General features: G+C 44.2%; 4 protein-coding genes across 4 annotated transcripts in view; 2 read left to right on the forward strand and 2 right to left on the reverse strand.

Annotated features, from left to right (window-relative positions):
- Positions 1 to 7,016: 7,016 nt before the first annotated feature.
- GABRA3 (gamma-aminobutyric acid type A receptor subunit alpha3) lies at positions 7,017 to 61,138 on the forward strand. The gene is made up of 9 exons (XM_069985492.1): positions 7,017 to 7,098; positions 36,815 to 36,936; positions 40,313 to 40,380; positions 45,588 to 45,808; positions 52,367 to 52,449; positions 54,297 to 54,440; positions 56,270 to 56,422; positions 57,033 to 57,244; positions 60,754 to 61,138. The coding sequence occupies exons 1-9, from the start codon at positions 7,073 to 7,075 to the stop codon at positions 61,063 to 61,065; spliced, it is 1,341 nt and encodes a 446-aa protein (XP_069841593.1). The 5' UTR covers positions 7,017 to 7,072; the 3' UTR covers positions 61,066 to 61,138.
- Positions 61,139 to 74,839: 13,701 nt separating this feature from the next.
- LOC138802791 (regulator of cell cycle RGCC-like) lies at positions 74,840 to 86,451 on the reverse strand. Its single transcript, XM_069986457.1, has 5 exons — positions 86,373 to 86,451; positions 78,717 to 78,869; positions 77,918 to 77,989; positions 76,804 to 76,866; positions 74,840 to 76,086 (listed from the first exon to the last, which is right to left on the reverse strand). Exons 1-5 carry the CDS (start codon positions 86,383 to 86,385, stop codon positions 76,079 to 76,081), a joined length of 309 nt encoding a protein of 102 aa, XP_069842558.1. The 5' UTR covers positions 86,386 to 86,451; the 3' UTR covers positions 74,840 to 76,078.
- A 20,510-nt stretch (positions 86,452 to 106,961) lies between these two features.
- Positions 106,962 to 117,335, forward strand: LOC138802790 (ras-related GTP-binding protein A). Its single transcript, XM_069986455.1, has 10 exons — positions 106,962 to 107,092; positions 107,311 to 107,354; positions 107,450 to 107,549; positions 107,630 to 107,696; positions 108,924 to 109,146; positions 112,648 to 112,743; positions 112,838 to 112,960; positions 113,038 to 113,129; positions 114,130 to 114,245; positions 116,659 to 117,335. The coding sequence occupies exons 2-10, from the start codon at positions 107,328 to 107,330 to the stop codon at positions 116,754 to 116,756; spliced, it is 942 nt and encodes a 313-aa protein (XP_069842556.1). The 5' UTR covers positions 106,962 to 107,092; positions 107,311 to 107,327; the 3' UTR covers positions 116,757 to 117,335.
- An 11,509-nt stretch (positions 117,336 to 128,844) lies between these two features.
- The window catches only part of LOC138802863 (TNFAIP3-interacting protein 1-like), a 17,031-nt gene continuing 1,696 nt past the window's right edge, over positions 128,845 to 144,179 (reverse strand). The window contains exons 2-8 of the mRNA XM_069986571.1: positions 139,651 to 139,769; positions 138,713 to 138,881; positions 136,761 to 136,904; positions 135,102 to 135,230; positions 134,724 to 134,984; positions 132,486 to 132,611; positions 128,845 to 129,407 (exon numbers count right to left, since the gene is read on the reverse strand). Of these exons, the coding sequence (XP_069842672.1) occupies positions 129,171 to 129,407; positions 132,486 to 132,611; positions 134,724 to 134,984; positions 135,102 to 135,230; positions 136,761 to 136,904; positions 138,713 to 138,881; positions 139,651 to 139,763 (1,179 nt within the window). The 5' untranslated portion in view covers positions 139,764 to 139,769 and the 3' untranslated portion in view covers positions 128,845 to 129,170. The remainder of the gene's footprint in view (positions 129,408 to 132,485; positions 132,612 to 134,723; positions 134,985 to 135,101; positions 135,231 to 136,760; positions 136,905 to 138,712; positions 138,882 to 139,650; positions 139,770 to 144,179) is intronic.

Here is a 144,179-nt window from a genome sequence, read left to right on the forward strand (position 1 = left end):
CGGCCATCCACAAGTGCTTATGGGGTGGCTTTAGAAGGATATGCCACTATGGGCCTTTCCACCACGGAACAGCTACTCGGAGGCTATCATGTCCAGCTGGAATGTGGAGGCTGTTCCACACGATCCACCACCATCATCATACTGGGTGTCAATGTGGAGCACAGACACTAATATATGTACCCCTGTCACCCCAAAAAAAGGATACAAGTTGCATTGGTTTATTCCTTTTCTGCTCACATCCTCCTCATATCCGTGCACTGAAGAGACCATTTTTAGAGGGTCACCACAATGCTCCTGCCTACAGTTGTTTCAGTGGGCCACAGATGGCTCGCTCCAACAAATTTTTGGGCCGAACAAGGGCCCTCGTCCACAATTATAATAATAATAATAATAATAATAATAATGCTTTTATTTGTATAGCGCACACAGATTCCGCAGCACTTCACATAGTTTTTGCCAATTATTGCTCCCTGTCCCCAATAGGGCTCACAATCTAAATTCACCTAACTGTATGTTTTTGGGTGTGGGAGGAAACCGGAGTACCCGGAGGAAACCCACACAAACACTGAGAGAACATACAAACTCTTTGCAGATGTTGCCTTGGTGATGAGGGTCACCACCAGGGTCTTTCCCACAATTTTTTAGAGGGTCAACACCAGGCTCTCACCCACAATTTTTACAGGGCGTGCATGAGGCCCTCCTTTTTGTGTAATGAAGGTTGTATGGGAATGCCTCTTTTCTTCTAATTTTTGTAGCCCTTGCACTTGGTGCATAGGCTTGATTAGTCTGCGAGTCCATCCTTCAAAATTTAGACAGGATGGGTCTGACTATGTCACACATAGGCACAATGACAGTTACCGGAGAGTAGAGTTAGACTTCCCCCTCGCCTATGGAATCTATGGTTGTCTTAGATGACAGAAACTAAGGTGAGAGATAGGCCAGCTTTTAAGGGGTATAGGAGGAGTTTATTTTCTCCTTTTTATTTTTGGTTTCTCTACAAGTAAATGTACAGAAAAGGGTGTTTCTATCACGGTACTGCTGGTGGTATTCTGTCAGGGAAGGGACATGGGTGCACACAGACTGTGAACTCTGAACAACAGCCAAGGTCAGGGGAGCAGGATAATCCAACTGACTAACGAGGGATAGTCAGATAACCGGGGTCAAGAAAGCCAGAATTAAACACAGGGAGACAGCACAGGGACATTTAGCTTACTAGGAACCAGCCCCCTGATCCTGACTACCAACACATACAGATACAACATGAAGGAATGGCTGGGAGACCTGCCAGTTTTGTACAGAATCCTGAAGCACAGCTGCAGGATTTAAAACTCCCGACTGGTGGAGCAGACCTGTGACAGCCGGGGACATTGTTGGTCTCCATGACATCACCCGGCTCAGAGCGCCTGGGAGATTTGGAGTACGCTCCTGCAGTGCGCTTGCTGTGTGGCTGCGGCAAAGCGCTCCTGATGACCTGGGGCAGCGCTCCAGCAGCAGGAGAGGACGTTGCTGGAGAACTGTCAGGTAAGTATCGTACAGTTTCCTATAATTTTTTTCACTTCAAATTGGACTCCATCTTGGGTTGGGTGTGCATTATTGTTAGTCTGTAAAAGTGGCGTAATACAGCGACCTAGAGGCATCCATGCTCCCCCTGCTATTCCTATTCAATTTCTGTGGTGTTTCCATAACTTTCTGAGGTTTTCAGATAAACCTGACACCCTCACCTCTGCTAAGCTGGGGGCACCTGGTTAAATGCTCAAGTCTCCCATTGACTTTAACAGCGTTTGTTACTTACGTCAAGCACTGAAACATTTTTGTGCACGCTCAACACAAGTCTTTTTTTCATGCACTATATTTTTTTTTAATGCTACATAACCGCCATAAATACATATCCCACAGTGCACTGGATATATAATCGCTTTCCTCCTTCCTTACAAACCGAATGGTTTATGTCTATCTAATGAACATACATAAGCTATAGTGTTGTTTAGGAACTGAAAGTCTTAAAACACCCATTACAATGAGCATTACAGAACTTTTTTTCATAAATTTCTCTTTTGAAGGATTTGCCTCAATACAGAAAGCAGCAGATGATCCTCCTTAAATTCCTTTCATGTTAACAGCAGTATTTGTACATTTAGTAGGCTTAGTTTACATTAAAGAGATTGAACCCATGTTTTCCTCTTTCAGTGTCTTACTTATAACCTATGTTTAGTGGTTATTAAACACTAATCTGATTTTCTATTTCAGTGTACTTAAAGAAAACGTATCAATCAGAATTAGCTCCAAAACAATTTATTAACTTTAAAAAAGGCTCCTATACTTACTATTAGCATGTATTTGTAAGGTGAGACTAACATTTAGGCCTCATTCACACTTCTATCTCTGCTGCCTGGTGGCAGGGGGGATCTGTGCCGCGATCTACACTAGGACATGTCCTATTTTTCCGCTGTAGGGGTCGCGGCACAGATCATGTTAATGGCTGCATTCATTTAAATGGTTTCTAAAATTGTCCATGGTCGTGAATACGCAAACACAGACAATTTTACGGAACGTAATGTGAATGCAGCCATAGGGCCAATTAATTTTTTTTTTTTTGCGGCACAGATCACAGCCCCAACACAGATCCGTAACATCTATAGAATGTGTTTATGGGGTTATAGAAATGAATGGGTGCGCATTCTGTCAGCATTTACGGGTCTGCAAATGCAGACAGAATAATCAAATGTGAAAAATGGTCCTTAGATTATGTCATCTGCTTTCTACTTTACATATTTTTAATGTTAATGTTGATGTTGATCACCAAAGGTTTTTGGTGAGTAAAAAACAGACTTTCTTTAAATGGACAAAGTCGTTTAAAACTACTCTCTACTACTCCTTTGATAGCCTAGGTGATTCTTAACATGTGTGTAAATTGATTTATTAAACGCTACTTCCTTCAATTTAGGTGAATAGGGCTGTACCACAAACACACACATCCTGAGTACAGACACAGTGCTGTTGAAGAAAGCAGCCATCTTTATTTTAATCCTATATAACCAGAACCATAAATAAATTCTTGACACAGAAAAAACTGTTCTGAATGTGTTTCTAAAAATAGGTAGAACAGGACAAATTACAGAAAGTTGAGGCAAGGTTTACCATGTAGACTGTACAGGAGAGAATAGGAGACAGCCTGCAAGCTTATTCAGTCTGCTTACTGATCCACACTGTTCCTCAAAGGTAATTAAAGGCTTCTTTCTCATCTCACACCACCCTGCTATATGTCTGCAGTGAAATCTCTTTCTCCTCCCTTCCTTTAGCGTCCCAGCAGAAGCAACAACAGCTGCTCAATGCTTAGTGTAACCCCTTTTTTGCTGTGATCATGCTGCTGCTGTTCTTTCAAATAACACAGTGTAGACCCAATGCATCAGTAACCTCTTCTCCATCCATATGCCACCTGGTACTATATTGGGTAAATCATCAGCTTAGCACAGTGCCAGCCTGTTAAGTCCAGTGTCAGTGCTCTTTCACCTGCCTGTGTCATTGTATAACAGAAAGGAGCATGTGCTCTGCTATGATTGGTCAGATAAGTAAGGATAAGGAAGTCCATGTATGTGTATTACTGGCACTGCTGTGTACAGCCCAGATTTGGTCCCACCTCCTGAAATATAAAGAATGCTAAATAGCAATGCATTATAGAAGAGCACTAAAATCACATTATCACCATTTTAACTTTATTGTCCTTTTCAGCAGAACATACACATATTTACCAATGATAAGAAGCAATAAATATTAGGCCTTCACTTAGCCAATATAGATTTTCAAAGCTTTACTTTGGCAGCCCCTCTTTTATCCAAACCATAATATTTATTAAAGATAGGGGGGAAGATCAAGAGGCTGCCAAACAGATTTGGTCAGTTGAAGCTGCATTGCTTTCTTCCTAGGTGAGTGTACTCCGATAGTCTCAGGTGACCCTCAGACACCCAGGTCAAGTATTCCCAATCAATCTGCCTATTTATTCCATATTTAACAGAAAACTTCTTTTTTTAAAATACTGTACATGCAGTCTATGGACATTTCATAACTCACCTACATTACTTATAAATGATGTCATTTTAAACGTCTCACTAGCAATTCAAAATACCACAAACACCCTGCAGTTGCTAAATATATTTTCTTCTTTTTTTTTTTTCATTTAGCTCTATACACAAGATGAAATAACCTACCACAATGCAGCCTTTGATAGAGTTTGGTACACCGTGAATAATGCATATTGCATATCGATTTCAGTTTTACAGTTGATAAAAGAGACAGCTTTCTGAAAAGCTCTATTGACCAACATTGGCACCATGTTTACAACCTTTTCAATATGGATTTAGTATGAATCATGTGAAAGGGGAAATGAGTCTTTCTCTACTGTAAAAGTGACAGCACCAATGCAGTACAAACCTCCCAAAATATTTTTAATAATAATAATAATAATAATAATATTGATTTTAAAATATTCTAGAAAACACATGATCATCTCAAGATCAGTTATCTATCACTGATTTACAATTTATATATAGCTGTGGCATACTGGTACAGTAAAAAAAAGATAAAGATTAGAGATGAGCGAACCTCGAGCATGCTCGAGTTCAGTTAGATTAACCTAAAGTCGACCAATTTTCTTTATCAAGAAATTATTCTATCTATTTGTCTTGTAACCATAATGTAGTTCGTAATATTGTGGTGTTTTTAAGTGCTAATTTACATCTAAAATTACACAACGTTTGTGGTATGTGTTAGCATAATGGTTTACAATGTGGGGGAAATGCAGGGGACATTATTACTATGGGGCAATGCAGGGGGACATTATTACTATGGAGGCAATACAGGGGGAAATATGGGTGCAATTCAGGGGGACATTATTACTATGGGGGCACACCAGAGGCGGACATTAATACTATGGGTACAATGCAGGAGGAAATTATTACTATGGGGGCACCTTATATAGAGAAAAAGTCAATCGCACAATCTGTTTTGAGGCAATACCACTCACTATTGGATCCCCACAGATCCCTAGAGTCCAATGCAACAAGAAAAGTAGTGAGATTAAATAGGTGTTAACCTCACCTGTACCTGCTTATCCCAAAGTTGTAGTCTTCTTTGAGAGCTGGATACCCGTGAAGGAAGGAATCCACACACTTGAACTGCTGTCTAAACTACGGTTTATTTTCAGATACTTGGTACAATTTCGCTCACAGGCTAATCCACACACCCTAGCGTCTACCTGGTGTCCTGTGGACGTTTCGGAGTATAAGGCTCCTCCTTCCTCATGCGCAAGGACGTAGGGGGTGGAAGGTGTAATATACGTGAGTCAGAATTAACATAATAAATATAACATTTCTCTAATGAATGCATACATTCGTATCATAATTGCATATAATAATTGCATATCAATTGACTATCCATATATTGCACGCATGATCGTACTAGGAGGAAATCCCTAAACGTCTAAAACGTAAAAATACTTTAAAGCTACATGCCTCATTGAGACCTTTAGGACTCAATGTCTTAAGCTCAGTAATCCAAAATACTTCACGGCGAAGGAGACATCTGCGATTCTCCTCACTATCATTACATACCTCAAGTTGTTCAATCACTTGCCACCGTAAATCACAAATCACGTCACTCCCTCTGATGATACTATTGCAATGCTGGCATTTCATACAGGCAAAGGTGCCTTTCCATGCTGCTGCCAAGAATGTCTGTCTTTCTCTCCCTGAATTTTGAACCATATTTGGGATCACTACTTAACAGGTTCCAATATTTCATAACCGCTCGCCTAATTAAGCTAGAATGCCGGTCATATATCATACTGTACAGTAGTTTATTATCCCCCTTCTTCGTGGTTTTCTTCTTACGCTTTCTCACTTCACTTCTATCCATCTTGCCTACTTCTCTACTTATATTCTCCAGATCACGTTTATCATATCCTCTTTCCATAAATTTTTTGGTGAGATTTTAGAATTTTTGCAGTACTCACGGATGGAACTAGAAATCCTCCTAGCTCTAATGTACTGGAATTTGGGTAAACTTTTAAAGACGTGAGGGGCGTGCTGGCTGGTTTTATGCAATGTATTATTCCTGTCTGTGGGTTTAGAATATAATGTAGTCTCAAAACTATTTCCCTTTCTTTTCACCTCAACGTCTAGAAAATTAATCACCTCTTTATCATACTCCAAAGAAAACTTAATGGATGAGTGACATGAATTGATCTTAGCCACAAAATCAGTGAAAGCCTGCTCACTCTCTGTCCATAGTAAGCAGACATCGTCCACATAGCGAACCCACGTGGACGATGCCGGCAAACTACTCATTACAAACAATTCTTCAAAATTATACATAAAAATGTTTGCAAGGCTAGGAGCCACGGATACACAGGTACAGGTGTGGTTAACACCTATTTACTCTCACTACTTTTCTTGTTACTATGGGGGCACACCACAGGGGGACATTATTACTATTGGGCAATGCATGCAGACATTATTACTATGGGGGGACAGCAGGAGGTATTATTACTATATGGAGGGCACAGCAGGAGGCATTATTACTATATGGAGGCACAGCAGGGGACATTGTTACTATATTCTAATCATCATGGAGGTCTGGTCCAGATGGACAGGAAAAGGAAAGTGACACCTCAGATCAAAGAAGATGTCACCTGTGAGTCACTGAATGATGTTTTTGTATTCGGTAGAATGCTATTTGGTAGGGGTGCAACACTACTCTGTGCCATAATACACACACTGCTTCTTCCTAGTAACCTGAATTTCCTCCTCCTAGCACTTGGCTATTCAGTTGTATCAGTAATGTGCTGATACAATTAAATAGGGTGATAGCTGCTCAAGGCAACTTTCACAAAGTAGCTGTCATTTTTACAGCTGAATCAGGAGAACTGCATAGTGACAGACTGAAAAGGAAATAGATATTGGAGCATTTTCATTGTTGTTTCTTTCCTTCTCTAGGTCTAGCAAATAGCCCCCTTATGGCGCGGGGGCAGGAAGAAACATCGTTGCTATCAGTGGTTGCTCTAGGATTTCTCCTGCAGATGTGCCTACTGTCCCCGGGAAAAGGGTAAGATAAACAAGTCTGACTACAGGCTTATCTAACTGTCAGTAATGTTTCCCAGCTCAGCGGGGTGTAAAATCCTTCAGTTAAAGGGGTACCCAAGATTAGAAAAAACATCTCTGCCCTATAAACAGCTCCACTCTTGTCCTCAGTATATATGTGGTATTGCAGCTCAGTTTCATTAAAATGAATGAAGTCTAGCTGTAATATTAGAAAACGATCAGAGGACAGCTGTGGTGCTGTTTCTGAAATAAATCAGATTTCATTTTCTAAGGCCATATGCACATGCTCTGTAGATCACAGATGCTACAGGGTGTGAAGCTGTATGCCAAACCTATTAAAATCTTTCTTATAATGTAGAGGCACAGCAGCACAGCTGTGTCACTACAGTAGCTGGAAGATTTGAATAGGTTTGGAGCTCCTGTCATTATAATGATACATGACGCTGTGAGTTCCCGATGCTAGCCCACGGTTTCATGCTCTGTAGCATCCGTGATCTACGGAGTGTGTGCATTATCCTGGATAATTACCTTTTAGGGTGGGTTCACACAGGACGACTCGCAGCGGAAATCTCGCTGTGAGTTTTGCAGCGAGATCCGCTACGAGGTAAGGTCCTGGCAGGTCCCTGTGAATACATACTGAAAGACCGCTGCGAGTATGTAATTCAGCTGCCCCCTTAACCCTTTCATCGTCTCCCGCTGTCGGTTTACAATACCTGTCTCCTTGCTGCACGGGGTCCCGGCTTCCTGCTCTCCCGCTCAGCCAATCAGTGTGTTGCCCAGCCGCAGCCACTGATTGGCTGGTCGGCAAAGCAGGAAGCAAGCAAGTGCAGCAAGGAGACAGGTATTGTATACCGACAGCGGGAGCCGATGAAGGGGTTAAGGGGGCGGCTGAATTACATACTCGCAGCGGTCTGAAAGAAGTATGTATTTACAGGGACCTGCCAGGACCTTACCTCGTAGCGGATCTTGCTGCGAGTCGTCCTGTGTGAACCCACCCTTAGGGTGTGTTCACACGTACAGGATCTGCAGCAGATTTGATGGTGCAGATTTGAAGCTGCAGATTTGCGCCATCAAATCTGCTGCAGATCCTGTGCGTGTGAATGCACCCTAAGAGGTTTTTCAGGAAAAAGCTGTTGGTAGCCTTCCCCTATCCCTGTTCAGCAACCACCCTACAGGGATGGCTGGAAACTGTTGGCTTGTAGTCAATGTAGTGTAGGCCCCACATTACTGCAGCCTTGGCTTCTATTTACCTCAGTAGGACCCGAGGACCCTGCAATAATATGGTGCTGTCACTACATTTAGTTGGTGCCAGCTGCATCTGACCCTATTCTCAGTGTAGTGTGAGTGCAGATCAGTTGGGGTGCTGGGTATTAAAGCTGCTGACAGGTCCAATTTAACCACACTCAACTGAATAAGATAGTCAAGCATAGGTTGTACCTTACTGCAGACAGGATCACCCATACAACCTTAGAATATTCAGAGCCATGTGTTGGAGGGCTTGTGCACATAAACATACTTTCACATATGTGGTGGGTTTGTCCTTTTGTAAATCCTCTCTGGATAGCTGTGTTTAAAGTGTCACTTTCACCATAAAAAAACTTTTGACATGTCATAGACATGGCAAAAGTTTTGATCGGTTTAGGTCTGATCGTGAGAACGAGTCGGGAGAAGAGCACGCTAAGTGCGGTCCTCTTCCGACTCTGTGTCACATGATCAGTCAGTGTAAGTCTATGGAGCCCGACTAATTTTGCTGACACTCAGACACGGAACGATGAAAACTTATGACTTGTCTCTCTGACATGTCAAAAGTTGTGTATGATGACAGTGACACGTTAATCACTGGTCAGAAATGGCAGGCAAAAGAATGTGTCTCACCGCTGATTCCACCTTAGGAGGTGTGAGTATCTTTAGGGATTGATGTGTTTATGGATATGCTGAGTTTAAAAATCCTGAAATTCGGACATTGCGGTCCCCACATGCAGCTGAGACCACAGCTAATGCGGTAACCAATAGCCACACAATATTGCCTACTAATCTCCCGGCAACATTTTCCAGCTATTGGTGAAGAAAGGTGATTGTGGTTTTGACTGCATTTGTTCCTCTACAAGTAGGAACAAGTTCTATTATATGCATTACCTTTGCTTTGTATTACTGTCTATAATAGCTTTCCTTATACATTACAATAGTGTAGAATTGACTATGGGTATTTTTTATAGGATTATCCTATTAATTTTGGGTGTAAGGGGGAAGATTACTTGATTTTTTTAAAGGTTACCTAGGGTAGGTGAATTATTTATTGGAGATTTTACTTGGATAGAGACTGGCACTTGTTTCAATTGTGAAATCCAGATCTGATGCAGGCTCGATACATCATGAGAAATGTCAGCCTCACACACTGAGGCAAGACAGCCTGATCCCCCAAGGGGTCACAATTTCCCCTACTGCACTAAACACCCTCTCTGATGCTACGCTGCTGGCTGGGCATGACAGCAGGGTGAGAGCGAACTCTGCCAGCTGAAGCCAGATGTCCAGCTTCTCTGTCCAGAAGTACGACTTTACCTAGAACCTAAGCTGCTACCTGATGGACACCTCAGGGTGGGGCTGACAGGTTTCTCCTATGCATCTCCTTTACGTGCGTGTCAAAGCTCAAGCACTCCAACAAGCACATTGCCATATGTACAAGGTTAACTGAGTGCCTTTGCTTACCGCTGTGCTCTGTGTAACTCCAGGGTGTTCTGGGGTCATCCTCTTCCGAAACATCTTCCCTCATCTCCTCTGGTGTTTCCAGGCCAGAGATGCTACCTGTTGTTGTTTTATACACCTGGCCATATACCTCCTTCTCCACCAACAATTCGTACATATCCGCGCTCAGGTTGACTTATAGATGGTTGCACAGCTCCCGTTGGCAATGATGTTCCTTAGTGCGGTCTCCATGATGCAAATGGCAGACACTGTGCATAATCTTTCAATCGGAGACCTTAAAAGCTGCCAGAATGTGTGATGAGAAAGTCAGAGACCACCGATCTCTGTTGGTACAGCTGATCCAACATGTGGAGGAAAGAGTTCCACCACATCAACACATCGTAGTCCACGATGGTGTTGTATCTTGCGGATGGCGTTTCGTGCCACATACGAGTGGCTAAAGTGGGTAAATAGTTTCCTCGTCATCTTTAGGAGACCCTTCATTCCTGGGTAGAAGCAGAGTAACCTATGTACCATAAGGGTTCAGAATGTGAGCCCTTCCCACTGCAGCGCCGACACAATGTTCTTGTCATTTTCCGCCACTACAGTGGCCACCTGCAAATGCCGAGAGGTCAGCCACTTGAATATGTCATCCTCCATGGCCCGAAGACTTTTTTGCCCAGTGTGGCTGTGTTTACCCAGGCTGCACAGGTGAAAGACAGCTTGACAGCGCTCGCTTGGCAGCATTGGTAAGCCTCAGGGACAGGGTGTGTAGTGACGTGATGACCAGACAAGGTGGTGGAGGCAGACGATGAGGTATACTGAAATCTTGGAGAAGATAGTGGTGTTACCTCTGTTGCTTGTTGCTGCAGCTCTCCCGGAAGCACATTTATCCAGTGGGCAGTCACAGAGATATACTGCCACTGGCCATAGCTGGAACTCCACGCTTAGGGGCACCCAATATGAGACAGACGCAAGATGTTGCCAATCTTCTTCTGCAGGTATGCATGCAGAAGGAATAGCCTTGTTGGCAAAGAAATGGCGACTTGGCACTCTCCATCTAGGCTGGGCACAAGCCATCAGGTCCCTAAATGGCTTTGACTCCACTAACTGGAATGGGAGAAACTGTAGGGTAAAGTGCTTAGAGAGGTGTCCGTTTAGCTTCAGTGCCATTGGGTGGGTTTTAGAGTAGTGCCGTCTCCAGGTAATGGCTTCAGACATCGACTGCTGCCTTAACAGTAGCGGTGTTTGCTCAGTGTGCCTGAAGGAGGAGGAAGAGGTAGAAGGAATGGAATGGCTGCTTGACACCAAGACTACAGAATCCTGGCTTGGACTGATGGGTTGGGTGGTGGTAACTGCAGCTGTTTCAGATCCTGGGCAAAAAAGTGGCATGGAGGTCCAGGTTTTTCCAGGCAATGGGGTGGTGGTGCTTTTTATGCTGACACATAGGAGTTGTCCCTGGGTTTGAACTTAAACCCTGACCTACTTTATGGTCACAGATGCTGTAGATGACTGTTTGATCTTTGCCACCACCAACACAAAAAATCGCAGACCACTGATCACTGATTTTGGGGTTTCTTTAAAGCAGGCACACTGCTAGAATGTGGTTAAGTGGCCTTAGAGTGCCAATCTGAATTGTACTAGTTGAGGCTCTAGCCATCCCCTTTTGCCTCTGGACCCACAAGTTGCAGATGGGATTTGACGCTGGGTCAGTTGCAGAAGTACAGCTTCTTCCCCTGATGATGGACCGAGATTCCATGTGGGGCCTGCAATGTCATCAACATCGTAGCCCGGGACAAAGCTGTCATCCTCCATAGGCATGCAGTAGGATCCTCAATGTGTATACATGCCTGAGTAAGGTTCTGACCCAGTTGAGAACCGAAAGTGGGTAGTGGCTTTTATAATGTATTTACAGTAGTGTTCTGTTTTAATGTATATATATATATATATATATATATATATATGCCTGAGGAAGGCGCATTGCGCAAATAAATATTGTTTATTGTTTTATACTATACCGCCTGTCCCTTGATGGTGTATACTCTTTCATATGATACTACACCTGCGCAGGGCTCGTTAGAAGGGTTTCCCTGTCCCAGAGAACCGCTGCTGGGAATCTGCCTGTTTGCACTCAGATCACGGCGCAAACAATGACCCTCACACTGTCCTACAGGCAGTGAGGTACCCGAAGCTAGCTGCAGTGTGATTTAAGTTCTTGATAGATGTGCCTATCTCATGCACAACCTTTCCAGGTAAACCTACATTCGTTCACCATTCTTCAAGCTCCCACTATTTGACGTTTTCTTGCTGCAATAGAAGATGCCCCGTTTCTTCCCTTTGCTTTTGTACATTTTTACTTACCGTATTTTTCGCTTTATAAGACGCACTTTTTTTTCCTCCCAAAGTGGGAGTAAAAACTAAGTGCGTCCTATAAAGCGAAGACGGCTCCCAAGCAGTGCCGAGCACCGCAAGGAAGCCGCCCCCCCCCGCCCCCTCTATTGCCGCTCACTATGCATATGCATAGTGAGCGGCCCTGAGCCATCCCCTCCGCCCGCCCAGCCCGCCCCCTCTATCCCCGCTCAGCTGAGCCGATCAGAAGCCCGGAAAAGTGCAATGAGCAGCACTTTCCTGCGCTCCTGATCGGCTAAGCGGCGATGGAGGGGGGCAGCTGGGCGGGCAGAGGGGGCGTGGTATAGGGGCATTGGCTACTATATGGGGGCACTGGCTACTATATGGGGGCACTGTATGGGGGCATTGGCTACTATATGGGGGCACTGTATGGGGGCATTGGCTACTGTATGGGGGCATTGGCTACCATGAGGGGCATTGTATGGGGGCATTGGCTACTATATGGGGGCACTGTATGGGGGCATTGGCTACTATATGGGGACACTGTATGGGGGCATTGGCTACCATGGGGGGCATTGGCTACTATATGGGGGCACTGTATGGGGGCATTGGCTACTATATGGGGGCACTGTATGGGGGCATTGGCTACCATGGGGGGCATGGTATGGGGGCATTGGCTACTATATGGGGGCACTGGCTATTATATGGGGGCACTGTATGGGGGCATTGGCTACTATATGGGGGGCACTGTATGGGGGCATTGGCTACTATATGGGGGCACTGGCTACTATATGGGGGCACTATATGGGGGCACTGGCTACTATATGGGGGCACTGTATGGGGGCATTGGCTACTATATGGGGGCATTGGCTACTATATGGGGGCACTGTATGGGGGCATTGGCTACTATATGGGGGCATTGGCTACTATATGGGGGCACTGTATGGGGGCATTGGCTACTATATGGGGGCATTGGCTACTACATGGGGGCACTGTATGGGGGCATTGGCTACTATGTGGGGCACTATATGGGGGCACTGGCTACTATATGGGGCACTGTATGGGGGCATTGGCTACTATGTGGGGCACTATATGGGGGGATTGGCACCACTGCTGCTATCTCCAAACTGTGACAATGAGCTAAATATTTTTTTTTCTATTTTTCCCCCCTAAAATCAGGGGTGCGTCTTATCAAAAGGCGCGTCCTATAAAGCGAAAAATACGGTATGTGACTTTTTGATCACTTTCTTGTTACATTTTTTTTCTGTGATGTGATGTGACCAAAAATCAGCAAATTCGGTTATACTGTTTACCATGTGAGACCGCTGACCACCGCTCTCTGCTCCTACATACCGGCTCCCGGTCCGCTCTGCATGCCGGCCGCGTCAGCCCTTCCCTTACCCCGCAGGGAGCACGGCGCTCCCGGTGCTTCCTGGTGTCCGGGGTGGGGGAGGGCTGAGGCAGCCGGCATGCAAGGCGGACCGGGAGCCGCTATGTAGGAGCAGAAAGCGGTGGGATAGTGTGAGGAGCGGCGGCCGGCGGCAGGGAGTCAGCGGCGAGATAGTGTGAGGGGCGGCGCGGGCGGCGGGGAGTGAGCGGCCAGATAGTTAGTTTGAAGCTAAGAGAAGGAGGGTGAGCGGAGGAGAGGGCATAAAGAGCAGTCCTTGTGTGAGCAGTGGCGCGGGCGGCGGTGGCGATGTGATGGGGATAGCACAGCTACTACTCCCCCATTATCTGCAGATAATGGGGGAGTAGTACTGTGTATATGTGCCCAGCACCGAGCAGGGAGGGAGGGAGGAGGTAGATGCACGGGCAACTCTCTCCCTCCCTGCTTGGTGCCCTGCAAATGTATTCATTAAATACATTTATGGGACACTTGCTCCCCAAAGTATTCCATAAATGTATTTAATCAAAACGTACAGTACATAACATTTTCACATACACATCAAATGATTCAATAGAGTGTCCAGCAGGGGCGCACTATATATAGAAGTTAATGGTACTCATTGACTTCTATACATAGTGTGCCCCCTGCTGGACACTCCATAGGAATTACACCCTTCGTCGTGACGTCACTGTTTCTGAGAGAATTCTAACACTCCATGATCCACTAAATTAAGGGAAATAGCAGTATATGAGCATTTCCCATAATTAATGTACATTAGAAATTTGTCTAACTTTCCATAAGTAATAACATATCAAAAAATTATTTTGGGTGGACTTCCCCTTTAACCCTTAGACGACCCAGGGCGTATAGTTACGCCATGGAAGTCTGTCCCCAGACGACCTAGGGCGTAACTGTACGCCCTGGATGTTTCTCCCGCTATGAAGCGTGCTCCGGAGCGGAGCGCGCTTCATAGCAGGTGGGGGCCGGCTGCAATCAGCAGCCGGGACCTCACCGGTAATGACACGCTGCAGCAATCGCGCTGCCGCGTGTCATTAACTCCTTAACTCCTTAAAGTCCCAAAGGGACTTCAAATGTGTAAAAAAAAAAAAGAGTTAAAAACACTAACACACTACCCCTCCCCCAATAAAAGTTGAAATCACCCCCCTTTCCCAATATATAAATAAAACATATAAAAATAAATAAATAGATAAACATATAATATACCGTAGCGTGCGTAATTGTCCGATCTATTAAAATATAACAAGCGTCATTGCGAACGGTAAGCGGCGTACACGAAAAGAGGGGAAAAAGTGCGCGGATTACCGATTTTATGTTACATTATATATATAAAAAAATTAATAAAAAGTGATCAAAACGTCCGATCTTCCCAAATATGGTATTAATAAAAACTAGAGATCATGGCGGAAAAAATTATACCCCATACAGCCCCGTAGGTGAAAAAATAAAACCGTTATAAGCGTCACAATAGGCCCATTTTATTTATAATTAATTGCCAAAAAAAAGGATTTCATTTTAAAAAAAATATATAACATTAGAGAATCTGTGTAACCTGCATATGGTTGTGTTCGTACTGACCTATAGAGTAATGGTATCATGTCGCTTTTACCATATAGTGCATTACGTAGACACAGGAACCCCCCAAACGTTACCATATTGCATTCTTTTTTGCGATTTCACCAATTTATATCTTCATAAATAATATATTTGGAATTCCATCATACATGTTATGGTAAAATAAATGACGCCATTACACAGTACAACTATTCCTGTAACAAATAAGCCCTTACATGGCTTGTAGATAGAAAACTGAGAGTGCTGGAGCTCTTAGAAGGGGAGGAGGGAAAAACGGAAACACTAAGATCAAAATTTGCGCGGTCCACTGGGTCATTTTGGGCCTGGTCCTCAAAGGGTTAAATGTACACAGTAAAATACCTGGCACAAGCGATCGCTAAGTGCCGACTATTTGAAGTTGGGAGGAAGCTACTGTGAGCGGAGGGAGGTGACGGCAGGGGGCGGCACAGAGAACATGGCCGGTGCTCGGTCAGCTGCCCGCTGTGTTCTCTGCACTATACTTTATGTTAAAGGAGAAGTCTGATGAAAATTTTTATTAAAGTATTGTATTGGCCCTCAAAAGTTATACAAATCACCAATATACACTTACTACGGGAAGTGTTTTTTTCCCTGCACTTACTACTCCATCAAGGCTTCACTTCCTGGATAACATGGTGATGTCACGACCCGACTCCCAGAGCTGTGTGGGCTGTGGCTGCTGGAGAGGATGATGGCAGGGGAGCACTGAGGGGTACAGGGCACTGGAGGAACACTGAGCATCCCTCTGGTATCATCCTCTCCAGCAGCCACAGCCCGCACAGCTCTGGGAGTCGGGTCGTGGCATCACCATTTTATCCAGGAAGTGAAGTCTTGATGTAGTAGTAAGTGCAGGGAAAAAGCATTTTATAAGCATTTAGCGTAATAAGTGTATATTGGGGATTTGTGTAACTTTTGGGGGCCAATACAATACTTTAATAAAAATTGTCGCCGGACTTCTCCTTTAAGCTGCACTATTACGCAGCTTAACAAAGTATCGAAGACCAGGAAATCCTTGTACTGAAATGTTTTTTCTTGCGTGGAAAATCGATATTCGCACCGATATTTCAGTGCATTCAGTGCACTCCATTCCACTAATCCAGAAACCAAGTGCACTAATTATAGTGCATGAAAAAGCACTATATTGTAATCCGTATTCTTCTTCTTCTTCCAGCCATTCTTCTGCGATTAATACAGCCCGAACCGCTTTGCACACAGACTCCGTTCAAACTACATTTAGACGCCCTTGGCGGTGAGAGGTGTGCTATCTTTTTTTGGTTCCGATCGGATTTGTTGTTTTTAAGAAATTTACGTTTAAAGACCCCTAATTTCCCACAGAAAATAATGGCCCATTGGAAATAATGTTCACACTGTAAACACTAACAGCCAATCACAGCACATATGCAAATAGCTGAAATATAGCAGCCAATAGAAATTCTAAGGTCTTGCCAGTCAATGCCTCACAACATCGACACAGTCACATGTCCACTATTGGCCAATAGAAGATGTAGAAGATGGAAGGTCCTTAACGATTTTGTCTCACTGACATGAGTAAGATTGTCATGGTAACTGAGCAATGATCTTTACCATTATAAGTAGCAGAGTTCAGTCAGTAATATAGCAGAGCTGAGCCAGCCGTGTTGCAGAGCCGATACCCGCACTACGTAACAGAGCTGAGACAGCCGTGTAGCAGAGCCGACACCCGCACTTTGTAGCAGAGCTGAGCCAGCCACGCAGAAGAGCCGTCACCCGTACTACATAGCAGAGCTGAGCCAGCCAGGTAGCAGAGCCGATACCCGCACTACGTAGCACAGCTGAGCCAGCCGCGTAGCAGAGCCGACACACACACTAAGTAGCAGAGCTGAGCCAGCCGCGTAGCAGAGCCAATACCCGCACTATGTAGCAGAGCCAACACCCGCACTACAAAGCAGAGCGACACCCGCACTACCCTCACTCTTAAAGGGATGGTACCCAAGTCGCTCTAAAAGGACGGTACCCAAGTCACTCTTAAAGGGACGGTACCCAAGTCGCTATTATAGGGACGGTACCCAAGTCTCTCTTAAAGGGACGGTACCCAAGTCTCTCTTAAAGGGACGGTACCCAAGTCTCTCTTAAAGGGACAGTACCAAAGTCGCTCTTAAAAGGACGGAACCCAAGTCGCCCTTAAAGGGACTGTACCAAAGTCGCTCCTAAAGGGACTGTACCAAGTGTTAAAGTTTCTCTTAAAGGTAAATCACTGTTAAAGGGGCGCTCTTTTCAAGCACTATGTATTTCCCTGGTTAGGGCCGGCGTCAGCACCCGGCTTACTAGGGCAAGTGCCAGGGCCCACAGAGCCTCTAGGGGCCCAATTTTACTACTTTTTTTTCCCCTGTCACTGAGGCTGCAGGGGGCGCCATCACTTTTACTGCCATGCCTGTTGCTGTGGGTGTGCAAGGTGAAGCCCAGCCACTGCAACAGAATGCAGAATTACTACCCTTTATATATATATATTATCTCTGTAGCTAGATATGCATGCGCCACAAAGGGGCCCGCTAAGCCTCTGTCGCCCAAGGGCCCACGTAAACCTGGAGCCTGCCCTGTCCCTGGAAATGCAAATCTAGTTAGGAACTGCAGTCTAATTACTCTAATCCACTAATCCAGAAACCCAGTTCTCTAATCAGGAACTCCACTCTCATCACTCCAACAATCAGGAACTGCAGTCTCATCACTCCACTCCACTAATCCAGAACTCCAGTGCACTAATCAGAAACTCCAGGCCACTCTACTTCAGTAATGAAATCAGCTAATACAGAATTTGGTTATCACACTCTGGGCGACATTTATGAACACCGGAAGCAGTCGGCCTATGTATTATCGAGAGGAGGGGGCGGGGTCATGGCCCAGGACAACGTCACTAGTGATTGGACGGCTGCAAGGGATTATGGTTAATCTAGTTGGATCCCACTTTAGGTTGAAATTGTCTGTACCACAATTTTCTTATACTGAGCATGCTATAAGAAATAGAGGATAGTGATATAGGTGCCAATCGGGTAACAGAGGGATCCCCCTTTAATTATTTAACTACCACTATTGACCAAGGCATCTAGAAGGCTAAATGTTTGGGATCAAAGTTGTGTCCAATCCTGATTGCTGGAGCTGGATGTCAGCTGTATGTCTAGCCTGGACACCTCTGATCACTATTGTTTGAACACTGTCTGTGGAGCTCTTGGTTGTTAAGTGTAGAAATTATTCTTTTAAATGTTTCTGCCATATGCTATGACAGAATTGTTTGAGCAATTGCACATTCTTCCCATCTGTTGGCATTTGAGTGTGTGTTTATACTTGGCATCATCTGGATCAGTGGGGTGACAGTTGTCTGGCAATAATAACTACTACACAATCTGCAAACAGGGAAAAACATAAATAAGATTTAAATGAAATAAAATTCAGATATAGGCTATGTTCACACATTGTCGTTTTGCAGCCGTATTTTTGGATTGCTGTCATTTTGGCACCTAAAGACGGCTTCAAACAGGGCTAGACTGAGACTGCAGATCCATCCTGGCACTGAAATCTCACCAGTCCACATGCTATATCATGGAAAACTAGCAGTGTAAAATCAAGATGTAACATCGTGGATAAAACAAAAAAAAGCTTGATTTACCTACTTTTCAGAATTCTCTGCAGCTCCTGTTTTCTCCACTATGGGGGACATGTATCAAGCGGTGTATTTTATTTTTTCAGCGGAAAGTGCCGATTTGCGAATATTTTATTCGCAAATGGCGTTTTTGCGAATAAAACATTCACAAATCGTCACTTTACGCAAGGTACGCCAGGGGGACGGGGAGGAGGTGTGAAGGGGGTGGTACAGGGTCCACGCGATTCATCTTTAGTTTCGCCAAAAAATATGCACGAAACCTACTCCAGCTCTCAGCTGGATACGTTATTTCTTTTTCTCCTTATAGAGCTGAAGTCTGAAAGGAGTATGGACAGTAACCTAAAATTAGTATCCTTCATTGTTGAGTATTTGGAGCAGTGTAGTACGTGTAGTACATTGAAAAAGGAGCTTTTAGTGTCTGTGCAGCCGTGCTAACCCTTAAAGCGACTCTGTACCCATAATCTGACCCCCCCAAACCACTTGTACCTTTGGATAGCTGCTTTTAATTCAAGATCTGTCCTGGGGTCCGTTTGGCAGGCGATGCAGTTATTGTCCTAAAAAACTACTTTTAAACTTGCAGACCTGTGCCAAACGGCCGTGGCCTAGAGTTTGTGTGCATTAGGCTGGCACAACCTCTCTATCCCTCCTTCCCGCCCTCTTCATCATTAGGAATGGACCAGGCAGGTATTCTCCTATTCATCAGCTGTGTGAGCACGGCACATGGGTTGGATTATTAAGGCACCCGTGCAGTGTTCACTGCAGAGGAATAGGAAATATCCTGCCAGTGGCATTCCTAATAAAGAAGAGGGTGAGGAGGAGGGACAGAGGGGTGGTACAAGGTTAGGGCACGAATACTCTAGGCCATGGCTGTTTGACACAGGGCTGCAATTTTAAAAGTTGTTTTTAAGGACAATAACTGCATCACCTGCCGAACGGACCCCAGGACAGATATTGGAGTAAAAGCAGCTATCTGAAGGTACAAGTGGTTTGGGGTGGGCAGATTGTGGGTACAGAGTCGCTTTAATGGTTGTGCACTCCTATCTGAGCCTTGAACACTCTCACACCAAGTCTAGTAGTTCCAACTGTTTCCTTTGTTCACACACTGTAAAATAAAATTAAAATATGGCTGTAGTTTTGAATCCAAAATACGGCCAGATTTTTAGTATAATAATGCACTTCATTAAGTCAATGGGAAATAAGATGGCTTAAGCAAAATGCAGCTTTTAGGCCTCATTCACACGTTCAGTAATTTTTTTGGACTGCAAAACCTCCCACTATTTTTGCTCCATGGTCCGTATAAATCCATCCGTATTTGCATCCGTTTCCGTATCTGTAAAATGTGAATAGTACTAGTTTGCATGGATTTGATCCGTGTTTTTTGCGGACGTCAACAATGTGACATCCATGACGTACAGAGTACAGAGTACATGACGTAAAAAGTACAGATCCCATAGACTTCTATTGGAAATCCATATTGCAATCACAATCCGCAGCAGGTCTGTGTGAATAGCCCAATAGAAATCAATGTGCTGTAAGTTGAACCGTGATTATGGATCCGCAGTTACGGACAACTTTACTGAACATGTGAATAAGGCCTTAATCTGTTCACACATTGTTTTACTTTTACTTAAAATTATGTTCATATTTAGCTTTTATTTTACTGTGTGTGAACCAAGCCTTAAATTTAAATAGGAGGGACACAAGTATTTATTGTCAACTATTCATTGCTGATAAGATACACTGCTGATTTTGCAAGTTTTCTTTTTTAATTTAATATCTTTATTTAACTCATTTCACATAGACATATAAAAATGAATACACTAGTTAACAATTATCTAAGAAAACCCTTAACCTACTCTGACCCTCCCAAGTGAAGAAGAAAATAAAGAAGAAAGAAAGAAAATTTAACCATTTTTGCCCTTTTGAATTTTTTTTAACATTTCCAACACAATTTTCCTAGTTTTCAGCCTTAAAGCGACTCTGTACCCATAATCTGACCCCAAACCACTTGTACCTTCAGATAGCTTCTTTTTCATCCAAGATCTGTCTGTTCGGCAGGTAATGCAGTTATTGTCCTAAAAAAATACTTTTAAACTTGAAGCCCCATGCGAAACGGGAGTATCTGTGCCCTAACTTTGCACAACCTCTCTGTCCCTCCTCCTCCCCGCCCTCCTCATCATTAGGAATTCTCCAGGCAAATTGCCTCCTATTTCCCACCTGTGGCAGCCCGGCACATAGGCTGGATTGTTAAGGACCTGTGCAATGTTCAGCATGGAGAAAATGTTTCAGTGGCATTCCTAATGATGAAGAGGGTAGGGAGGAGGGACGGAGGGGTGGTGCAAATTTAGGGCACAGATACTCCCGTTTGGTACAGGCTTCAAGTTGTTTTTAGGACAATAATTGCATCACCAGCCGAACGGACCCCAGGACAGATCTTGGATTAAAAGCAGCTATCCGAAGGTACAAGTGGTTTGAGGGGGTCAGATTGTGGGTACAGAGTCACTTTAAGCCCCTATTACACAGGGCGATATTGAGGAGCAAATGAGTGCTTTCAGCTGCTGGCACTATTACACACGTTGGCAGCTAGCGGGTGAGTACAGGGGGGGCGCGGCAGTTGCGGGGGGAAGGGGGCTGCCTGGGTGATCGCTAGATTATCCGGGCAGCCCATAGCAGATAGCAGCGGTCTGCTGCCATAGCTCCTATTCCACAGAGCAACTGCAACAGATCGTTGTTGTCCTGGTTGATTGTCTTTCAACATGTTAAAAGACAAACGACACCAACGATCAGCCGACATCGTTCATGTTGTTTCCTATTACACCAGACGATTATCGGCCAAATACAGCAGATAATCGTTAAGTGTAATAGGGCCTTTAGGCTAACCCTTTTCTAGTAATCAGAAATCTTACATAAAAAGATGCCTTACAATCTTCCCCTTTATTTTCTTTGGTGTATCTTGGTGTATTTTATTTGTTGTATCTTCTACTATCCCTAATTCAGAAGAGAGGCAAGTTTTAAACCCACTTTTTTATTAAATACCTGAAGCCAACATTGTTCCAATTTTCCACAAAACCACAACATATCGGCAAACCCGGTCCCATTTATACCTTGGGTGTATTACAGACGATGCAAGATATTGACATGAATTATTCAATAGTTTCCTAAAGTCAAGTCCTTGTTCATATTAAAATATATAGTTTACCAATGGAGCTCACCTATTTATCCTATTTATTGCTGACATTTTTGTTTACTTTTGGTCCCAACAACATTAAAACAAATCAAATGTTAAAATCTTGATCAAATCATTATACAGTGGTGCCTTGGATTACGAGCATAATTCGTTCCGGGACCGTGCTTGTAATCCAAATCTGCTCTTAAACCAAAGAAAATTTTTCCATAAGAAATTATAGAAATGCAGACAATTGGTTCCACACCCCAAAAATAATGATTTATTTTTCTGAATTACATGTAAAACAGATGAAACAAAGATTAAGAAACAGCAGAATATGTGATATCATAAACTACTGTACAGTAATGGAGAGGATGGGAAACACAAGGGCTGACAGAGACTGCAGGGTGCATGAATGAATGAGCAGAGCAGATGTGGGCACATACATGCAGCGCTCTCTGTCCGGGGAGAGAGGGGTTACAGCTATGAAGAGATTACCTCCACAGTCCAGTCCTCTGATGCAAGCCCCAGCCAGAAGTGGATCTGCTATGATTTGGAAGGTGAGAGAGACTTCCTGGGTCAGAGTACAGTGCTGTAGACCCCGCTATGCAGACCATGCCACTCGCGCTCCCACCCAGAACACGGAGCTCTTAAACCAAAGCAATGCTCTTAAACCAAGTCACAATTTTGAAAAACTGTGAGCTCTTAAACCAAAATGCTCTGAAACCAAGTTACTCTTAAACCAAGGTACCACTGTATATTGTTGCGGTTTTCTGATTATGTGAGCTGCATAATACCACATTGCTTAAATTTGGGGTCACCCTTTACGCATGTCTCAGCCTCCCGCAGTCTAAGCGCCCTATTACATGAAGTGCTTGTGGAGGTATACACATCAATCATATATACAAATAATTCTTTTTGATTCTACTGGATGTTAGTTGCACATGTTACAAGGACCCTTTGTTCTACCCTTGGATATGAGCACCGCTACTTGAACTTCATTTTTTGGAAGAAATGCGTGCATGTGGTGTCATATCCGTGTGTTTAAGATATAATAAATGCCTACAATGTATGGAGTTTTTGTGCAGGTGATGACTGCTTAAAAATTATACTTACGAATGTATATGGGTCGTTCAATTTATTATGAGGACGTAGTATATAGGACTGTTGTATTTTTGCCATAAACTTTACTATTATGACACTATGAAACATTTATGTGGGGACTTTTGTGTAGTAGTATATATGTATATATGCGCCGTTCACTGCCGTTGCAGTATTTTGGTATATGTATATATGCGCCATTCACCGCCGTTACAGTATTTTGGGGACTATACACCTTATTAGTACATGGTGATTTACCTCCCTACAGGACAACTAAGTCCTGTGGGGTTGATACCATGTATGTGTATGGACTTTTTGCTTTAGCTCTAGATCTTGGGGCTGCTACTTTATTGACTAAACTTCTTGACGTGAACAAGGTTATTGTGTGTGGCTTTCTATCTACTTGCAAAATGAGATCTTGCTATATGATGAGTGCGCACGCGGTGAATATTTGCTATGAACATATATGTCATTTTTGGGGGTTAAAAGAGAGGTAATTCATTGTAGCATATGTGGCGCATGCGCATGTCTTGGTCCGGAACTACGCGGCCATCTTTATCACTGGTGGAATACTGAGCGTGATGGTACGTGGTCAACGCATGCGCAGTACTGTATTCGGTGACGCGAGGCCATCTTTGATATGGGGAAGACTGTCTGCAGGTGGCGCATGCGTAGGACTAATGTGTGCACGCCGTGGACGCCATCTTGTGTGTGTGTGTGTCCATGAACGTGCGGCTTGTGACTCTCCTCCACATGTAAGTTATATATATATTTTTCTCATGTGTACAGTATTGATGATGATTACTTATGGATATATAAGCAACCCTATACAACCAGAGTGTACCCCTGACGAAGTTCCGGGTTTGGGACATAACGCGTAGGGTGCTTTGGACCCCACTCAGCAGACCACACTCCATGAGGTGACACCAGAGTTTATGTACCTTGGTTTCGTTAATCTTTAGACTTATTTATTTCTTTTACAAGCATATATATGCACATTGTGTATTGCACTTTGTTGTTTACAGGCACTTGCACTTTGGTAATCATGAGTTATTGGTTTCTTTTTTGATTTTTGTATCATTTGTTATTTACTTGTGAAGTGTGTGTTCATATATATTGGAACTGAGTGTGGGGAGGTAGGGACCCCATGTATTGGTTCAGGGTCCCTCCTGGATATTTCTTTGGGTATTTTAAGTGTTTTTAATGTTTTTGGGTTTGGGTAGGGTTGTTTTCTGTATGTATTAATATATTAATAAAGATGATGTTTATACATTTTTGAACATATAGTTGTGTGCCTGGTGATTTATGACATACACTTTCTCTTGTTTATATGCAACTATTACATGAAGTGATAATCTGCTAAATCAGGCCGATTCAGCAAATCATCGCTCTGTGTAATAAGACAACGATCAGTCAATGACAGCGATCATTGGCTGATTGTGTCTTTAGGTTCTGACCTGAAATCATCATTCACCAGACGTGTATCGATAGTCATGTGCGGCCAACGGATGATGTATCACTAAAGAAAATAATAAACTGTATATGTTACCTTCCCACACTCCCGGTGTTCTCCCCACTTTTCTGCAGTCCCCGCAGCCACCAGTAAAACTTTCGGAGCCAGTCTCTGAAGTGACAGGCTGCTCAGCCAATCACTGGAGTGTGTGGGAAGGTAACATATACAATTTATTATTTTCTTTACTGATTCATCATCCGTTGGCACAGGACTCTAGTGCCTCTTGCCACTCTTTCAACTTACCTTCAATTTTAAGTAAAGGGCTTCTCTTTTGCCGGTCCCACCCTAGAGAAATCAGAGCCATCAGAGAGGACAGAGTACAGCACTCGTCTCTCTCCAGTGGCTCCATCAGAGAATGTATAGAGCTGCAGGTCACATGCCGTACCTGCAGCTGTGTTCAAAACAAAGGAGCCAGGGACCTAGCTGGAGTACCCAGGGGGTATCGAGGTCGGACCCCTTGCAATCTCTTACTTTTTTTTATAAATTCTTTATTTAACATCCACATTTTCCAACAAAGAAAAGCTGAACAATCAGGGGCAAACACACCCCGAGCCAGAGAATTGCAAAAAAAACATTTGACAATGGGGGACACATGGAAATGTACACAGTAGAATAGGAAGGTAAAATTGAACATTCATGTCATACCGGACGAGAAGGTACAGTGTCCACATGCTCCCTGAGTTATTGTGATGGCCCGGTGGCTACCCCCAACCGTCAACCCCTTTGTCTTTTTCAGCTAAAGGACCAGATAGAGGAACTCTCAGCAAAAGACGCTGAGGTTCAGAGGGCAGAGAGATGGTGGCAAAAGAACAGAGGAATAGGGATACATAAAGAGGGGTAGATGACAGGGGAAAAGGGGGGAGAAAGATACGCAGGGGAGACAGGGGGGGGGAGGGGCCAGGTAAAAGAAGGGCGAGGGAAGGAACTACGGTAGAAAGAGAAGGAAAGAGGAGAGGAAAAAGAGAGAAAAAAAAAAAAGAAAAAAAAAAGGGGGGGGGAGAGGGAGGTGGGGGGAAGGAGGGGAGTAGAAGGAATAGCAGGGAAGGTCTGAGGGCAATGTCCAGGACTAGGTGCCCCAACTATCGCAGGCCCGCGAGCACTCGGGGTGACATCTAAGTCCCTCCGGCGTATATCAACCAAAAAATTACCCCTTCAAATAATTCAAAAACACATTACTTCAAATCAATACGTCTCATCTTTATTTAAATCCATAATTCCCAAAATATCCCATAAAATCAACACTTACACAATAGACATTTAAAAACAAGGTGGAGGGGTGTCAACACATCATACTACTATCAATATTGGTACATGTGACAGGCAGGGATCATTGATAAATAAATAAATAAGGTATTAAAGTGCTGTAGGGCAATACAAATCCAAAGTGCAAGTGCCTCTATAAATATATAAACCTATACAAAAATTCATCCAGGTCAATGACGCAATTGTTCACAGGCTAAACTGCCTGTATCATAGGTCCTAAACTGCAGCCCAAACAGCTCTCCACCGCCCCCCTGCCGCACATACACCCCACCACCTCACCCTCCAACGCGTTTCGCAAAAATCTTTCTCAAGGAGTGGTGTCCCTCCGGCGCTCTGGGAGGGTTCTGGGCACAGCAAGGTTTCATATTCAGCCGTGTCCTGGAACTCCATCCAGGCTAGCCATGTACCTGTAAAACGAGCGTTCTGGTCGTGCAGCACAGCAGTCAGGTCCTCCATTCTCATAAGTTCATTCACCTTAGAGATCCAGAGAGAAACAGGTGGGGGGACTGTGCGCTTCCAGTAGAGAGGGACGCACGAGCGAGCAGCCATCACCAGGAAGCGCAGCAGGGAACGTCTGTACCTCTGTGTGGGCAACTCAGTGTGGTGAAGTAGGAACAGGGCAGGCGGGAGGTCCACCGAGGGGCCAATGACCCGCCGGATGGTCTCCTTAACCTTGTCCCAGAAAGCTGCGAGCACCGGGCAGGACCAAAACACATGCAGATGGGTACCTTCCGCAGCCCTGCATCTCCAACACATCGGATCTACCTCAGGCCAGATCGCATGCAATCGCACCGGCACCTGGTACCATCGTGTAAGGATCTTATAGCCCGCCTCTTGAAAGCGCGAGCTCAAGGAGCCTTTGTGGACAAGAGACAGAATGTCAGTCCTTTGCGCCGGAGAGAGAGAGAGATGGAGGTCGTTCTCCCATTTTGTCAGAAATGGAGGGGGTTCCTGGTCGGGTGGGATCAGCAGGTCGTTGTAGAGAAGTGAGAGTGCATGACGTAGTTGGCCAGAACCCTCGCACAACGTCTCCAAATACGTCTTAGAGGTAGAGAATTGTGCGGCAGGCGGTAGAGTGTGTAAAAAGTGTGTAAGTTGGTTAATACGCCATGCGCCTAGTGGTCTTGGGTCAGAAATGGCTTCCAGAGCCGCAGGGGACAGCCATGTTGCCTGGGATATGAAGTGGGAGGCTCTAAAAATGTTGGCACTCGCCCACGCTCTGAAGCCTGGGTCCGAAATCCCAGGTCCGAAATCCGGATGGCCAATGATCGGTGACATAGGTGAGGTGAGTGGGAGCACGCGGTCGCGGACCAAAGCGTCGGCGCAGGCTAGGAGCGTCGGGCCTATCGTCGGGTGTAAGCGTAGGTCTGTTAGGGAGGGGCCGGGGAGCCAGGGGATGCAGGCTAGAGGGATGCTGGTGGAGGACTGTTCTATTTGGACCCATGGCTTCAGTGCCGCATGTCTACACCAGTCCACGACCCAGGTGAGGACCGATGCCAGGTAATACAGGTGAATATCCGGGAGGGCAACGCCACCTCTGTCTTTTTTGCGATACAGTAAAGCTCGTTTAACCCGTGCCGGTTTAGCGCCCCATATGAATCTAGTCTGAGCGGAGGTCACGGCTTTAAGGAACGATTTCGGGACACGAACCGGCAGGCATTGGAAGGCATACAGCAACTTTGGCAGCAGATTCATTTTAATAATGGCACATCTGCCAAACCACGTGAACAATCCCTTGCTCCAATTGGCGCAGCAGGACTGAACCGTTGCAAGAATTGGGGGGAAGTTAGTGGAGAAAAGCTCTTTCGGGTCAGCAGTGAGATTGATCCCTAGGTATTTGAGCAGCTTGGAGGCCCAGCGGAACCTGAAGGAGGCGCGAAGTGACAACACCGTCTCAACAGGCAATGATATATTGAGTGCCTCAGACTTTGCATAATTGATTTTAAAATTAGAGAGTGAGGCAAAGGGTTCCAACTCTCTCAGAATGACTGGTAGAGTAACCTGAGGGTTAGTCACAAAGAAGAGCAAGTCATCCGCGTACGCGGCTACCTTGTGTACGGTGTTGCCCACTCGCAAACCCCCAATATCCTCAGTCCCCCACACAATTCTCAAGAAGGGCTCTAGTGTCAGCACAAAAATGAGGGGAGAAAGAGGGCATCCCTGTCTCGTGCCGTTGTAGATAGAAAAGCGGTCCGAGAGGACGCCGTTCACCCGGACAGTGGCAGAGGGGTTGGAGTAAAGGGACAGAATCCAAGTTAGAAAATTTGGACCTAGACCCAAGGCCCGTAAGGTCTCTTCCATAAACGTCCAGTTGACACGTTCGAATGCCTTTTCGGCGTCCGTAGAGAGAAGCATGAAAGGGGTACGGTGGGCCGAGGCATGATGGACCAGGTCAACTGCACGAATGGTATTGTCTCGGGCTTCACATCCTGGCAGGAATCCCGTCTGATCTAGGTGAACGGCGCCCCCAAGGAGGGGGGACAGTCTAGAGGCCAGGATCTTTGCAAATAGCTTCAGGTCAACATTCAAAAGGGATATTGGCCTGTAGCTGGCACAAAGGGAGTGGTCCTTCCCCTCTTTAGGGATGACTGAAATGACCACCCTGGTGGTGTCAGTGGGGAGCGAGGTGCCCTCAGGGAGTGAGTTAAATGCCTCAAGGAAGTGGGGGGTTAGTAGAGGTTTAAGTGCCTTATAATATCCCAGGTAGAATCCGTCGGGGCCCGGTGCTTTCCCGGACTTGGATGCCTTAAGGGCCGCATGGAGTTCCGTATCCGAGAGTGGCTCTTCCAGAGCAGAGAGAGCCTCCTCAGGGAGATGCGTAAGGCCGGATCGGGCTAGATAGTCCCTGATACGGGAACGAAAAGATTGACTGAGTGTAAGGGGATTAGATTGATCTGTGGAGTATAAAGCAGCGTAGAAGTCACGGAATGCCCGCGCAATGCCAGTCGGTAGGTGCTCCCGTCCTCCTGAGTCAGTAACGATTTGGGGAACATAGGTCCGAGTGCGTTGAGCTCGCAGCGCCCTAGCGAGGGTCCGTCCGCACTTATTCCCAAACTCATAGAAGTGGCGCCTACATTTCACCAATGTGGCTTTGTCCAGGAGATGAGTGCGGAGGGACTCCCGAGAAGCCAGTAGTCTCACCGTAATATCATCTGTAGGCGCACATTTGTGGGCTTGCTCTAGGTCTTGTAATTCTGCCAGTAAACAGGTCGTTTTAGCTGCTTTTTCCCGTTTAAGGCGCGCCCCGTGTTTCACCAGGATCCCTCTAGCCACGCACTTATGTGCCTCCCATACCACCATAGCCGAGGACTCCCCACCTCCATTGGTACTGAAATATTCGGTCGGGGACTGTCTAAGGTCCGCTAGGACCACAATATCCTGGATCAGAGATGAATTAAGCTGCCACTGCCATTGCATGGGGTACGGTTCCGGCAGAGCTAGAGTGAGAGAGATCATGGCATGGTCTGAGAACATAATGGTGTCAATCGCTGCATTTCTGAATAAGGATAGATGTCCGTGTTTTAACAGGAGATAGTCTAACCTTGAGTAGGTGTCGTGTACTGGGGAATAAAAGGAGTAGTCCCGGTCCCTAGGGTGGCTAAGTCTCCAAGTGTCAATTAACTGGTGTTCGTGTAGTAGGGCGTTCATGCGGGACAAGTGTGAGCGACTAACATGTGAAGATCCTCTAGAGGTATCTAAGGATGGATCCAACGCTATGTTAAGATCCCCACCAACGACCAGGATCCCCTCCTTAAAGTCATCAATTGCATCAAGGTACGTTTGCATTGCATGCGCCTGGCCCGAATTAGGGAGATAGAGGGAGGCAAAAGTAAATACCTGTGCGTTGATCCTACCCTTCACTAGAATCATACGGCCCTCCTCATCACACCGGGTGTCCACGAGTTCCCAGGGTAGCGAACGAGAGATAAGGATGCTAGTACCTCTTGCTTTCTGGATCGGTGAATAGCTGTGGTAGGAGAAGGGGAACCAAGAGTTAGTCAGGGAAAACTTATGAGTGGGGAGCATGTGCGTTTGTTGGATAAAGGCGACATGGATATCCTGTTTTTTAAAGAGATTCATCATAATGGAGCGTTTGCCGCAATCATGTAGGCCCTTAACGTTAAGGGAACCTACTTTCAGGTCACCTTGAGGCCATTGCCCGTGAGAGAGTGGGGAGTGGGGAGTAGGAGGGGGGGGGGGGGTGAGGTGAGGAAAAAGGAGAGAAAAAGAAAAAAGAAAAAAAAGGGGGGGGGAGGAAGGGTCAAATTGGGGAAGGTAGGGAGGCGGGACAAGAGAACAAGCGGATGGGAGGAGGGAAGGGACGAAAGGAAGAGGATGAAGGAGGAAGGAAAACTGGGAGAGACAGAAGGGGGGGAATCAAAAAGAGAGGACAGATAGCACTAGTACATGCTCAACGGAGACAGAGCTCCCAGAATGAAATAAAGGGAAAGAGAGACAAAGATAGAGATAGAGTGGAGACGTAGAAAACCATGGGGTGAGGGGCCCCGAGCCACAACCTACAGATCCAACAAAACCCTTCAGAACAAAACGAACACTGAGCCTCCACATCCCCATCACAGCAATGGGTGTTAGGGTGCAGAGGGCCCAGGGCAAAGACTTAGGTTACAACTAAGAACAGTGAGAAAACATAATGAGGCAACACAAGAAGGCAACAGTGGGCACCAGAGTGCGAGACATATACGAGTGAAAGTGGACCCACGCAGACCGGACAGAGCAATCCCCGAGGGTAAAAACATAGTGTGCGAGCAGACAAGAAACAAAAGTCCATCCCTGCGTAGGCCCAGCTATAGGGATGGCCGACGAATCCAGCACAGACAGAGTGCGGATCCCCCATAAATAGATCCTCGCAGAGAGCAGGGAGGCAGTATGACTGTGTCAACCCCGTCGAGGCCAGAAAAGTGGTCGTATAGCAGGGCCATTACAACAAGGACAGCTGATGACACGGTGGACACATGTCTCTAGTCAGCTACCGCGGGTGTATCTGGAGGTGGAGATCTGACCGTGAAAAACAGTGGAGGCGGGTGCAGTTGTTTCGCAGCCGCCACTTCTAAGCTTCCATCGGGAGTCCCAAGGAGAGGTCCACGATTGTTGGGGGCGAGACAGGTTGGGAATGGGTCAGATCGGCGGAGACTATGGATCTGCGGCGGCGCAATTGCGCAGTTGGTGGCGGCAGGTCCACGGCCAGCCAATCCGGAACGGAGACGGGAGGCCTATCCAGGAAGGTGAACAGCTGCGGGAGATCCTCGTGACATCTGAGGAAGAATGTAGCGGAGTCCTTGCGCACAATAACTTGGAAGGGATGGCCCCACCTGTAGGATGCCCCTGCCTCTTTAATTAGTGTCAGGAGCGGCTGCAGAAGGCGTCTCATAGAGAGTGTTCGGGCGGAGACATCAGGAAAGAGGCGCACTGTCGTGTCCTCATACTGAATAGTACCCGAATTTCTCATGGCCGCCATTATGCTCTCCTTGTCTGAATAGTAGTGTAAGCGGCACAGGACATCTCTTGGCGCGGCGTTTTCCCTCGCCGGTGCCCTCGCCACTCTGTGTACTCTGTCAATAGCATAAGTAGAATCCAAAGGTCTGGAGGTAGCCATGTTGAAGAGCTCAGACACTCTGCGAGGCAGTTCATCGCCCCCCCCCCCCCCCGAAGCTCCGGCAGGCCTTTTATACGTACATTGTTTCGCCTCCCTCTGTTTTCCTGGTCATCTAGGAGGAGTGTGAGATGGTGGGAGTGTTGGCGGATGCACGCCATGTCACTTTCTAGGAGATCCACCCTGGAGGACAAAATGGCGGATGATCCCTCAACTACCGTGGTGCGCTGGGCCAGCTCCTTCACCTCTGTGCGTACCTCCGCTATAGCCTGCTGGTGCGCAGATTCTATGCGGCATACAACCGCGTCCAAGTCCTGTTTCGTGGGCAGGGCCTGTATAAGCTCCCGCAGGAGCTGGAAGTCTGAGGGCCACGTGTCACCTTGTGAGGAGGCCTCCCCTGTCAGGTAGCGGTCGCATGAGGGCTGCGGCCTGGAAGCCCCCGGCCAGTCCGTTTGTCCCGCATCATCCCCGGTATCGGAGTCTGCCCAGAACACCGGCGGGTGAGTTTGGCTGCTCGGGAGGGCACAGGGAGAAGGGGCCGGATGTGCAGCAGGCGCCATGTTGCCGCCACCGGAGGCCTGTATCCCGGATCCTGCTGGCTGGAGATACCTGTCTATGCGGGCGGACGCCACTGCTGAACGGGTAGCCGGGTGCTGGGGTGTCCCCACCGTCTTTTCCTTGCGATTTGCCATCTGGAGTGTGCTGTAACAGGCTTGTGTAAGGGTGGATCTGCGTGCGGTGGCCCGGAGCTCCGACAAGGTGCGTCCTCACGGATCCATAGCTAAGCCACGCCCCCGCAATCTCTTACTTGTCCCCTATCCTGTGGATAAGTTAGTTTAAGGTGGATAATCCTCTTTAAATTGTCAGACTGGATGATACCTTGATTTCAACAGTTTTTCACTTTAATGCTCAGGAGCCCTTCTCGACCATGGAGGATATTATTCCCTCAGAGTTTTTATAGGTTTACCCCAGGGGGTTAAACTGACAGACAAGATAATGCCTTGCTAGATTCACACTACATTTTTGTAATCCATTCTTTTCATCTATTTTGTGCAAAAAAAACGGATGCATTTGTGTGCACCGTTTTTGATCCCTTTTTCCATTTACTTCCATTATAACAAAAAAGATCAAAATGCATCTTTTTTTTTTAGCATATACAACCACATTGACCACATTTTTGTGTATGCTAAAAAAACAGATGCGTTTTGATCCTTTTTTTATAATGGAAGTCAATGGAAAAACAGGTAAAAAACGGATGTACACAAATCCATATTTTTATCCGTTTTCTGCAAAAAAAAAGGATGAAGAAAACGAATTGCAAGAACAAAGTGTGAACCCAGCCTAATTCATGAATGATTATCTTTAAGCCTCCAGAGCAATTTTCAATCTCAAAGAATTAATTTAAGATCCTTCAAAGTTCCTGTAGTTAACAACAATGAGTTAAACTAGGCCACGAGGTAAAGCATTTAATTCAGTAATAATTAACTTTTAGGCCTCCACAGCACCTTTCAACTGTCAATAGTATCTTTAAGTTCCCTCAAGCTCCTGTGAATTCCAACAGTGGGTTTAACTAATAAAAAAAGGAGAGCATATAATAGTGACTTTAAACATCTAGAACAGGGGTGTCAAACTCAAATATACAGTGGGCCAAAATGAAAAAATTGGACAAAGTCGCGGGCCAAACTTGATAAGCACAAATGCCGCGGTCCTGGCATTGTCAGAGCAGCGTGCAGTGTGATAAATGACATGATAAATTGCTATGATATAATCAAACCCCCAAACCCCCCAATATTTGATTAAAACCCCAAAATATGATTAACCCCCCCCCCCCCAATATTGCCCCATGTAGTAGCCAACCCAACCAAAATTGCCCCACATATTAGCCAGCCCTCCCCAATAGTCTCATTTAGTAGCCAGCCCTCCCAAATAGTCTCATATAGTAGCCAGCCCTCCCCCAAAGTCTCATATAGTAGCCAGCCCCCCCCCCCCATAGTCTCATATAGTAGCCAGCCCTCCCCCAAAGTCTCATATAGTAGCCAGCCCTCCCCCATAGTCTCTTATGGTAGCCAGCCCTCCCCCATAGTCTAATATAGTAGCCAGCCCTCCCCAAATAGTCTCATATAGTAGCCAGCCCTCCCCATAGTCTCATATAGTAGCCAGCCCTTCCCAAAGTCTCATATAGTAGCCAGCTCTCCCCATAGTCTCATATAGTAGCCAGCCCTCCCCAAAGTCTCATATAGTAGCCAGCCCTCCTTAATAGTCTCATATAGTAGCCAGCCTTCCCCCATAGTCTCATATAGTAGCCAGCCCTCCCCAAAGTCTCATGTAGTAGCCAGCCCTCCCCCATAGTCTCATATAGTAGCCAGCCCTTCCCAGTAGTCTCATATAGTAGCCAGCCCTCCCCATAGTCTCATATAGTAGCCAGCCCTCCCCCATAGTCTCATATAGTAGCCAGCCCTCCCAAATATACTCTTATATAGTAGCCAGCCCCTAAAACAGTTGTTAAAGGGAACCTGTCACCCGTGGATGGCCCCCCTAACCCACCCTACCCCTGGATACAGCCCCTTATACTTACCCCATCCTGTCAGTTCCGCTCCTGATGGTGGTCCCCCCATGGAGATACAGCCGCCCACTCATCTTCTCATGGAAGTATGGGGGGGCCGTATCCAGGGGTAGGGTGGGTTTGGGGGGCCATATCCAGGGGTGACAGGTTGATCCATTAGCCTGGACTCACCCTTTTCTGTGGCCCCAGAGGCCACGGGAGGCAGCCAGTGCAGGACGTGTGTGATGATGTAACTGCGCCACTAGCATTGTGACACTGCTCATATACTCAAAGGCCACAGGCTAAAAAATGGCATGGCGAGCCAGATGTAATTCAAACGCTGAATTACCTGGCGGGCCAAGAATAATGTCACGGGCCAGAGTTTGACATGTCTGATCTAGAGCAAATCTCACCCATATAGGATGTGTACGTTTCTTCCAAGTTCCAGCAATCCACCACAGTGGGTTGAACTAGCTCTTCTTATGTGTAAACAAGCATAACCCCTAGCTGGCTTTTCATCTTACACACATTGTGCTCCACCATACACTTGGGGTCACACACTTCTTTTTTAGGTTCAACTGATTATTAAAGGGAACCAGTCAGTAGTATAATGCATATAACGCTGTTAGCAACTCCTAATAGAATTGCTAAGCATTGTCTTATCGTACTTGGTGTGCCATCCTCCGTTATGGAATATAAGAGAAAATGTTGTTTTATTGAGTTGCGTGCTGCAGGGAGAGAGGTGGGAACTAGTCATCTGGGCTATAACTAGTCACGTTTTTCTGCCTGTCATTGTTGCCATTGTATAAAATTGCCTTTGTAGCAAATACTTATTTTCCCTACTCTACAAGAAAGTAAAAGTGTATACTAACCACTTCCAAAGATCCCAGCCACTTAAGTGACTCCAAACTACAAAAGAAAGCAAATGCAAAAAAAAGTGTGTCCTGGCCCCCTCAAGCTACTCTGCCCTTGCTGAAGGCCAGCCAACAGTTACACAGACCTGGTGAATGACTGTAATAGCTAACATCTGCCACACTGATACTGTTACCTGACAATATTATTTACCTAGGGCTTGTCTTTGCTCTTATAGAATGTGAAAGAACTCATTATGGATGTTCCCTTTAATCAACATCTGTTATCCTGACATTTTGCCTTACAAACCTTCCTGGGCACTCTCAGGCTCCTTAACCTTAGTTGATAGGAAGGGTCTTGTGTTTTAGTACTTGTTTTTATTAGGTTTATTAGTCAACCTTTGGTTGGCCCTGTTTTTGACATGCATTGATTGCAATATCATTTGGCTTTCTTGTGTGTGACATAGATAAGCTTAAAGGGGAACTATTTGCAAGTTAGACAAAAATAACCTGCTGATATCTCCTATTGGGTGCTGAGTATAAAGGCATGTCTCTTACCTTCATCCTCGGCAATCTTCCTATGCAGTTTTAATGTAGTCCAGTGTCTGGTAAGGCTGTTTGGAGCACTTCCCCAGCGACAATCCACTCATTCTAATGATCAGTGGAGTGGGCCAGACGTGGGCAAGGTGGATCGGCACTCTGGGGGCAGGGCGGTTTTCCAATCAGCCTTACCAGAGACAGGACTACATTAAAACTGCACAGGAATGGTGCCGAGGATATCTGAGGACATCCTCAGTACCGTGTGCACAATAGGGGGCTATCAGCAAGTTAGATTCGTCTAACCTACTGATATTTCCCCTAAAAGAAATGTGCCCAAATGTTTTACCACCTGCTAGTTGTATAGGACCTTTTAATCAAGCGTATGTGGTAATTTAAAAAAAATGTACTTTCCTTTACCTACAGTATGTGCAAGTTCTTTTTAAAAAAAAAAAAAAAAACTTCTAGAGGATCTGTTACTAGGAACAGAAGTAAATTAGGAGACTCGCCTAAGGTCAGCTTTTTATGGTAGTAGCCACCCCCTCCCCCTCCTGAGATAATGCCCCTACACCCATTATATGCAAATGGATCCCCAACCAGTCAGGTGAGCCTCCTGATTTAATTCTGTTTAATGACAGGTCATGTAAAAGTTTAACCTGTGTGGGATCTGATCTCCTATTAGCTTTCTTTGGATGTGTTTGAGCCTGGAGTGCCACCATCTGGCTTTTTTATCACATCACCGCTGTCATATCTAAATGTACCAGTGGTTATATAACTCGATTCTATATCATTTAGTTATGTCATGTTTATTTTATCCATTTATTTTATTTAGCCGCTTCTGTATCTTCTGTCTGCTGCCCTGCCTGCTCCAGAATGATTGGCAGCGGGGTGCAGCCTTAAGGCACAGAAGCAGCTAGAGAGCGGGGCAGGCTGAGGCTGTGTGGGCTGGTGAGGACAGTGTCACAAGCAGCTGCCTCTCTCTATAGAGATAGGAGGGGAGTAACAAGGCATTCTAGTCATCAGCACTATTGCACTTTAAGGCCATGTTCACATGGCGTAAGACACCTATGTGAGCCCGCATCTGAATTCCCCGCAGCACACAATGGAGCGTGCGATTGGAGCTGCACGCTCCATTGTGTGAACTGACAGGTTCTCTGTGGCCGCTATTCAATGAATAGCGGATGCAGAAAACTGACATGTACATTGTACATTCCTGAGGTTTGAAGGAGGTGTCTGTTAGTTAAATGCATTTCTGACCAAAGTCAGATATGGCCGAAATGTTGATCTCTTACTTTTTTTAATATAGATTTGCAATAAACAGTGATATTCGTTTATAACTCTGATACCTTGACTTTTCTCAACAAAATTACATCAACCTCTATTAAAAATAAACTACTAAAATGAATATGGTGTCACGTAATTACACAGTTTTATGGAAAGTCTGTGACTGTCATACTATGGTTTCTTGCACAGGTTGTCACCTAAACATGCTCCTGAAGTTGTTGATGACAGCAAGGACAATATCACCCTATTTACCAGGATCCTGGACAGACTTCTTGATGGATATGACAACAGGTTAAGGCCAGGACTAGGCGGTAAGGACATTATTGATTATTGATGGCAGCTCTAAATTATGCAGGTGTGATCTGTAAAATAAGTGTTGTTTCTCACTAAAATTGGTGGTATCATTCAAAAAGAGAGTTTGAAACAGTTCACCAATATATGCTTGGACAGTGGCATACCCCAGAGCAGTAACTAGGCATTCTTTTGCCCCTTCTTTGCCCTGTATCTAAATATCTTGTCTAGAGATGAGCGAACCTCGAGCATGCTTGAGTCGATCCGATCCCGAACTTTCAGCATTTGATTAGCGGTGGCTGCTGAAGTTGGATAAAGCCGTAAGGCTATGTGGAAATTATGGATATAGTCATTGGCTGTATCCATGTTTTCCAGACAACCTTAGAGCTTTATCCAAGTTCAGCAGCCCCCGCTAATCAAATACCGAACGTTCGGGTTCGTATCGACTCGAAACCGGTTCACTCATCTCTAATCTTGACCAATGCTAAACCTTTGTTGATGCCCCTGCTGGCACTTAACATCCAACCCCAGTTACTATCCCCAAACTACAACCCCCTGTTTTTTGTTTTTTTTTTTATCATTATTTGTATAGCGCACACAGATTCCGCAGCGCTTCACCTATCTGTATGTTTTTTAGGTGTGGGAGGAAACCGGAGTACCCGGAGGAAACCCACGCAAACGCGGAGAGAACAATTTTTTTGCAGATGTTGTCCTTGGTCGTATTTGAACCCAGGACTCCAGCGCTGCAAGGCTACAGTGCTAACCACTGAGCCACCATGCTGAGCCACATATGTGCCAGTCTCATCTTGGTGCATTAAAATATTGTACTGCACTTCTGGAGGTGAAATAAGTTAACATGTTACAGAACCATGTAACAGGACTCTTCTAATCTGTAAGTGAAAGTGAAAAAAATGACACCTACTTACCCCAGGATCAGGAGATTATACAGATGTCCTCGCAGACATGTGTGCACCTAGTCTTATGCATAAAAGGATTGTGTTCTAATTTATAAAACACAGCAATATGGAAGCATTCCTGTTTTAAGGTAGTTTTTCTTTCTATTCATGTCAGGATCGTGCAGTAACCTGGTGTGAACTGGGACTTGTTTTTGCATTTATGTGACACACCCGATTGCTTCTCTGCATCCGGGAATGCAGGAGTTAACCAGAGCTTTGCAAGAACCTGATTACTGCAGCTGAGCAGGCTTCTTGACTGACTTGTTCCTCTGGCTGTCTGGAACCTGGAAGATCAAAGCGCCGGTCCAATGAGGATCCGGACCGGGCTCTTGGTTACCATAAAACTAAGCTGTAGGAGTCTCTCAGAGCTGGCTATTAGGTTAAGACCCTGGTCCCAGCTCCCCCTGTCTATTCCTGTGTTTCCCGTCCTAACTCCCTTTGCTTGCTTGTTTTTTACCTGACCTCTGGCTTTGACTTTAGACTATCCAAATGATACTTGTTTTTTTACTGCACTGCCCGTCTGGTTTTGACCCTTGCTAGTTTACTATCCGATATTGTGTTTGTCTGTCTGTCTTGTGGTTGCCTAGGGCCGTGTGAGGCAAGTAGGAAGGGACAGTTGGTGGGTTCAGTTTCAGGGCTCACTGTCGTGCCGTGTCCCTACCTGCCCCGTCCTGACAATTCATTTGCAGCTAGTCACCAAAAATGCAATCAGCTGTTTCAAGCGGACAATTTCTGGTATCCTTTCTTTAATTGGGTCATGTGATCTCATGGTGACCCACTTGAAATTACGTTTGTTTGTGCTCTCAGGGGGTCACCATCTCAGCCAGCAGAGCACGTATGGACTGTTCCACACAAGCTCTCCACAGAGGAAACAGATACTCCCATTAGAGTTACTGATGATTTTACAGCCTCTGTCACACATTAATTATGCACTTTATGACAAATCTGCTACTTAGTAGTCTTAGACATGCTAAATCACAAACCCTTATGAAAGTTGTATATTGGTTGTCACCTAGTTGCCCCAAAAACATGCACATGACTGTCTTATGGCCTCTTTGGCCATAGGCTTTAATGGTAATCAGTATCGCAGCATCGCAGTATCGCAGTATCGACTCTTGGTACCTGTGGTTTGCTGTATAGGCAGCAGCTACAGGGCCACCTCTCCTGTGCTCTGTGTCCTGCCAGTTTAGCATCAGCTTCTTCTGCAGTCTACATCCTCACTTCCTTCACACAAACTACATTACTGAGAGGAGGAGAAGAGAGGGTGGACCCTGACACTGTGCCTTAATACCCTCATTGTGGCCCTGCAATCTGCATAAACAGTATTTATGTTAGTAGCTTTTAAACTGACAGGGTTGTTGTGTATCAGGGGAGCTTGGTGCCCCCTCAGCCTTGTGCCCAGGGCAGCTGCCTTTCCTGCCTTACCCCCTGGCTCCTACATTCCTGCCTACGTGGGGGGAGGACTGTGTAACAGCACTGCAGAAAGAATGAAAAACATAGCTCCCACTGTGCCACTGAGATGAGATGAGGGGCCAGGCCCCATGTGGATGGGTGTGGGCCAGGCCTCTGTATGCACACCATTCTCCCCTGGTTAGCTAGTGTCAGAATAATTGTCCTGAACGGCTAATCAGGGGACAACACACAGGCAGACCTGGTTGCCGGGTCCCTGGATGTGGCTACGACTGCTAGGCAGTAGTTTGGCCACTTGGCCGAGAGAGGGGAGGATCCCAGACAGACCGGATCCAACAAGCATATGGCAGACTCGTACTTGCAGCAACCCAGAACTACAGTAACCCATTACATTACTTTGGCATATGCTTGCTGTCACTAAATAGAAACTTTTGAGAAACACAGAAAAATATAGTATAATGACTACATCACACAGAATACCCTTTAGACTTTAGTACAGTGCCATCCTTTATATAGACGCCTTTAGCAGCACAAAAACAGGGTTTAGGAATACTGTAAGTACATATACTACACATACTTTTCATTAGGCCAACATTTCTGTATTACTTTTTTTTTTAACTTTGTTATAAAATATGACATAAAATATAAAATTTTAACTTTCTGAGATACTAACTTCAGCATTGAAAGAAAGTGCCTTTAAATTGATCACTCTGTGTGTAATGAATGTGTATAATATATGGGTTTCACATTTTGAGTTGAATTACTTAAAAAAAAATTTTTGGGGATGAAATTCTAATTTATTGAACTGGTACATTCCGGTCTTTGAAGGCAATGAACCTGGTGCGGTATATGTCGTCATTCATTTCTACCAGTAAGCCAGTGAATACTCAAAACATACTGTACTGCACTAAGTGTGCAGTGTGTATCTAAGTGTGAGCCTTGCCTAATTCTTTAAGGGTAACTATAATGTTTTGTTTTTGTGCAAATTGTTCTAATTATTAAATTATTTTTTTTTGTATCTTACTTTTAGATTCAGTGACAGAAGTTAAGACAGAAATATATGTCACCAGTTTTGGCCCAGTTTCTGACACAGATATGGTAAGTAATCTACTTACCTCAGCTGCTCAGACTACCCCACCTAACATCCCTTTGGGTACAATACATGCAAGCCCTACGTGACTAAACACAGTTGTAATCAGTGTCGGACTGGAGTGCCTTGGGCCCACCAGGGGAAATCATTCTTGGGGCCCACCCTTCTGCCACCATACTTATCTATGGTAACATTAATAAGGGTATATAACACGGCGTGATATGGGGCAGCATAGGGCTGCAAATGATTGCTTATCAGCAGGGCAGGTGATGTGCAGCCGACAGCAATGATCTAAGGGCCCTTTTACACAGAAAGATTATCTGACAGATTATCTGCCAAAGATTTGAAGCCAAAACCAGGAACAGACTATAAACAGAGATCAGGTCATACAGGAAAGCCTGAGATTTCTCCTCTTTTCAAATCCAGTCCTGGCCTTGGCTTCAAATCTTTGGCTGATAATCTGTCAGATAATCTTTCTGTGTAAAAGGGCCCTTAGCCACACAAAAGATCAAATCAGCCGACTATGGGGCATTTGCTTTCATGTCAGCAGATCTCTGGCACTTTTACATGGGCCGATCATCGGCTGAATAGACTTCCTAGGAGCACTTGTTACCAATTATTGGCCGGTGACCACAACCATTACTACCATATTGTTACTAACCAAATCTGGTATACTAAGACCAATGAACACCGCACCAGATTACAAGTAACAAATAATACCACCACATACTGACTAACACCGCCACATACTGACTAACACCACCGCTGGTACTGAATAAAATCCTCTGAACAAAGATCAATATACCCTCATAGAGTCATATAGAGGTAGCCCCAGCTCTACACCATATACATTACAGTGCACATAGATTTAGTGACTCACAGAAGACGTCTTCTCTGATCAGAGATCTTCCCTTTTCATCTTCTTTTCCATCTGCCCTGGGCCGTTATGAGAACTTCTCCGAGCCACGAATCCACGGAATCTGCCAGAGAAATATATTAGGCTCCTCACTCTGTCACCATCCTCATCTCTCTACACACTGCACATCTGTATTGGCCCCTTTACACCTTCTCTCAGTGGTTAGCCCTGACTATTTGTAGTGTGTGTGTGTGTGTGTGTATATATATATATATATATATATATATATATATATTTAATGTGTAGACACCTTGTAGATGGCCCCTTGTTCAGTCCTCCATGTAGATGGCCCTGTGTGCCTGTACTATAGTAGAGATCCTCCTCTGTGTAATCCCCTTACAGTAGATGACAACCTCTGTGCATTCCCTATATCAGGGGTAGGGAACCTCGGCTCTCCAGCTGTTGCAAAATGGCAACTTCCATCATGCCTGGACTGCCAAAGCTAAAGCTGTAGTTGTGCAACAGCTGGAGAGCCAAGGTTCCCTATTCCTGCCCTATAGTATATGGCCCCCTCTGTGTAGTCCCCTTATAGATGACCCCTCTGTGTAGTCCACTAAAGTAGATGCCCCCCTATGTGCATGCCCTATTGTATACACACCGCACCCAGTATAGTTACCCTTATAGATGCCCCCCATTGTTGTCCCCCTCTGTGTAGTGCCCTTTATAGATGCCTCCTCAGTGTTGTCCTCCTTATAAATTGCCCCCATCCAGTGTCCCTTATAGATGGCTCCCTGTGCTGTCACCCTTATAACTGGCCCGTGTTATCCCCATATAGATAGCCCCCTTATGTTGTCCATCCCTACCCCCTATATAGCCCCTTATGTTGTCTATTCCCCCATATAGCCCCCTTGTGTTGTCCATTTCCCCATATATAGCCCCCTTATGTTTTCCTTCCCCTGTATATAGCCCCCTTATGTTGTCCTTCCCCTGTATATAGCCCCTTATGTTGTCCTTCCCCTGTATATAGCCCCCTTATGTTGTCCTTCCCCTGTATATAGCCCCCTTATGTTGTCCTTCCCCTGTATACAGCCCCCCTTATGTTGTCCTCCCCCTGTATATAGCCCCTTATGTTGTCCATCCCTGTATACAGCCCCTTATGTTGTCCTTCCCTGTATATACCCCCCTTATGTTGTCCTCCCCCTGTATACAGCCCCCTTATGTTGTCCTCCCCCTGTATACAGCCCCCTTATATTGTCCTTCCCCTGTATACAGCCCCTTATGTTGTCCTCCCCCTGTATTTAGCCCCTCTTATGTTGTCCTCCCCCTGTATATAGCCCCCCTTATATTGTCCTCCCCCTGTATATAGCCCCCCTTATGTTGTCCTCCCCCTGTATATAGCCCCCCTATGTTGTCCTCCCCTTGTATATAGCCCCCCTTATATTGTCCTCCCCCTGTATATAGCCCCCCTTATGTTTTCCTTCCCCTGTATACAGCCCCCCTTATGTTGTCCTCCCCCTGTATATAGCCCCCCTTATGTTGTCCTCCCCCTGTATATAGCCCCCTTTATGTTGTCCTCCCCCTGTATATAGCCCCTTATGTCGTCCTCCCCCTGTATATACCCCCTTTATATTGTCCTCCCCCTGTATACAGCCCCCTTATGTTGTCCTCCCACTGTATATAGCCCCCCTATGTTGTCCTCCCCCTGTATATAGCCCCCCTTATGTTGTCCTCCCCCTGTATATAGCCCCCCTTATGTTGTCCTCCCCCTGTATACAGCCCCCCTTATGTTTTCCTTCCCCTGTATACAGCCCCCCTTATGTTGTCCTCCCCCTGTATATAGCCCCTTATGTCGTCCTCCCCCTGTATATACCCCCCTTATATTGTCCTCCCCCTGTATATAGCCCCCCTTATATTGTCCTCCCCCTGTATACGGCCCCGTTTATATTGTCCTCCCCCTGTATACAGCCCCCTTATGTTGTCCTCCCCTGTATATAGCCCCCCTATGTTGTCCTCCCCCGTATATAGCCCCCCTATGTTGTCCTCCCCCTGTATACAGCCCTCCTTATGTTGTCCTTCCCCTGTATACAGCCCCCCTTATGTTGTCCTCCCCCTGTATATAGCCCCCCTTATGTTGTCCTCCCCCTGTATACAGCCCCCCTTATATTGTCCTCTCCCTCTATATAGCCCCCCCATGTTGTCCTCCCCCTGTATATAGCCCCCCTATGTTGTCCTCCCCCTGTATATAGCCCCCCTATGTTGTCCTCCCCCTGTATATAGCCCCCCTATGTTGTCCTCTCCCTGTATATAGCCCCCCTTATGTTGTCCTCCCCCTGTATACAGCCCCCCTTATGTTGTCCTCCCCCTGTATATAGGCCCCCCCCTATGTTGTCCTCCCCCTGTATATAGGCCCCCCTATGTTGTCCTCCCCCTGTATATAGCCCCCCTTTGTTGTCCTCTCCCTGTATATAGCCCCCCTTATGTTGTCCTCCCCCTGTATACAGCCCCCCTTATGTTGTCCTCCCCCTGTATATAGGCCCCCCCTATGTTGTCCTCCCCCTGTATATAGGCCCCCCTATGTTGTCCTCCCCCTGTATATAGGCCCCCCTTATATTGTCCTCCCCCTGTATATAGCCCCCCTTATATTGTCCTCCCCCTGTATATAGGCCCCCCTTATATTGTCCTCCCCCTGTATATAGCCCCCCTTATGTTGTCCTCCCCCTGTATATAGCCCCCCCTGATAAAAAGAAAAAAAACACAAGACAACTCACCTAACCACACACTCCTCCGTCGGTCGCTGGCCTCCTCTTCTCCTGACAGATCTGCAGCTCCGTTGCGAAGTCCCGGCAGCGCCATCACTGACCTCAGTGTGCGCCGCGGTGGTTGGGACTTCCGGTATGCGCTCCATGAACCGGAAGTCCTAGCTGCCGTGGCGCACACAAGGTCAGTGATGGCGCTGCCGGGACTTCGCAACGGAGCTTGCGATACTCTTGTGATCGCAAGCAAATCTCTGCGGTCACAAGAGGGATTGACAGGGCGGGAAGCCATAGGCTTCCCGCCCTGTCAATCAGAACACTGCTTACATTTAACTGGAAGCGATCGTTGCGATCGCTTCCAGTTAAAAAGGGAGGTGCGGCCCCCGGCCCCCCTAGGAGCAGGGGGCCCACTCCAGCTCGGGGCCCACCGGGGATTTCCCCGGCCCCCCGGTGACCCAGTCCGAGCCTGGTTGTAATCATTGGATAAAGTTGTGTAAAGCCACTGCTTGCGGAGTAATAGATACAGTATGTGCTGTGGAGTGACAATCTGGCAGTTGTACAGATAAGACTGGATACAGTGAATGCATAACTGACCTCATTGTTCTATTGCTAAGTTTGGTAGAGGAGGGATAATGCAATGATGTGACAGACCCCCTGACGCTGGACCCTAGAGTGATGAGCTTGCTTGCGACAGTGTGCCTCTGCCGCCTCACTAGCAGTGGTGCATGTGCAAGATTTGTACATTGAAAAGGGGACAAATAGAAAAAAAGGAGAAAAATATTGTCACCATACATACCACAATAGCGTAGCACAGTACCAAATATACCAGTATACAGTGGTGTAGCTAAAGGCTTGTGGGCCCTGGTGTAAAGTTTCTGCATGCTCCCCCGAATCATATGCTGTCAAGGGCAGAATAAACACACAGGAGAGCAACAGGTTAAAAAACTACAACTCACATCATGAACTTTCAGCATGAACTTACATTATGAACAGCAACATGATGGGGGCTGTAGTTCTGCAACACCTAGTAAGTCACAGGCTGTAGAACTACAACTCCAATCATGGACAGTCGGCAGGACATGATGTGAGATGTAGTTCCGTAGTCTGGATAACCACAGACTGCAGAACTACAACTCCCATCATATACTGCCAACAGGAGGTTCACAGGTTAGTAATGCTCACCCCTCCTGGTTTCTGCTGTGCACTGGTGCTATGGCTAATTCTGGTAAGGTCTGAATGCTGTGTATTACACAGAAGTGCTGAGTGGCAGGATTTGGTTTAAAAATAAATAAATAAATAATAAAACCCAACTGACAATGCAATGTGTGTGTAAAACCCCTCTAAAAATGGACTGGAAATGTATTGGGATGTGCTAGAGACATACAACTATTGCATGCCTGAGGGGCTTATCAGGCAGACAAAATTATAACATTAAATTTTATAGTTAAACTAGTGAATTATAGAGCGACAGAAAGAGCACCAATACCTAAAAATATATGAAAAGGAAAAAACTAACACGTTTAATACTAATTATTATACTGAAAATAAAATCTAAAGAATTATATTATTTTGTTTTTCTGCATTTCTTAATATATTTCTTTATTAGGAGTACACAATAGATGTATTCTTCAGACAGAGTTGGCTGGATGAGCGATTGAAATTTGATGGACCAATAAAAACTCTACCCTTGAATAACCTGTTGGCAAGCAAAATTTGGACTCCAGACACCTTCTTCCATAATGGAAAGAAATCTGTGGCACACAACATGACCACACCCAACAAGCTGCTGAGGCTTACTTACAATGGGACCCTTCTTTACACCATGAGGTAATATGTTTTGTGTGTACTATAAAGCTGCTTTTTTTGTTTGCATCATGGTTGTTAATTTAAAATCTACATAAAACAGAAAAATTTAAAGTGTGTGTTGGGGGGGGGGAAGTATAACACAAATCCCTTTGTTTTAAACAAAATTTTATTATGGTTTCTACAAAGCATAATAAAGCAGGGATCATCACATTCCATAGGTAGTACAATTACAGGACAAAGAAAACAATAAAGGCGAGAGGTACATAGAAGAGTAATAGTCGAGGTCCATTGTATTGATGAGCAGACCCAAACTGCCAAGTTTGAGTTCATGCCTGAAGTCGGTGTCATGATCCTGACTGGTGGCAAGATGTTGGTTTACTGCTTAAGCACTTTTCACAGGTGCCAGGTGTGGTATGCACCCACCCCTGGATGTACCGACACACGCCTGTTAATAGGTTGGTGTAGTGCAGGTGTTGTGTGGGGAGTCCAGCAGTTAGATTAACTAGGGGTACAGGTTATAACAGTCTCTCTCTTTCAGTATAGTTGCAATATAGTAGATAATACTTGAGCTGACTGAGATCCCTTTGTGAGCTGGGTACTGGAGATATACTTCAAATACACTCGAAAATATACTTTTGAATATACTCTTGGATATACTTGATAGATCAAAGCCTCTCACTGGTGGAATATAGAAATCACAGCTTCTCGCTGGTGACTAATACTTGGACATAGAGTCTCTGAATACTTAACTGTTACTTGGAACAGTCTTAACTTGAATAGCGTGGATTACGGAGGACTGCCTGCAGCTGTGGTGGCTTTAGTGAAGAAGTACCTACGCCCATGGGTATGAACATCTGCCTAATGCTGTTGGTGGGCACAGAGCAACACCCAATCAAGTGACATAGTGGGTAGAGCTAGCTGTCGGGAAGACTCCTAAGAGAACCCAGAAGTCGGCAGTATGTTTTTCTGCTTTAGTTGCGCTTACCTAGCTACTAATGTTTTCTCCTGTCTAGTTATCAAGATAGAAGAAGGATAGCCACCCAGTGTGGATAGGGTTCCCATTTCCCGTCCTACTGCAGCTTCACAATGTTACGAGGTGAAAGTACTTGTAAAAGAAGTAAAGTTTCTCATATAGTCCTCACAATGGATCCTGGCCTCCAGGCCAAGCCATGGAATACACTGTAGCAGGAACACTATTTTTGGTACTCTCTCTAGAAACACACTGTTAGAACTGGCCCAAACTTTTTACATCGGATCTAATACCCCAAGGGGTTACCTGATTGGGCAGGGATCTTCTAGAAGATGCTGAATAGTAGCTTACAATAGCTTAGAGAACAGAGGAGAGATAAGTGTGAGATAGCCAGCTTAGGGATTAGTTCTCAGTTTAAAGGGGTTATGCAGTGCTACAAAAACATGGCCACTTTTGCACCACTCTTGTATCCAGATTGGGTGGAATTTGAAATTTAGTTCCATTGAAGTAAATGGAGCTTAATTGCAAACCACACCTGAACTGGAGAGAAGAGTGGGGCAAAAGTGGCCATGTTTTTGTAGCGCTGGATAACCCCTTTAACCACATACAGTGGCATAGACAATGGAATAAACATGTTCACAGTTAACCCTTCCCTTCAGCTGTGCTAAGTGCATAAGGCAAAGTGAGACATCTAGTGGGGGAGTGCAGAACACAGGACCTTCATCCTTGAGCATACCAGACAATAGTACCGACCTACAGGTGTGCTAGAAACAGCAGTGGCACACGCACTCTAGGATATCTCAACACCTCAGCAGCCAATCAGCAAAGTTTACTGTGTTAGCATTGCCCTGCAGGTGCATTGCTGCGATTGGTCGGCGGGACACGTGACCCAGCTGTATAATAGTGGCGTTCACATGTTCCACCGCCATTTTGCTGCTGGTTAGTATAGGGAGAAGTTGCAGCTGCAGGCAGGGAGATATAGGTCATAAAAAATTAACTAACTGCCCTTTTCAGGGCACAACAGTGCAATCTTCTGTGCTGAAGGTCTGGGGGTTTGGTTGTGAGAGAAGAGGAACTCTGTGCAGAGTGATTGCAGCAGCCTACCAGCCAAGTAGCCCCCACCAGGGGGACCCTCACGGGGTTGGGTACAAGATTACATAAATAGTCCTGGAGGTAGTCCGTCTTGACAGAGTGCCAACTTACAAAAAAGTGCCGATTATGCCATATCCTCTAATTTTATCGAATTCCTGGTTGATTGCTTGTCTCTGTTAGGGACAATGTTCTCCCGAGTTTGGCTGTTCCAGACTTTTTTTTACAATGCCCATTACTGCTCTTTTTTTTCCCTAAACCAGTGCCTATAGCTCTGAGATGGACTGGAGGGAGTAGGTACAGCCACAGGAGGGGGTATCGGGTCTTTTGGACAGTGTTCTGGCTCAAAGTGGGGCTCTCCCTGAGTCAGCAGCGGTGTCTGTAAATGAACTTCTGCCTAAGGGTACTTGGAGGGGGATCAGGCAAGCTTGATGGCCTCACTGGGAATGCTAGACTTCAGTCACTTACTTGAGCATCCATGTCACATGTTGACTCCCAGTATGATGGTGGTGGATCATGTGGAACTGCCTCCTCATCCCAGCCAGAGTTGATAGCTTCCATGTCAAGCTCTGCCCATTCAATGACCAAGTGTGAGTAATAACAAATGTTTTGCGATTTTTCAGACTTTACACGTACCGCATCAGCAACGGATTTCACTCTGCGAGTTTGCACCAAAATCCGCTGGAGATCCATGTACTGTGAAGGTCTATGGGGTTACATATCCGCAGCGGAATGAATATTCGTAATATATGTAACCCTGCCCCTTTAACCCCCTGCATCCCTCCGCTCACAGCCCCCGGCCCAGAGCATACATTACCTGCTCGGCGCCCCAGCTGTGTATGAGGCTCCCCTCGCTCCCTATCAGCCAATCAGTGCAGGTAATGTATGCTCCGGGCCGGGGGCTGCGAGCGGAGGAATGCGGGGGGTTAAAGGGGCCGGGTCACATACTGGCAGCGGAATGAAAATTCGGCTGCGGATATGTGCCCCATTCACTTCACACTACCAGAATCCGTCTGCAAACTCTCTGCATGAAATCTGCTGCAGATCCAGTACATGTGAAGGCACCGTTAGGGTATGTTCTCAGTATAGAATTATGTGTGGAATTTCAAGCTGAGGTAGCCCCACAGACTCCACTTGAAGTTCCACCTGTCCCATTGACTCAGTGTTATTTCTCAAGTTCAATGCTTGATCCGCCCAAAGAATTGACGTGTCAAGTCTTTGGGTGTACGGCAGATTGAGCTCGAGAAATGCATTGAATCAATGGAACAGACAGAACTTCCAGCAGAGTCCGTGGTGCAAACTCTGTTTGAAATCCCGCACTTAATTCTGTAGTGAGAACATAACCTCAGGGTATGTTCACACTATGTATCTGTGTGGCTGTATTGCGGGCTGTAAATAATCGGGCGTATTTTTCCGGTTCATGCGTACGCTGGAAAATATACGATATACGATATTGCGGCCGGAACTGTGCAAATTCACGGCCGTGGATTGACAGGCGGTCCGTAAGGAGTACTTAAAAAATAGCCGCCAATAATGCCGAATGCCGATGCCTCTAATAGTTAATATATTAAATGAATAAAACACATTTTCTTTGTAATAAAGTCCCTTTCGTTGTTCAATAATTTAATTCTAACGAATCCATCATTGTGCAATTAAATATACTGTTAAAATAAATATATATATAAATAAATGTATATTTATATATATATATATATATTAATTTTTTGACAGTATATTTAATTGCACAATGATGGATTCGTTTAAATTAAATTATTGAACAACGAAACTGATTTTATTACAACAAAAATGTGTTTTATTAGTTAAATATTAATTAGTACAGGAAGCTCCATTAAGCCGTTAATTCATATTCCCAGTAAATAGAGCAATCTGTACTAATCAACACTTTACTTTAATTAAAACATCAAATGTTTCTTCTAATTATGTTATCACAATAGCATTATTAGAAGAAACATTTTGAATTATATGTGCGCTCAGCTGATTGGCTGATCGGCTCAGCGCACATATAAAGAGCCGGTCCGCAGCACAGTGACTTCATTGTGCTGCGGACCAGAGAAGAGGACACATCGGGACATCGGATGGTGAGTATAAAGCTCTCCCCACCCCCTCCCCAGCACTGCACCCATCCCAGTAAGGAAGGGGGGTCACTTAACCCCTTCCTTGCTGGGATGGGTGCAGTCTGACATCAGTCTGGCCCCCAAGGGGTTAAGGGGGATGCAATGCATTATCCCTTAACCCCTTGGCGGCCAGACTGTAAGCAGCGATCTGTAAAGATGCTGCATACTGTAAGGTGCACAACACCGCTCACAATGATGGGTGTTGTGCTCCTGTTTGTGTGTTTTTTGTGTGTTTCTCCCTTTTTGTTTTTCAGATATCGGTATCCTGTGGATTACGTCAGATTCCATGGACTACGACGATGACCAGCGGTTGTTTGGTGTTTTTTTTTAATAAAATGGTCAATGAGGGGTGTGGGGGTGTTTTTATTTGAATAAAAAAAAAATTTTCACTTGTGTCTTGTCTTTATTTCTTTACTTTATAGACTTAGTAGTGGAAGCCGTCTAATAGACGGAATCCATTACTAAGTCGCGGCCTAGTGTTAGCCGGTATAAAATGGCTAACACTAACCCCCCATTATTACCCCAGTACCCAATGCCACCAGGGGTACTGGGAAGAGCCGGGTGCCAGTGGTCCCGGAGCATCAAAATTGGCGCTCCTGGACTGGGGCAGCAGCAGGCTGGTAAGATTTAGGCTGGGGAGGGCCTAAACCAATGGCTCTTCCCACCCTGGTGTTACCAGGCTGCTGTTGCTTGGTTTTTAACCCGGCTGGTTATAAAAATAGGGGGGACCCTATGCGTTTTTTTTAATTATTTATTTATTTAAAAAAAACGCATAGGGTCCCCCCTATTTTTATAACCAGCCGGGTTAAAAACCAAGCAACAGCAGCCTGGTAACACCAGGGTGGGAAGAGCCATTGGTTTAGGCCCTCCCCAGCCTAAATCTTACCAGCCTGCTGCCGCCCGATCCAGGAGCGCCAATTTTGACGCTCCGGGACCACTGTCACCCGGCTCTTCCCAGTACCCATGGTGGCATTGGGTACTGGGGTAATAATGGGGGGTTAGTGTTAGCCATTTTATACCGGCTAACACTAGGCCCCGACTTAGTAATGGATTCCGTCTATTACACGGCTTCCACTACTAAGTCTATAAAGTAAAGAAATAAAGACAAGACACAAGTGAAAATTTTTTTTTTATTCAAATAAAAACACCCCCACACCCCTCATTGACCATTTTATTAAAAAAAACACCAAACAACCGCTGGTCATCGTCGTAGTCCACCGAATCCGACGTAATCCACTGGATACCGATATCTGAAAAACAAAAAGGGAGAAACACACAAAAAACACACAAACAGGAGCACAACACCCATCATTGTGAGCGGTGTTGTGCACCTTACAGTATGCAGCATCTTTACAGATCGCTGCTTACAGTCTGGCCCCCAAGGGGTTAAGGAAGAATGCATTGCATCCCCCTTAACCCCTTGGGGGCCAGACTGATGTCAGACTGCACCCATCCCAGCAAGGAAGGGGTTAAGTGACCCCCCTTCCTTACTGGGATGGGTGCAGTGCTGGGGAGGGGGTGGGGAGAGCTTTATACTCACCATCCGATGTCCCGATGTGTCCTCTTCGCTGGTCCGCAGCACAATGAAGTCACTGTGCTGCGGACCGGCTCTTTATATGTGCGCTGAGCCGATCAGCCAATCAGCTGAGCGCACATATAATTCAAAATGTTTCTTCTAATAATGCTATTGTGATAACATAATTAGAAGAAACATTTGATGTTTCAATTAAAGTAAAGTGTTGATTAGTACAGAATGCTCTATTTACCGGAAATATGAATTAACGGCTTAATGGAGCTTCCTGTACTTATTAATATTTAATTAATAAAACACGTTGTTCAATAATTAAATTTAAACAAATCCATCATTGTGCAATTAAATATACTGTCAAAAAATAAATATATATATAAATATACATTTATTTATATATATATTTATTTTAACAGTATATTTAATTGCAAAATAATGGATTCGTTTAAATTTAATTATTGGACAACGAAAGGGACTTTATTACAACGAAAATGTGTTTTATTAATTAAATATATTAACCATGAGAGGCATCGGCATTACTGCAGAGGATCGCAAACCCCGGTAATAGCGATTCATGTAAACAGTTTCGCTGCTTTCCCAGAGGTGTTTGCATCACTTTCTAAAGATTTTATTTGTTATTTTTAGTTGAACCAGATTTCCAAGTAAATGACCGTATGTTTTCAGCCGCATGTCTATTTTTTCCCACGGCCGTAGTTTCAGCCGCACATTTCCAGCCGCGTAAAAACTATGGCCGGAAATATACATAGTGTGAACATAGCCTAAAAGTATAATAATTTGAAACATGATTATTAGAATTATAAAATATAAAGAAATATTTCACTTATTCTTTATTCCAGACTTACAATTCATGCTGAATGCACAATGCACCTTGAAGATTTCCCCATGGATGTTCACGCCTGTCCACTAAAATTTGGAAGCTGTAAGTATTTTCATATTTGTACTTTTGCTACTGCAACGGTAAGAGGCGTGTTAGACGTACACAACCACTGATCTGGTAGATTGGGCCTGCTTACTGAACCTATTAGACAGCAGTCCTTGCTGCATGGACATCGTCAGTGATGTCTGTGCAGCCCCTGCTTAACGTGTAATGTAAAAAACCTTATACATACCTGTCTGCGATCCCCTGTGTTCTTCTCACAATTGGTCTCTAAAGTGATAGGCCGCTCAGCCAATCACTGGCCGTGGTTGTCCTGTCTCTGAAGTGATTGGCTGAGCAGCCTGTCACTTCAGAGATTGGCTTAGAAGTACCAGCAGTGGCTGCGGGCAGAAGAAAGGATGACACCGGGGAGTTTTTCCAGGAATGTATGTATATAGATTTTTTTCTACACAGTCATCAGCCGTTGGCCAAGCAGCACTATTACACGTCGGCCAGCAGCCAATGATTTTTAGGTTTAGGAAAGAAGAGAAAGGGGGGACATGATCAAAACCTCTAAATATATTACTAGAGAGGCTAGTTGGGGGAAAGATCAGAAGCAACGTGAGAAAATATTACTTTGGTAGCAATTGCGAGAACGACCCCCGCTCGTGTTAATCATCGTGTGACACAGAGCCAAAAGGGGACCACGCTGAGCGTGAACTTCTCCCGTCTCTCTCTCTTCTGATCAGTCAGGGTTTGAACACTCAGACCCGGACCGATGAAAACATTTGACATGTCTCTCTGACATGTGCAAAGTTTTTTGAAACAACAGTGACACTTTAAATAAAATCTTGTAATCAACAAGGGTGAGTGCCCCTATTCATTAACTGTCTTTTACAGAATATGTATATGTGACTGCATCAGTATAGCACCCCCTTAGAAAGACTTACTCTCTGACCTCTGTGTGTGTAGCTGACCCCAAAGGGCGGCTGTGCCGCAGTGTGCCAGCTTATGCCGTGGTTTATTGATACATATATATCTTTATTGAGACATTTAGGCAAAGTGTGCTGTCTTTAAATTATACTGCTATATAATGAATGATGCTACAAAAAGAGCAACAGGGAGTGAATGCAGTAGATGCTGCAACCTCAATGACTATGCAGTGGTCTACCATGAAACTAGATGTTTTGCAACAGCTTTGGCTGGTGATCTGGCAGAAATGTTGTGGTAGGGGAATGGGCAGAGTGGGAGGGCTGTGACAAAGAGCTGAGGGAAAGCAGTGCGTTTTGAGAATTGTTGTACAGAGCAGCTGCTCTTCCAGGTAGCACAAGCATATGCCTCATACAATCTCTTACAAACTGAAAACTCCTTGCGTTCACATGTACAGGATCTGCAGTAGATCTGCAGCAGATTTGATGCTGTGTTTAGTTATTTAGTTATATTGATATCAAATCTGCTGCAGATCCTATGGCTGGGTTCACACTATGTATATTTGAGGCTGTATTTGTGAGGCTGTATAGCAACCAAAACCAGGAGTGGATTGAAAACACAGAAAGGCTCTGTTCACATAATGTTGTAATTGAGTGGATGGCCATCATTTAATGGCAAATATTTGCTGTTATTTTAAAACAACGGCTGTGGTATTGAAATAATGGCCGTTATTTACTGTTATATGGCGGCCATCCACTCAATTTCAACATTGTGTGAACAGATCCTTTCTGTGTTTTCAATCCACTCCTGGTTTTGGTTGCTATGAGGACCTGACATGAGGACCAAATACAGCCTCAAATATACATAGTGTGAACCCAGCCCCCACATGTGAACAAACCCTTAAAATAGTTGTTTTGCATGTACTTTATTAAGATTTGCCTTATAATTTAGATGATCATCTTTTCTCTCTACTCCTGCAGATGCTTATCCCAGTACTGAAGTAGTTTATGCATGGACCAATGGCTCTGACAAATCTGTTGCTGTGGCTCCAGATGGCTCTAGACTCAATCAATACGATCTGTTAGGTTTAGTAGTGGGAACTGAAACAATCCGTTCAAGCACAGGTATGCAGTGACAAATGCATTGGATGTAATTGCAGAGTTGTAAGCTACCATGTTAATGTATATGTTAGCTTTTTTTGTTGGCTTTTTTTATTACTGTATAAATACTTTGTGAGATTATACTTGAATATAGACAGCTGCTAGAATCACATCCTGCTTTGGCAAACAATAGCTATACAAAATATAGACATACTAAAAACAAAGATAGATGTTATGGTCAAAATGCATGTATAGGGAAGGATACAGATGATGTGAAGTGGAGATCACATCTCTTAGAAGGCATTTCTTCTACTTAAACTCTTGTAACCTGCGCTCTTCTTGATTCGCTTTTGATACTAAGGGTATTATGTAAAATATTTTTTTTAATTATACTAATAATAATACTGAAATTATACACTTATATATAGGATAACATAAACTAGTGCTCTGGAATCAAGGGTGATTTAAAAATTTATAATAATAACAACAATAATAGTGCACTAAATCTAAAGAAGATCTTTACCACCACCTAGTGGCCAACCATTATACTGCAATAATACCCTGATATACTGTATAAGATACCATAAAATGCCTTAAATCTAGAGAACTTTACCACCATTCAGTGGCCATTCTTTAGACTATAACTAAATGAACAGAAAACTTTAGGAGAATAACCTGTTGCGGCTGTGCTGGTTTATAAGCCTAATACCTCTCATGAACAGACAAGTAAGCCTTAACAGAAGCTATGCAATGAACATCTTGCACATCATTTTCAGGATGAAATGAACAAGTAAACAAATAATTTAAGGGGATTGTCTTATCAAATTGCAGCCTTTACTTCTGGCATTCCCTGTAAACACTGGATTTTACAGGGGGAAGTCTTAGACAGGAAAGGTTTGGATGAATAACCACTATTTAGATATATGACTGCTTTGTAATACAAGAACACTTGTGTTACGCAAAATTGGAGCTGCTTAAACTGAGAAGTTTTTCATTCTTGATCATAGATTGGGTCCCGAGCATGGGCCCCCTTTAAAGTACCCATATGGCCTAATACATACAAAAATAATGTTCCGTAGCTTATGGTGCTACTCTGTTTATGCATCTGCTCTTAATGTGCATGGGAGTTATATATACCTTTTCAGATATGTGTGGGTGCAGAGGTGATTCCAGCATCCATGCCATAAATGTTTCAGAGAGGAATACCAGGCAGCAGATGGAGAAAGCATGCGCTACACTGGTGCCTTCCTACACATCCTTTCCTACACGACCCTGGGGGAAGTGCCCTGCTTTTGCCTTTTAGCTACTACACCCCTGGACACACCCATATGAGGGTCTGAGAAGGAATAAAAAGATTGCGTTTACAGCCTAAGGCTATGTTCACACATCGTATACACTCCGGCCGGTTCCCATGCGGCGCCGCAAAAAACTGACAGGTCCATTAGCTCTGATGCGGGCGCGTGCTGATGCGACCGCATCAGAGCTCCACGGAGGAAAGATCATCCGGCCGGTACTTAAGTACCGGGCTGATCCGGGCTGAGACTGGCCGTTCCGTGACCCGGCCGGAGTCACGGAACGGCCGGTCTCATCCGTAGTGTGAACATAGCCTTAAATTTATAATCTATATAAAATTCTATTTTATTATTATCATTATTTTTATTATATGTTAAATGTCTCAATAATGTCATAATATCTGAATTTTAAAAAATATATTAAGGTAAAGAAGAGACAGAAGATTCATGCAGTAATGCCATGTTAGTTTGACCACCAACATCTGTTACTTTATTTTGTTTGACATAACATTTATTGTGTATTGTATGTAACTTAGCTGTTTTTACTTGCTTACCTCTTAGGTGAATACATTGTTATGACCACACACTTCCACCTAAAGCGTAAGATTGGATACTTTGTCATCCAGACGTACCTTCCCTGTATTATGACAGTAATTCTGTCCCAAGTGTCATTCTGGCTGAACAGAGAGTCTGTGCCAGCGAGGACTGTGTTTGGTGAGTTAAAAACATTCATCAAATCTTTTATATTGTACCTTTGTACCTATTGTACCTAGGTAAACTATTTGTATTTTTGTAGGAATTCCACAGGGCTTTCTAGTGTCATGTTTTCCATGTGGAAATAGCATGAAAGCTGCGGAAAAATATACAACTTTTACATTCAAATTGTACAGCAATTACCTCTTCCCCAGTAGTCGGAATAATGCCCCACCCACTTTAAGGAGTCACAGCAAACCCTTTTCTCTTTTACCAAGGGCCATAATTATCACTTATTAACTTCCATGTGTGAACATAGCCTTACCCAGGGCAATCAATCATGCGGCTTATTCAGTTCATGATAGTTACATGCACATTCCCGTTTACAGCACTGCTGTCACTCAATAGTTAAATTCATTCTTGTAGTAAAAAGTTTCAATGTAGCCATGGTCTAAAGGTGTTACACTGTAAAGGTGCTGTGAAGGTGCTTTAAGTCCCCATCTGGCACTGTGATTAGTCAAACTATGTAAAAACATCTGACAGATTCCTTTTTTATTTGATCTTGTAATATATTTCAGATGTTTTCCACATCATTTCATATTGTCTGTCTGATTGCTTTTCTTTTCTTTAGGTGTCACCACTGTGTTAACAATGACAACGTTAAGTATTAGTGCACGGAACTCTCTTCCCAAGGTTGCATATGCCACTGCAATGGATTGGTTTATGGCAGTGTGCTATGCTTTCGTTTTCTCGGCTCTTATTGAATTTGCGACAGTCAATTACTTCACTAAAAGAGGATGGGCCTGGGATGGCAAAAGGGCCCAGGAGGGTCATGCATTTAAGGTGAGTAAACATAAGTATAAGGATTTAGAGATTACTGTATGTAATGTAGCTGTCTCCCTACCTGGCAGCCTTCAGCTGCCTTAAGCAAGTCTAAGAGCGGCTAGACAGATGAAGGCTGCATCACTGGTGGGTCAGGGGACCGATTTTTCTCGCCCTTGAAACAATTCTGAGAGAGCCAATCTTACTGCGAAGCATAACATTGACCAGTATAAGCAATCTAAGACTTAAAGTGTAACTCTCATTTAAAAATATTTTTGCAGAAATCAATAGTAAAAGCGATTTTAAGAAACTGTGTAATAGGTTTTATTAGGCAAAAAAAGCCTCTTTCTGTACTCAAAAAGCTGAGGGTGATGAGTGAGCAGGAAGAGGAGACAAGCAGATGTACAGTTTGCAGACTGTCTGGGCACATAAAACCCTGGATTCACAGGTCGGAAAGGTCAATGCTAGTCTGGGAACTAGTACAAAAGGTAACACTTTTGCTTAATAAAACCTATTGTAGAGTTTTATAAAATCACTTGTACTATTTATACTTATGGATTTCTGAAAAGTGACATTTAAATAACAGTTACGCTTTAAAAGGTGTAAAAAAATGTTTATATTAAAATATTTTGAAACACTGTCCTCCAATAAAAGTTGAAATAATACCCCCTTTCCCATTTTACAAATGTAAATATGTGAAAATAAATAATAATAATATTAAACATATGTGGTATTGTAGTGTGTGGAACAGTCCAGACTAGTCAAATATAATAATATTGTTCCTTCATGGTTGAGGCTATGTTCACACAACGTAGAGACCAGCCGTTCCGTGACCCGGCCGGGACATGGAACGACCGGTCTCTGCCCAGATCATCTCGGCCAGTACTTAAGTATCGTCCGGATGATCTTTCCGCCCGCATCAGAACTCCCCATAGGACACAATGAAGCAAGCAGCCGGAAGTCGTTCGCTTCATTGTGTGAACTGACAGGGCTTTCTGTGGCCACAATTCACTGAAGTGCGGCTGCAGAAAACTGACATGTCAGTTATTTGCAGGTCCGCATGGGATCCCGGCCGGAGCGTATACGATGTGTATAAGCTCCGTCCGGGATCCCATAGCAGATAAGGCAATGTTCCACTTCGCATAAAGTACGGCAGTTGTTGCCGATGGCAACAACGGCCGTACTTTTATGTAGTGTGAACATAGCGTAAACGAAAAGGAAAAAAAAAAAGTCAGGATTGTATTTTTTACAACCTATATCAGAAAAGAAGGCAAGTAGGAGAGCTTTCCTTTACTGTTACCTGGGCATACGTGCATCAATTACATTTGTCATGAAGGTGTTAAACATGATTTGGAAAGATCCAGCCCAGTTTACATAAGGTCTAATAGTTGACAATGTATATCAGAGCAAAAACCAAGCCATGAGGAGGAAAGAACTGCCTGCAGAGCTCAGAGACATTATTGTGTGGAGGCACAGATCTGGAAAAGGGGACAAAAACAAACTGAAAGTTTCCAAGAGCACAGTTGCGTCCATAATTTTTATTTGAAAGAAGTTTGAAACAACCAGAACTCTTTCTAGAGCTGGTTACCCCATCAAAGAAACTGGGGAAGGAGAGCCTTTGTAGGAAATGTGATCAAGAATCAAATGGTCCCTCAACATTCTGGAGGGGGGGTGTTAAGAAGATTGTACGCTGGTCTTATATTAGGCCCTGCCCCCTTTCCCCAGCAGGATTCACTAAAAGGCGAACGCTGAACCTGTGCCCAGCGTACTAAATCTAGATTTGGATCATGATTTACACCTGTGAGCATGCCTCCTCCCCGTCTTGTCACGGCCCCCCAAGCTGCCCCAGCCCGCTCATCGGGCAAGCGGGGCATACGGCAGGCGTACGCCAGGGAAAAGTGACGAATCTGCATCTTCTCCCTGGCGTACGCCTCAGGCGGACCTTTTATAAATGTCCCCCTCTGTGTGCAGATGGGAGACACTTCAGAAACCTCACTGCAACCTCCACCAATCTGGGCAGATTAGCCCACAAGAAGTCTCTCCTCAAACAAGTTTTTCTGTTCCAATGAAACCAAGATTAAACTTTTTGGCAATCTGACACTGCTGGTCACTTGCCCATTACCATCCCTACATTGAAACATGGTGGTGGTATAGTACTGTAGAGTGTTTTTTAGTGGCTGGGACAGAGAGACCGTTCAGGGTTGAGGAAAAGCTGGATAATACAAAGTACAGAGATAATCTCAATGAAAACCTGATTCTGGATCTCAAAATAGGGCAACGGTTAAAGGGGTTATCCAGGGTTAGAAAAACATGGTCACTTTCTTCCAGAGACAACATGACCATTGTCTCCTGTTCAGGTGCGGTTTCTTGTTTGGCTCCATTCACTTCAATGGAACCGAGTTGCAAAACCTCACCCCAAAATGAGAAAAGAGTGGTGCTGTCTCTTGAAGAAAGTGGCCATGTTTTCCTAACGCTGCATAACCCCTTTTACAGGCAGTGGCCATGTTTGCACGGCGTAAAACTCCAGCCATTCTGTGATGCTGTTTGTTAAGTTCATCCCGGCCAGTACTGCAGTACCGGCCGGATGATCTTCCTTTGTGCTGAATTGGCATGTGGGCGCATCCCAATTCACCACAGTGTGACTTATCAGGCTTGTGCGGCCGCTGTTCAATGAATAGCAGCCGCACAAAACTGACATGTCAGTTTTTCGTGCGGCTGCTAGGGATCCTGGCCGCAGTGTATATTATGTGGGATTTCCTCAGACTGCAGTGTACATAAGTTTTGAATTAATCACAGCCGTTGTTGCAAATCAGCAACAACGGCCGTGATTAATTCAAAACTTACGTTGTGTGAACATGGCCAGTGAATGTAAGTACAGAGCCAAAACAACTCTGATTTAGTGACCTGACAGCTTGAGAGGATCTGCAGAGAAGAATGTCCCAAACTCCAGGTGTGTAAATCTTTTGGCATCATAGCCAAGAAGACTGGAGGCTGGAATCACTGCAAAAGGGGCTACATCTAAGTACTGAGTAAAGGCTCTCAATATGTCAGTGCAATATTTTACATTTGCCTTTTCAGTAAATTAGTAAAGATTTCTAACATTCTGTTTTCACTTTGTCATTAAGGGGCACTGAGTGCAGAAAGATGGAGGGCTGCAACATAACACAGAGTGAAAAAGGAAAGGGTCTGAGGTCTCTGAATGCACTGGGTTATGATAAGTGTTTATATAAATTTTACATTCTCACTAAGCAACATTTTATCTAAACAAGGTTCTTAAGGTCAGAGCAAACATAAGCCAATACTGTGATCAAATAACTGTTACAATGGCGGCGGTTCCAAAAATCCCTGCATCCGGGTTGTGTGCAATAAATCCTTAGTCGATGTCTGGTAGGTTAGAGGTTCCTCCTTTTGCAATGTAGTCGCAATGTTTCACTCAACTTTTGCAAACATAATTAAGGATTTCTTCTAGTAGCCTTGGTTCTTATTACATCTGGCTCATAAAAATCATAAATATGTTTATATTTTTCTAGATAAAAGAACCGATAATCCTGGCGAAAAAATCGAACACAACATACAATATTGTTGGAACAACTTACACCCTCAATATCAAAGAACCAGCCCTTGCAGCCATTGCAAAGAACGCAGCTCTCCCTCCACCCCCTCTCTCTCCTCCACACGCTGAGCTAAAACCTCTGGATGGTAAAAAATCTTATAACAGTGTCAGTCGCATTGATAAGATTTCTCGCATTGTCTTCCCTGTCCTTTTTGCCATCTTTAATCTGGTGTATTGGGCTACATATGTGAACCGAGAATCAGCGATCAAGGGAATGATTCCAAAATAACGTTCTGGCTTGTAGGGCATCTTACCTGTTTTATTCCCACCAGGTATCTACAGGTGACTGGCTATTGTATAGGTTTATGATGTCTATTTTTCTCTTTTTTGCTCACTGTGATATTCACCCTAGAGGGGTAATTTGCGTTTTTTATGGTAAACTACCACAGCCCTACATTTTTTACAATCAATGTGATTGTGTTCTAGACCATGATTTGGCCTATAGTACTAGCCTCTGGTTTGGATACATATCCACATGGGCTAATATATCTCTTTCTGATACAACACTGATGATTGCCTATACATGTGCTGTTTGTAATGTTCTATACCAGTATCCTTTCTTGGCTAAAAGTACAGTTGGATTTTTTTTCTATTTTTTGGCAGCTTCCCTTTTTTTTACATAAAATCCAATCTGCAGTATTTGTATTGGCTGAACTGTAATCTTTTTATTTATACTTGAATGCATCGTTCTTAAGATATAGTTACATTCCAGTAATATTCTATCATTCTCTACTAGTGACCTAGTTTACATGTGCTCACTTCTGATCATTGTATAGTTTACACATGACTTTGTTTTATGGCAGCATAGTTATATGTACTGTATTAAAGTCAGGTTCCTAATTCAGGTACCTGGTTTATATGTTTTTAAATCCTAAAAGCTTCAGGTTCAGAGACAATACACTGTACAAATGATTTCTTTTTATGCAAACCTCTTTAAATCTGAAGCTCTGGCCAGTAATATCTGGCTTAGTAATATCAAGATCAAGATTCTATATAGGCTTTAAGATATGAACACCATTAGACCTGATGTAAAATGGTTGTCTTAATACCTGTTGCCAAAGTAGCATGAAATCAGGTTGTGCCTGCTAACTTAGCAGTTCTAGCATTGCACACTTACATACATGTCAACAGTTCCATGCGGCTAAACTCCTCCAAATGTAATGATTTACAGAAATCTATTCTTAAAGGAGTTATCCGGCATGACAATTTTTTCTCTGTATAATGCTGCTTTACTAGAAAACATCATAAACATGTTATGCTTACCTCTCCACGCTCCCCTGGTGTCCCCCCACTGACTGCAGCCCCGACATTTCTGAGATGAACTCGTCTTGGGAGTAACAGCCTGCTCAGTCAATCACTGACTGAGACAGGACAGGGCCACGGCCAGTGATTGGCTGAACAGGCTGCCACTCCCAAGATGGGTTTTCCTCACAAATGGAGGGGCTGCAGTCAGCACCTGAGGACACTGGGGGAGCCAAGAGAGGTAAGCATAATGGGGGAGATTTATCATACATGGTGTAAAGTGAAACTGGCTCAGTTGCCCCTAGCACCAATCAGATTCCACCTTTCATTTTCCAAAGAGTCTGTAAGGAATGAAAAGTGGAATGTGATTGGTTGCTAGGGGCAACTGAGCCAGTTTTACTTTACACCATGTTTGATAAATCTCCCCCTATATGTTTATTATGTTTTTAAGTAGGGCAGCATTATATCAAATATCCAAGATGTAGTGAGCCATAATAAAGCAGGAAGTTTTGAATTATAGCATTAGCATTGGACAAGAAGGTCTAGCTCACAATGAGCATTCTGATCTTTTCTGAAGGTTTTAAAGTTTATTGGGGTTTATAGACCTTGCTTCTATGAGCCTTGCTTTGTGCTCTGGGGCCCAGTCATGGTGAAATGGAAAAGAGCCTTCCCCAATAATATAATAGTATGTAATGTAATAGTCTAAAACTCTTTGTGTGCCATAACATTAACATTACCATTAACATCCCACTATTGATCTTTACAGTATGCACTATACATTCCAGGCACCCACCAAACCCTGATTCACCCATCACACTACCAGTGAAACATAATTGAACACCCTCAGAGAGTACTCTGTCTAGTCTAGTGGCCTGGGTGATTTGCCTTACTCAAGCTGATACGTGGCATTGTACCCAATGATCTCTGGTTTGTGTGCAGCTATTCAACCATGAATTCTTGTTTTGTATTCTTCACACACTTCAACGCTTAGTGGCCCCACTTTGTGAGTATTTGTCCTCAACTTGTACATAGTCAATGAGCACTCACATGTCGGCCTGTGTAAAAGAACCCTTACTTTTACTACATTTTCACTGGAGGCCAAAATATTGACTAGTTGCAGGGAACTGTGCAGAATCTTGTTCCTGGTTGGTTTACTGTAAGAATGCTTGAATGTCTCTATTACTTTTAACCCATTATGGGGAACATGCATGACAATCTGATTTCACTTGTACATAATTTCCATTTTTATCCTTTTTTTTTTTTTTTTAATAAAGTAGGGTCTTTTGCTTGCACTTTTTCCACTATATTTTTTATGCCACTTCCTATGTTTATTCTGGTTTTCATAGTAAATTCATAGTTTTGCTAAAATTTCTTGCTGATTTCTTGACATTGACCGTCAGTCATAATTACCACTGTGCTCCTCTTAAGCATTCTCATAGAACACAATCACCTAACTGAATAGGATACAGTAAAATTCTATGTGCCTGGCTTCCACAAAATGAATGCTGTACTAAGACTACGATAAGTAAACCTAGTACTGGGTACCTGAATAATATGACTTTCAAGCTAGCTTCACACACAGTAACATAAAACCAAAACATGATGGTAAAAGTAGGAAGAAATAGGGACATTTTCTTATCTAATAATGTACTACATTTAAGTGTGTGGAGAATTGTCAGTCAAACATTTTTTTACAATGTATGCAAAGATGGTTGTTTTTCATAGACTATAACATAACACATTATTATACAAGACAACAGCTTTATTTTTATTTTACTAACTCACAAATGTGTTTTGCTTTTATTTCTCTGTGTGTAAACTTAGCCTTTAGTTCACAGCTTGACATTAATAAAAAAGGGGTTGGAACCTTAAAGAGACTCTGTTAGTAGGTTTATGCTGTCCTATCTTAGGGTAGCATAAAATAGTGACAGAGAAGCTGAACAGAATGCTGTATCACATTGTTCTGTGCAGCTGATTCAGAGATATCCTTATGTATAACCTGGACAATAAGTAGTCCTCTTCATCATGCGCATGTGTCCTGGATATTTATGAGAAGTAAAAAACTACACCCATTAGCTGCTGATTTTCAGTTATCTATCCATGCTGTGTATAAGCAGTCAACTGTCAATCAGCAGCTGGAGGGCTGGAGGAGGGGTGTGGCAAGAATCCTATTCTCCTGCATATTAGGAGAACGGCTAAACAGAATGATGTAAGCAATACACCGATCAGTTCAGCATTTCTGTCACTAGTTTGTGCTGCCCTCATTTAAGGTAGAATAAACCTAGTGACAGATTCCTTTTAATGTATGTTCACAGGCAGTATTTTGGTCAGTATTTTGGTTACTAATTTTGGCTGAACCAGGAACTTAACAGAGAAAAACTATAATGTAAAGATTTGCACCTTATCTGTGTTTTTGACTCACTCTTGGTTTTGATTAAAAATACAGACTGAAATACTGTGTGTGAACCTTGTCCAAACCATGAAAGCCTGTATCATATCATTCTAGACTACAATTGTTTTTTAATGTGGTGCTGGATAACAGGAGTTTTACTGTATATGCACCTCTGATTGGTTAAATGGCTTTTGGGGAGTTTTATAGAATAACTAGTTTGGTGAAAAAAAAACACTGCATGAATAAAGCAAGAGATTTATATATTTGATAAAGAACTTACCTTGATAAGATTACAAAGCGTACGACATATTGTGTGTCTGTGGTTTGTCATTCCAAAGTTAGATCATAAAAGCTGTGTTTGATTTAAAACAAGTGTATTTGGGGTGTTTTAAAGTGTATAATATGTGTCAGCTAGTAAAAAATATGCATCAGTTTGCTATGTGCTGCAAATTTTGTACTTTTTGTATGACATGACTTTATTCAAGCTGATCCCCTCCCTAAATCACATTAGGAAATGAACTAGTTTGTAAAGGCTGTTACCACAAATGTGTTGTTTCTCACTCTCTGTTCTTGTACTGTACATGTATCCTTTGTTCACTCCTAAATTGTCTTGTTAAAAGGTAACATTTATATAAAACTGGTGAAAAAATAAACAAGAAATAGTCTCTAGATTGAATTAGAATGCCAACACTGGTTTGTTGACATTGGTCTTTGGTCTAGCTGATGGTTTCATTTATCAGTAACTGTCTATAGCAAATCATTGACTTTGCATTTTATCCAATTGTGACTTACAAAATGAAAGCACTAATCTGGCTGTTTTTAAGCTACAACTCACTTTTAGTAGGTTTTACATAAACATTACTTATTAAGTGGCAAAACGTCTTCTGAAGGCCCATGGGGTGGATAACTGCCTGATACCAAGCAGCTCACGTATTATGGGCCTTTACACGGCTTAATCAGCCACATGAGCGATCACTGGATTCTATCATTAATGACCACACATCACTTGTTTACACAGGGAGCATTTTCTCATTCGTCAACTGATGGCTGCTCTTTTTACACAGATCAGTTATTGGAATCACTGCAAACACTTATTCAGCTAATAATTTACTTATGCTAAAAGGGCTTTAAAGTGGAACTACGGTTAAGAAAGACTTAACCCTGCTCAATCCACACCCATAATATAAGCTTGTTTGTAACAGGTTTCTATTACATGAATTAGGCCGGATGTCTGCAGCACATCCTGACTCACACCCAGAAGCTGCTGAAAATCCTCACTTCCTGGTTCATTCTGTCTCGACTCCTCTGTCCTCCCCCTCCCTTCTGAGACAGAGGTCACATTATCTCTGTCTCATCTGTGGCCAGGCAAGCTGTAACTCCTCATCTGAAACCCTGTCCACCACAGTGGTCACCTGGCCAAAAGTGGGTAAACAACAGTGTCTCCTGAGTAGTATAGGAGAAAGAGGACACTAATCTATGTAAATGAATAGATAGACAGAGGGATAGATAGATACTGTGGTTACCATGCAAAGCAGAAGCAGATCGAACCAGTGGTGGGATAGCTGGAGTTCCACTTTAAGTAACTATTGGGAGACTTAAGGGATTGTGGGGAATTACTCTCATTCAGCAATATTACTTAAACCTTTGGCAAAGATTTATCAAGTTTTACGATTTATGAACTTGTATGCTTATGTATCTAGAAAACTATCTAAAGTTAAAGCTCACAGCACTGCTTTCATTTTCCATGAGCACTACAAGAAATGAAAGCTACACATTGTAGGGGTTTTCCTACATTACACAATGAATTGGGCTAAAAAGCACCATGGCGACATGTAACTGCAGCTTTGCCACCACTACACAGTAAACAAAGACAAACTTTGTTTACTGTGTGGTGTGGGCCCTGAATAGATCAGTAGGGGTGCCTGCACTCTGTCAATCAGTTACTGATGTCAGTCACTGACGTTTCACTACCAAAAAAATATATATGATTCAAGCTTAAAGTGACACTGTCACCCCCTTTTTGCATTATGACTTTAAAGGGTAAAGGGTAAATTTTGCAGGTGTAAAGGGTCAATTTTGCCGTTTTTAAGCCTTGTTTTATATCATACTTCATGGTGCTTGTTCCAGTTCCAACAGAGAATTCTGTTGCGGAATTCCGCCTCTTTTGCGCTGTATGAACTGGCCCTAACACTAAATTATGGAAAGGGTAGAGCTGAAAGCCGGATTTAATCTCTCTATAACACAGGATGGGACATTGTTAATGGAGACTATGTAGAAATTAGCATAATCTGCTTTTTGGAATGAAATTAATATTAACAAATGTCTCCATAGGCTTTAATGGTCAACTAAATATCAATAACAATAATAAGGCAATTGATCTTAGTTACAACCTCTAGAACATGTGAATGAGAGTATCTAACTCCGCTAAATAACAGTAAATCCAAAGCCTTAAATGTCTGTGGCAAAACAAACCCAAGTCTGGACCTTGAATTTATTCTTTGCCCTTAGGTGGGTTTCAGGGCTGATGTCTAGTAACCTCCTTGTCCCTGCGAAGAATTTTTCCGTGCTTCTACGTTCAATATTCTCCTTAATGATCTGCCATCTATATGTTGAACAGACTTCCCTAATGACAAGTAGACAACCAGCCTGCCAATATGAGACAATAAACTAAGGGCCCTATTACAGAGCGATAATTGGCTGCATCAGGCCAATTCAGCCAATTATCACTCTGTGTAATAGAGACAATGATCAGCTGATGACAATGAATTGCCCTAAAATCATCGCCCATCGACTGACAGCTAACGATTCGAATACACTGTTATATATTTCCTTGCCACACTACCGGTCTTCTCCTGCCCTCTGCTTGCTTCCCGGCCCACAGTCCCAGCCAGTGATTGGCTGAGTAGCCTGTCAGCTCACACAGGCCGTTCTAAAGTTGCACCCACTGGGAAGCAAGCAGAGGGCAGGAGAAGACTGGAAGCATGGAGAGGTAATGTATAACAGTTTAGGGCAAGGGCTGTACGGATATTGCTAACAATGTCCGTGCAGCCCTTGCTAAACGATTATTTTACGTTATTGATTGGGCCATCATCAGCCCATCTAATGGGACCCTTACATCTCTAGGGAGGAATACTCTTTCTTCAACAGCGGAGAAAACGAAACGCTTCAAATCCTTTAATGGCTTCACAAGGAATGTCTGACTCTATGTGGATTCTTTTGTAACTCTGCAGCATCCTTCATTCCAGTAGAAAGGAACAATGAGATCATTAGACAGGAAGTAGTGATATGTTTACTACTGCCGTATGGATTAAATTTCCTCATTACTACACCAGAATACTTTTATTGACATGCAAACATATTTAGTAATTGATAGGAAGCTAGACCCGTTTTTAACGATACTAACCTGCTGATAGATTCTAATAGGGCAGGGGGACAGTGCAGATGACAATACCTTTATTATGTGTGTGCTGCGCTATTAAGCTAAACACATACATTTAACTACCATATAAATAAGAGTGTGGGTGGATCAGTGCTCTGAGGGGTAAATGGAGGCCCCCAGTGCAGCAAAAGCCCTCATTTTTATGGTAGTATAACTTAGGGTTTTAGCATTGTTGCGCACATTTTAGGGATACCCTCAGCCACCTTTCTCACTGCCCTATCAGGAGGTTAGGATGATGTATCCTCCTTATAGATTCCCTTTAAGGAAGTGTACTTGAATGTCATGTGGCAGTTTGGGAAATTTACGTAGTATGCCTTAGTTTGGGTGTATTCTTTTTATTAACCCAAGTGTATGTTACATTTCCTTTGTAACAAGTTTAGTTGGTCTTATGAAAAGTGCTAAAGTGCCTGTTATGCCTTTTCTTTCTGGTTCTTTTATAGCTACCGCATAGCTCAGTGTATAATACCTTCTACAGCTGGACATTAAGCATAAATTTCCTAAACATTTTAGTGTTTAAAGTAAATTATATAATTTGGAAAACAGCCTCTTTCATCTAAAAACTGCACCTGTTCATGGGTTGCATCTTGTATTGCTGTTCATTTCTACCAAAATAAATATTAATGGGCAGCTGTAAAGCCTTACACAATAGGTGTGATCTATGTTTTTTGAAGTAAGCAGGCATGGTTTTCCAGTCCCTTTAAGCCTACATATATAACAACTTTCATAATTCTGCTGGTTGCCCCTGGAAACAGACAGCAGATGAGATCCAATCCAATCAGCTCTTACTGTATAATTGTCATCTGAATTCCCACAATTTTCAGCTCTCTGATTACAGCAACCTGACAGATTTGTGAATTTAATTTCAGACGTGTATGGAGAAAGGTTTTCTCTTTTTTTTTCATTTGCTATTCCAGCACTGCTGGCAGCTCTAGTAAGTAATTATATACTGCTTAAGCAATGGTTTCTTATAGTGTTAGTCTACTGGTACATGTTATGTTTTCTGTGATAAATCATGCCAAAGTGTCAAAGTGTAAGGGTCTTAATAGCAAAGTAAAAATGTTTACACGTGTGCTGTGATTACAACTGTAAGGATTTTTTTTTAACAATCCCTCTAAATATTTTGGTATAGATTCATTATTGCTCATTTTATTTTTAACTGGGGGTTCCAGTTTCTCCAAACTATAACTGGCTATGCATAACAGGACATGCAAATTCATCAATGGAAGTCAAGCTAACTTTGTGATCCACCTTTGTATGAAGATAAATAAGACTTTGTAGTTATCGTTAGTATACATAATGAGAATGCCTTCTATAACCCCTACATTTGCCCTCTTACTATCTTTGTGCTAGTGCATTGTTCTTGTTTGTTTTGTAGTGTACTTTACATTTTTTATGCCTCAAAACCTAAAAAAAAAATGTTTACGTTGTGTTTCTTGAACAGTAAATAAAATGGTGTAAACCTGTTCATCTCAGAATGTAAATATCATGATTTCACAATAAACAAACATTTGGAATGAACTTATGTCTGTTTTGTCTTTAATACATGTGTAATAAAGGCCATATTAGACAGCCCGACTCTCTGTAAGCAATCACCGATCTGCAAGATCGGCACTTGCATACCGAGCCTATTACACGGCTCGATAACCGTGTGGATGGGGCTGCACAGACATTGTTATTGATGTCTGTGCAGACCTTGTTTTACAGGGGTAAAATAATAAGGATAATGCTTACCCCTCCACAATGGCCCTCCTACCTTTTCTCCTCGTCCTCAGCTGACTGCAGCTGCCACTGGCATTTCTGCCGTGACAGGCCCCTCAGCAAATTACTGCTGTGGCCATTGATTGGCTGAGCAAGTTTTTATTGCAGAGACTGGTTCAGAAGAGTCAGAAGCAGCTGCAGTCAGCTGGGGACGCAGAGACAAGGCAGGAGGATACAAATGGGTAATGGGGAGGTAAACACCAGGCTTATTATTTTGTATACACTAAGGGGGACATTTATTAAGTCCGGCGTTTTTCTGCGCCAAACTTAAAAATGTCCCTGCAGCTCCAACAATACGGAGATTTATGTAGAGGCGCACTGTCTCTACATAAATCCAGTGCGGGCGAGTTCGCGCACCAGGAAACCTACGCCAGCTCAGAGCTGGAGTAGCGTTTCCTGACTATTTTATGGCGAACAAATTAATGAATTGAGCGGACTCTGAGTCCGCTTCCCCTGTTCCGCCCCCTCCACACATCCTCCCCGCCCACCTGGCGTACCTAGCGGAAATGGCCAGATGCAAATATTTTATTCGCAAAGAGGCCATTTGCGAATAAATTTATACGCATCTGGCCATTTTCCGCCGAAAACTACGCCTTTTTTCATTGATAAATGTCCCACTAAGCATTTCTTTCATAAGTCTTAAGACTTTTGCGCTACAGTAGCTCCTCTGCGGCATCAGACTAGGTTGGGTAACTCCCGCTACCCATGTGCATAAATAAGTCCTGGCTGCCCATGACACTAAAGCCCCTATTATATGGGGCAACTGGAGAAGCTCTTTGTCCCCCGCTTGCTGCCACTGCCGGGGGGCTGCCCGGGTGATCGCTTGGTCGTTCGGGCAGCCCATAGCTCCTAGCAGTTCGCTGCTATCACAGTCGTTTGACAGCATATGTTCATCATGTCAGCTGACTGTTGCCTTCTATCACAAGGGACAATTATCAGCCGTATCAAGAGAATGTGGACGATAATTGCTTTGTGTAATAGGGCCTTAGGAATGGCCCATCAATTATACTTCCCTTTGCTACTTTTATTAGGTATTTACACTCTTTAGATGGTCTGACCGTGTTATATAGCTATTACAATTTTTGTTCTTACCAAAGTTGCTGAAATTTCACACTTGCCCATTTTCCTGCATCTAAGACATCAAAAGATGGGCTGTTCACTTGCTGTCTAATATAACTCATCCATTGACAAATCTACTGCCACAAAATAAAACAATTCCTCTTATCTGTCAGTGGTTTTCATGTTATAGTTGATCAGTGTATATTTGACATTTTCATGGACCAAAACCAATGTACCAAAACATACAATATGACAAACCTTGCTTATATGTCATAAGGTTATATTTACTTCTATTGTTTGTCATTTCTTTGCCCATTCCTGATTTAAAATTAGTTTGCTGGAATTTGACATTTTAACCTAAACGTATGTAGCAATTAAAAAAAAAACAAGAATGAAATGTTTCTCTTAGGGAGACATAACAGGACTTCCTCAGACAATGTGTGGAAGCAACAGAGAAGAGGAGACAGGAAAGGGAGAGGTGTAATGGGCATTCCTTTATGCTTCCGTCATTGTCAATATCTTACTGGTGTGGTCACCCAACAAAAGATTTTTATTTGTTGTGCTTTGTTGTACTCTATTAAACAGCTGGGACTAAGGAAAGCTTATCCAAACTAAAGATTCAACTCACAATTTCCTCAAATACAGAAAACACAATTGTGCCATTGTCTTAAGAAGTATAGTCAGTTCAGTCACAGCAGTTTTTTAAGGTCCTCCGAAAATATCATTGCTAGGTTCAAGTTCTAAAATCCTCACGTAAAATATAGAAAGAAGTAGGTATGGCTTTAAACAGTAGTGAGAAAACTATAGCAAAAACTAAAGCAATTTCTGGTTGTGCAACAAGAACCCCTCATGTTGTGTTGCCATGATTGCATGGCACTGTAACACATGCAAGGGAATAGGGTGGAGTTGTGACCCACAGGTGGCCATGACCATGACCACACAGTCCCAAGAAATCTCTCTCTGATGGGATCACTGCCATCCATGGGACACAACACAAACCCACTTACATGAGTTGCAGTGCCACACCTTTTAATATCATCGGGTACTTTATTACAGAAATGCATGTAGTGATTGGCTGTCTAGTGGTACCTGTGAAAAACTGTTTATTTCCCTCTAACTGTGTCATGAATTTCTTTTCATGGACACCAGCTTAGTGCCTTCATTTCTATTTCACTGTATACTGTGTATACTCTAAGAACCCTGATAAAGCTTATATTTTTAGTTTGATTTTAGTCTCTGATTTTAGTTTCTGATATAGCTATTATTTTAGGTTACAATGATTTTCACAGAAAGGATTAATAGTTACTCGAGATACCCCAGGAGAAAATGCTACTTCGGGTTAAGGTGGTAACTTCCTTCATCAGCTCATGTGTGTATCTGAATAGCATTTCAGTAGATGCTTTGAAACATAAAAGATTGTGGAAGAGAATAATGGCAGACACCAGGGAAACTGGCGGCAGCAGCGTCAGAATAGGATGGGTAAATTTTTTTGGGAAGTTCCTTTATTATGTTATGGTGTTCTTGCTAAAACTTTAATCATTAAGCTGAATGTCACATAACAGATTTATACAGAAAAGATAAATGCATATAAAAACATACATAAAAATAAAAATATAAGAAAATATACTATACGTATAAAATTATTCTCCTATAGTATGTGCAATTACAATTAGAGGTTCTATGACTTTATAGGCAATACACAAAGGAGTAAAATGTATACACTGAGACAAATCACTGAGGTATCTGTATGCTTTGTGGAGTCCCTATAAAACAAGGCTGTCCATTTTGGAACAGTTGGGGAAGATTTACTAAAACTGTAATTCTTAGACAGTATAAACTTAGGGCCCTATTACATGGAGCGATAATCTGCAAAATCAGGTCAATTTGGCAGATTATCACTCCGTGTAATGAAGACAACGATCAGCTGATGAAACGATCAATGGCTGATCGTTGTCGATTATTCCACCCTAAAAATCATGGCAATCATAGCAATGTGTGGCCAATGGCTAATGACTGTGTAAAAAAAATAATAAAGTTTTAACATACCTCTCCACACTCCCGGTATTCTCACTTCTGCGGCTTCCCCGCAGCCACCACTGAAACTTCAGAGACAAGCCATTCAGCCAATCACGAGATGGGATCACTGCAGCCAGTGATTGGAGTGAGAGGCCGCTCAGCCAGAGACCACCTCAGAAGGTCCACTGGCAGCTATGGACAGTGGGCAGAAGCGAGAAGAGCACTGGGAGTGTGAAAAGATCTGTATAAATGTTATTATTTTTCATTTTTAAAGCAAGAGCTGTGGGATTATCGGGACGTGTAATAGGCTCAGTAAATGAGCGATAATCTAGCAGATCAGTGCTCGTTTACATTTCTGATCGGTTCAACAGTCTAAGGGCCCTATTCCACGGGATGATTATTGTTCGCATAATCGTTAACGATAAACAATCCAAACGACCGCTATTGCAAAAGACCTGAAATCGTTCACCCATTTACATGAAACGATAATTGTTACTTATGATCGTTCTTGCGGTCGTCTTGTCGTGCCACCTATTTGTTGGCTTAAATTGCAACTAAATCTTGAGCCACAATTATAGTACAAATTTGGCACATGCTGTCCAAAACACGCTGTACTAATGTGTCTGCCCCAGTATTCTATCTAAAGACTGGTGCACAGGACGTTTCTCCACATTTATTATGCATTTTAGGCACTTTAATACATTTTCCACTGAAAAGGGGCATGGCCTTAGGTTCTTTGGTGAACTTTTTCTTACTATCAGTGGCGATTCAGCAATATATGGCAATCCACAAATCTAAATAGCCACCACTATATTCACTTGGGGTGTGAGCGTCCTGTTCACATGGTAACGTGAAGAAAACATACACTGCACACTTGCTTCTCTTTTCCTATAACTTATTTAAACTGTATTTTTCCAATGCAATGCACAAAAAGCCAACTTTGCAATACATATAGAAAACACAGCCACAAGTGCGGATATTTACATTAACTGTCTTCACAACCTGCATGGGCGCTAAGGAGCTCTGTTCATCTATCACTACGTTCACAAAGGTTTTTATGCAAAGAAAGCAGCCACATGATGAGTATGTCATGCTACGTTTCAGGAGGTTGATGTAAATGTCTGCACTTGAGTGTGTGTTTTCTATACATTTTGCAAAATTGAATTTTTGTGCATTGTACAGTAAAACCTCGGTTTCCGAACACCTCGGAGTTCGAACAATTTGGTTTTCGAACTAAATTTCCCCCTGAAGTTTTGCTCGGTATCCGAACATTGCTCGGTATCCGAACAAAACCAGGGGGATAACTGTCAGCTGAACTGATGTTCAGCTGACAGTTAGAGGTGTTCGGAACACTGAGAGGCAGGAGCGGGCGGCTATTTAAACTTGCCGCCGTGCTCCTGCTCCAATCAGCTGCGGGGGACACCCTGTAAAGAAGTGGGGAATCCCATCATAATGATGGGATTCCCCACTTCTTTACATGGTGTCCCCGGCAGCTAAGAGGAGCAGGAGCACGGCGGCAAGTTTAAATAGCCGCCCGCTCCTGCCTCTCACTGCGGGGACAGGCTGTAAAGAAGCCGGCTCCCAGCGCTGTCCTCCTGTCTCTCCCCACCAGCCCCTCCGCCCCCCCGCCGGCCCGGAGCGCTGTACACCCCTATAGACTGCGGCGCGCCCGCAGCCCCGCTCACCAGCTTCTTGCTCTTGCTGCTCCCCGCCGCCTCTGCAGGGTAAGAGAGAGTCTGCAGAGGCGGCGGGGAGCAGCGAAGCAAGAAGCTGGTGAGCGGGGCTGCGGGCACGCCGCAGTCTATAGGGGTGTACAGCGCTCCGGGCCGGCGGGGGGGGCGGAGGGGCTGGTGGGGAGAGACAGGAGGACAGCGCTGGGAGCCGGCTTCTTTACAGCCTGTCCCCGCAGTGAGAGGCAGGAGCGGGCGGCTATTTAAACTTGCCGCCGTGCTCCTGCTCCTCTCAGCTGCCGGGGACACCGTGTAAAGAAGTGGGGAATCCCATCATTATGATGGGATTCCCCACTTCTTTACAGGGTGTCCCCCGCAGCTGATTGGAGCAGGAGCACGGCGGCAAGTTTAAATAGCCGCCCGCTCCTGCCTCTCACTGTTGCGGGGGATGTGGAGTGTTTTTGCACTCTGTGGGCCGGGTACTCTGCACCTGACCCACGGAGTGTAAAAACCAATTAATCACATTTACATTGTTCCCTATGGGAACTTACAGCTCGGTTTTCGAACTGCTCGGTTATGGAACAGCCTTCCAGAACCAATTATGTTCGAAAACCGAGGTACCACTGTATTTGAAAATTACAGTTTAAGGCTATGTTCACACTACGTATATGTCCGGCCGCATATTTTTCGCGGCCGGACATATACGTGTAAAACTCCGGCCGGGATTTACGCAAGTTGCGGCCAGCTACGTATGGTCCGCGAACTTACGCCCGTAAGCTACGTTAGCTTCCCGAGCGGCGTGCGTAGCGATCTGACAGCGGTATTTTACTAGGATATCTTCGGCTAGCCCCGGACACCCCACAGAACCTTTTGAATCAGCAAATCAAAGTGTCAAAAAGAAGAAATCACCACTACGTACGGGACCGCATGTTACGCTACGGGCGTAAGTTACAGCATTTCCGTCCCGAAACAATGGTCTGGTTCATTTTTTACGGCGCCGCATACGATCCGGGCGTAAGTTCTTACGTAGTGTGAACTGTGCAGCCGTACTTCGTATACTTTCCATTGTACGCAAACTACGTAAATCTCCAGCCGCTTATTCACGGAGCGCGCTACGGCCGGAAACTTACGTAGTGTGAACCTAGCCTAAATAAGTTGTTGGCAAAGTAAAGCAAGTGTCCAGTGTATGTTTTTACAGGTGAAAGTTCTGGTGTACTTTAGCAGATTAACAGTTTGTCTAAACTTGTGACATGTGAGATGTGACAGGTTTATCAAACAACTTTTGACATATTGATAAATCTTGTGCATTTGAAGACTGTGTACAATGTTTCCACATAGAAAGTTTTAGTACATCCGGGCCACTATTTTAAGCGGATCCCATTTTTACCAAAGCAGGCCTTTTTATCAGTCACAGTAGAAAGCTTGTTTAAAACACATCATAAACGTAGCCAAGGCGTTCAAGAATAATGTTATAGTGGCTGCTATGTTAAACAACCTGGTCCTCGTACAAGCCACTGCAGGGGAAATGTTTGGCTGGCTCCAGACTGCAGCTAAAGAGAAGTGAGGTAATCTCTGAGTTCCTTTAAGTAGGCTCATGGATGGAAGAATGTGAATAATTTGTAAGGATTAATAGTAATGGAACAATAAAACTGGCAGCTTTTTTTTCTTAGAAATCTGAAAGAGAATAAAAACCAGTTAATATTAAAAAAAAAACAATATTTCCTTTTATTTTCACTATAATCACAACATAATTAGAAATGATTAAACCTTGAGCATGCTCAGGTTCCTCCGTACCTGTGCAATCAGTATTTCATTACAGGTGGTTAAAGAAGTTCAGGGTTGCCTGAAAAATATGGATACAGCCACAGGTCGTAACAATGTTTTCCAGGATTTCATAGGGCTGCATCCAACTTCTTCAGCCAACGGTAATCAAATGCCGATAGTTTGTCAAGGAGGGGCCGGGCCGCGGAAGTGCCCTCTTCAGATATTAACCCCTGCACGACCAAGAGTGTACATTTACGGCTTACCCGCTTGGGCCGCCTACTATGCATATTCATATATGCATAGTTAGACCGCTTGTTACCGCACATGTGCAAGAAGCAGCCAGTAACAAGCAGACTAACTATACATATATGAATATGCATAGTGGGCAAGCCAGGAGGGGTGGGCTAGATAGTCTGAGCGGGTGCTCCGGGCCCAGAATGTTCCTAACTCATGGATTAGCATATCCGAAATGATCAAAAAGCTTCACTATACCGGAAATAAGAAGAGCAGCACTGGAGTCCTAAGATAAAGAGCGGCTGGGTGATATCAGCAGGTTCATTGGCCGGAACCTGCTGATAGTGCCGCTTTAAAGAACTGTGATCTGGGCAATGAAATACTACAACTTACCACTGAGAACTTTATCAAGATCAGAAATGAAGTTTTCAAGCTCACGGGTGTCGCCAAGCTTTGCTATTAAAACAGGAAAACAAGTGGTTGAAATAAAATGTCTTACAAAGTGTTAGGTAGAAGGTATTTTAAAAGGTTATTCAAAGTAAAGCCCATGCCTTTACCAGTAACATTCCCCTTGTGTCTCATTCACATAGCATTGATCTTGTTACAATAATTTTACTGAATTTTAAATATAGAAAATAACATACAAAGAAAATGTTTCCAACGCTATGCAAAAACGTCACATAACTTATATCTCCGCTATTGTGTTATTCTGAAAATCTCTTTGTATTAGAGGAAGAATGTGTAAGGCCTGACAGAGGTCCAAGGGGTAATGTTGGTGCAAGCCTGATAAGGGTATCTAAGGTTCTAGTTGCTGAGTTGATGGGTGTGTTAAGGTCTATAGTTTCCTTGATCAGATCTCAGCATGGAAACATCAGCAAAACATCTGCAGACAGATGTAATAGATAATGTGATAGAAAATGAGAGGTTGATGCAAGGGACAGAACACAAAACTATGGCCCCTCAAATTACTGCTGAGTTAAATGCACATTCAAGGACATCAATTTCAGTGAAAGCAGTCAGGTGGCCACTGAACAAAAAATGTAGTTTTTTTACAATATATTTATAACATGATTCATAAATAATCACATTATATTGTTAAAATCACATCCCACTGTTATCTTATAGTTTAGGCTACAATCACAATTCCCCAGGGCTCCTTTTGGAGAACTCCTGTGGAAGTTCTGTTTATATTGCAAGATCTGCAGGCAGCATTTTTATTTGTTTGCTGAAATCCTGCAAAATAACAAGAGGGAAAACTGACAGACCATACTGAAGTCAACAGGATCTTTCAGGTATCAGTATGCATGAGTGTCTGTTCTTGAATGGACCGTCTGGCTCCATTCAATGGCACTAAATGGACTCTCTCTGAGTCCCAGCATTAATTAATGATTGAAAATGTAGCTAATAAAACAACCTCACCCTCTGTAGTAGGAAGTGTGGACATAAAGCCTTAGTTAAAATATTCTTAGAATACTGCATTAAAGGCGCTGATGTTTTTTGATCTTACCTTTTGGTTGTTGGCTTGGATTGCTGAATGTATATGTCAGATTTTCATCAGCTAAGTTTAAAGAGTTGAAATCTAAAAAAAAACATTCAGATGATAAAAATAGCCATGTTTCAGAAAAATCAGATGAGTCATAAATTGTCAATTAGTTTAGGCCAATTAGTTGGCCTTCTGTACTTTTCACTGAATGGTCAGTTGGGTGGGTAATTTACTTTTATTTAATTATTTAAATTAATTTTATTTAGGTGTGAATGCTAGCTAAGAGTCAAAAGAATCCAAGCAAACACAACTAAGCAGACCTGGTGTAAGCAGTGAATGGCTGCTGATGACAAACTAAAGGGAGGAGGGGGGAGGTTACATTGAGGATGTAGCTCTGAGTAGACATAGGGAAAAGAGTGATTGCCCATAACTTTAAAAGAGGTAAGAGATTATAGGGAAGTCTTGATTTACCTTTTAGGCACAATGTAAATCATCTTCAGCAGACAGAGAGGCTCAGCTTGCATGTACACAGACCAAGCTTTCTACCCTGCATAGCACTAAGTTCCGCCCCCTCTTACTCTTCTTGGTCCTAGTCTCTCTGCTGCTAGGGATGCAAATCCCCGAACAACAGTCAGTGGGCAGTAGTTCACAATAAAGTAAGACACAGTCGCCAAGACTTTAGGATTTTTGTTCTAGAATAAGGAGTCATTTTTTTTTGTAAATGAACATATGTGCAAATATGTTAAAAATCACATAAGCTATCAAATGGGGAGAAGTTGCTTGAAAAGACAATGAACATTTTAACTGTACTGTATTTTCTTACTCTGTGCACCACTGCCACTACTGTTAAGAGATGTTTGCTGTTCTTTTTTAAGAGTTCTAAGATGTTCCTCCATATCGCAAGGACCTCTTGTGAAATTCTGCAAGGCATCATCAAACTCCAACAGTGTAAGAACCAGATCTTCACCTAGAGACACTAGAAATAAAAAAGGCAAATATACACATTAATAATTATGTAACCAGGAAGGGCGAACATACCTACACAATATATCTGCACTTTACATACCACTGTTTTTATATAGGCAAACATAGCAGCTACAAAATAGGTCTTATAAAACGGAAACAATATTATCGTTGTGGTCTGTGGTGAAGAACAATGTAGAACCACGATGATGTGTTTTGCAGGTAGCAGGAAACAAACATCTAATGTGTAATAACAATGAAAAGTATACTCAAGTGTACAGGCATTATAGGTAAAACAAAAGTCCAGGAAACTGAAATAATGTCTTTAGTCATTAGTTGTACAACAAAAGGACATGACATAAAATATGCTGACAGCACATATGCAATTTTTTTTGTTGATTTTCCCTTGTGAGGCCTATAACATTTTTACTTATCAAGAGAGCCAGAATAGGATTTTCTTTTTTTTGTGGCACTCTTAATTTTTTTTAGTGTCCTTTTAACTGGCACTCTTAATTTTACTATATATGTAATGCAAAACCAGAAAGAAAATCTATGCACAACTTTGGTCAGCACAATTATGATGATCCCAAATTTGTATACTTTTTGCTTTTAGGTACTTAAAAAAAAAGTTGCATTGACATGTTCTGACCCTTACAACTTAATATTTTAATTTGCAGGGTTATTTGAGAGCATTTTGCATCATAATCTGTAGTTTATTAACACGCAGATGTTTTATACCTTTTTATAAATTTTTTCCTGGTATGTGATGTAACCAAAAATCACCTTTTCATTTGCCCTGCAGAAGCTGCTGTCCCTGCAGTGATCACCAGCAGTGGTCAGAAATGCAAGAGCAGCTCAGACATGACTTGAGGGAACTGCACTCCCTGCTGATAAGAAGCCCAAATCTGCAGAGATGGAGCCCACTACACTGACACAGAGGAGCTTGGTGAGTGTGACACCTTAAAGAGGATGTACCATCAGGTACATCCTCTTTAATCTGACCCACGGGTTCCCATGTACGGCGCCATTCTCCCGTGTACGGCGCCTGATGGTACATCCTCTTTAAATAACTGCTGGTCGAACAATCATTCAGCCATCAGTTATCACTCCTGTCTTGTCCCCTTCCACAGGACCATTCAGCACGGCCAAGTCTTCCTGTGTTCTCTAAAGGGAGGGAAGGGTTAAGCCGCAGCCAGACAGCTCTGGCTGCAGCATATCTCCCAAGAACTAAAGCCCCTATTACTGTCAGCGATCGATTGCTCCTCGTTCCCCACTCGCTGCTGCAGACAGGGCCGGATTAAGGAATGGGCACCAGGGGCACGTGCCCCTGGGCCCCCACCACAAAGGGGCCCCCACCAACCCGAACCCGGAAGCAGAGTTCCGGGTTCAGATTGGTGCATCTATGGCTGCATTTCCACGTTCCGTGATCCTGTCGGATCACGGACGTGGAATGCATGTACCGGAGCCCCTCCGCGGCCGGACAGCATCTGTAATTAGATGCTGGGAGCGGGGGAGACTGTATTCAGAAGCGCCGCGCTGTAATAAATCAGCTGTTACTACAGCGCGGCAATTATGAATACAGTCTCCCCCGCTCCCAGCATCTAATTACAGATGCTGTCCGGCCGCGGGGGGACTCCGGTACTGGCATTCCACGTCCGTGATCCGTCAGGATCACGGAACGTGGGAATGAAGCCTATGGCATCCAGCGCTCTCCTGTGTCCGGTTGCCGCTAGACACAGGAGAGCGCTGTGCCTGTGAGCTCCTGTGAGGCGGCGCACACCTCTTCTCTCTGGCGGGCTGCGCGCGATGACGTCATTTCATCGCGCGCCGCCTGCCGGAGAAGACGTGGCAGAGGGCCCGGCCAGCTCAGGAGCGAGGAAAGGTGAGTGGAGTGTTTTTTGTTTTTTTTACTACATCAGCACACCACAGGGGATTGGGGGGGGGTACAGCTACCAGCACACCAGAGGGGATTGGGGGGGATACAGCTACCAGCACACCACAGGGGATTGGGGGGGATACAGCTACCAGCACACCAGAGGGGATTGGGGGGGGGATACAGCTACCAGCACACCACAGGGGATTGGGGGGGGGGGGGGGGGATACAGCTACCAGCACACCAGAGGGGATTGGGGGGGGATACAGCTACCAGCACACCAGAGGGGATTGGGGGGGGGATACAGCTACCAGCACACCAGAGGGGATTGGGGGGGGGATACAGCTACCAGCACACCAGAGGGGATTGGGGAGGGGATACAGCTACCAGCACACCAGAGGGGATTGGGGGGGGGATACAGCTACCAGCACACCAGAGGGGATTGGGGGGGATACAGCTACCAGCACACCAGAGGGGATTGGGGGGGGGGGGGGGGGATACAGCTACCAGCACACCACAGGGGATTGGGGGGGGATACAGCTACCAGCACACCAGAGGGGATTGGGGGGGAAGATACAGCTACCAGCACACCAGAGGGGATTGGGGGGGATACAGCTACCAGCACACCAGAGGGGATTGGGGGGGGGGGGGGGAATACAGCTACCAGCACACCAGAGGGGATTGGGGGGGATACAGCTACCAGCACACCAGAGGGGATTGGGGGGGGATACAGCTACCAGCACACCAGAGGGGATTGGGGGGGGGATACAGCTACCAGCACACCACAGGGGATTGGGAGGGGGGGATACAGCTACCAGCACACCACAGGGGATTGGGGGGGGGATACAGCTACCAGCACACCACAGGGGATTGGGGGGGGGGGGAGAACTACAGCTATCAGCACACCACAGGGGATAGCTACATGAGCACCACTAAATCGTTAATTACAATGCTAGGGGCACTGGGGGCGTAAGTACTTTTCCTTGCCCCAGGTGCAGCTAACCCACACACAGCACATCTGCACACAGTATAACATTAAGTGCGGACACAGCAGGAGCAGAAGATATTATTGCTATATGGAGGGCACAGCCAGGGACATTATGACTATATGGAGGCACAGCAGGAGACATTACTACTATATGGAGGCACAGCGGGAGACATTACTACTATATGGGGACATAGGGACTTTATAACTATTTGGGCGCACAACAAGGGAATTCTACATACACGGGCAACTCACATACAGTACTTACTTACTTTACTGGAAATCACACCAAAAAGTGGAATTACTATTGTTTGAGACCTTATAGGTTGGGAAAAAGGAAGTAAGTTGTTGAAAAAGTGCGGAGCCTAAGATGTTTGTCTCGCAGGTTCTAAAGAGACGAATTGTAGCTGGAAGAAATCATCATGGTGGTCCAGGCCAGATGGAGAGGAAAAGGAAAGTGACACTTCAGATCAAAGAAGACATTACCTGTGAGTCACTGAATGATGTTTTTTTTTTTTTGTATTTTTTAGCACATTATTCGGTAGGGGTGCCCCAGGGTAAAATAAAAAAAATGTTAGACTATATTGCTCTAAGCCATAATACCCACATTGCTTCTCCCTAGCAAAATGTCCCCACATGTTCAAAAATCTGCCATCGGCCGTGCATCGCTACGTTTAATAGTGATGTGCGACCGATGGCTGATCCAGCCTTATAAAAGGCTCTGTAAGCTAGGGTGATCGTTAGATCGTCCAAGCAGCCCATAGAGGATAGCGGCCGTCTGCTGCAACCGCTCCACGGAGCGACAGCAGCAGATCGATGCTATCACATCTTTCATGTCGGCTGATCATTGCCTTCTACGACACGGGCCGATTATCGGCCATAATGGCCGATAATCGTTCCGTGTAATAGGGTTTTAAGGGGTTGGCTGCTGATTTTCCATTTTGCTTAACCCCTATCTCCACCAGCATAATCTGTCAGTGGTTAGTCGGGGGAACCCCATACACCTTATACCAATTGTTCAGACTGAAAAGAGTAAAAGGTGTATGGGGCCCTTTACTCCTAAAAAACATAGTTACCTTAAAGGGGTACTCCAGCAAAAAGCTTTTTCCCAGTAATTGAAACACATTAGAAAGTTATATAACTTTGTAATATGCTTCAATCACCTATCTGCCCCCCTTCCCTATCTTTTTCCCCTTCAATCCCCCACCAGGAAGTGAAGTAAACTCATTCTTACTTAATGACTGTTAACCCCAGGCTTTTCTGTGGCAGCCATTTTGTGACAGTGACATCATCAAGAGGGAGGCGGGTCTAAGCCTTGTTAAACCAGGCTTCCCATTGTCAGATGACTCAGGTTGCTCAGCTCTAACTGGCTGAACAAGCTGTAAGCCATGTAACAGTTTTACAGAGTCAATTAGACATCACAGGAGACAAAGTGCATCATGGGAAAGCCCAAACCAGGAAATAAAGAAAAAATGAAGCCACCAACTGGAGCTTCAGGGACCTGCAAACAGCGGGAAACTCAAACAAAGACAGACTCCAAAGGGATGGTAAATGTAAAAACTATGTTTAATTGATTGATTTTTTTTTTTTTTATCAGCGCCAAAGTACCCCTTTAAGACCATCAACTATGTAAAAACAGGTCAGTGGCATATGTCAACAGCCAGGTACTGGCCTCCAGTCGGGAAAGGAGGTCTCTGCCGAACAGGACACACAGACTTCACCAGCACTCCTGCAGAGCGTAAATACGGAGCCCCTTCAATGTGTTCTCACTCGTGGGTGTTCAAACTTTTTTATCACAAAAGGTTGGACATTTGCACATTTTCCTGTTCTGGTGAAGTACATTGCACAAAGTGGGCCCATTTTTGTAATGCAACTTTTATATAATCATCTTTTATACCAAAATCTGAAGTAAACACATTGATATATGAGCTCCTTTGTAATATGCCCTAAAATATTGCAGCTAAATGCTAAAAATATAGTCACATAGTGATAGGTCATTCATGTACTTATATGGCATTTTAAAGAAAACCTTACATCACATTTAAGTTGCCTGAACTACACTCACATATGTGGTCCATTGTAATCTCTCTGTGCCCTTGACTCAATATTTGGGTATAGGGAGATATTCAGCAGTCAGAGCTGGAAGGGGAGGCGGAAGCTACTGGGGACCAACTCAATGAATTGTGCTCCAGGTGGCATAAAAGTGTTGAAAGGTTCCCTTTAACAAGACCAAATGTTATAACAATTATTTATACAATGCCAGGGTATTTCAGGATGTGTAACTGCATTTTTCTGAAATTGAATAAAAAAAAAAAAATTCCAAGAAACAGAAAAAAACCCTTATTGAGAAATGGAAGTTGAACAAACAAGTGAAACAGCTATAAAAAAGGAAATAACCACTGGTAAGCTCTATGCATAAACCTGCAAGTAGAATGAGAATAAAAAGCTGATCAGTCACAAGGGCTCAACGTCATTGCACATAGTGTCATGTGCCCTATGACTAGGGTTCAGCTACCTTTAGCCATCTGGTAAGCTAAATGTTTGAATTAGCAAGACAGCCTATATTTCACTAATATCAGCAATAAGGCGTGAAGGATTCAAGGGTTGTCCAGCGAACTTTTTCTTTAAAGTCAACTGATATCAGAAAGTGACACAGCTGACACAGCTCTCTCTGCTTACATCTGTGGCCGAGACAGTCTCGTTTCTATGAATCCCCATAGAAAACCTCTCCTGCTCTGGACAGTTCCTGTCTCGGCCAGAGATGTCAGCAGAGAGCACTGTGTCAGACTGAAAATAAAACAACACTTCCTGCAGGACATACAGTAGCTAATAAGTATGGGAAGACATGAGATTTTTTTAATAGAATAAATTACAAATCTATGTAAGTTTCTGATAGAAAGATACTTATTTGAAAGAATAAGATTGTCGCTGGACAACCCCTTTAATCTCTGCATTTAGACTGGTACAAGGGGTGAGTGCTGCTACAATACAGCCAAACATACAGGACATGATGGGGGAGATTTATGAAAGGGTGTAAATATACACCTGGCGTAAACTGCCCACAGCAACCAATGACAGCTCAGCTTTCCTTCTACCAAAGCTGAAAGCTGAGCTGTGATTGGTTGCTGTGGGCAGTTTACACCAGGTGTATATTTACACCCTTTCATAAATCTCCCCCTATGTGTATATAGGAAGGTCTTGTAGGAGAAGTCAAGAGAAGGTGGGTAGTACACCACTCATGAGTTACTTTAACTGTACCATGTCATAAAAAAAACTAAAATGTACATTAAGAGTAGGTCTATGACCTGTTTTGCAATGATGAATGGATGACTGATATGCTGTGCACTCTGGGTAGTAGTTACTGATGCAACCGACTGATGCCCTGCAGTTCCATGCATGAGCCCTTTTCTGATGTAAGGAGACCAACTTGGAATGAAGTCTTTTGCATCACTTTGGGCTAAGAAAAAGCCCTTCCTCAGGCTAGAAATCTAGTAAGTACCAGAATAAGGCCAGAGGCAATGGGTTCGTATTGTAGCACTGGATGCGACTACAAACCACACATTGGCTGTAAGGCTTCTTACGGTTTGACAGGATTCTTATAAATTATGAAGAATGAATGGAAACTGTGGCTTGTCCCTTTACTTAGGCAACTAATCCACATACAATCTGAAATCCTCATTGACATGCACACTAAGGAGGCATTCATTTGTCCGCAAATCTGCAGACATTACGGACAAAGAAGAAATGTAATAGGTTAGGGGAAACTCTTTGAATCGCTATAGTACCGCAGCGATTCAAAGAGTTTCCCCCCTGCCGGCATGATAGTGACACATCATGCAAGGCGAGGAACGAATCCATTACATTCCTTCTCCATCCGTAACGTCCGCAAATTTGTGCATGTGTGAATGCCCCCTAAGGCTGCGTTTACACACACACAGATAACTGACCAATTTATCTGACAGATGTTTGAAGCCAAAAATAGGACCTGACTATAAACAGAGAACAGGTCATATCCATTCTGATGTCAGATAAACTGGTCAATTATCTGTGTGTGTAAAGGCAGGCTTATACATGCAGATAGCTGTCAATCACTGAGTAGAACCACCCACTTGACTAATAAGCCCAGAATAAGCAGAGGTTTAGAAAGCTTTCCTACAGTACTATATGTCAGTTGTCTCCTCCTGCTCTATAACATCAGGCCCTGCCTGGACTGCAGTTCACAGGATAAGAATAGTGTACAATGCAGTGATACTCATGACAAGAACTAGACACTATGATGAACCCCGGTGTACCCCATAATAAATCATCAGGGTCCTCTGCTCTCTATTGCACTATGACTGAGAGCACTGCGCCTTCCTGTCACAGGTGTGAACATACACTGACCAGACCAAGCTGCTGGGAACACAGAAAGGAATAGAATGGAGAACACAGTGTGAACGGAAATATCTGAGCGGAACCCCCTGTACATAACGGCGTGTATTCTTATTACTACAAGGAGACAAACATTGTACAACTATAATGCCACCACGCAGGATAATATGTGTAGTATATAGCAGCTGTCCCCTCCCCTCACTGCACAGCACCCAGGCGTCCACTGGTGACCCCCAGCCACACTGTACAGCCACTGTATACACATCCGTCCCTGCACCGCTCCTCACCTTGTCGCTCCATGTCTCTCCCCGCAGCAGGTCGGCTCTCTGTGTCAGTCACATCCCCAGCAGGTCCCTGTGTGTTGTGGAGGCTCCGCCCAGCGCTGCCTTCAGCCAATCAGATGACAGAGCTGCGGGAGCGGCCGGCGGAGCGGGGTCTAGAGGGGGAATCCCTGTCACAGACGCCGTGCTGCCTCCTGCAGTCTCCTCATGAAACGTTAGTGAGAGAATCACTTCTGCATTTATGTTACATCCACACACACAGCTTACAGCAAACCTAGTAGCCTATTACTGCTCACATCTGTACCTCATTCATGCAACCGTATTAACTATATGGTGCAAGCTATAACCGCCTCTATGTATAGTGCCTCCATGTATAGTGCAAGCTACACACCGCCTCCATGTATAGTGTAAGCTACATACCGCCTCCATGTATAGTGTAAGCTACATACCGCCTCCATGTATAGTACAAGCTACATACCGCCTCCATGTATAGTACAAGGTACATACCGCCTCCATGTATAGTGTAAGCTACATACCACCTCTATGTATAGTGCAAGCTACATACCGCCTCTATGTATAGTGCCTCCATGTATAGTGCAAGCTACATACCGCCTCTATGTATAGTGCAAGCTACATACCGCCTCCATGTATAGGGCAAGCTACATACCGCCTCTATGTATAGTGCAAGCTGCATACCGCCTCTATGTATAGTGCAAGCTACATACCGCCTCCATGTATAGTGCAAGCTACATACCGCCTCTATGTATAGTGCCTCCATGTATAGTGCAAGCTACATACCGCCTCTATGTATAGTGCAAGCTACATACCGCCTCTATGTATAGTGCCTCCATGTATAGTGCAAGCTACATAGCTACATAGTTACATAGTTAATACGGTTGAAAACAGACATATGTCCATCAAGTTCAACCAAGGAATCCCTGTCACAGACGCCGTGCTGCCTCCTGCAGTCTCCTCATGAAACGATCGTGAGAGAATCACTTCTGCATTTATGTTACATCCACACACACAGCTTACAGCAAACCTAGTAGCCTATTACTGCTCACATCTGTACCTCATTCATGCAACCGTATTAACTATATGGTGCAAGCTATAACCGCCTCTATGTATAGTGCCTCCATGTATAGTGCAAGCTACATACCGCCTCCATGTATAGTGTAAGCTACATACCGCCTCCATGTATAGTACAAGCTACATACCGCCTCCATGTATAGTACAAGGTACATACCGCCTCCATGTATAGTGTAAGCTACATACCACCTCTATGTATAGTGCAAGCTACATACCGCCTCTATGTATAGTGCCTCCATGTATAGTGCAAGCTACATACCGCCTCTATGTATAGTGCAAGCTACATACCGCCTCTATGTATAGTGCCTCCATGTATAGTGCAAGCTACATACCGCCTCTATGTATAGTGCAAGCTACATACCGCCTCCATGTATAGGGCAAGCTACATACCGCCTCTATGTATAGTGCAAGCTACATACCGCCTCTATGTATAGTGCAAGCTACATACCGCCTCCATGTATAGGGCAAGGTACATACCGCCTTCATGTATAGTGCAAGCTACATACCGCCTCCATGTATAGTGCAAGCTACATACCGCCTCTATGTATAGTGCCTCCATGTATAGTGCAAGCTACATAGCTACATAGTTACATAGTTAATACGGTTGAAAACAGACATATGTCCATCAAGTTCAACCAAGGAGGGGATGGATACAGGGAAGGGGGAGGGGCGATAGGTTCTATACATATGCATTTAAGTTATTCTGGTCTAAGAACTTGTCTAGCCCTGTTTTGAAGCCATCTACTGTTTTTGCTGTGACCAGATCCTGTGGTAGACTGTTCCACAGATTCACAGTTCTCATGGTAAAGAAGGCTTGTCGCCTCCGGAGATTGAACCTTTTTTTTCTCCAGGCGGAGGCAGTGCCCCCTTGTCCTTTGAGGGGGTTTAACCTGGAACATCTTTTCCCCATATTTCTTGTAGGGGCCATTTATATATTTAAATAAATTAATCATATCTCTCCTTAAACGTCTCTTCTCGAGACTAAACAAATTTAATTCTTTTAATCTCTCATCATAACTAAGATGCTCCATTCCCCTTATTAGTTTAGTTGCCCGTCTTTGTACCCTCTCCAGCCCTAGGACATCCTTTTTATGAATCGGGTTCCAAAACTGGACAGCATACTCCAGATGAGGCCGAACCAAAGCTTTATAAAGCGGTAATATTATATCTCTGTCCCGAGAGTCCATGCCTGTTTTAATGCATGACAATATCCTGCTGGCCTTAGAAGCAGCTGACTGACATTGTGTACTGTTCTGTAGTCTATTATCTACAAGTACACCCAGATCCTTCTCCATCAGCGACTCTTTCAGAGTAACTCCCCCCAGGACATATGATGCATGTGGGTTATTAGTACCCAGGTGCATAACTTTACATTTATCCACATTGAACCTCATTTGCCAAGTAGACGCCCAAACACTCAGTATGTCTAATGGTGCTTTTAGACGGAGCGATAATTCACTCAATCGCACGATTACCGATTTTGAATGAACGATGTGATTTTTATAACGATCAGCGTTTAGACAGAACGATACATCGTACGGAAAAATCGTTTTGCGATCGCTTAAGCCTATCTCACACATTGGTTAAATCGGTGAACGACTGTTTAGACGGAACGATCTGCGATTTTTTTTGCGAACGACGAACGACAATTTAAGAACATGTTAAAAGATCAAAATGAACGATTTCTCGCTCGTCGCTTGATCGTTCGCAGCGTTTACACATACGATTATCGTTCGAATCCGATCGTTATCGCACAAATTCGAATGACAATCATTCCGTCTAAAAGCACCATAAGTCATCCTGTAACATCTGCACATCCTCCATAGACTGTACTGTACTACAAAGCTTGGTGTATTCTGCAAAGATAGAAACATTGCTCTTAATTCCATTCTCAATATCCTTAATAAACATGTTAAACAGAAGAGGGCCCAGTACTGACCCTTGGGGCACACCACTTATTACCGGGGACCATTCGGAGTAGGAATCATTGACCACCACTCTGGGTACGATTATTAAGCCAGTTTTCAATCCAGTTACACATTAAATTTTCCAAACCGATAGACTTTAACTTACCCATCAGACATCCATGAGGAACTGTGTCAAACGCTTTAGCAAAATCCAGGTACACGATATCCACAGCTGCACCCCCATCCAGGCTTCTACTCACCTCTTCGTAGAAACATATCAGGTTGGTTTGACAGCTTCTGTCCTTAGTAAAACCATGCTGGTTATCACTTATAATACTATTAGCCACTACATATTCCTGGATGTAGTCCCTTATAAGCCCCTCAAATAGTTTCCCCACAATGGACGTTAAGCTTACGGGTCTATAGTTACATGGGGAAGTTCGAGAGCTCTTTTTGAAGATCGGCATTACATTTGCCTTACGCCAGTCCCTCGGCACAATACCAGTAAGCAAAGAATCACTGAATATTTCATACAAGGGTAAAGAAATTACAGAACTGAGTTATCTAAAACTCTGAGGTGTTATCCGTCAGGCCCTGGAGCTTTGGTTACATTGAGTTTATTTAATTTATCTTGGACCATATCTATAGTAAACCAGTTCAGTAAATTACACGTGTTAGCAGCACTGGCCCCACCCACAGCAGCACTGGCCCGCCCACCGCAGCTCCATCCTCTTCTTTTGTATAGTGTCTCCCTGTATAGTGTGAGCTACGTACCGCCTCTATGTATAGTGTGAGCTACATTCCACCCACAATACTGCCAGTAGAGTGCTCCCATGTATAGTACAAGCTACATACCGCCTCTATGTATAGTGCAAGCTACATGCCGCCTCTATGCATAGTGCAAGCTACATACCACCTCTATGTATAGTGCAAGCTACATACCGCCTCCATGTATAGTGTCTCCATGTACAGTGCAAGCTACATACCGCCTCTATGTATAGTGCAAGCTACATACCGCCTCTATGTATAGTGCCTCCATGTATAGTGCAAGCTACAGTACATACCGCCTCTATGTATAGTGCAAGCTACATACCGCCTCTATGTATAGTGCCTCCATGTATAGTGCAAGCTACATACCGCCTCCATGTATAGTGTCTCCATGTATAGTGCAATCTACATACCGCCTCTATGTATAGTATCTCCCTGTATAGTGTGAGCTACTTACCGCCTCTATGTATAGTGTGAGATGCATACTGCCCATGATCCTGCCAGTAGAGTGCCTCCATGTATAGTGCAAGCTACATACCTCCTCTATGTATAGTGCAAGCTACATACCACCCACAATACCGCCAGTAGAGTGCCCCCATGTATAGTACAAGCTACATATCGCCTCCATGTATAGTGCAAGCTACATACCACCACGATACCGCCAGTAGAGTGCCTCCATGTATACTGTAACTCCCTACTAATCAGTCTTCCTTTCTCCAAGCTCTCCCGCCTCCAGTCTATCCTTAATGTAGCAGCCAGGCTCATCCTACTCTCCAGCTGTTAAACTGAGTACCTCCATGCATAGTACAAGCTACATACCGCTTCTATGTATAGTGTCTCCATGTATATTGCAAGCTACATATCATCTCCATGTATATAGTCTCTGTGTATAGTGCAAGCTACATATATGTATAGTGTCTCTGTGTATAGTGCAAGCTACATACCGCCTCTATGTATAGTGTCTCCGTGTATAGTGCAAGCTACATACCGCCTCTATGTATAGTGCAAGCTACATACTGCCCATGATACTGCCACTAGAGTGCCTCCATGTATAGTGCAAGCTACATAGTGCCCATGATACTGCCACTAGAGTGCCTCTATGTATAGTACAAGCTACATACCGCCCATCATATCAGGGCTGTGGAGTCGGTAAGCTGCAGCTCCGACTCCAACTCCGACTCCTGAATTTTATCAGGACCGACTCCGACTCCTGAATTTTATCAGGACTGACTCCGACTCCTGCTCCTTCATAAATGGCCGGTCAGATACCAGGGGAGTTATTTATCACACTGGTTCAGCAGCTTCTACCTAATGTCCTACATGATCCTGGTGCAACTTCTGAGTGAATAAAGAAATACTGTATATAAAGCAGCTTCTCCTGTGTGTGCAGAGGATTCAGCCAGTCTCCAGCCTCCATGTCCTGAACAACTCAGAACTAGACTAGATGGAGCAGGTGGTTTTTCCTGCTGACAATCTTCGATGTTTCTAACTAATATTCACCATACACAAAGAAACACTGCTAACAATGCCAGATCCCTGTGATACAGAGGGGTCAACCATACTGATAGAGTCACACATAGTGATGTTGACGGTAACTGTAGGGGCAAACAATAGCACACACACACAGCCTGCTGCAGCCATAGCACACACACACACACACACACACAAACACACACACACACACACACACAGCCTGCTGCAGCCATAGCGCACACACACACACACAGCCTACTGCAGCCATAGCACACACACACACAGCCTGCTGCAGCCATAGCACACACACACACACACACACACAGCCTGCTGCAGCAATAGCACACACACACAGCCTGCTGCAGCCATAGCACACACACACAGCATGCTGCAGTCATAGCACACATACATACACACACACACAGCCTGCTGCAGCCATAGCATACACACAGCCTGCTGCAGCCATAGCACACATACATACATACATTTATACACACACACAGCCTGCTGCAGCCATAGCGCACACACACAGCTGCTGCCATAGAACACTGAAGAAAACCACACAATCGTCTCCCAGAGAGAAAACACCATGCTGAGGACTGAGGTTACTGCTACACTACTTATGTCTTCTCCTCCTCCTCTATATTACACAGGATATCTTCATATTACACTACTGCTGAAATACAATCATCCAGCATCCAGGAAGAGAACAGCACAGATCTCCCCCCACACAATGGACTCTTCCAGCTCAGAAACAAACTGCCAAATGGTGGCTGACAGCTTTTCCCCGACCACCCTTATGTAATAGAGCCAGTGATCTATTAGAATGTTGCTCATAAAATATATTGATGAGCAATATATTTTACTGATAAATACCGCCCATCATACTGCCAGTAGAGCTCCTCAACTTATAGTGACGCCTAAATACCGACCATCTTACTGCCAGCATGGCACCTCCATTTATAATGATGGCTAAATACCACCCATCATTCTGCCAGCATAGCACATTAATTTATAATGACGGCTAAATACCGCCCGTACTGAGAGCATAGCACCTCCATTTAAATGACGGCTAAATGCTGCCAGCATAGCACCTCCATGTATAATGACGGCTAAACACTGACCATCATACTGCCAGCATAGCACCTCCATTTATAATGACGGCTAAATACTGCCAGCATAGCACCTCCATTTTAATGACGGCTAAATACTGCCAGCATAGCACCTCCATGTATAATGACGGCTAAACACTGACCATCATACTGTCAGCATAGCACCTCCATTTATAATGACGGCTAAATACCACCCATCATACTGCCAGCATAGCACCTCCATTTATAATGACGGCTAAACACTGCCCATCATACTGTGAGTAGCATGCCTTTAATTATAGTGACAGCTCCTGGCTAACAAAGTGCATTGGTTTTAGACTGCAATTACACTTTCCATGTAATTCTCTCCCATGATGAATTTGTATCAAATTTTAGTTATTAATACAGTGGTACCTTGGTTTAAGAGCATTTTCGTTTAAGAGCTCACAGTTTTTCAAAATTATGTCTTGGTTTAAGAGCATTGCTTTGGTTTAAGAGCTCCCTGTACTGGGTGGGAGGTAGAGTGGGGGAGGGGAATGGTCTGCATAGCGGGGTCTACAGCACTGTACTCTGACCCAGGAAGTCTCCCTCACCTTCCAAATCATAGCAGATCCACTTCAGGCTGGGGCTTACATCAGGGGACAGGACTGTGTGTGGGGGGGGGGGGGTAATCTCTCCATAGCTGTAACCCCTCTTTCCCTAGACAGAGAGTGCTACATGTATGTGCCCACATCTGCCCTGCTCATTCCTTCATGCTCCCTGCAGTCTCTCAGCCCTTTTGTTTCCCATTCTCTCCATTACTGTACAGTAACTTATAACATCAAATATTGTGCTGTTTCTGAATGTTTGTTTCATCTGTTCTACATGTTATTGAGAATAATAAATCATTATTCTCTGATCGCCACCCCCGCCGCTCCGATCGCCCCCCGCCGCAGCTCTGGTCGCCCCCCGCCGCTCCGATCGCCACCCCCCGCCGCCGCTCCGATCGCCCCCGCCGGCCCGCGGCCATACGTTACCTGCTCCATGCAGCAGGTCTTCCGACATTCCCGGCTCCGCTCTTCAGTGCACTGATTGGCTGAGGAGGGGAGCCGGGAATTTCAATTGAAATTCCCGGCTCCCCTCTTCAGCCAATCAATGCAAGGCAGCACTGATTGGCTGAAGAGGAGCCATTTGAAATTCCCGTCTCCCCTCTTCAGCCAATCAGTGCTGCCTTGCATTGATTGGCTGAAGAGGGGAGCCGGGAATTTCAAACGGCTCCTCTTCAGCCAATCAGTGCTGAAGTGGAGCACTGATTGGTTGAAGAGGAGGCGTTTGAAATTCCCGGCTCCCCTCTTCAGCCAATCAGTGCACTGAAGAGCGGATCCGGGGATGTCGGAAGACCTGCTGCGCGGAGCAGGTAATGTATGCCCGCGGGCCGGCGGGGGCGATCGGAGCGGCGGCGGCGGGGGGCGATCAGAGTGGCGGCGGGGGTGGCGATTGAGCCAGCGCAGGGGGCTATGGATGAGCAGGGGGCTGCGGATGAGCGGGGGGCCGGGCAGCCGGACTATTGCGCGACGACTGTTTACACAGAACGATCGGCAAATTTTTTGCGAACGACGAACGACGATTTGATGACATGTTGAAAGATCAAAACGAACGATTTCTCGTTCGTCGTTTGATCGTTCGCTGCGTTTACACCTACGATTATAGTTTGAATTCGATCGGTATCGTGCAAATTTGCACGATAATCGTTACGTGTAAACGCAGCATTAGGTAATCGTATTGAGCCAAAGGAGCAGATTGGTGGTTATTATCTATTGCAAATGTGCAGCTCTTAGCTGTCAAAACCTTAATTATTTTTATGTAAAAGGCCAATGACCCCATGACGACACGGGCATCTATATAGCCAGGGCCGATTCTGGGGTTTCTGCCGCCTGAGGCAAACCTCAGGCGGCCGCCCCGAGTGATGGCCGCCATTTCCCCCGCCAGCCGCTCACCTGTCCCACGCCGCAGCCGGCCCGCTCTCTCCGCTGTCTCCACATCCCGTCAGGTCCCGCAACGTCACCCTGCAGCTGTCACAGACCTCCAGGCTGTGGTGAGTGGGGTGATCGGGTCGTGCGGGGCGGCCCCGCGCGACCCGATCACCCCAGCGCGTCCCCCACCGACCCCGGGCACTCACCAAAGCCTGGAGGTCCGTGACAGCTGCAGGGTGACATCGCGGGACCTGACGGGATGTGGAGAGCGCAGGCGACGGGACAGGTGAGCGGCCGCTGTCATTTTTGTTAAGTGATACTTAACAAAAATGACAGCAGGGGGGACATAATGCCGCCCCCTGCCGGACCCCAAAATATGCCGCCTGAGGCGGTAGGCTCATTCCGCCTCATGGCAGAAGCGGGCCTGTATATAGCATACCATCTAGTATCACGTAACTGTTAAAGGGGTACTCCAGCGAAAAGCTTCTCCCCAGTAATTGAAACACATTACAAAGTTATATAACTATGTGATATGCGTCAACCACTTATCTGCCCCCCTTCCCTATCTTTTCCCCCCTCAACCCCCCCACCAGGAAGTGAAGTAAACTCATTCTTACCTAATGACTGTTGACCCCAGGCTGCTCTGTGACAGCCGTTTTGTGACAATGACATCATCAAGAGGGAGGGAGCCATGTTAGGCCAGCCTCCCTTTGTCACATGACTCAGGTTGCTCAGCTCTGATTGGCTGAGCAAGAAGTAAGCCATCTAACAGTTTAGGGCTGGGTTCACACACAGTATATTTCAGTCAGTATTTGGTCAGTATTTTTGCAACCTCAACCGGGAGTGGATTGAAAACACAGAAAGGCTCTGTTCACACAATGTTGAAATTAAGTGGATGGCCGTCATAAAACGGTAAATAACTGCCATTATTTCAATACAACAGACGTTGTTTTTAAATAACAGCAAATATTTGCCGATAAATGGCGGCCATCCACTCAATTTCAACATTGTGTGGACATAGGAGACAGGAGTGCATCATGGGAAAGCCAAAACCAGGAAGTGAAGAAAAAACGAAGACAGCAACTGGAGCTTCATGGACCTGCAAACAGCAAGAAATTCAAATGGAGACAGACTCTGGAGGGATGGTAAGTGGGAAAACTAGTTTCTGATTGATTGTTTTTTGGGGGGTTTTTTATCAACGCCTTTAATCTCAGCCTCTCAGTGTGGTGGCCTAAGACACTTTTTTCCCTCACTGTCACAGGTATGACTGAGCTCAGTCCCTGGTGTGTGGCGCTTTCAGGTTCGGGGATGGGCTTAAGCGATCTTAAAAACGAGCGCAATAAATTTTTCTAATGATTTATTCGTCTAAAAACGGACCGTTATAAAAACCAAATTTTGCTTCAAAATCGTTAAACGATCAATTGGGTGAATTATCGTTCTGTGTAAACGTAGCATTAGAATTTCCTATATGAGCAAGTTGCATAAACTGTTCCACTCAAGATCTCCACAAGGGGGAGACAAGCTATCCTGAGAGTTGCTGATGATGAGTTATAATTGATTTGCCGACAGTTCAGCCTCCTTGCCTGTACGTATGGGCCCAGATTTAGCAAATTGTGTAAAACAGAAACTGATGTTAACTGCCCACAGCAACCAATTACAGCTCAACTTTCAGCTCTGGTAAAATGAAAGCTAAGCGGTGATTTGTAGCTGGGCCCCAATCATTTAGTTTTTTTACAGATAAGTGTAATAACTAGAGATGAGCAAACTTTTCAAAAGTTTGATTCTGACGGTTTGCCTAATTTTGGAGAAAATTCAGTTTTGTCCAAAACGAACCTTAAAGTGTACCTTGCATTTTAATCCCGTGTTTACGTAATGCACTTTACAGTAAAACTGGCATTTTTTCTTTATTCTATAGGTCGGTCTGAACACAGCGATATGCATGTTTACTAGGTTTTCTAACGTTTTACTATTTTTATTAGCAGTAAAACTTTTTTTTGCAAATAGGTATATTTAAAATGGCTGCATTGACTCTCATAGCGCTTTTATTTTTTCACCTACGGGGTCGTATGGGGCATCATTTTTTGCGCCATGATCTCCAGTTTTTATTAGTAACATTTTTTTCTAGATCAGACTTATTGATCACTTTTTATACATTTTTTATACAAAAAATGCAATTAAAAAAAGCAATCTCTGGGGGGGCGTGTCTAGCCGGGATGCAGGCAGGACGTGCTGAGTAGGAGCTCCGCTGGGGGCCCTGCATGTAAGGGAGAAATCACAGACATAGGATGAGAACCAAGCGCCCCAATAAAAAGAAGAAGCCAGAGACTACCACCAGGAGTGCCCAGGTCCCGATTTCCAACTTTTTCGCCCCTTTGGCTGACCTCCCGCCTGAGTTGGAAGCGGCGGTGCAGGGACGGGCGCCATCTTGCCTCACCAGGTCCAGGGCTGCTGCGTGCTCCCAGGCTGCCACGTGTCATCCGGCTGCTGTGTGTCCCCGGCTGAGCGGCTTAGCTAACGCCGGTCCGGCGCATCCGCCCCGGACACCGCGGGAAGTGGAACCCTCCTCCTCCTTACCTCTGCCGCTGGTTGCCGCTGCCGCCACCGATCAGGTACGGGCGCCATCTTGCCCCGCCGGAGCACACGTGACCACGGGCCCTCAGCCGTGCGGCTCCACTCTGCTCCCAGCGCCGCTGCTGTCCGAAGCACTGCCGGCACAGAGGGGGATCCCTCCACCACAGCACCAGACTCCGGCAAGTACAGCAGCTGCACTACTGCGCCCCATAAGTCCCTGTGAGACCCGGTCTCCCTCCCTGCACAGACTTTCCTCCGTGTGGGCTGAGACTGCCATTGCTGCAGCCCCCTCTCAGCAATCAGCTGCCTCCCCCCTCCTGTGGCCTTCCAACATGCCATCTGAGGCACAAGATCCTGAGGGATCGACCATACCGACCCCTAATGTCTCTCTCCACCAGGACAGAACCTCTTCACCCCCCCAAGCCCCTGATGGACTGAGGGGTCTGGGCATGACTCCCCTGGACCAGACTCCCTCCTTGGCCCAACATTATGTGCCAGGCCCATCCCAAACTGGGCCTCATGATGGCTCCCAGCGTGCACCCCTGCTGCCCCATACCCAAGGGGTTACCACCCTCTCCCCTCTCTGGAACAGCCCGGGCTATTTGAGGCCTAACTCCTCATCTGACCCAGTGTGTAGTGAAGGGACTGTGAATGTTCCACATACTTCGACAACTGCCCCTGATGTTGACCCGCTCATACCCCGAGCAGCAGCAGCAACCATACTACAAAGTCACCCAGAGCTCCAGGCACTACTGGCCTTTCTACCTTCCAAAAGTGACCTAGAACTTCTCGCCACTGATTTGAAATCTGCATGGAGAAGCGATCTGAGAGTGGTGAAGTCTGATATCTCCTCTCTGCAGACACGGGTGGCGGCTTTGGAGGACTCACATTCTTCTACTCAACAAACCATCGCTGCTCTACAAGATAAAATTTCTACGCAAGAATACTGTTCCCGTGCCTTAGTAGGTCAAATGGACGATCTGGAAAATCGAAACCGTCGAAATAACATCCGTATACGAGGTTTGCCTGAAGCGACCCGCACTCCAGACCTGCTGCCCACTCTCTTGGGGATTTTCAACTCTCTGTTGGGGAGGCCGCCCCATGAACATATTGAAATTGAGCGGGCGCATCGGGCGCTTAGGCCCCCGAGTTCTGACCCCGCACGCCCCAGAGACGTCATTTGTAGAGTTCACTACTATGCTGTCAAAGAACAAATACTGCAAAAAGCGAGGATGCAGACGGTCATAGACTTTGACGGCGCTCAACTGCAACTGTTCCCGGACCTTTCCAGACGCACCCTGAGATTGCGGGCAGCTCTCAAGCCCCTACTCGCTGTGCTGCAGTCCAGACGCATCCCCTACAGATGGGGATTCCCATTTGCTCTGTTCGCCAGACACAATGAGACTGCTGCTTCGCTAAGATCCCCAGAGGATATACCGGTGTTTCTTCAAGCCTTTGACCTGCCGGCCGTGGCCCTTCCAGAGTGGATTGCCCTGCTGAATGGCCCGTCTGACGCCGAACCTTCTGCATCAAGAGCTGACCCCCCTTCTTCCTCTGCAAGGTTCTTTGCCCCAAGGCCCCAAAGAAACAGACGACGACGACATAGTGCCTCGCGCTCCGATGCGGAGCTCTGAAACGGGACGCTATGCTGTCGACCTCTCTTTCTCCTGTGCTGAGGACCGCGGTCATGCCTACTGTAGTAATGTATCTTTTTTGTCTGTTTTTTGCATTCTCATCTCTCATCCTCCTTTTGTTCTCATATTGTTATGTTCTCCCTTACCACATAAGTTGTAGCTGGGGAAAGCTTCCCCCCTTTCACAAGCTTGCCTAGGGCCCACGATAGCCCTACCTCTATGTATGGTTTACTGCACTGTTATGTTTGTTGTTCTCCTACACCCCCCCGTAGGTGTATGGGCGGATTACTGCCGCCCGTTTAGAGCAGATTGGTTGCTGCTTCTCTATCTTGGCAGCTTTTTGAGTTGTTCCTTTTTTCCTGTTTTTTTTTCTTTTTACCCCCTCTCTACCAGCGTGGTCCTTTCCTTCCCTCCCACTGCCCTTGCTTTTTGCATTGAACACCATCTCTCCAATTTCCAATGGCTACTCTCCGCATTACCTCCCTGAATGTACAGGGGTTTAATGTCCCGGAGAAGAGGTCTAAAATCCTGTATTCAATGCACAAACTGAGGACGCACATTCTATGCTTGCAGGAGACGAGATTCCATGCAGACAGTGTCCCCTCTTTGAAGAACAGGTACTTCCCGACTAGCTTCCATAGTAGCAACCCTCAAGCTAAAACCAAAGGGGTCGCCATTTTCTTGCACAAATCCCTCCAATTCCATCTAGTAGACTCCAAGGTGGACCCTGAGGGCCGTTACCTATTTTTGATATTGTCCCTCGCAGGCCAAACATACACGGTGGCCACTGCATATGCCCCCAACCAAGGTCAGCCGGACTTTTTCTCCCGTACCTTAGATCTTTTGCTTCCTTTTATGCAGGGCCATTTGATCCTTACGGGTGATTTTAATGTCGCCCTATTCCCTGACGTGGACACTTCCGCTGGCTCCTCTGCGCTCTCCTATTCCAAACTTAATCTAATCCGTAAAAGCCTCCATCGTATGCAGCTCTGTGACACCTGGAGAATTCTTCATCCCGACTCCCGGGACTATACCTTTTATTCTAATCCCCATAACTCCTACAGCAGGATCGATTATATATTTACCCATCACTTTCTCCTTCCCAGGGTGGTCTCCTCCTCTATAGGCAATATCCTGTATTCTGATCATGCTCCCGTGCACTGTGAGCTCACCCTCCCAAATTCTCTTAGACCCTCCTTTACTTGGAGGTTAAATGAGTCATTACTGAAGGACCCTTTGTGTTTGTCGGAGCTGAAATCAGCAGCCCAGGCGTTTGTCGCTGACCATGCCACCGACTCCACATCCCCACAGACTCGCTGGGAGGCACTGAAATGCGTCCTACGAGGGGTGCTGATTAAACACGGATCCCGCTTGAAGAGGGAAGCGGCGGCCAAGTTGACACGCCTGCTCTCCTCTTTACGGGAGCTGGAAACGAGGCATAAATTGGCTGGATCGGAGGAGACCCTCAGGGAACTGAGGAAGACGAGACAGGATATATCCCATCTTCTGAACCGTAAATACGCCCGCTATAGGCAACTCTGCTCTAGCACTATGTATGAATGGGGTAATAAGGCAGGCCGGTTGCTAGCTCGTGCCCTGCGAGACAAGCGTGCTTCTTTGTTTGTTCCTTCCCTTAAACTCCAGTCGGGTCGCTTGTCCTACCTCACTACTGATATTTTGACATCTTTTCGTTCCTACTACATAGACTTGTATAACCTTCCCAAATCATTGTGTGGCCCCACCCCTTCCCTCAGGGAATTCCTCGGGTCCACTGCACTTCCGAGATTACCCGTCCCACTCTTTGAGAAGCTGGAGGACCCCTTTACCCCGGAGGAGCTGGCCCAGGCTGTGGGCTCACTGCCGTCCGGGAAGAGTCCTGGCCCGGATGGCTACACTGCCACTTTCTATAAATCGCTCCAGTCCGAGCTGTCTCCTTCTCTTCTTTCTTCTTTTAACTCAATCTCCGCCTCCTCTCACTTTCCCCCAGCGTTTCTCCAAGCCCACATCACAGTGATCCCGAAGGAGGGTCCCGAAGGACCCTAACCATTGCGCTAGCTACAGGCCCATCTCCCTCATTAATGTGGACGCTAAGATATATGCCAAACTCATTGCCTTGAGATTGTCCCCTCTCCTCGGAGACCTAGTCCACCCAGATCAGGTTGGTTTCATTCCCACTAGGGAAGCCCGGGATAATACGCTCAAAACCTTTGCGATCCTACATCACGTTACAACATCCAATCTCCCGTGTATGTTCCTATCATTAGATGCCGAGAAGGCATTCGATCGGGTGGACTGGGGCTTCCTGGAGGCGGTGTTGACGTCTGTTGGGATAGGTGAGATAATGCTGCACCGCATTTTGGCCCTTTACCGGACTCCCCAAGCCCAGGTCCGGGTCAACGGCTGCCTTTCCGCTCCCTTCACAATTGGCAACGGGACCAGGCAAGGCTGCCCCCTCTCCCCGCTTCTTTATGTCTTGGTCATGGAACATTTGTTGCAGGCCATTCGTAAGGATGAGAATATTCACGGAGTGCGGGTTGGTGACATGCAGTTCAAGTGCTCGGCTTTCGCGGACGACTTGCTGCTGTATGTCACCCACCCGCGGCGCTCTCTTCCCTCACTGCTACGTGTATTGGGCAAATTTAGTGCTCTCAGCAACTATAAAATCAATTACACCAAGAGTGTGGCCCTGAATGTCACCCTCCCCCCTGACCTAATCACTGACTTAAAAACCCAATTCCCCTTCACCTGGACCTCCAAGTCATTTAAATATCTGGGGGTCCATATACCCGCGGACGTCTCACAGACGTACGAACTAAACTATACCCCGCTTTTTTCCCGGATCAAGGTAGACCTGCTCAAATGGGACCGTAGGGATTTTTCCTGGCTGGGAAGGATAAACATTTTAAAAATGAATGTTCTTCCCAGGCTCCTGTATCTTTTCCAGACCATCCCTATCATCCTGCCTAGGTCCTTCTTTCACTCTCTCACCCGCCTTTTCTCTCGCTATGTATGGATGCGCTCTCACCCACGCATAGCATGGCGGACTCTGATCAGACCCAAGAGCCGAGGGGGCTTGTCGCTCCCGGATCCCTTTTACTATTTCCTCGCAGCGGTTGCTACTAGGCTCTTAGACTGGTCGCACCGTGCCGACTAGAAGCTCTGGGTTAGATTGGAGTCCGTTCTCTCTATGCTACCACTCCATTCGGCCTTGTGGGTGGAGCCTGCACGACTGCCGCGCCTGGATCTAGCTATTCCCCCGCTTGTCTCGCAGATCACCTTTGCTATATGCTCTTCTAACCTGCCCAGACTCAAAATGCTAGTAAGGAACGGCCCTCTTACTCCCATACACCTGCATCCGGACTTTGCCCCGGGACATTCCTCTGAGCATTTTCTGCCTAATGTACCACATAGACCCCTTAGGTTTTATCACGTTACATCCTCTACCTCACTCCTTCCCCTTGAATCTCTGCTTTCGGGCCAAGCCCACCCCCCGTCTGTGGTGCTGCAATATTTACAACTAAAACACTTTTATACCTCCCTAGCAACACGCTGTGACACTCACAGAGACTTAACTGACTTCGAACACTTATGTGTGGCTACTGAAGCACCTTGTCATACGGTTTCGCTCCTTTATAACTTACTTCTACGTACAAATGGGGAGGACCGATTGAAGTTCCAGAGGGCATGGGAGCGGGATGTGGGTAGAGCCCTAACCCCGGAAGAATGGGACAAATCCTTCCACTTCTGCCACAAAGCCTCAGTTTCCTGTAAAGTCCAGGAAACTAATTACAAGATTATCTCCAGGTGGTACAGAGTGCCAGTGTTGCTGCATAGACTCTTTCCCGAGGTTCCAGATACTTGCTGGAGGTGCGGAGCTGCTGGCGGAGGCATGTTACACGTCTGGTGGGATTGTGGACTCCTCAGAGACTTCTGGGATAAGGTGAGAGACCTCATAGGTAAAATCTCGGGCTGCACTCTACCTAACGACCCAATAGTCTTTCTCCTCCTGGTCCTGCCAGGTGAAATACGCCGGCAAAAAAAGAGCATTGTCAGATTTCTAATTGTAGCGGCCCACTCAGTCATCCCCAGGAGGTGGCGGTCTGCCTCTCCCCCGACAGTCTCTGAATGGCTCCTGGAGGTTAGACATATTGCTAGGATGGAGGAGCTCAGGGCGGAAACGCACTCCACTCAGGCCGCAGTTGCACGTATATGGTATCCTTGGGATAGTTTTGTCTCCACACCAGAACTCTGTATTGCATAGACGAACCCTGCGTCCTCTCGCATTTGATCATTCCTCTTCCCCTCTACACCCCCACCCCTTCCCACCCTTGGACCACGCTGGCTGATCCACTCTCTTCTTCTTTCTCTTTCTTTTTTCCTCTCTGTTCATTCTTATCTTTTTTTGTTGCTTTTGGTTCTAATAATTTGTCAAATTATCATTTTTTTTTTTTGTCAGAATCGCTACGCGTTGAAGGGAACTATTACTGCCAGTTTATATGAAGATGTATGTGTGTCTATCCCTGGAGCTTGTGCTCTTTGCTCTTTATTTAATGTTCTCATCTATTGTTTTGACATCTTTTGTACTTTCCACTGGATTTAATAAACAGTTTGAATATGAAAAAAAAAAAAAAAAAGCAATCTCTACGTTTTTTACCACTTTTTGTTCACACAGTGAACAAAAATACACTGATCCCTGCTATGCCATGGCATAGCAGGGATAAGTGTTATCTGCTGTATCAGAAGTCTAAAGACCTGACTAAACAGAGGAAGGTAAGGGACCCTCGGCAGTCAGGCAATGCGATCGGGACCCCCGCAGACACGCTGCTTCTGTCACTTACACCTAAACGCTGCGTGGAGCAATAGCAGCATTTAAGTTAATAGCGTTAATGGCGGGCTGGCGAGAGATCGTGGCAGGCCGCCATTGAGGGTGAGGGCCAGACTGCAGATATAAGCCAGTCCTCACCTGCTATGGAGCGAGCTCATCTCCTGTGCCCGCTCCATAGCCCGGGATCCTGGCAGGGCGTACATTTACGCCCTGATGCACTAAGTCCCAGCCGGGAGAAGACGGCAGCTACAGCATGTCCACTCCCCGCTGATTTAGGAAAAAGAGACACGCTCCATAGAAGCCCATTATAAGTCCAGAGCTGAAGTCTTCTTCCCACGCTTTCTCCTGATTGGTACAGGTCTAAACACTCTATGTCTCTATGACTTGTCAAAACTTTTTTAACAAGCCTATTTAAACAAACCACATTGAAACAGCTAAACTATGGCCTAGTAGTGGTAGTTTAGTATTGTTTTAAAAGGGCAGACACTAGATGGACTAGGTCAGTGATGGGCAACCTTTTGAGCTTGGTGTGTCAACATTCGGCAAAAAAACGAGCATAACTCGGATGGTGTGTCACTTCGACAAAAACACCATAATTTGCGACATTTATAGTTTAAATAGCAACAATATGTAATTGTAATATATAACTGTACTTAATAAACCAAAAAATTATTATTTAACTTACTCGCTTAGTGACTTTTTTGTTCATATGTCAGTCGGTTTCCACCTGACCCCCATCCCCACACCTCCCCAGGTTTACAATTCAATACCAACATGCAGTGGTCATTAGGATCCCCACCTGATTCCTCACCCCACACACTACCCTCCTATCCCTCTACACACTAGCCCACCAGAACCCCATCCCCCCACACACTAGCCCACCTAAGCCCATCCCTCCCCACACACACTTGCCCACCTGACCCCCATCCCCACACACACACACTAGCCCACCTGACCCCCATCTATCCACACACACACTTGCCTTCCTGCCCCCTATCCCTTCTCACACATAGTAGCCCACCTGACCCCCATCTATCCCTACACACACTGCTCCCCAGGTTTACAATTCAATATCAACATGCAGCGGTCATTAGCATGCCCACATGATTCATCCCCACACACACACACACTAAACCCCCCTGCCATCCTTCCCCACACACACTACTCCCCCTCCCATCCCTCCCCACACACACAAACTCCCCCTCCCATCCCTCCCCACACACACACACACACACAAACTCCCCCTCCCATCCCTCCCCACACACACAAACTCCCCCTCCCATCCCTCCCCACACACACAAACTCCCCCTCCCATCCCTCCCCACACACACACAAACTCCCCCTCCCATCCCTCCCCACACACACACACTACTCCCCGTCCCATCCTTCCCCACAAGCACACACTACTCCCCCTCCCCACACACACCATTCATTAGGATGCCTTTGTGAGGGTGAGAACGAAGCGCACAAGGAGCAAGGCAGGGCTGAAGTGTGGTGCGGCTGCGGCTGGCCGTGGCGCCTGCTTCCAGTGGAAGTGTGCCTGGTGACGTCACCACAGCAGCGTTCAGCCTGTGCAGGAAACGGCCTGTACGTGAACACAGCATGGGGTCAGACGCCAGGGTACATCCTGGCTTCTGTAGTTTTGGCGCCGCCAGGGCTGTGATGGAGTCGGCATGCGGGATCATACTTTTCTGTATGCAGCCGTGTGTCAGCGAACATGGCTACGCGTGTCATAGGTTCGCCATCAGGGGACTAGGTGATCTTTTTCTGTCGACAATCTTGTATGCTTCTAACTCAGCTTTCATTTTACTAGGGCTCATGAGTATATGAAAGTTCCTGGCTTTACACCCTTCCAGTTGGAATTGATGATAAAATCTTATTGGTACGAAATAAAAGCTTAATATTGTGTTTTGTTATGGTGTGTTTACACAGAGAGATTTATCTGACAGATTTTTGAAGCCAAAGCCAGAAACAGCTTATAAACAGGGAACAGGTCAGAAAGGAAAGATTGAGATTTCTCCTCTTTTTAAATCCATTCCTGGCTTTGGCTTCAAAAATCTGTAAAATAAATCTGTCTGTGTGAACGCACCATAATGTGCAAATATCGGATTTTTAAGATTCTTAGAGCTACTTTTAATTTAAGGAATTTTCATCCCGCTGCAAATATGTAAATGCCATACCCCTTAGCCGCCTGGTGAATACCAGTCCATGTTTTGGCTTGCTGTTGGGACTCCCGGCATCCTGACGTGGGATGTCAGGATTCCTGGAGCAAGAAGGAGCGCGAACTATGCCGCCGCAGGGAGATGGCGTTTTCATACTCGCAGCAGGATGAAAATTTCACTGTATGTACACCTATTGACACTGACAGCGTCAGGAATTGCACTGGATTTTGCTGCAATTACGTTATGTGTGAACCTGGCCTTAGACTGCATTTCCACTTCCTGTAGGTTACAGACCACTACGGGAGGTGAAGCTGTGTGTATTATTATGATACTGTGAGTTCTGAACCTGTTTAAACTACTACTGTGCTGTGTGGCTGTGTCAGTACAGTAGCAGGAAGTTTTCAACAGATTTGGAACTCCCAGCATTATAATGATACATAGATGCTGCTCCACCTTCTGTAGGGGTCCGTAATTTACAGGACGTGGGGATGCTTACTGTAATGGCTGTATTACACGGGACGACATAGAGGAGCAAACAAGTGCTGTCAGCTCCCGTTTGCTCCTCGCTATCGCATATGGCAGCGGCGAGTGAGTACGACGGGGCTGCGGGGAGTTGCCCGGGAGATCGCTATATCATCCGGGCAGCCCATAAAGGATGGCGGCGGTCTGCTGCTGCCACTCCTATTCCACGGGACGACATCAGCAGATCGCTGCTATGTCATTAGTCTTTCATCGACAGCAATGATCAGCTGACATCGTTCATGTTGACTGATCATTGCCTTCTATTACAGGGACGATTATAGGACGTAACAGCCGATATCGGTCAATAATCGTTCCGTGTAATAGGGCCTGGAGACTGCTGGATAAATCTCCCCCGCAGTGTCTGGATGCATAGAGGGAAATACCAGTCCCTTCTCCATGTACCCCATATAGAAGCCAGACAGACCAGTCTCCATTACACACAGCACACAGGATACGGAGCTATTACAATTATGTGCTTGATTTTACACGTAGCACAAACCGCACTACAACCGCAGTGTTTGACTCCGCCCTCAGGAAACCCCGGGTATCGTATTCCAATGAGGTGTGCCAGCGCAGAGCATGATGGGAAGCGCGCCTGCCCCGTCCTCAGGAGAACTCCATCTTACGGGCATCTACGACGTGTTTCCAGGCTTCCCGTTTCAACTTCCGCTTTTGTCATGTGATGAATCATGTGATCCGGAAACCTCCGGAGCCGTGGTCGTAGTCTGCACGGTGGGTGTAGTGAGCGGTGGGGGGGTTGTTACTGTTCGTGCGGCTGTGGTGGTGGCGGCGTGTTGTCCGCGGGTGGGTTGTGGGGCAGGGGACACCCGTGTAGTGGTGGATGCGGCTGGGTGTATGGGGGTCGCCCTCAGCTCCTCCTGCACTGCAGGCCTCATTGATACTGTATGCTATATACTGTAATCTCATCATGTCTGTGTTTCTTTGTGCAGATTTGTCTGGTTGTGTGATGCCCAGTTCAGCCATGAAGAAAAAGGCAAGTGACTACCCAACCCCCCAGATCTCCATGAGGAGGTGGTGTATAGGATCCATCAGGGTCTATGTGTGCTGATGGATGATGTCTTCTTACAGGTGCTGTTGATGGGGAAGAGCGGCTCAGGGAAGACGAGCATGAGGTCCATCATCTTCGCCAACTACATTGCACGAGACACGCGGCGTCTGGGCGCCACCAGTAAGTCCTGGCTCCGTCCCTTCAGGGCATTGGTCCCGGCACTAGTATGGTAGTCATTTTACTCTCTGCTTCTCTTGCAGTTGATGTTGAGCACTCTCATGTCCGCTTTTTGGGGAACTTGGTGCTGAATCTGTGGGACTGTGGCGGGTAAGCTTTCTCTTTAATGTATTTGACTCCCCCCCCCAGTTTTTAGTTTCCCAGTTAGGGTATGTTCACATTGAGCAAATGGGGTGGAATTCCATGGCGGAACACTCCAATTGCTTCAGTGTCAGACCCCATCTCTATGGGAGGGCTCGCGTGAGCCTTCCCATAGAGATGTGGTCTGACACTGAAGCAGGTTGGAATTCCACCCCATTTTCTCTGAACATACCCTTAAAAAGAAAAAAAATCATCAGACATCCCCTTGAAATGTTTTTAGAGTGGTTTTCTGGGCTTAGTCTTTGGAACATTGGAGAGAAATTATTAATTCTGCCTCCTGTATGCAGCACCAGTCATGCACACACATTTGGTGATGAGAGGGTGTGTGTTTTTATCAATTTGGACAAATTAATTTAAAAAAATAGTCTAAAAGGTACCTTTATCAGCATATCTGTGATTCCAGCAACGTCCTCAGTGGGGCAGTTTTTCAGTAGTTTGAGCTGAATCCACTATGTAAATTACTTTGGTGCACTGGGGAAGGTTTTTATCTGCCCCACCGCTTGATGGTCGCCGCATTTACACCAGAAGATTTTTGCTTAAATTCAGACAATTTAACAATTTTGTTTGCACGATAATTTGCCCGTGTAAAAGGCCTTTACTCTGAGGGCTAAGAGTTCAAACTGCTTTTTTTCCCCCATCTGTTTAACATATTTGCAAAAGGGAAAAATGGATGAAAAATGGATGCTGCTGTATACTATACTGCATTCTCCATTAAACAGGAAGTCTTGTGAAACTAAAAAAATGACTAGGGGGGACGACATAATAAACAAAGTATACCTACCCATTCCTCTGCCTCTGTTGTGCTGGTCCCAATGGTGACATTTTTCACCCAGCATCTACGCCTGTTTTCCTTGACATAGTATACCACTGTGGAGAACTCATCTTATGGGTGAAGGAGCTGAAGCTTCAGAGGGGTGATATTTGGGGTGATAAGCTTCATTAAAAAGCATACGTAAACCCCTTTAAGTATTTTATGTTGTAATTTGAGTCCTTTTGTCAGCCCTTTGTGACTGTGAGTTGGTGAGTGACCTCCCACCCTCTTTCTATCTGTGTTCTATTGTGCTCCATGTCTCCCCGCCCTGCTAGCTTTGCCTCTGATCTGAATTATTTTGCTGGTCCTACAGTGTGGGTAAATGTACACTTTGCTTCTGTAACAAAATTTCTTTACATCTGCAGTCAGGACACATTCATGGAGAACTACTTTACCAGCCAGCGTGACAACATATTCCGCAATGTTGAAGTCCTCATTTATGTCTTTGACGTTGAGAGTCGGGAGCTGGAGAAGGACATGCACTATTACCAGTCCTGTTTGGAAGCCATTCTTCAGAACTCTCCAGATGCAAAGGTGTTTTGCTTGGTTCACAAGATGGACTTGGTACAAGAAGATCAAAGAGACCTGGTTAGTAGACCGTGTGGTATAAATGCGTATATCAGATTTGTTAAAAGCAGGTACAACATAAGTATCTAAAATGATGTAGAGAAGGATTTGACCTTATTCACACATTAAAGTGTCACTGTTGTTTAATATATATATTTTTTCCCCCCAGAAATCAATAGTACAGGCGAGTTTAAGAAAATAACTGGGTTTATTAGTTGAAAAATGCATTTTTATAATGAAAGAGCAGTTAAAAGCTCTCCCGCCTATCTTCATGGTTGTCTATGGAGAGGGGAGGGGTAGAGGGAGATGAGGCACCAAAACAGGACAACAAAGAGTTAATTTACAGCTACATCACTGGGCTATCTCCTCTGACATAGAAACAACAGGATTCCTTCAGTTCAGATAAAACATTCAAGGTTTATTGGAAATTCTTAAAAGGAACAGCCTGTTCCTTTGGCTGTTTGGCTGTTCCTTTTAAGAATTTCCAATAAACCTTGAATGTTTTATCTGAGCTGAAGGAATCCTGTTGTTTCTATTTTATGGCTACCCCGGAATCCAGGGGCTTTACCTTCGTGCTCAAAATAACCACATAATGATATGAGAAAGCATAAATTGATGGGACTGGGCGCTGACCACATCTGTCTCTTCTGTCTATCTCCTCTGACAGTCAGCACTGACCTCTGGCTTTCATGCAGCTCCCCACTGTGTAATCCTTTGTTCTCTGCTTTCTACTGGCGACTAATCTTCCTCCCTCCTCCTCCCCCCTCCCCTCTCCATACAACAGACAGGGTTGTTTCTGATGCAACAAGACACAATTTCCTGATAATTTGCAGTGAATGGAAAAGAGGAGGGAGGCTTTTTGAATGCAGATAATGGCATATTTGCCTAATAAACCCAATTACAAAGTTTCTTAAAATCGCCTGGACTATTGATTTCTGCAAAAAGAAAAACGACAGTGACACTTTAAGGTTTATAAGGTTGATATGTTTTTCTTTTAACAAAACTGGTATTAAAAGGGTTATCCAGAACTTTAAAATGTTTCATATTGTGCTGCAGACATATAGAAAATAACCTAGAGCCTACGCTTACCTAAACAGGCTCCCCCGGCGATCTTCTGCGGTTTTCCCTGCTGATTGTAGCCACCACCACTTCTGAGACTAACTCGTCCCTGAAGTGACAGCCCACTCAGCCAATCACTGGCCACGGTGCTGTCCAATCTCAGTCAGTGATTGGCTGAGCGGGCTGTCGCTCCAGAGACTTTCATTTTAGAGGTGGTGGCTGCAAATAGCTGGCGAAACTGTAAATGCTGTAGAAAAATGCCGAGAGAGTGCGAAAAAGTAAGCATAGGCTCTTTGTTATTTTCCATATGTCTGCAGCATAATATGAAAAATTTTTAAGCGCCGGATAACGCCTTTTAAAATTTCCTATTATGATCCACTACTAGCTTTTAACAAAGCAAACTAAATAAAAACAAGCACTGAAAAGTGGTGCATGGTAAAAGGGATTGACTAACAGTAATGTTTAAATCTCTATTTTTTTTTTTCATCGAAAGACCAATATGTGGGTCAATATGGTATTCCAAAATGATGTACATACACTCACCGGCCACTTTATTAGGTACACCATGCTAGTAACGGGTTGGACCTCCTTTTGCCTTCAGAACTGCCTCAATTCTTCGTGGCATAGATACAACAAGGTGCTGGAAGCATTCCTCAGAGATTTTGGTCCATATTGACATGATGGCATCACACAGTTGCCGCAGATTTGTCGGCTGCACATCCATGATGCGAATCTCCCGTTCCACCACATCCCAAAGATGCTCTATTGGATTGTGATCTGGTGGCTGTGGAGGCCATTTGAGTACAGTGAACTCATTGTCATGTTCAAGAAACCAGTCTGACATGATTCTAGCTTTATGACATGGCGCATTATCCTGCTGAAAGTAGCCATCAGATGTTGGGTACATTGTGGCCATAAAGGGATGGACATGGTCAGCAACAATACTCAGGTAGGCTGTGGCGTTGCAACGATGCTCAATTGGTACCAAGGGGCCCAAAGAGTGCCAAGAAAATATTCCCCACACCATGACACCACCACTACCAGCCTGAACCATTGATACAAGGCAGGATGGATCCATGCTTTCATGTTGTTGACGCCAAATTCTGACCCTACCATCCGAATGTCGCAGCAGAAATCGAGACTCATCAGACCAGGCAACGTTTTTCCAATCTTCTACTGTCCAATTTCGATGAGCTTGTGCAAATTGTAGCCTCAGTTTCCTGTTCTTAGCTGAAAGGAGTGGCACCCGGTGTGGTCTTCTGCTGCTGTAGCCCATCTGCCTCAAAGTTGGACGTACTGTGCGTTCAGAGATGCTCTTCTGCCTACCTTGGTTGTAACGGTTGGCTATTTGAGTCACTGTTGCCTTTCTATCAGCTCGAACCAGTCTGCCCATTCTCCTCTGACCTCTGGCATCAACAAGGCATTTCCGCCCACAGAACTGCCACTCACTGGATGTTTTTTCTTTTTCGGACCATTCTCTGTAAACCCTAGAGATGGTTGTGCGTGAAAATCCCAGTAGATCAGCAGTTTCTGAAATACTCAGACCAGCCCTTCTGGCACCAACAACCATGCCACGTTCAAAGGCGCTCAAATCACCTTTCTTCCCCATACTGATGCTCGGTTTGAACTGCAGGAGATTGTCTTGACCATGTCTACATGCCTAAATGCACTGAGTTGCCGCCATGTGATTGGCTGATTAGAAATTAAGTGGTAACGTGCAGTTGGACAGGTGTACCTAATAAAGTGGCCGGTGAGTGTATGTTAAAGTGAATGTACCAATTTGCTTAGCAAATTTATTTTTTTCACTTCATGGTCACCGCTGGGGCAAAGATCCTGGTGGCACATTCCATTTTTCAAAACGTTTCTGGGCTCCCATGATCGGCGACGTTTTCTTTGTGTGCCGGCCTGCTCTATGCAGTGAAGACAGGCCCTGCATCCCCCAGTGTAATTATGTGGCCAGACTTGATTCTAATGGAGGTGTGTCACTGAGGGGATATCTTTACACTGGGGCGCTGGGCCCACCTCCAGTGCATAGAGTGTGCAGTGCACATGAAGAAACTGGAGTGGATCGCAGGAACTTGGCAGCATTTTGAAAAATGGACCACACCATCAGGATCGCCATGCCGGCAGTAAGCAGGTAGTTGGGAGAAAAAAAACGGGGTTTCATATAGAGGCCTCTCACTGTTTAAAAGCTCCATTTCTTCAGGCCCTGTTCTTGTTAGATTTATAGATGACAACGACATGTATCCCTCTCTAGAAGGAGCTTTTCTCAGCACATAGTGATTCTTTGTCTGCGTTACTGATTCGTGGGTTGGCTTTTTTTTGCTTCTACAAATTTCCACAATAGCTTTAGTGGTGAAAAATGTTATTTAGCACCACACTGACATTGAATATATGCAATCCTATCACCTTCCTCTCTCATGGCAGTGAATGGTTTGCTGACTTTGTTTTTGTTGTCTTTAGATATTTAAGGAACGAGAAGAGGATTTAAGGCGTCTTTCCCGACCCCTAGACTGTGCCTGCTTTAGGACTTCTATTTGGGATGAGACGTTATACAAGGTATATGATGCCTGACTTGTTTATTCTGAAGAGATAAGTGTTAGTATCTTAGCCTTTGTACATGTCCCACTTTTGTGCACTTTTCTCTATCCAGGCTTGGTCCAGTATAGTCTACCAGCTCATTCCTAACGTTCAGCAGCTCGAATCCAACCTGCGTAACTTTGCCCAGATTATTGAGGCAGATGAAGTTTTGTTATTTGAAAGGGCAACATTTTTGGTGAGTATTGCACCAAGTGCTAGATGTACTCAGTATTTTTGAGCAGCATTAGAAATTTTAAGTCTTCTGTTTTACAGGTCATTTCTCATTATCAATGTAAGGAGCAAAGGGATATTCACCGATTTGAGAAGATCAGTAATATTATAAAGCAGTTCAAGTTAAGCTGCAGGTAAGACAGAAGCTAGATTCTTCAGTTCTTTAAACCGTTTCAGCTTTTTATTTATTTATTTATTTTTTTATGTCAATATTACAGTTAGTGAAATTGGAGTTTTTGGTTATGAAATTCAGCAGACTCATTGGATATTTTCATTGAAAGACGCAAATTCTGCTATGGATACATATAAGAATATGAGGGCCATGAAGAATTCTAGGGCCATGTTCACGCAATGTTTGGACATCAGCCATTGCTTGACTTGGCTGGGTCAAACAACGGCCGATGTTTACCTGGATGATACTGCAGTAGGGGCCAGATGAACATCACTTTATTTCAATTGGAATGCGGGCACATTCGGGTGTGGCCGCACTCTAATTTGCCATAGACCACAATGGCCGGGAACTGTACTTTACACTGTGAGCACAGGCTGTTTTGTACGGCCGCTCTTCACTGAATGGTGGCCACACAAAATAGACCTGTCAATTATTTTGTGCGACCACTAAGAACCACGGCCGTAGTGTATACACTGCAGTCGTGGTTCCATAGACTGCTATTCAATTTAACAGTGCTGTTAAACAACGGGCGTTGCTGCACTCTACAACAACGGCCGCTGTTTAGCAGCCAAATACACTGTGTGAACGTGGCCTAAAAAGGTATAAACCCTCTATATAAAGACTTTTGATTTTTAATCTAGGTCTGTGAGCTGCAGTTCAGGTTCCAAGCTGCTGACACTGTTAGAAAGCTGTTAGGTCAAGGAGACAAAAGGAGCGTGGAAAAATGTTTTTATTCTCCCAGCCTGCAGCAGTACAGGAGCTTGTGAAAGCCTCTTTGCAGCCGAGAATAAAAGCATATCCTACGTTCTAAAAATGAAAATAAGGGCTATAAAACCATGTGTCTCCTTGATGTAACAGTTATGTAATTATTTAGTTTATACCGAGTATGATGGCTCTTAGTTAATACATGATCTGGTACAACTGTGCTCATGGTCTTGTACCCTTTCTTTTTCTATCCACAGTAAGCTGGCTGCATCTTTTCAAAGCATGGAGGTTCGAAATTCCAACTTTGCTGCTTTTATAGATATTTTCACATCCAACACCTATGTCATGGTTGTAATGTCTGACCCCTCAATTCGTAAGTTTTTACTTTTCAAATTCTCTGCTGTTAACTCCAATCCATAATCCACCTAAAAAGTCAGTAGTAGTAATGACTCCGGCAGTACACCCCAACATAGTAAAATGGACCCCATAGTAATAATGCCCCCTGCTGTGCACCCCTACTTGTTAAGATGCCTGCTGAAGTGATAACATTCTGACATTTCATAGGCTGCGAGCATGATGTGCCTGCAGCCTATGAGAATGAATGGAGGAGCAGGATAGGTCCTGTTCCTCCATTCAGTTCCTTTTGCTGTTCACCCCGCTCACCCTGCACTACATTGGCTTTTAAGTGAGCGTGCTGAACATTACAGCATTCGGGGCATCCCTAGGACTTGTACAACCACAGATTTTAGGGATGCTTAAAGGAAACATGCACACTGCAATGTCGGTTCTCATGGACGTTTGGGAACCGCTACTCTAGAGATTACATGACATCACATGTGACTAAGGCAGCCATGTTATCACCAGAGGCAAGGTGCACAGAGACCACTGGGCAACCAGAGAAGCATTGCTATGGGATAGCTAGGGAAGGGAAGTATTTTGTGTGGGTATTTTTTTTCTTCTTCTTATATGATAAGAAACTATACTGGATTATTTACATGTATTTTCCTGTTTCAATTGTTTTTATTTAATTTTTTTCAAAGAAAAACATATGTATCATATAAAGAAAGACAAGGTATAAACAGTGTACAAGGAATAGATAGTACAATGTTTAGCTGCGATGTGACAAATTTAAGTCAACTGTAGCTTATGAAATAAAATAATAGGTTAAACAAAAACCCAGAATATTACAACATAATAAACAAAAACTAAACATCATCTTGTGGCTTTAATTTTAGCATGTTACATCAGGTTGTGCTCGGTGTGTGTGTGTGTGTGTTTGTGTGTGTGTATATATAATGAATAGTTCACATTTGATTTTTCTAAAGACTCAAGTTAAAAGGTAGGTGCTCTATTTCCAAGGGCGCCAGATTTACCTAAATTTATTGTATGGTTCCCATAAGCCAAAACCTCTTATGAGTAGGTGGTGTTAAAGGGGTTGTGCGGCGTTTCAAAATGATTCACTAAATAACACACATCATAAAGTTACACAACCTTCTGATTCGGACACCTCGAGTGCTATGCAGAACTGATAATATGCTAATTACTTGTATATGTACACTTTCTGTTTTGTTTTTTACGATTTCCCGGTTAAGGGGATACCTTTTTGTGTGTTTGTTTAAAACAAAAAAAAAATTTTCTTCTGAGTGGAAAATTTTAATAAAAATTACAGTTATAAAAAAAAAAAAAAAAAAAAAAGTTACACAACTTTGTAATGTATGTAATGTTAGTGATGGGCCCCCTTCTCCATGTTTCCCCCCACCCACGCTAGACCCGGAAGTGTGGTGCATTATACTCACCGCATCTCGTGTCGACCCCCGTCCGCCATCTTGGGACAATGACGTCGTTTTCGGGAGGCCGGCCGAACCGCTCCATCCATCCCTCATGCCAGCCCCCCTCTGCCGTGTCATCAACCGTGTTACAGTTATGCTCAGCCAATCGCGGCTGATGCAGCACAGGGGGGCCGGCATGAGGGACGGATGGAGCGGTTCGGCCGGCCTCCCGAAGACTACGTCATTGTCCCAAGATGGCGGACGGGAGTCGACATGAATTGGGTGAGTATAGTGCATCACACTTCCGGGTCTAGCGTGGGTGGGGGGAGAACACGGGGAAAGGGGCCATTCACTAACATAACATACATTACAAAGTTGTATAACTTTGTAATGTGTGTTATTTAGTGAATAATTTTGAAACGCCGCACTACCCCTTTAAGTGATTTAATGGTTTCATTTATACTTGGGGTATTTTCCATGTAAAAACAAGTGTGCTCTTTTTCCACATATGAGTTGTATTTTTTTATCAGAATAGAAATAATAGCTTAATTGAAAGCAAGCGTAAAGTCCTGTGGACTAGCACTAGACCATAATAGTACAGGGGACAAATATGTACAAGAATAACCTCTTTGTTACAGTTTATAATCATGACTGTCAAATAAACGCTTAAAAAGATGAGTCCACAACAGCACAAACAGTGCAGTCCCATAGGCAAAGAGAAGCAGGTGATATCCGTTTGGATTAAAGGGTTTATCCCAAAGTGAAGAGTAATCTACATAATATTCGAGGCAGTATATAAGGGAGATAATAAAGCAGTGTCATAGTACAGTATAATACAACAGTTAAACACTTTGCAAAACAAGCTCTAAAATAAGAAAATAACAGTGAGTAAACAATGGTAAAGTAAAAACTGATGAACAACTTTGTTTCCTGGCGATAAAGGACTATGCTGGCATGTACTTCTAATTGTAAGTTTTGTGGCTCTCTCCTGTTGTAACTTCTTCTTCTCTCCAACAGCCTCAGCAGCGACTTTAATAAATATACGGAATGCAAGAAAACACTTTGAGAAGCTGGAGCGTGTGGATGGTCCTAAGCACAGTCTCCTGATGCGCTGAGGCGTCCTTCAGAGGTCATTGATTCCGGCATCATTCAGAAATAACACTTCTTATCGCTGTTTCCCATTTTTATTTTGTGCAATGTACTTTGGAGTTCACCTCTATTTCATCTAAATCCTAAACAATACATTTTGGAATGGAAAATATTTTGTGCAACAAAGTAACAAAAAGTGGTAATACAACAAAGACTGTAACACACTAGTAAATAATGGTTAGTCCACCACAGCTCAAGTAATTGTGCACATTTCTAGCATGTTTCTTACCTCCCTATGTGCTGGTATGGTGCACTGATGTATGACCTTAGAGGAGATTACACGCTCTACGGCTAGGCTAAAATGTTTGACAGCGTTAAGGAAGTGGATGCTTTAGTAGTGCAGCTTCTTCAGATCCTGGCCCATGTGCCTATGATGAAGATGCCCATTCTAAAGTATCATTCTAATTTCCTTAACCATCTCTCTTTATATTAAAAATGCAATTTTTGGTTAATTATTGATTATAGTTGTGATAAAATGCAATCAGATTTAAGAATTCAGTGTATTTTTATGCTTTGGGATAAAAATATTTATGCCTAAAAAATAATTGAAAGTGTGATTATTATTATTTTTTTTTTTAATCCGCCATTCCTAAACATGCATTCATAGAATTTATTATTGCTTTTTACCTATATGGTAAAAATGCCATTTTCTCCATAGATTTTTATTAAAAAGTCTGCTTAGTTTCACTTTTGTAGCCTTTTTGTCTTGATGTACAGTGCCATCGGCTGTGTCTTGTTCTCTCAGAGAAGCCATCTGTTGGCTCGAGTTGTTTGGCTAATAAATGTATTGTTATTAGCCGTGCATGCCTTGTTTAGACAAAGATACAGTCAGATTCAATCAGACAATTAGCGAGTGTTTGCTGATCTCTGGCCCTTTTTATTCCATACTTATTACCTTATCAGTCTCCTTCCCCCAATTCTGAGGCTGCTGCTTAAGACGCAGAAAACTGCATGTAAGCTGTTCTCGCCATCTCCCCCTCCTCCCCTCACCTTTCCGAGACTGCTCATGCAAACAACTCCCTGGCAGGCTGATTCTGCACTCTGTAATGCTGGGAGGATTAATCTGAGGTCAAGTTGCTGATGACCTCACTGTGATTAACACACCCGGCATTACAGAGTGTACATAAAGCTGACCAGGACGGCTGTTTACGTGAGTGGTTTCAAAAGGGAGGAGGGGAAGATGGAGAGAACAGCTCACACAGTTTTGTGTCTTTAGCAGAAGTGTCGAAAGGAGACTGAAAAGGTAATACCAAGTATAAAACTAATTGTTAGTCCCCCAGAGGCAGAATGATTCAACATGTATTTGAGTTGCATATCCCTTTCAATTTCAGACTAGACCAAAGCAAAACACAATAGGGATTTTCTTCATTTAAATACTATGCTCCATTGTGTTTGTGTTTATACCTATGCTGTGTCCGAATTGTCTATTGTGTCTAAGTTGTCTTTAAGTATTTTACAATTAGCCTACATGTGCACAGGGACATAGTAAGGCACAAACATCCTGCGGTCTGGCACAGCAGTGTGCTGAGAGGGATGCCGTGCCATGGGAGTGGGGGGGATAGGAGTACACGACTTCTGCCATAGGCCATGTTCTGTGGGGCCACCAGGTCAATTACTAAAAGGGCTGCTTTAGAGACTGGCTTGGACTGGTGAGACCTTGAAGAGGTGATTCTTTAAAGTGCACAGTTAAGAGAAACCCAACCATTTTCTGTAGCACCTGTTTGACACTTTATTGGTTGTGCTCCTATACCTTAATTGAGATTATGGAGTCTTCTCAGCCTGCTGGACTAGAGGTATTGATTATATGTTATTATTTTAAGGCCAAGAAAGTAGAAAAGTAGGGTGGTAAAGGGTGGCCAAGAGTAAAGAAAGTAGGGTGGTTATTGACAAAAGCTTAAATTGCTTGGTGTCTGAAAGTAATTTGTAAATTACTTCTATTTAGAACTCTCAAGCCTTCTAATACTTATCAGCTGCTGTATGTCCTGCAGGAAGTGGTGTATTCCTTCCATTCAGACAAGGTACTCCCTGCTGCCACATCGGTCTGTGTAGAGAACTTTCCGAAGCAGGAGACCTTTTTTTAGTATGCTACTGCTCTGGATCATTCCTGACATGGTTAGAGGTTGCAGAAGGGAGCACTGTGTCAGACTGGAAAGAGAACTCCACTTCCTGCAGGACATACAGCAGCTGATAGGTACAGGAAGGCTTGATTTTAAAAACATTTTTTCCAGATTACCTCTTTAACAGTTTCTATTCTTTGTGCAACACCTGTATGAATAAGATTATGGAAAAGGAATTTCTGTCATTTATGAACCTTGTATTAAGATGAAATGAAGACTAATTGTTGTCTCTAAGTAATAATTCCTATGTATAGCGCCACCTTATTCTGCAGCGCTTTGCATAGCTTTTCATCACTCATGCCACTCCCTGTCTCCTTTAGGGCTCCTTTCAGCCATCAACTTGGCAGCCTGTAAATTCACTCATCCCTACTCACAATCTAAACTCTAAATTTACCTATTTGTATGTTTTGAAGTGTGGGGGTAACCGGAGTACCTGGAGGAATGCCAGCTAAACAGGGAGAGAACATACAAACTCCTTGCAGATGTTGTCCCTGGTGGGATCTTAACCCAGGGCCATAAGGATATACCATTTACCTACACATAATAGCACAGCGGCTCCCAATCGGGGTGCCACAATTTTGGTTGGAATGATTACTCTGTCAATTTGAGCATCCTTAGAAGCTGCCACCGAGTAGCTACTAATGCTGTACCCTCACCCTCACTTTGCCCGCTCACTGTAACGCAGGGTGAGTGGGCTAAACACTAATGATTGACCAGAATGGAAGATCAAGAGCTGTTAGCACCTGCTTCTCCATTCTGTCCCATAGGCTGCAGGCATTTTATCTTGCTTTATGCCTTCAGCCCATGGGACGCTGGAACATGATCTCTTAATCTGGTGCAATGATATGACATCGTCCTGCCTGCTTGAGGATCTGTCCCCGGAGATCACAGGAGAGAGCTGCCCGGATTAGGTGAGTGTTATGTTGTTTTTATGTTGATGCGCAGCGGGGGTGGGGGGCATTAGTACTATGGATGGCACATCACAGGGAATTATTACTATGAGGGGCAAAATAGGGAGGTACTACTACAATATGGCCAGCATAACGGGATGTTATTATATGGGGGGCATTATTACTATAAGGAGAGGGCAGCAGGATGCATTAGTATATGAGTGGGATACATTATTACTATGTGGAGGGCCACAACAGGGGCCATTACTATATAGGGAGCACAGCAGCGGATCCTACATACAGGAGGCAACCCACATAACTGCACATGATGCCAGACAGTAATTACTACTGTTTGTGACCCTATAGGTGGGCAAAAGGGAAGGAAGGTGTTGAAAAAGAGCGGAGCCTAAGGGCCCTATTACACGGGTCGATTATTTTGCGAAAAATCATTATCATTCTAATTTAAACGATAATTGTTCTGTGGAATTGCAGGCAATGAAAAATCGTTCGTATGTCGTTGATTTAGATCTGAACCTAAAATTATCATTGATCGGTCGCTGTGATTCCACATTCGTTAGCTCAAGTTCCGCATTTTTTCACTAATCGTTCAGTGTAATTGCACATTGTTCATTGTTTTGCTGGGATCAGAAGGAGTAAACTATCATATTCTGTGTAATATGGTGATCGATTTCAGGTTAACGATAAACAATCTCGTTTGAGATTGTTAAACATCTTAGGGTCCTATTACACTGAGAGATTTTTGTCTGGCAGGTTCTGAAGAGATGAATTTTAGCTGAAAGAAATTGTCATGGTGGTCTAGGCCAGATGGAGAAGAAAAGTGAAAATGAACGGTCACAGAAGATGTCACCTGTAAGTCACTGACGTTTTTTCTAATTTGTAGAACTTTATTTGGTTGGGGTGCGCAAAAGGAAATTTTTTTCCAAGGGATGCCCTGAGGTGGAAAAGGTTGGGAAAAGTAATAGCAGGTGGAGGCTGGACCAGTACTACTGGACGTCCCTGTAAGTAAATCAGATCATAAGGTATCAGACCTGGATAAAGATGAAGCAGAAAGGACTGATTAAGGGTGTGAATGTTCTGTACAGTTAGCCTGCATAAAAGGCCCATCGATCAAAAGATGCCTATTTGCATATTACTGAATACTCCAGCTGATATTACCTTTATTCTTTAATAATTCACCACATCCTCAGCAATCCTTTATAATGCCACCCTACCTCAGCCCCTATAATTTATAGTGTACCACCACCTCCAGCATGTATGTAGGGATTTTAATTGGTAGCGGGGGGAATGGTTCAGGTTGACAAGTGATGTGTATTATGCTATTTTGTGTATCAACTTCTGACTAATGACGACTGCCCAATGTCTTTTGCAGGCATGCAGTGTGGGTCTTGGAAGTCTGCAGCGGTTTTCTGTAATGGACCTAACTATGCCGAGCATTTGTGGGCTCACCATTGTTCTCTGTTATCAGCCTTTATCACAAATTCTTGGCCGCCTTAAAGGAGAAGTCTGACCAACATGAAAATTTGGCTGTAGGTAGTGACAGAGGGGAGCATAATACCTACCTGCCCCTGCAGTTCTACCTTACTTCTCCCGGACCCTGTGTGTTTTCTGGATCTCTTGCTCCAGCGACTTCACAACATGGCTGATGGATTGCCTGCTTAGCCAGTCAGTGACTGGGGCAGGACACTGGTGCAGTCACTGACTGGCTGAGCGCGTAGTCCATCAGTGAGGTTGGGTACTTTTCCCCCAGATTGTGATTACAAAAAAACCTGGGGGAAAATGAGTTGGGAGGGGGTGTCCAGGAGCCTATGCATAAGCAATATGGGGCCAGGTAAGTAGGGCTTTTTGTTCCTTCTCTGCCCCTCCCTGTGCCAAGTTTTCATTTTGGACAGAGTTCCCCTTTAAATTTTTGGACTTCACAGGGGGAGAAGTAGAAGACTTTTTCTGTTAAATAGTCGTGTAATATGTATTGTGTAGCTTTAATGTACTCATAGCGATATGATAGTGATAGCGGCTGAGCAGCTGGTGACGTGGCATAGGGGGGCTGGCATGAGGGACGGATGAAGTGGTTCAGCTGGCCTCCCGAAGACGACGTCAGGCCATTCACATACATAACACACATTACAAAGTTGTATAAGTTTGTAATGTGTGTTATTTTGTGAATACATGTTTACCGCCACACTACCCCTTTAATGGCAGTGGAACCCAGTATCCCCCCATACCGTGACATAATTGATGTCTAGGTTCCCCTCCACAGCTATTGGAATGGGCCGACCTAGGCCCTGCTTCCTCTAATTTGGCTGTCATAGAGATTGTGGGGGCTGTGCCTCTAGGTCGGCTCATTGTAAAGGACACTTCTGAGGGGCAAGGCGTAGACGCCTATGACATCATTGGGGAGGGGCAGGGCCTACTACGCTGATGTGTGTGGAGATATGGGAATCCACAGCCTATAAGTCCCGCCCCTACTGTCCACCAGCAATAACAATTGCATGCATTTTTGAGGGGAGAGACCACAAAGAAATCCTACATAGGGTAAGATGAAATCTCCATATGGAAAGGGGGTGACAATGTCACGTTAAAGAGGTTGACCATTTTATAGTAAAGTTAGTAAGGGTCCTTGTACAATGTTTTGCTGTCTGCATCTGCAAACGATTATCAAGATCGGTGCTTGTTTGCAGTGCCTTTACATGGCATAATTAATTGAGTAGCCCTGGTCATGACAGCACAGATATTCTGTAATGTTACAATTTAGGTCCATCGCTGGACAACCCCTTTAAGCGTAGTGGCCAGAATTGAAACTCCAAGATTTTCGGATTTTATAATATATACACAGTGGTTCCTTGGATTACGAGCATAATCCGTTCTGGGACCATGCTTGTGTAATCCAAATCCACTCATAAACCAAAGCAAATTTTTCCATAAGAAATCACTGAAATGCAGACAATTGGTTCCACATTCCAAAATGATTTGAATAACATGTAGAGCAGATGAAACAAACAATGAGACACAGCTTTTTATGTCATATTATAAGTTACTGTACAGTTTAGCAATCAACATGTGGTTTATAATGTATAGTAAGTGCATAAACCTGAAAGAACAGCAGCAGTTTGTAGATACAGAATGGAACTGCAGATCCCCATAATGCAGAAGTGTAGTACAACAGGCTAGAATAGAGGTCTGTGTGGTCACATGACAGCAATGGGGAAGGGGTGTGTGTTCAGTATGGACCAATCAGGAATTGAGAATCACAGAGCTCTGCAGGAGCTGACAAACTGCAGGGAGCATGAAGGAATGAGCAGGGAAGATGTGGGCACATAAGCAAAAATTATGTTAATTTGTTTTCCCTGAGACCCATTGGCATCACAACATATGGGGTATTATCGCCCCTGCGAGCCCCTGGGACGAAGGAATATTTTAATGAAATGATAAAAGTAAACTTTTATTCCCCTCCTCCAGGAAGTATAAATAAGCCCCACCTCCCCACACACCTCAGTCAATTATAACGAACAAAAAATAGGGAGGGTGTCTTGTGATGCCAATGGGTCTCAGGGAAAACAAATTAACATAATAATTTTTGCTTCCCTATCGTCCCATTGGCATCACAACATATGGGGAATTAGCACGAATGCTCCTCATTGGGTGGGTTTTCAATCACAGCTGCAGATAGCACTGATCTTGCGAAAGCTGTTCTGGTTGACAGTATAGATTCCAATCTATAATGGTTTACAAACGTTGAGAGAGACGACCAGGTTGCCGCCTGGCATATATCCTCTAAAGGTACCGAGGCACGATCGGCCCAACTAGAAGCTACTGCCCTAGTTGAATGGGCCTTAGTGAACTCTGGAGGAGTTAGGTCGGCCAAAGAGTAACATAAATCGATGGTATCACAGATCCATCTTGATATGGTTGGTTTGGAAGCCATCTTCCCTCTGTTCTGTCCTGCGAAGAGAACAAAAAAGTTTTCCTGCTTGCGAAAGGCGGCCACTCTGTTCAGATAGATCCTGATAGATCTTGACACGTCCAGGCTGGAAAGATCCAGATTTTCTTCATCTGCTCCGACAGGAGAAAAAACAGGTAATATGATCTGCTGATTAATATTAGCAAAGGTTGCTACTTTAGGAAGGAACCCTGGAAGAAACCGTAAAATAACCCTATCTTGAGTGAAAATCACATAAGGGGGGGAGGATCCTAATGCTTGAAGCTCCCCCACCCTCTTGGCAGATGTAATTGCCAATAAAAAGGCAACCTTAAAAGAAAGGTATTTATAATCTACTTCTTCCAGAAGTTCAAACGGAGGGAGGCATAGGCGTCTCAACACCAAAGACAGGTCCCAAGTATCTACTTGTCTAACCAAGTTGGGTCTTAACCTGGTTACTGCTTTAACAAAATTCTTGATTTCCATCACCTGAAAAAGGCGCCAATTTAGGTGCGCCGAAAGGGCAGCTATTTGCACCTTTAAAGAAGCAGGTTTGAGGCCCCTATCAAACCCCTCCTGAAGAAAATCCAGGATCTGTGGAGTAGATGGTTTAGATGGATTAATTTGCTTTGAGGAACACCAAGCACAAAAAATCCTCCATATTCTCAAATATGATTTATTTGTGGCAGAACTGCGTGCATGGGAAAGAGTTTGTAATACTTTTTCTGACAGTTCGGATTCTAATAAGGGCCCTCCAGTCTCCAGGCTGTTAGGTTGAGACTGGCTAAGTCCCTGCAGAGATGATGGCCCTGGGATATTAGATCCACCTCCTGCGGAAGCTTCCAAAGGTTCCCCCTGCTTATGTTCATGAGCAGGGCAAACCATGACCTCTTGGGCCAGAATGGCGCTATCATGATTACTGAAGATTGATCCATCCGGATCTTCGTCAGAACTCTGGGAATCATGGCGATTGGAGGAAAAATGTACGCTAGTTGAAAACTCCACTGAATTGTCATAGCGTCTACCACCGTCGGGTTGTCCGACGTATACAGGGAGCAAAACTGCCTCAGTTTGGCATTGCTTGCTGATGCCATGAGATCTATCTGAGGAAGTCCCCACCTGAATGTTATCTGAGTGAACACTCTCCTTGAGAGTGACCATTCTCCCGGGACTGTAAGACCTCGACTCAGTCGATCCGCTAGAGTGTTGTGTATACCTCTGATATGAATTGCAGACAACCTGGAAATCCTGGTTTCTGCCCATCTGAATATCTTCTCCACCTCTTTGAGAAGCAAAGGAGATCTGGTACCTCCCTGCTTGTTCAGGTAGGCTACACATGCCATATTGTCTGTTCTGATTCTCACCGCTCTGTGAATTAACACAGGGGTGAAATGTAGCAGAGCTAGATAGATTGCTCTGAGCTCTCGGAGATTTGAAGGAAGGAGAGATTCTTGTGGACTCCACACTCCTGAGACTGTATTGTTTAAAAGGTGAGCCCCCCATCCTGTACCTGAGGCGTCTGTCGTAATGGTCACCCATTGCGGCTCTGAAATTGATGCTCCATGATTCACTTGTCTCCACCACATTAGGGACTGTCTTGTTTGAGTAGACAGGACAAGTGTTGCATCTAGATCTTCTAACCTCCGATTCCAGGCTTCCAAAACTTCCGTCTGGAGGAATCTCATGTGCCATAGTGCCCATGGAACGGCTTCTGCAGTTGAGATCAGAAGGCCCAGGAATCTCATCAAAGTTCTTATTGTGACCTGTCGAGGAGGAATAAGGAATTGTGCTCCTGCCTGGATACGTTCCACTCTGGGGGACGACAGAAACAGTTTCATTTGTGTGGAGTCTATGAGAAATCCTAGAAAAACCTTGGTCCTGGAAGGAACCAGGTCCGACTTCTCGTGGTTGATGAGCCATCCCAGCTGTTGAAGTATGTCCTGGACATAACTCAACTGCAGGCTCAGAAGACTCTGAGTCTGAGCCATAATCAACCAGTCGTCGAGGTACGGGATGATTTTTATTCCCTGTAAACGGAATAACACCATCATGGAGGACACTATCTTCGTGAAGATAAAGGGAGCAGAGGTTACTCCGAACGGGAGCACCTTGAATTGTAAGTGTCTTACTCTCCCTTGGAGGTGTATAGAGGTATTTTCTGTGACCTTGTAGGATCGGGACATGGAGATATGCATCCTGCAAGTCTATGGATGCCATGAAATCCTTCTCTTGAAGGACAGACCTTACCGCTCTTATATTCTCCATGCAAAATTTTGTCTTTATTATATATCTGTTTAGATACCGCAGATCTATAATAAGCCTCCACTTTCCTGATGGCTTGGGCACAATAAATAGTGGAGAGTACACTCCCAGCCCTCTCTCTGCCAGAGGAACCTCCTCCAGAGCCTCTATGGACAGAAGGTGAAGAATTTCTCTTTCTAGAATGATTTGTCTTTCTGGTTTTACACTTCTTGATTGGAGAAACCTTGGGGAAGGAAGAGAAGAAAAATGAAGCGCATAACCCTGGCGAATAATATTTACAATCCAGAGATCTTTTATTAGATTTTCCCAGGCTGGAAGAAACAGACTTAGTCTCCCCCCTACCGGGACACTTCTGGCGTCAGAAGTCAGGCTTTTTTGTATCTTTATTCTGCTTGCCGGATGTTCTTCTATTATAACCTCTTCCTTTCCCCCTATATTGGTGTCTGCCTCTACCACGCTGAGGCGATCTGGTCTTCCGAAAGGACTCACGGGACTTATGTGACAGTGGCAAGGATTTCCCTTTTTTGTCCGATAATTCTTCCATCAATTTATCTAATTCTGGTCCGAACAGCCTCCCAGGTTGGAACTCCATGTTGCATAACTGGAATTTTGAGTTTGCGTCGCCAAACCAAGGCTTCAGCCACAAAGCCCTTCTACCAGCGGTAGAGAGGGCCATAGTTTTGGACGCCAATCTAGTTCCCTGGGATGCTGCATCACAGAGGAAATCCATTGCCATGTTCACCTTTTTCACATGTTTTCCTGGACTTTGGCCAGCCATCGCCTGAGGCTTCTAGAAACCTCGAATGAGGAGATTGAAACTGCCCCCTGGGCAGCGCCCGCAGTATATGCTCTTTTAAGGGCAACCTCAACTCTCCTGTCCATAGGGTCCTTAAGATTTGACCCATCCTCCGCAGGTAAAACCGTGCGCTTGGACAACTTGGCTATGGCCGTGTCCACCTTGGGAGGTTCTATCCAATCCTTACATTGTTCCTCATTAAGAACATATAAGGTTTTGAACCTCTTACTTAAAACCGGAGCCTTTTCCGTTTTTTTCCATTCTGTATGTAACATCTCCATAGAAGTCTCTCCAACATAAAAAGCCCTAGGCTTTTTTGCGGAGGAGGTACCTTCTTCTAAGTCCTCTGGATGAATCTCCGCCTGTACCGCCTTACGGAGTTTGTAAATTCTATCCTGAGTGAAATAACCCTTAAATAACTCCTTTTCATCTTCCGAGGTGGAAGATGACTCAGAGGATGATGATGAAGACTTTCTTCCACCGACTATCTTCAATTCAGACCCCTAGGGTTTAATATAAATAATAGTTTATTTAACCACTGCTTTATAGTGCTCTCTCCACTATAGGAGTTTTACTTACAGGCTGAGAAGTGGAAGGAGAGATACTTCGTTTACACTTTTTCTTGCTAACATGGCGGCTCTCTTTTTCAGCAAGGGTCTTTTGGACATAGTCCTTTACCCAAATTACTACGTCCTGTACGTCAGGCTCCCCCTCATTAGGTTTAGGGCGACATGAGACGCATCGCACTGTAACACATATTTACACATAAATATGTAAAAATAGGGAAAATTCAGTTCTTATCTGATTCAGACGTTCCACATACGATATTCATATCCATCTGGAAGAGGAGTTTCACATTCAGCGCAGATGAAGTGTTTCCTCTTTGTAGATTTTTTGCTAGCAGGGCTAGTGTCCATTTCAGACATCTGAAATAAAATTTTCCATTAATCCAATAGACCTAGTCTATAGGAATGCAGTGTGTTAATACACCACTAGATGGCAGTAAAGTTCCACTTACTTTGGTAATGCTTTTAACAGGTCTGTATACACAGGTTTTGCTAATCAAGGCAAATGCAGGATTCCAACACAGCAGGCAGCAATCCTAGATCTCTCAAGCTGAGAGACCTACATGCTGCCAGCACAGCAGACCTTTTTAAACTGCTGGAGGCAAGCGTGCGCAGCCGCGCCGCCCCCACGCCGCCGGAAACACGTCAGAATGCCATGGAACGCATCTGCGCTCCACGGCGCATCACTTCCGCCCAGAGGGCCGCGACCGGAAGTGACGTTCAACTTGGTGGAACGCATCTGCGCTCCATCGCCCGGCCGAGCCGGGATGCGATCTTTAAATTTTAAAATAGACGTGGAAAGCGCTCCACGTCTAAAGAGGCTGAGGCACAAGTTACTGCCTCCGGATACTGGCCTGAGAAAGGCTCCAGCGATGATCTGTCTGCAGCCTAAGGAGGAGGGACAGGGTCCCATGGGGCTGCAAGGAAATGAAGAAAAAAAGACTGAGGTGTGTGGGGAGGTGGGGCTTATTTATACTTCCTTATCGCAGGGGCGATAATACCCCATATGTTGTGATGCCAATGGGACGATAGGGAAGTGCAGCACTCTCTGTCCGGGGAGAAAGGGGTTACAGCTATGATGAGATTACCTCCGCAGTCCTGTCCCCTGATGCAAGCCCCAGCCTGAAGTGGATCTTCTATGATTTGGAAGGTGAGGGAGACTCCTGGGTCAGAGTACTGTGCTGTAGACCAAGCTATGCAGCTCATTACCCTCCCCCACTCGCCCTCCCACCCAGTACAGGGAGCTCTTAAACCAAGTTACAATTTTGGAAAACTGTGAGCTCTTAAACCAAAACACTCTTACTCCCAGTTACTTTTAAACCAAGTTACTGTATATAGTAAACATCACCAAAAATTCTTAAAACATATGTCAAATATAAAGGTTCGTTTTAAAAATTAGGTCATCCAATGGCACATTCTCTGTAAAACATAAATTTACCTCAGATGTTGCCTAATTAAAAAACAGAACGGACTACAACATGACAGCATATATAGAAGATTGCTGTTTAATAAATAATGTACAGTTTACAAGAAAGAAGCTTCTTTATATTATCAGGACTTCACTACCAAATCAAATTAAACATTATCTGGATAGTATTGGTTCTAGATATTTGGGCACAGAAGGACATAACATAATTTATTTTATTTTTTTTTTAAATAAACAGTCTAAAGCACATTTCAACATAAAAATGTCTATGATAATTCATGATATAATTCTATTTACTTAGATAAATTTCATCAGTTAAGAAATGAAGGGAAAAAAAAAACATTGGTTTGGTTGGCTGATGTATTGCACAGAAACATCTATGCCTTTCTCTAAAACCCCACGCAATGTTTTTGAGCTGTTTCCTCTATCTTCCTTTCAGTGAGTTCCTTGTTGCTGCCACTTCTGGAAAGCCTGCCAGTGCTCTCGAATGCCCCCTTGCAGTGCGTCACATTATTGCAGCGATGAACAAGTATTGGTTCACGCGTTGTATTTCGGCTCCTGAGAAGACGTTGTAAGACTTGCTTATCACAACGTTCTCTTCGAAAATCGTCTTCATATATCTTTAACTGTGGGAACAACATAGTACAGTGAAATATAAGAGTGGATTCACACTTTGCACAGTTAATGAGAAATTTTTGATTGCAGTATAATTTAGTCAGTAGGGTTGTAACAAATTCTATTTACTAACAGGTGAAAAAATCTGCTGTATCCTGTGGATTTTCAAACCCCTATGATTGAGGCCGCATCTGCTATCAGCCAAGATTTTGCCTGATGGGGGCTGCCATGCCTTTACAGTGCCCCTAAACTTACAATGGCATTGGGTTACAATACTTTCAACATACATTGGTCCTTTCTAAACCATTGTAACTTGTAACAAGTGCTATAGATAGTCTAGATCTTTGGCACATGTTAATAGATGATTGACCAATAAAAGCTGAAATACTGTTAAAACCCCAGTATTAGTGAAGTGCATGTACTGGTTGGCTGGTATCTCCTCTCTACAGTACAGTGTGATACTACAAGAGTTGAGTAGCTTGTTTGTTTGTTTTTTCATTGTTTGTATTTTTAAAAAACCTTCCTTGGAGATAGGGGGAATTTAGTACACCAAATGTGCAGTACAAACTTTTTCCACCCCAGGTCAAACTGGTTCCACAGATGGCACGAACTAGTTGTTATATTTTCCACAAACCACTTTATTTGAATAGGCAATGTGTAAAATGTGTCTCTGGCCTGGAACCGACCCTTTCTCAGGTACTGGTTGGAATACATAGAATTCCAGATTTACTAAACATATGACTGGTAGCCATATCTGATTTATCAGGAAACCACCCCTCTGGGTCATTTTTAATACATAACCACCTTTTTAGCATATTTCTAAGTGTTCTTAATTACCCCAAGCTGTGGCTTCTTGTTTTAAATTGAGGGTATGGCACCAGTCATGTATCAACAGCTGTCCATAACTAACATTTTCTGCTTTTCTCTATACCCCTTTTTGTCTATTTCAATCAGTTACTATGTAACTGTCCTATTACTGATCCTATTGCTTTGGATCAGCTAATTTTGACAAGCAACCCTGGAAAGCTTAGAGTGGAGTTTCAGATTAGCTAGTAGCCTTCTATGTAAATGACATTGTAAACATTGGTCCCTAGCACCACACACTGGAGAAATGAAATATTACACAGTTCCCTTTTGAAATCAATTTATATAATATGAACATGTTGATGCTCTTGGTAGGTTCTGTTTAATAGATTAGAACTTTAAATGGGGGTCCTCTCTTTATTAACCTACAATTCTTTTATGTTGATTTTAAAAACTGATTTTCTAAACGACAAAACCCCTTTTAGTTGCATTTCTTGCTGCCAAATGTTTTAGTGGTGGTAACTTTTGGTGGGTTCAGAAATGGTGGAATTGGCACTATTTTTTCCTTCCAAAATCTGTGGCACAGGCTTGTGGGTGTGAGCACAGCCTAAGAGCCCTATTACACGGAGCGATAATCGTCCGAATCAGGACAATTCGGCCAATTATCGATCTTTATAATAGAACGATCAGCCGATCATTGGCTGATCGTTTCTTGAGGTCCTGACCTAAAATCATCGGGCGCGCATTGCTACGTGTAATAGTGGTGCGTGACTGGTGATTGTAGTATAAAATAATAAAATATTAACTCCCCTTACCACGTTCCATGGTGTCCTCGGAGGCCTTCCCCGGTGTTTGCAGCTCAGCCTGCTCTGCACTGTCAGGCCGCGGCTGCTCAGCCATTCACTGGATGAGACAGGCCGTGGCCTGTGATTGGCTGAGCAGCCGGCGGCCTGTCAGTGCAGAGAATGTAGAGCTGCAAAGGTAAGGGGAGTTAATACCTTATTATTTTATGCTAAAGGCAAGGGCTGCACGGACATCACAAACTATGTTGCCCGATAGTCAGCCCATCTAACTGCTCAGTAAACGAGTGCTGATCTAGCAGATCGGCGCTTGTTTAAAGTTTATGATCTAGCTGAGTAATAGGACCCTAATGGTGGTTTTACATGGAACGATTTATCGTTCGAATTTGCACGATAATGGTCGAATTCGAACGATAATCGTACGTGTAAACGCAGCGAACGATTAAGCGACGAGCGAGAAATCGTTCATTTTGATCTTTCAACAACTTCTCAAATCATCGTTGATCGGTGGCAAAAAATTTGCAGATCGTTCCATGTAAACAGTCTTTCAACGATTTCACCTATGTATGAGATAGGCTTAAGTGATCACAAAACGATTTTTCCATACGATGTATCGTTCCGTGTAAACGCTGATCGTTATGAAAAAAACATTGTTCATTCTAAATCGTTAATCGTGCGATCGGGCGAATTATCGCTCCGTGTAAAAGTGCCATAATCCATTGTTGGAGTTGAATCACAATATGTCACCATGTAGCCCTAGCATAAAAGCTGCTAAGAGTGCAGACTTGCAGTTAATAACAGTCTTTTTTAGCCGAAATAGCTGTCACCATGAGGCTCAATAAGGGAGGTTTATCAAACTGGTATAAAGTAAAATTGTCTTAGTAGCCCCTAGCAACCAATCAGATTCCACTTTTCATTCCTCACAGACTCTTTGGAAAGTAAAAGGTGAAATCTAATTGGTTGCTAGGGGCAACTGAGCCAATTCAGTTTACACCATATTTAATAAATCAGTAGTAAATTGCAGAGTATGGCCATGGGTATAAATCCAACCAATATTTGCATCTTAACTTGCTTCTAATGTATATGGAGATTGAAAAGAAACTGACTTAGTTAATTGATTAATGCTGCGTTTACACAGAACGATTATCGTGCGAATTCGCACAATAACGATCGAACCCCAAACGATAATCGTACGTGTAAACGCAGCGACCGATCAAACGACGAGCGAGAAATCGTTCATTTTGATCTTTCAACAAGTTCTCAAATCATTGTTGATTGTTCGCAAAAAAATCGCAGATCGTTCCGTGTGAACAGTCGTTCGCCAATTTAACCAATGTGTGAGATAGGCTTTAAGCGATCGCAAAACGAATTTCCGTACGATATATTGTACCGTCTAAACTCTGATCGTTATGAAAAAAAAATCGTTACTCTGACATCGTTAATCGTACGATCGGGTGAATTATCGTTCCGTGTAAACAGTCCGACCTGTTCTTTTAGGATCAGCATTTGCTCTCTCATTTCTTTTTCTTTCTTCTTTAGCTTCTCATTCTCTGTTTTCATGCGTTCTCGATCTGTGTGCTCAGTCTTATAATCTGCTTCATAAATTTCCGTCTAAAGCAGAGGAAAGAATAAAACCTTAATCTTTATATCTGTGCACATAAAATCACATCCACACTCATTGGTCCTGGCAGGTAATTTTGTAGTCTCACGGCATGTGAGTGTGTGGGTTTGTCTACATACAACAGGACCATTTACACAGAAAGATTATCTGACAGATTACCTGCCAAGGATTTGAAGCTAAAGCCAGGAATGGATTTGAAAAGAGGAGAAATCTCAGGCTTTCCTTTATGACCTGTTCCCTGTTTATAGTCTGTTTCTGGCTTTGGCTTCAAATCTTTGGCAGATAATCTGTGTAAATGGACCCATAGTGTGAGAACCCAACCATAAAGCTTGTTGTATACTACTGCTCCAAAGAAAACAGATACTGTATAAACACAAGGCAAAAACTTCTTATATAGTTCCTAAAAATGGTCCTGCCACCATAGCAAACTGTGATTGCTCTTTTGTATTTGGTCTTGTGTTTCCAGGCATAAACCATGATAAATTAGGCATGGGAGGAGCCCCATTCGCTGCCCATCTTGCAATCAGGCTAGCGGGGGATATGGCTAGCGTACGCCATGGAAAAGGTAAGAATCTGTGCCTTTTCTGCAGCGTATGATGGGCAGATTTTTTTTATAAATGTGCCTCTATGACTCTTTTCCTAATTGGCACATGCAGGGATTAAACTACTTGATTTATATATATCTGTATATATATCTTTATATATCTGTATATATATCTTTTCAGGAAGCTAAACACCAACCTTAAAAAGCAAGTGGTGGATGTTCAGAGATGTAAACACTACTGACTACTAAGTGAATATATCAGGTCTGTACCAGGTACAGAGCTGAAGAGGATAGGGAGATAAAACAAATGATGCCTTTATCTTGGATGATGACCTTTTGCAAAGTTTTAAAAGTGCATTTTTCCTTGGAAGCTGAAGTGACGCTGAGCCACAGCATGCACGCCTCTTCCTTCCTTGGTAATTGAGAACAGGGCTGGAGGCTCAGTCCTTTACATTGATCATACAAGACAGGAAAGGTGTAGGAGGAAAGAGGCATGCATGCTGGGGCTCAGCATAATTTCTGTTGCACTTCAACTTCCAAGGAAAAATGCAATGTTATAGCTCTGCAAATGGTAATCAGTAGAGATGAGCAAACCTTGAGCATGCTCGAGTCGATCCGAACCCGAACTTTTGGCATTTGATTAGCGGTGGCTGCTGAACTTGGATAAAGCCCAAAGGCTATGTAGAAATCATGGATATAGTCATTGGCTGTATCCATGTTTTCCAGACAACCTTAGAGCTTTATGCAAGTTAAGCAGCCCCAGCTAATCAAATACCGAACGTTCGGATCGACTCGAACACGGTTCGCTCATCTCTAGTAATCAGCAAAGACAAAGGCATCATTAGTTTTATCTCCCTATCGCCTCTCCACCTGTGTCAGCAGCTCTGTCACCCCTCACCCCTATATGGCAAGAAAGGTGGATTTAAAGCAAACTTAGCTTAAAAGAGATTAAACTCATAATGAAAAATGCATAATGTAAAAGTCAACACAAGAAATAAGACATGAGGTGAGCAACTTTCTAAAGCAATGAAAGTTTCTGTTCCAACTTCCAAACAAATGACTATAATATTTCATGGACTTGAAGCATGTTTGCCTCCTCAAAAATCCATTTATAATTGAATGTTAGATTTTGCCACCAAAGCAAAAAGCGATTTGTTTCCCCTTCAATGCCCTTGTCATGACCCCCTCTCCCCTTATGTTTGCAAACACTGCAGTTCCTCTGGACAAAGGAGTTCTTTACCCAAAGCAGCTAAAGATGTATTTACACAGAGATTATCTGGCAACCAAAGGCAGGAATGGATTTGAAAAGAGAAGAAATCTTACTCTTTCCTTTATGACCTGATCTCTGTTCATAGTCTATTCCTGGTTTTGGCTTCAAAAATCTGTCAGATAATCTGTCTGTGTAAAGGCACCATAAAGCGATAAGACCCAACACGGCTGGGCCTCATGGCTTTCTGGGCCCTTGAGCAGCCTCGTGGTCTGCATTACCAGTATATTTGCTCTTGTTAGTTAAACCTGTTCTCTTTTCAGTTAGTTGAGCTATGTTATATATGAATACCTGACATTTTAGAGCTTGCAGCTGTTCCTTGAGCAAATTAATATCCCGCTCAGTAGCAACAGTTTTAATTTCTTGCTTATTTGTATGTCTGTGAAAGGTCTTGCTTGGGAGTTTGTGGTCCTGACTTGTCTGTTGGTTCTTGGAAATTTGTTCAACTTTCTCAGACAAATGGTCAGAACATCCTTTACAGTTCTGCGGCTGTGCCATAACTGCAGGAACAATAGATGGTGTAGGGCCAGGGTGGATATTCATTTCTTTGGCCTGATAGTAGAAACAATATAGGTCACATCGTAAATCTTGACATATCTTTTTTAACATAATATTTTATTGTTTCATTTCTATACCAGCATATGTTTTTATAGCTAAAGAATTACTTACACTATGCGCACCACGCTGAGTAAGTGTGTTGAAGTGCAGAATACCTTCTAGATGCCGCACATATTCCTGCAGCTTCTGATTTCTTTTCATTTCCTGATGTAGTGAAGTCTCATAAAACTCCCTCTTACTCTAAGAAAATATTCAATTCATAGATAAACCAATATGTTTAAATTTACAGGATAGGCTTTAATATTAAAAGGGGTACTCCAAGCAGAAGTAAAAAAAAAAACAAAAAACAGGGAGGGCACGGGGTGATGGGAGCATAGTAACAAAGTTATACTTGCCCGTCCCATTGCCCCCACAGCCACACTGCTCACTGCCACCCTCCAGTCTCCTATTTCTTCCGGGTTCCTTTGTCGTCCTGGCACCACAGGAACCAGCCAGTTTCTGTGACTTGCTTAGCCAGTCAGTGACTGCAGAGATGTCCAGCCTCAGTCACTGATTTGCTAAGCAGGCATTTCTGAGCAGGGTTGTGACGTCACAGGACAGAAGACCAACAGGTGACTGTGAGCGGTGATGCTGCACTGGCAGGGGGAGGGGGGGGGACACTAGGACTGGTTATTCACGTTCCAAACAGCTGTTAGGTCAAAGAAAATACATGGTACCTTCCCTATTTCCAGCTATGCTTCTAAAATGTAGAGGAATGTAGTGAAATATTGACTATTCATGAAGAGGAGGGAGGAGTGGTAAGTTGTGGCACAAAAAACAATTTGATACTTCATTACAGTAAGATTGTGCATAATCCGCTGCATGGACAAATTACCAAAAGGTACCATGCTCACTAGGGGACTGCCAGCTGCAGTACACTGTCAGCACCTTAGGTAGGGCCCAGGTGCTGACAGATTCTCTTTAAGCTCAATTCACTTCAATGGAACTGAGTTGCAAAACCCTTTCTCTAGGAGAAACTGGTCATGTTTCAGGGTGCCTGCTCCACCTTAAATGAGCTCCCTTAAGAAATCCCCCCTCCCCGCAGCTCGGTGTTTGCAGCACATTGTTGGACCAAAAGGGCTCTCTGCTGTCACAATAAACCTTGATGCAGCTTTCTGGCATCATAGCAGCTGCAGGGGGCTGGGGATGGTGGCCCGGGGCAGTAGCCCTGTTTGCCCCCTACCCTAATGCTGGCCTCAGCTAGTGCTTTAAAGGGGTTTTTCACTGAGACATAACTTTTGATATGTTGCTGCCCATAGTGAGACAAATAATTAATTCCATACTTATCTATGTATCTATTGCTGTATTATTTAGTCTCATTTTCCAAGTTCTGAGCTGCTGCTTTCTGCTAAAGAAAAGAGGAGAAATCTCAGTCTTTCCTTTATGATCTGTTCTCTCTTTATAGTCTGTTCCTGGCTTTAGCTTTTAAAAATATGTTAGATAATTTGTCTGTGTAAATGCAGCCTAAATAGATCATAACAAGTATGGAATAAATTGTTAGTCTCACTTTGGGGGGCCACATATCAAAAGTTATGTTTGAGTGGAATACCCCTTTAATATCAGCATGTCAGCACTATGCAGAAATGCTGAGGCTAGAAAACAGGGTTGGTGCCAATGTATAGACCACTGCAGACCATGTATTATTGATATATGAAACATATATGGCTTTGTGTGTGTCTAACAATCACTGTGTTTTTATGGTATACCTATTGTTATATGGTATTGTTATACCTGCTCATGCTCCAACTTCATACTCAGTTTATCACTGTGTTGTCTTAGGAGCTGCACTTCATCCTGCAATGTCCTAGCTGTATGATGCAGTCTTTCTGTTGTGCTGCGATATATTTCATCCCATTGTTGGTTCAGTTCCATCAACTGTAAATGAATACACAATTTTAATAATTATTAACAGCTCCCCACAGATATTAATATTTTGCCCCACTTTTTAAAGGGGATATCCAAGCTTTGAAAGCTGATGGGCTGGATAATATGGGCTGGATAATAAAGACAAGTGATGAAGCCTATCATATTGCTGGAGCAACTCTTTATTCAGCATGTGTCCTCAGGCCTTAGGCCATCAATATTGCCTAGGCAGCGTTCAACTTCCAGCTGTCCTACCAAATGCTGCAGCCTCTTATATGTTCACCTTTTCTCAATTGGTAAAAAAATTGAGAGTTCTCAGTGTTTGATACATTTTAATGACTGAAAAAGATGTTGACAAAATCGGAGTTTTCCAGACTCGTACATCATCTTCTAGGAGTCTTGAAAGCTCAAATTATGTCAACATATCACAGTATCACATACTGAGATTTTAAAATTTTTGTATCATTTTTATCTACTAGCTAACTCGGTACACAGAAGTTTTTTCTTTTACGTCATCTCATTTGAGCACTAATGCTTCCTAAAATGTTCCTGTCACAAAAAAAAAAAAAAAAACAAGTTTTAGCACAGAAAAGTGCCCAGCAAAACCAATACCATTAATCACTATGCAGGTGCAAGCTGCCATGGCTTAAATAGACAAATACAGAAGAGTGCAACCAGGGCTGTGGAGTCGGTAAGCCGCAGCATGGTGAGTGATCCTGTGTTCTCCATGGGGACAGGAAAGTTAAGCCACAGCCAGAGAGTTCTGACTGCGTTTCTCTATCACTGACGCTCGGCCACTATATTCACAGACATCATCTTTCAGTGGATGGTCAGTAAAGCCCCATACATCTTATACCAGTGGGAACAGCTGAAAAAAGTATTAAAGCGTAACTGTCATTTTTTTTTTATTGCAGAAATCAGTAGTATAAGCGATTTTAAGAAACTCTGTAAGGGTGCGTTCACACCTACAGGATCTGCAGCAGATTTGATGCTGTGTTCAGTTATTTAAATGAAATCTGCTGCAGAAAATCAGCTGCAGATCCTGTAGGTGTGAACGCACCATAATAGGTTTTATCAGCCAAAAAAGCCTCCTTCTGTACTCAATTTCCCAGCCTCCCCCCCTGACTTCTTATCTGTGCATTATCAGGCAAACACGTCTTCATTACAGAGAAACCAGTGAAGACGGGTTCTGCTCTCTCCATTCTATCCTTATGGAGGAGGGAGGGGCCGAGGGAGATGAGGGAGCAGGAAGAGGTGACATGAAGGTCAGCTGTTTGTAGACTGTCTGGGCACCTAAAACGCTGGATTCAGGTTTCAGAAAGGTCAGTGCTTATCTATGAACTTACTGAGAGAAGATTGCAGGGTGTTGTGCTGTGCAGGACTGCTCCGTGCTCAGTCACTCCTAACAGCCCCTCCCCTCTCCATAGCCACATAATGGAGACAGAAATCCTGCTTCATCTGATGTGAGGGGGGAGGCTGGGAGATTGCTTTTTCAGTCCAGAAGGAAACTCTTTTAGTACATAAAACCTATTACAGAGTTTCTTAAAATCGCTTGCACTGTTGATATTTAATATTTTAAGAAAAATGACCCTGAAATGACAGTTACGCTTTAAGGCCTTTAGTAAGCACTTCCTCTCCAACTCTAGTGACCAGTAAGCATCTGTGAACTCTCAGACCCAGGCTAATTAAACTTTTGACATGTCTTTGTGACACGTTAAAAGTTTTTTTTTAGAACTGTTAATCTAAGGATAGACCCTGAGGATAGCCCCTTTTATATTTGTCTTTAAAACCATAAATCTATTAAAGATGTAAAGAAATACCTCTGCATTGAGCCTACGAAGATCTGTGTTCTTGTTGAGCAGTTGCAACTTTTCCTCATCAGAGGCTGTCACTGACATACTTTCTGTAATCACAGTCCTTTGGCTCTCAGAATCCAGTCTCTCACCAATAACAGGGACAGTGTGAACCAAATAGGACATAGAGCCCTGGCTGTAAATTAAAAACAAAGAGGGCTGTCAACTATCCAGAACTTATATTAATTCTTAAAGTGGATCTGTCAGCAGCTAAAGAGGCATTTTTTTTAATTTTCATGGTGCTTTCCAGCACATGTAACTGAGGCTTAAATGACCAGGAGTTGTTCCCCACCATAGCAAGGTCCAGAGTTACCCAGCCCTTCTACTATTCACTGCCTCTTTGTCTGCTCTCAGACGAGTGGGGGGTGCATGCAAGCTAGTCAGAGGCAGTAAATAATAGGAAATGGATTTAGCTAACCCAGGGATCTTTAGGTGTTTGGAAACGCCCCTTTGGCACTTGAGCCTCATTTACATATTACCAAATAAGGCTTATATCTTGGCACTGGAAAGAACTATGGAGGTGAAAATAGATATACACAAAAACCAGCCAGGGGCTAATATTATACTAATGTTTAGCTGTGGTCAGTTTTTTTTAAAATCCTAATTATTTTGCAGTCATACACTTTACAGTAGAAACTAACAATATATACATATTTTATAGTTATTTATGAACATATCCACGTATAAGTAGATGGTCAGCAAAGCATCAAAACGGTTGTTCTAGGACACCGATTTTCAATATTTCTGCCTGGTGTACTTATTTATTTATTTTTTGTTTTGTTTTACTCTTACCAAGACAAAACAATTTGAAGGCCAAACATGAGCTATTCTTATATGTAGAATGTTCCAGCAGAGGCACAGTAACTAGTCTTATTACTTTTATGACAATTGGTTATAAAACTTACCCCAAAGAAGTTTCATCATAAGTAGGTTCCTCATCATTGGTCCAGCTTGCTTGAAAATCCAGATCTTTATTTGCGAGTGAAGTAGAAAAATGGATGACGGCAGCGTTTTCCATTCTGTCCTGTAAACAGTTAAAGCTTAAGAATACAGTATGTAGTTTGTCTGAAGATAAAAATGGATGTGGCCTACTCCTGCAATACACTGGACTCCCAGAGCCATCATTTGCAGCACTGGCTGAACGGTCCTCCTGGGGGGTGGGGGGCAATCAAATGATTGCTATGAGGCCCAGCCATAAGGCATTTCTTTCTTGAGCTACTTTTCTACTGTTTTACCTTTAGGCTTTGTTCACACACAAACAAACCCTTTTGTTGTTAACCAGGTTTTACTCCCCTTAGATCTTTTGGGAATTGTTGTTCTCCCTAGAACTTCTATAAACATCTGGGCAACAGCTATTTTCCTCTGGTATCAGCAAGAACGTTCTATTCCTTACACATAACAGTAACTATGTGTTCTTTGGACCAACTCCTTTCCAATTGGTGTTCTTGGCATACACCCTTGTAACTGATTGGTGCAAAAAGTCACATGATCCACTCCACAGACTTCAGCTGCACCCCCCACCACCACATCACAGAGACTTCGCTTCTCACAGTATCACAAATCGATGTAATAGATCTCTCTTTATGTGGTTGATCTTGCCATTACAGTTCTGTTTGTCCTAAATAATATATGTCCTGTTGAGACTTTCGTAAAGGTCAGGAAAAAAAAAAGAAAATACAACTTTACTGAAAGAGTAGTAGATGCTTGGAGCAAACTTCCAGCAGGTGTGGTTGATAAATCTACAATAACAGAATTTAAACATGCCCCCGCGGGCTCCACTCAGAATTCCGCCTGCCTCAGTGTCTCAATGATAATTATAGGGCGCCTCCACTCTCCGTGGCTTTCCACTGAAAGAATTGACCTGTCATTTCTTTCAGCCGAGAGCGGAGGCCCCCTATACTATCCGGAGTTCGCGGCTGGGATTCCGCTAAGATTTTCCGCCCCTACCCTCAGTGGTCTTTTTCTCCCGACAATCTTCTATTTTTCCGTTTAACCGTGCCAACTAGGGGTGTGGTCAGCACCTTTGTCAGTTTGATCCCTATGTGTATGTGTATTCCGTATGTCATACCAATGTATTCACTGATGTAATCTGATAGAGGGGTTCTCCCCAAAACGTGTCATTCTGTATATGTGACTATTCACAATACACCTGTTTTTATAGTGATTAGAGTTTTCTCACGTAAAAAATGGCTCAGAAACTGTCTCAGACTACTGTGTGGGAACATAGCCTCAGCCTGCATTTTTACCTCCTCAGCCTACGGCTACTGCTTGGGTGTAGTAAGAGCTCTAACAGTTACAACAGTCATAGCATTTACCTGCAGCCACCATTAGTAGGAGCTCAACACAGAGATCTTTTGCAGTTTCCATTGATTCTTATGCGCTGAGCTCCCTCTGATGGTGGCTACATGTATACCAGCTGCCTAGCATAAATACATTTGAAAATAGGCTGGTAAGACTGAATGCCATACTACATTCATTATTATTTATTATTAGACATGCAATTTAGGAAACCCTACAAGCTTCAAAATCAAGGTTTAAAAAAATTCTTCTTGTCCGCTACTGGGACAAATGTTGGGGAAAACACAGTACAAACTGCAGGTTTTAGGCTGCCTTTACACAGAAAAATTTATCTGACAGATTTTTAAAGCCAAAGCCAGAACAGACTATAAACAAAGAACTGGTCATAAAGGAAAGGCTGAGATTTCTCCTCTTCTCAAATCCATTTCTGGCTTTGGCTTCAAAAATCTGTCAGATAAATCTCTGTGTGTAAAGGCAACCTTAGGGCCCTTTTACACCAACAGATTATCTGACAGATTTTTTTGAACCATTCCTGGCCTATAAACAGAGAACAGGTAATAAAGGAAAGACTGAGATTTCTCCTCTTTTCAAATATATTACTGGCTTTGGCTTAAAAAAAACAGATTTTGGAAGCCAAAGCCAGGAATGGATTTGAAAAGAGGAGAAATCTCAGTCTTTTCTTTATGACGCGTTATCTGTTTATAGTCTGTTCCTGGCTTTGGCTTCAAAGATCTGTCAGATAAATCTGTCTGTGTAAATGCACCATTAGCCTATACCATATCCGTGAACACGGTGTGCACCCTATTGATAAACCAGCAGCACACTGCATAGCAATGAGATACTGACACACCACACCTGCTGTTAGGTCCCTTTAGAGCAGTGCTTCTCATACTGCGTTTACACGGGACGATTATCGTTCGAATTTTCGGTATAACGATCGCATTTGAGTGATAATCGTTCTGTGTAAACACAGCAAACGATTAAGTGACGAGCGAAAAATCGTTCATTTTGATCTTTCAACATGTTTACAAATCGTCGTTCATCGTTCGCTAAAAATTTGCAGATCGCTTTGTGTAAACAGTCTTTCAAAGAGTCAATCTATGTAAAAGATGGGCTTAAGCGATCTTAAAAACGATCGCAATAACGATTTTTCTTACAAATCTTCTTACGATTTTTCTAACGATTTATTCGTCTAAACGCTGATTGTTATAAAAGCCAAATCGCTGCTTCAAAATCGTTAATCGTTTGATTTGGCAAATTATCGTTCCGTGTAAACCCAGCATCAATTCAAGTCCTCAGGTCTCACCAACAGGTCATGTTTTGAGGATTTCCCATACAAAGATCACCTGTGCTAATATCTGATGCACTGAGTATAATTATATAACCTGTGAAATACTAAGAAATCCTAATAACATGACCTGTTGGTGAGGCCTGAGGACTGGAATTGAGAAGCACTGCTTTAGAGCATGAGGCACTGAGGATGAAAGTAGTTTTCTTACCTTGATCCTCAGCACCGGTTTCAGAAAATTTGTAGTTTATTTTATATGTAATTGAATCGGTAATAGTTCCAACAAATTTATTAACAAATTTGTTGGAACTATTACTGATGACTTTGGGTGTACCACTACAATCTGTGTATGCTGTACAAGTGATCTGATAACTTCCTGATTTGTTCATCACCTGCGCCATCTCTAAGGGGAGATCATTGCTTCTGCTGGGTCTAGCGGAGCACTTGCCTTCTGTCAAATTACCCAAAACATTATGTAATAGCCCATTGCTTCATATATTGGTCAAAGTAACTAATTATGTGTTCTGCATCCTTTTCTGCTTTTTTTGCTGACTAATGGTACTTTTACACGGAGCGATAATTCGCCCGATCGCACGATTAACGATTTTGAATGAACTATGTATTTTTTATAACGATCAGCGTTTAGACGGAACGATACATCGTACGGAAAAATCGTTATGCGATCGTTTTGCGATCATTTAAGATCATTAATCTCACACATAGGTGAAATCGTTGAAAGACTGTTTACACTGAACGATCTGCAAATTTTTTGTGAACGACCAACGATAATTTGAGAACATGTTGAAAGATCAAAATGAACGATTTCTCGCTTGTCGTTTGATCGTTCGCTGTGTTTACACGTACGATTATCGTTCGAATTCGATCGTTATCGTGCAAAAACCAACGATAAATCGTTCCGTGTAAAAGGACCATAAGACCACACCAACTAGCTTCTTCCTCCTAGCCCCTACTTTTCGAGACGTGAAACACATTTCCTTAGTCGCTTCAATGGGCTGGGTTTGCGATATTAGCCCTGCCCACTTAAGAGACGGAGGACATGTGACCTACTGACATCACCTTCAGTAGGCCTTGCCTCCAGTAAGCAGTGAGATTTCCCTGTACTATTTGGCTTTGAATCTGCAGTTAACTGGTTGGTAACCTTCCTTCGAAAGAGGGTGTGGATTTTAATGCTACCATACAACTTCAATAACTGACGGCAGATCGATCTTTCAGCCGTCAGTTATGTCTCCTGTCTGGCGCCTTATCCTCCCCATACATAGGAACATTTGGAACAGCCAAGCCATTCTGTATTCTTGGATTGGGTGGCTTTGCTATCCCCCTCCACCTGCCTGAGCATAAGGTGTAAAACTAGGGTTTAGGATAGAAAACTCCATCCAACCAAGATTGAGAAGATGTGGATGAAGGGGAGGGGGTTGGGGTAAATTTTATAAAATTTTAACATTATTTTTTAATTGTCTAAGGCTGGGTTCACCTGCGTTTTTACAGTCTGTTTAACATATACATTTTATGGTAGGAAAAACTGATGCAATTGTGTGCAATCCGTTTTTCCCACTCACCCTATGATGGGCACTTTTGGAGATTACCACCTCCCACTCCTCTGGACAGGAAATGGTCATCTGGATCCATAAAAAGAAGTCACCACTCCTTCATGGCCAGTTCTATTTCATGTCCTTTGGAGCAGGAGGTGGTTTCCCCCACCTCTCTAAAGGATCTGTGAAGAAGAGGGGACTGGGGTAACCGACACTCATACCTTAGTGCTGGCATCCCGGCGGCGTAGGTCTCCTCCATAGCAGCTGCAAAGTCTGGGCTTTCTCCCCTGCAACTGTC

Source organism: Dendropsophus ebraccatus, chromosome 10 (genome assembly GCF_027789765.1).
Source record: "Dendropsophus ebraccatus isolate aDenEbr1 chromosome 10, aDenEbr1.pat, whole genome shotgun sequence".
In the NCBI taxonomy this organism is placed as follows: Eukaryota; Metazoa; Chordata; class Amphibia; order Anura; family Hylidae; genus Dendropsophus; species Dendropsophus ebraccatus.

Excerpts from the sequence above, each read along its gene's own strand:
- GABRA3 (XM_069985492.1), top strand. The coding sequence starts at position 7,073 with ATGTGCCTACTGTCCCCGGGAAAAGG. Across the intron at positions 7,099-36,814 it reads CTACTGTCCCCGGGAAAAGG|GTTGTCACCTAAACATGCTC; the intron begins GTAAGATAAACA and ends TTTCTTGCACAG. Across the intron at positions 57,245-60,753 it reads AGGAGGGTCATGCATTTAAG|ATAAAAGAACCGATAATCCT; the intron begins GTGAGTAAACAT and ends ATATTTTTCTAG.
- LOC138802791 (XM_069986457.1), bottom strand. Across the intron at positions 77,990-78,716 it reads TAGTGGCAGTGGTGCACAGA|ATTTCAACTCTTTAAACTTA; the intron begins GTAAGAAAATAC and ends GTTTTTTTTTAG. Across the intron at positions 76,867-77,917 it reads TCCAAGCCAACAACCAAAAG|CAAAGCTTGGCGACACCCGT; the intron begins GTAAGATCAAAA and ends CTGTTTTAATAG.
- LOC138802790 (XM_069986455.1), top strand. The coding sequence starts at position 107,328 with ATGCCCAGTTCAGCCATGAAGAAAAAG. Across the intron at positions 107,697-108,923 it reads AATCTGTGGGACTGTGGCGG|TCAGGACACATTCATGGAGA; the intron begins GTAAGCTTTCTC and ends TTACATCTGCAG. Across the intron at positions 112,961-113,037 it reads TTGAAAGGGCAACATTTTTG|GTCATTTCTCATTATCAATG; the intron begins GTGAGTATTGCA and ends TCTGTTTTACAG.